Raw genomic sequence first — 144,179 nt, forward strand, 5'->3', positions numbered from 1 at the left:
ATAGAGCTATCCATGTTTTGGCTCCTTTCCAAAATACATCTAGTGCAAAGTTTATTGAACAAACGGATATCAGATTTATGTAAAAACACTGGGATATTTTGTAATAAGTATAATAATTTGGGGAATAGAATGGTCTTTATTAGCATGACCAATAGGGAAATAGGTAAATTGATCCAATAATCAAGTTCTTTTTACAGTCTTTAAAGAATTTAGGGAAATTTAACTTGTACCAGTACTGTGGGTTCTTACTCAATAATATGCCCAAGTAGTTAATCTAGGTAGTCTCTCTAAATGGGTGGTTAATATTACATTGTCCTTGTTTAAATAACCATAATAATTCAGATTTCGACAAGTTCATTTTATATCCTGAGATAGCCCCGAATAGTTGAATATCAACTAGCAATCTGGGGAGGTTGGTTTTTAGATTGTTTAAAAATAATATCAAGTCCTCTGTGTATAACTTCAATAAAAACCTCTGCCCTCCTATTTGAATTCCATTTAGATTTTGGTGAAGGAGAATAATGAGGGGTTCCAGGGAATTATTAAAAAGCAGTGGAGACAGTGGGCAGCCTTTTCTAGTGCCTCTTAGTAGACCGAGGTGCTCAGTGGTTGAGTTATTTATAATAATGGCAGATATTGGATTGCTATATATTAAACTGATAACATTCTTTAAATACCCTATATAACCAAATTGCTCTAAATTGAAAAAAGATGGTCCCAACTAATATGGTCAAAGGCTTTCTCCATGTCCACTTTCAATATGACTAAGTCAGATGTCCTTTTATTTTTAGAGTATTTAAATTTGTTCCAAAGAAAGTCTAACACTAACATCACCTTGCGCATATTTTTAACAGGGTTCCTGCCCGCCATAAAACCTGTTTGATTCTCGTGAATTATTTTACCTAGATGGGGTTTAAGTCTTTTAGCAATGATACATGTAAGGAGTTTATAATCAAAATTCAATAGTGAGATCGGTCTATAGGATGCAGGAGATTCAGGATCTTTATTTTTTTTATTTATATTTACATTGGTCAGAAATTGTCAGTTTCAATTAAAAATGTTATTTACCTTCGCTCACTGAAAGATGCGGTTCTAATCCAAGAGAAAGTCATCCTCTTTTTGCCCTTTTTAATGGTTATTAACCTCGTACTCACTTCTATGTGCAAATCCATTTCTTGATTAACTATACCAAGTTTTCCAAAGTAGGTTTCATTTGATGACATTGAAGAGTTATTCCTTTTCTTGTTTCCAATAAGTTCCCCATTTACTGCAATGCCTAAAAAGATACAGATAACAGTAAACAAATGCAGTTAAAACTATTATTAAGTAGTATATAAACACCAGTCTGCTAAACCATCTGAATGCAATTTGTATCTTGGCATGATGGGCATACTGAGCATTCTTGCTAAATTGCTATAGTATTGTTATTTGTTACAATATATACATTGATTGGTTGTAAATGCACTGTTTCCGGATTGGCGTGATCTTAAAACAAGATGAAGACTATGGGTTCTTTTACATGGACTTAAAAAAATCTTCTTATACTGGATTTTTAACAGTACTGAAACTATAAAGTGTGAACCTGCTAAATCACAACATTGTATCTGCAGAGAAGATAATTAAAAGAGATTGTGCCTTTGTAACCAGGTTTTATAAGGTATTCAGCTTTATACGCACTAAATCCAAAGACATTCATAACAGTGCATTTCATAGTGCACTTGCCTAAGTAATTGAACTCTTAAATCAGATTGCACCTTCGTGAACGAAAGTTCAATAATCAAGGAGCAAGCAATGAATTGTCATTAATGTGTTTGGACTGAGCATGCATGAAGACACATTCAGATGGTTTAGCAGTTGTGAGAATGAAATCAGTTTGCAATAGGCTCCTTTTTAACTCACTATTGCACAATCCTACTTTAAAGGCTGGTTATGAAGACACTTGTACCGTTAGAGTACAGTACGTTAGTGACATCAGAACACCAACAAAACTACATTTTTTTTTCCTGCAGATCCCCTTATTTGTATAGGATATCACATACTCTATACATATTTATATGTAAATTAATATATACATGTGTAAATGTGTGCCCTGGCCACTGCAGACAGCGTATACAATAGTGATGAATAGAGCTTTAATGAATCAAGACCATGTATGTTGATACAACTCTGCAATTTCTCCTGTAGCCATTTATTGCACAAGTACAATATAAAAGAATGATTCAAAATAGTCTTAGAATAATTGTAAAGATTTCCAAAAGGCAATTTCGGAGATTTATCAACACCTTAAAGTGTTGAATTTGAAAAGTCGAAACTGGTCTCAAAAAGGTGTAGAAAAGCCTCCTGAAATTGGATTGTAATTGCAGAGAACCTTTTGGCTCCATAGTAAAAATATGGCTTTTATCAAAGAGCTGAAAACACAGTCACAAGTATGGGAAACAGTAAAAAACATGATATTGCAAAACAAAAAGATGCTTTTTCAGCAAAAAAGGGTAGTAAAATGCCTCAACCAATGTCTCTCATAATTTACATAAAATCTTCTATTAAAACACACCCAATTTCTATAAAACAAAAGAACATATATTGTGTGTTGCTAAAACTCATGCTGTATTTGCTGACTTTTATAATATGTTATTGACAGACAGATTACGAGTTTTGCGTTATGAGTATATAATGCTGCTTTTTCCCTAACGCTGCTATTACGAGTCTTTAAAAAAGTCATTTATCAATGGGACTCCCATAGTGCCAATATTACAAGTTTTGCCTGGGAGGCCAAAATGTGAGCGGTACACTCTATAACCAAACAATCCGTACCGCCATCTAAAGCCAGTAGTTATGAGTTTTACGTTACAAAGCTGTAGCATAAAACTCATAACTAAAGTGTTAAAAAGTACGCTAACACCTATAAACTACCTATTAACCCCTGAACCGAGGGCCTCCCGCATCGCAAATAATAAAATAAAATTATTAACCCCTAATCTGCCACTCCGGACATCGCCGCAACTTAAAAAATGTATTAACCCCTATTCCGCCGCGGTTTAGGGGTTAAAATTATTAACCCCTAAACCGCCGCCCTCCAGCATCGCAAACACTATCTAAATATTATTAACCCCTAATCTGCCGTCCGCCCACTCCGCCACTATAATAAACCTATTAACCCCTAAACCTAACCCTAACGTAACCCTAACTCTAACACCCCCTAACTTAAATATCATTAAATTAAATCTAAATAAAACCTACTATTAATAACTAACTAATTCCTATTTAAAAATAAATACATACTTACCTGTAAAATACACCCTAAGCTAGCTACAATATAACTAATAGTTACATTGTATCTATCTTAGGTTTTATTTTTATTTCACAGCTAAATTTGTATTTATTTTAACTAGGTAGACTAGTTAGTAAATAGTTATTAACTATTTACTAGCTACCTAGTTAAAATAAATACAAAGTTACCTGTAAAATAAAACCTAACCTGAGTTACACTAACACCTAACATTAAAATAAAATTAAATAAATTAAATTAACAAAATACATTTATATAAATTACAAAAAAAAAAAAAACTAAATTACACAAAATAAAAAAATAAATTATCAAAAATAAAAACAAGGGGGGGGCGTGTCTGCCAAGCAACCAAGATGGCTGCTATCTATCTTTGGCTGAAGCATAGAGCAGATAAAACTACTGTGGAACTATCATAAGCCTAGTTTTTTATGCATCACATAAGAACTATGGGACGTCTAAAATGTGGTGAACAGCCTGGTAGCTTTTTTATGTGAAAATTTGGTCCGGCTGAGCTGAATGGCGAAGGTGGGCAACTAAGGCCTAATAACGGACTGCATCTTCATTTGGCCTTCCTCACCCCCTTGATGGACCAGGTTAATCACCCCAAGAAATTGATCTATTAAATCCATACAATGGCTCATCTACAAGCGGTCTTGTTGGAGAAACTGAAATTACTAATACGCACACATTTCTGTAAAATAGAGGAGAGCTTGTTGAAGGCAAGGACGGGGGCCGATTGTTTGGAAGTGCAGGGACACTTACCTCAATTTTCAGACCAAGATTTTGCTGTTACCATGTCAGCTCTTGCGCCCCTGGTGCAGTGGCCTGCAGTTCCGACATCTCCATCTCCGCTTATATTACACCCAGCTCCAAATGAAGTGGATGATTGTGCAATCTGGTCTCAGGACACAGGACTGGCGAAATCACAGCTAGACCCGATGACGTTCCCACACTTACCACGGGAGAGAGCTCTGAAAAAGCTGTTGTATAGCCATGAGATGAGCTCTGGAAACATATGGCACAGATCCAGTTTATGGTGGCTTGTTATGGGGAAACACATCTCGTTGCACGGACAAGTGTACCTGAGTCCTCACTGTAGCCCTCCTATTGTTGTGGACATGTCTCAAGACTTTCCCATTGCAACCGGCAGAAAATTGTCTCCCATCAGGCGGGGTATAGGCTAAGATTTAATGGATATCAACTAACGGACAGATCTCTTAGTGACAGGCTGCATGCTGTTTTGTTGTTCTAAGCACATAAAGTTTAGCATTACATTGTTCTATGTTAAGTGTTTAGCGGTTATCTTCCAGCCATTAGGCTTATATATCGTATGTCTGTCTCCTTCCTCTAAATGGTAGGAAACTACTCATGCACATGTACAGCGAAAACGTAATGTTTAGATGGCATTTGTAATATACTTAAAAAGGGACCTGTCATGTCTGTTAATGATGAGGCGACATATTGTATTGTTATTATGTGTCCCAAACAATCTACATACCAATTCTTGGTTTTCTATATTACTTATGTGCCTAGCATACTTTTGCATGTTTCACTATAGGACCTGTTGAATTGCTCTCAATTTATTTAGGTAAGCCCTAGTCTCCTCTTAACTATCGCAAATATGGGGCAGCACGGTTGATATAATTTAGGATATTACTAGAGCAATTTCTCTGCAGGAAGAGGTGGAGAATGTGTATTAATAATGGCATGACAGAAATCGGACTTATAACAGTGCTTGTCCACCTATGAGACCTGGCTAAATATGACAACTGTCCCCTGAAGGCTTTTCTCATATATATGCAGACGATCCACATTGTTAAGCTCCATTGACCTCAATTATTTGAGTCATTTGTATAAAAATGCACCACATTGCAGAATTTAGATTTAAATGTATATTTTCTGTTGGAAGATGTAATTGTCATTTTCTACCACCGGAGGGGAGTAGAGGTTTAATTATGCTCTATGCATGGCATAATTTTGTACACGTTTGGCTTGGCTTCCTGTATTGCTTGGGTCTGCTCCAAGATTCCTGGTTATACATCTATTTCGATGCCCTCTACAGACACATCTACTTCTTTATATGCAGCTCACAACTAGGTATTTATATATTTTTCCCCACTGCCTCCTACCGTCCAAAGTTAATGTTCTGAAGAGGGCTCTTGATGACTGTCACTGTTTATATTATACATCCTAATCTGAGTTTTGTGCTTTAAGTGTACTTATGGGTTTAATAGATGTGTGTTGGTAGGGCATATTGCTGTCTATTGTATTTATAGTTATATATTTTCTTTTCTGTAGACACAGCTCTCTGCTGCTTTTATAATGCAATTCTATACTTGACTATACTTACAAGCCAAATGTGAGTGCTTAAGTCTAAGATAATGCAGGGTGTGTTGATGTAATAGAGAGACTTTTTACTTTAGCTGAGCTATATGATATTATTTAGACATAGCTTACTAATGCTCCAATATTTCTTAGCTCTAGGACAAAGGCCACATTTGGAGTATACCCCCATACACTATTTATTTTTTCTGTACAGCTTAATATGTACTTTACTCCTGGGCAAACAGTAGTTAAGTAGTCCGTATCCCCCTCGACTCAGCTAATTATCTAACTATTAGTATGACAAAGGCATGCCATCTTTATGATTTATCCAAACAGAACCCTGTATTCATCCTTAATGCTAAGATGGTTCCCCCACTAATTTTCTACTCTCATGTCACTGTGCTCCAGATATACCAAATTAGCCTTTTGCTAAAATTATTGCCTCTTCTGGTAAGTGGCTTAAGAGTTCTCTCAAATATTTATATTTTTCCCCTAGTCCTTAATACGTCTCTCACACGCTATGAAGCAGTTTCTGCTATGTTTATTTTAATTTGTGAAATGTCAGTTGCATTATTTATGAGCCATTGTAAATGTCTATTAGTTATGGGATGTCAGCTATACTAATGCCGGTTTTTATCATATTTAAAGCAGCTCAGGTACTGGGCTAATAAGGTTCTACAGCAGTTTTACATATTTTTGTTAATTGCAATTTATCCTAAAGGTTGGCTCTACAGATTGGTCGCATATCTGTCTGGTTTGCTTGTGGTTGGGTGTAGGGCCCACACCCAACCAATAAGATTTTTGATTTCGTATACCGGTACATTTCTGCTTAAGCAGTATATTTTATTGTTTTTGAAACTGGTGCACCTTTACAACAGATCTAATCTGATTTGGACCCTACTTTTATTCCTTTAATCTACACTCTATGTTGTGTATTCTCTATTTGCTGTATAGTTACGCCCTTCAACTTTTATTGGCATCAGTGTATGCTGTCAGTTTAATGTAACATTAGTAGCAGTTGTTTAGTCGAGGGCTGTAATTTTTATTGAGAGTTTTTCGGATGGTTCACTCCACACTATATTTAGGTATGCTATAATGGGCTGAAGGATAAGCTCTTAAGATTACTAGTGAATTCAGGCACATTCTTAGTTTGGTAAACTACAAGACCAGTCTTCGCTCTCCCCCCTTCCTCTCCCTTTTCTCTCCCTTTCCTCTCCCTTTTCCCTCCCTTTCCACCTTTTCCCGATATGAGACTCTGACCCCCTCCTAATTCATTTGTTTTTATTATAATATTTTGGGTTCATATGGAATACATTGCCCCCCCCCCCTTACTAGAGCATATGATTTTCAATATAGATTGTACATTTGTTTACTATTACAATGTTTGATATAGTATAGATTGTACATTGTTATGCTTCCCTCCTAACTTACCATGCTTCCTTATTTTTGCATTCCATACTATGTGCTTTACAGAGCTCTATAAGGCTTTGTATTTAATTTTGGGAGCCCAACTAACCTCCCCCCCCCCACTCACCTACTCATTTATTCATCCACTCAACCACTCACTCGTTCATCCACCTATTCACCCATTTAATCATATATCTATGTATGCTGGGTCTCTTTACTGTCATTGTCTATATATCATATTTTAGCAACCGGGGACCCAGATAATCTCTTCCCCCGCCTACTCACTCCCTTGTTCATATTTTCATATACCCACTCATCAACCCATTCATTCATTTACTCGTTTCATTATCTTCATTTATATACTCACCCATTTCCTCACCTAACTAGGCTTTCCCTCACTCATCCATCCATTACCTTAACCATATACCCATATGCGTTGTGCTCCTTTAATGTTGTTGTATACATACTATATTTTAACAAATCGGAATACCATTTGCTTTTCCTTAGTCTACTCCTTCATTCATCCACGTATTCATATACCCATTCATTCCCTCATTCATACACTTACTCATCTATTTACTCAGTAACTAAACCACTTCTTTAGTTACACATTGAAGTTTTGATTCAATTTTCTATAGACTATTGTTCCCTAAATACTGTTATAGATCTCTGGTGAGTTGTATACCAGAGACTTCTAGCGTGGGTTATCCTCGAATATACCGCAAAATTAATTACAGTTCTTTAAAAATCTGTGACAACTTTGTATATGTACTAAAATGTTGGGCTTTCTCGTTTATCTTTCAAAGTTCACTATCTCTGTATATCTTGGTATACATGTTTATATTATGCTTATATGCTATTTACTTACTGAAGAAAAGATGTAAAGCAAGAAAAAAAAGAAAAAATTGAGGTCTACTTTGGACTTAGAACTCTGAATATGACATAATCTGGACTACTATTATCCTGGAAATGGAATATACTGTATGATTTGCTATATTTTAGTTCATTATGTGATGTTATACTTCTCATGTTTATATGTCATATCAATATAAACCTCAATAAAAATTATTTAAACAAAAAAAAAAAATGAATTACTCCTAATCTAATAGCCCTATCAAAATAAAAAAGCCCCCCCAACATAAAACAAACCCTAGTCTACACTAAACTGCCAATGGCCCTTAAAAGGGCCTTTTGCAGGGCATTGCCCCAAAGAAATCAGCTCTTTTACCTGTTAACAAAAATACAAACAACCCCCCAACTGTAAAACCCACCACCCACACAACCAAACCCCCCAAATAAAATCCTATCTAAATAAACCTAAGCTGAAAAGGGCATTTGGATGGGCATTTCCCTTAAAAGGGCATTTAGCTCTTTTAAATTGCCCAAAACCCTAATCTAAAAATAAAACCCACCCAATAAACCCTTAAAAAACCTAACACCAACCCCCGATGATCCACTTACAATTTTTGAAGACCAGACATCCATCCTCATCCAGGCGGCTTTTTTTTTACCAGCTGTATTTCAATACCTGTAAGGTGAAAATTGCTTTTGTTAAAAGGGACAGTATACTATCAAATTGATTTTCCCTTAATGTGTTTTTAATTACTTATTTTACCAGCTGCAGAGTATACAATGTATGAGATTTGCTTTTTTAAGGCTTATTTGTGTATATGAATTAGCTGGTTTTGTGTTTTGAGGTCACAACCTAATAAAATGTGTTGAGCTTGTATGTATAATCAGTTCTCATTACTTTATCACATTGTGTACATGTACCTGCTTCTTTATCTTATATCTGTCCATTAACCAATCACCAATACTTGGAGAGAACAATGGAAAACTAACATTTTTTAATTCCACAAGCTAAATAAAATATGTCAAATGCCAATATAAGGTAATGGAAATACAAGTGAACAATTAAATACACTCCAGCAGGTAAAGTAGATAATTGGGAACAAATTAAAGGGGAGACATTTTTTGAGTAAACTGTCCCTTTAAATACATTTGGAAATATTTACATTTTTAAGATTCTGATTATATAAATTCTAGGAAATGTTTATGTTTAAGGCTTTTTCATAATCTAGCACAGAAGCAAAAAAATTAAATACAACACATCATCATCAAACAAGCCGACAAGGGCGGCAATGTGGTGGTACTAAATAGGGAAGATTATATTAAAGAGGCACATCCCCAACTTAATGATACTGAGGTCTATCAAAGATTAAGTAAAAATCCTACTCTGGATTTTCAGAGACTTGTGTATGACCTTCTAGATAATGGATAAAGAGGCTGGGTATTTTGATGATGACACACTGGAATTCCTATATATTAGGGATACCATCATACCAATCTTCCATCATCCCCCGAAGGTCCACAAGTCTCTGGATCATATCAAAGGTAGATTGATTGTATCGGGCATAGGTTCCCTTTTAGAAAGGTTGTCAGCTTGGATAGACAGTATTCTTCAACCACTAGCTCAGTTAATACCCAGCTTTCTTAAAGATACAAAACATCTGTTAAACCTCTTGAATAAAGAAATCTGGTATCCAGACTGTAAATAGATTACTATTGATGTAGTAGGACTACATTCAGCCATTCCCCATGATTTGGGTTTACAGTCTGTGAGATTCTTTCTGGATAAATTCAGTAATTACTTGACAGGTTTCACAGATTATATTATCACTATCATTGCATTTTTACTTAATCACAACTATTTTCTTTTTGAAAATATTTTTTTTCTCCAGAAATGTGGAACAGTGATGGGGGCAAAGTTTGCCCCCTCGTACGCCAACCTCTACATGGGTTGGTGGGAGCTGTTCCATGTTTATGGACAACGGAATTCTTTTCAACATTATGTTAAATTTTATCATCAATACATTGACGATTTACTCTTTATTTGGACTGGCTCAGTTAAAGAGGCAGATGATTTTGTTGCATCACTCAACATAAATGATTGTGGTCTATAATTCACATATTTTTGTGATCAATTAAAAGTACAATATCTTGACTTGACACTAGAAGGTGATTCATGCAACAATAGTATCAATACTGAACTCTACTGTAAGCCTATCAAATCCAATACTCTCCTACATGCAAAGAGCCTGCACCCTAAGTGTACAGGTTTCAGCATGATAAAGGGAGAGTTAATTAGGTTAAAACAAAATTGCTCGGGTAATGACAAATTTTTGTCGAAAAAGGGTTCTGTTACAACAAATACAAATATTTCTGTGATTAAAAAAGCAAAGCTACAGGTACAAAGCTTTTGAAGGATAAGACCTCAATCCATATTGGCACTACTAAAGATGATAAAATCATATTTAATACAAAATTCAGCAGGCAATACGATGACATTGTCAAGATTGTCAAAAACTCTTCCTATTCTCATGGGTGATGAGATCCTCAACCCCATAGTGAAACGAGATTTTCGTTTTGTCTCTAGACAAAATCAAACATTAGGAAATCGCTTATCTCCTAGCATGGTCCTCAGTTTACACCCACAAAGCAGTTGGCTTACAGCTAAAGGTCATTTCAAATGTTGTAAACCTAACTGTAAAGCTTGCGGACATACTTTGATATCTAAGCATTTCCAATCTTGTTGCACACAGAGAATCTACAATATAGATCACTGTTCAAATTGCAGAACTAAATATGTGATCTATTTGGTTATGTGTCAGACTTGCAACCAACAGTATGTAGGAATGACGACCAGAGAGGTTAGAGTAAGGATTAGGGAACGCCTTAGTGATATATCTTCTATCACTCCATGTTCAGCCCTAGCAGAAGATTTCATAGTAAACAATGACTGTGATGTTCAAACCTTTAAATAGCTAGTAATAGACCATATTTGTCGACCTCCCAGGAAAAAGGAGGCATTCTGGATATTCACCCTGAGAACAAGGGTGCCCCTTGGTATCAATATTAATTCCAGCATTATCAATGTCTGGGGTTAAGGTCCATTTGATAGTTTTTTTCATTCAACTTTCATTTAGGAATTCAAGAATACACTTATGATTTATTTTATTCTGCTGAGTGTAATATGTTAGCAGAGTCAAACTATTCTAAGTAGCATCACAGTGATTTAATTATATACAGTACATATTCATATGTATATATGTATATACATATATATATATATATATATATATATATTTCTTTTTCTCTTTTCTATCTCATTGTATTTATTGAATTACTTATTTCCAAGGGTTATAGATCGTCACCATGGTCAACTCATTTTAGATCACAACATGTATTAATAGTCTCCATAATCTTTTACTGTTATATATGGGACCCATATGTTTGGTAACTACTTAAGGCGAGATTACCTTTTGAGTGTCGCATGCCCCTATGGGTTTAGTGGAAGTATTGGGAGGATAAATAAATTATTTTAAAATAGACAAAAAGGTGTGTTTCTTTTTTCTCTCTCCCATTAGGTCTTACTATTACTTCTCTATTTCCTATTGCGGGCATCTGACTTATCACAGGATTTATCCATAGTCATAGTATTCCCAACTATTTGAGATTTTGAGGCCTATTTATCAAAGGTCTTGCGGACCTGATCCGAGTCTGAAGACTCGCCAGAAACACGGGCCCACAAGCTCCATACGGAGCTTGATAAATGGGCCTCAGAGAATTTAAATGTATATACTTATGCATATTCATATGCATTTTTTATACTCATTGGTTTTCTCATTTCCCACTATGTTCTTAACAGCTTTAAAGATTATTACATAAGATTTTGTTTCTTATGATCATGCTTGTTTTCTATATATTGATATAACTCGCTTACATTGCATTTTATGTATACTTATTTTATACATGCTCTTGTTTTTGACTATGTATTTTTCCTTGCTTTCCTTGTTATCTATAAGCAGCATGTTATGAGTTAATGATCAGAAGGAGTTTGCTTATTACTCAATTAATTGATCATCCAATCAGCTATATCCTTAGGGTATATATATATGTTTAGTCAAGTTATGTCTATAGGTCACAGATGAAGGTGTGAGCTGAAATGCGTCTGCCATCCCAATATACATGTAGAAAGTTTTTACTTTGTTTTTACTTCCATGCTTTAATCAATAAATTTGTTTCCCTTGATTCTACCACTGACCCGATTCTCTCTATGTCTACCAAAAAAATTGAATAGCCAAAGGAAAATGGAAAATTATCAAAAAGTGATTATTAGATAGAGTAATGTATATAGTGTGTGTGTATGTATATATATATATTACTCCAGCAAACTTATCTGCCAGGGTGCTCTATAAATATTTATATAAAGCCAAATATAAGCACTCAATGGATTTCAGAAAACGTATAGTAAAATTATTTTAATCCAAATGTGACAGTCCAGTTAATGCTTATATTTGGATTTATATGAAGATTTATAGAGCACCCTGGCAGATGTGTTTTCTGAGTGAGAGTGTGTATGTATCTTCGAAGGAGTAATATATATTATTTTATATATTTGGATATATATACAGTATATATATATATATATATATATATATATATATATATATATATATATATATATACAAAACACAGGAATGGACCGCACTCACAGACTGGACTGGCGGTATACACATCCTAAGCCACAGCAAGCTCCACAGTCCTGAACACTAACAGACAGCTTTAGAGTTCCCAGCAACCCAGGCAGTTAACCCCAGAGTAGCCTGGGTAACAAGTCCGCAGGGAAGCATTACAAACATTATCAACAAACAGAAAACCTGGCACTCGCTGCAGATTCACAGTATGTTTAAAAGCATAACTGGGGAAGTCAGTAACATTTGACGCCAAAGGATAAAGCCTAGGACCACGGCAAGGTCTCCCCCTTCCTGGGACCCTAAACCAGCACCCACACAATGCCCACTTTCAAACAAACCAACTGCAAACCTCCAAGGGTGACACAGGTTTATGTAAATACAAAAAATACTGGACTTGGTACACATCCTAAGTCACAGCAAACTCCACAGCCCTGAACACTAAGAGACAGCTGCAAAGTTCCCAGCAACCCAGGTAGTTAGTCCCAGAGTAGCCTGGGTGATAGGTCTGCAGGGAAGCATTACAAACATTATTAACACAACACACAGAAAACCTGGAACTCTCCAGCAGATTCACAGTAATGTTTAAAAGCAAAGCTAGGGGAAGTCAGTTAAATTTTGGCAGTGTAAAGAGATAACACACCAGCGCCAAAGAATGGCTATAATAACCTAAGAAACACAGAGTCAATGTGTAGATGAATAAAGGTATAAATTTATTACTAAACTTTAAACATAACAGAACTGAATATTAAATAAAATAAAATAAAATAGTCTCAAATATTTTAAAAAACAATTATTAAATTTTTCTCACTGTTTGTGACGAATAAATGTAATGTATAGGTTGGCCAACCTGAAAAACAATAATATATATATTAGCTTGTGAGAGAGCTAAATCAACTATCTAAGCATCTAATTTAAAACATCTAGTTTAAAACAGATACAGCCCTAGATAGAGACATACAGCGCTAAATAGTAGCAGCCTATTTTATTTTATTTAATAATCAGTTCTGTTATGTTTAAAGTTTAGTAATAAATTTATACCTTTATTCATCTACACATTGACTCTGTGTTTCTTAGGGTATTATAGCCATTCTTTGGCGCTGGTGTGTTATCTCTTTGTACACTAAACTCTTTCTTTGGGACCTTTAGAGGAAGTCCTATCCTAACTCACTAGCCATACCATCTTTTTCCAGCGCAGTCTATCACCACCCTTTCTCTTAGTTACATTTTGGCACCAAAGGATCAAGCCCAGGACCATGACAAGGTCTCCCCCTTCCTGGGACCCTAAACCAGCACCCACACAATGCACACTTTCAAACAAACCAACTGGGAACCTCCCAGGGTGACACAGAAGGAGATTTTTTGCTATAGCCTTCAAAACACATCAGAATTTATCAGTAACGCCAGTATGCAGGACTTTTAATTGATAATGGATGTTTACTGCTTCAAGTGTCCTAATTGACATTTTTTTATGGAGTTTTGAAATTACCTCATATACTATTGAGGTCTTTGAATGTGAACATAATTTCTGTGGGAATTGGATGTGTGTAATAAATACTAATCAAACAGACAATATTCCACTATTCGTTCTTTTTTGCTCTTTTACATGTACTACGCATTAACGTCCTAAAACTCAAGCCTGCATATAACAAGCAACACAGAAGAAGGATCTTCCTGGGTGTCTGGGACAGATTCTCCTTACATTGCGCAGCAATTGCCTCATACTGATTGAGGTTCTGCAATGTAAAAAGAAACCTGAAAGGGACCAGGATTTTCTCTTGCTTCACTACTGCATATCAACTTTGGGATTTTTTACTTTTTAATTTAACTCATTCATTTCTATGAGACTTTTCCCTTGATGTATTATGTTTTTGTAATGTTACTTCTATATAAGTAGATTATTACATGCTTATAGAGGAATCTATTTTCATCAGGTGTCTGTAATATAGAGATTATTTTACACTGGCTCTTTATATTTTGGTCACAATATCTGAAGTCCTGAAGTTAGCATTCACTCACGCGTAAACAATTTACTTTCAACTTGTAATACATGTGCTAACCTGCAAATATTGAAAGTTTACTTCCGGTGGTATGTGCAAACAAGTGAAAATGCTAAATAGCTTGCCACTTGTAAGCTGGCCCATAGTGTGCATATATATATATATATATATATATATATATATATATATATATATATATATATATACGTTGATTGGAGTAGCCATGTTAGTCCAGAGATTTAGATATCAAAATAACAAGAGTATTGCATTGAGCAATGATACTTTTTTTATTGGACTAACTATACATTTATAAGTTGACAAGCTTTCGGAGTCTGAAGCAATACTGACCAATTCAATGGAATTTACAGATTGTATCTTAAAACACAGAATAGCTAAGAAGACAGTGCAGGGAGAGGAGGAGGTGTCGTAAAAATCATAAGGGGGGCTTAGGTAACAGGCAGACAGTGTCCAGTGTAGGAGAACAGACAGGGGAAATATATAGCTATACATAGAGCATATACTGACATAAATTTATATATCAACATTGAATCAATATCTATAAAGATGTGAAATTGTATATACAGAGGGAATACAAAAGTTAAAAAAGACAAAAGTGTGGACATAGGCTTGCCTGTGTACCTGTGTATAAAGAATGTGGAATATACAATGTAATTGACTAAATGAAAGTACATTACAAAAAAATTTGATAATGTGTTAAGAATCCAGAGTCCACATTTAGTCCAGAATTAAACAAGTTGAAGTGCATTATCATTTTCATTTCAAAGGTTTTTCTTTCCATGGTGTTTTTGAAGTTGCCTCTGAGAATTTTTATTTTGAGGTTTTGGATGGAGTGGTCAGGTTGGGTGAAATGGTGACCAACAGGGGTGCAGTATTTTGTTTCACAGTGGTTTTTGATTGAGTGTCTGTGTAAGTTCATCCGAAGGTGCAGTTTTTGGCTTGTTTCTCCAATATAGCATCTCATTTCACATGCAGTGCAATGTATCATGTATACCACATTTGCAGATATACATGAATATGCCCCTTTAATGTTTTAAGATTTATTATTGTGATTTGCTGTGCTGCTTTCACAAACGTGTTGACACAGTTTGCAGAGTGCTTTATAGCAGCACTTGGTTCCATTCTGAGTGTTCTTTTTCTCAAGGGGTAGCTTCCTATGTACCAGTTTCTGCTTTAGGTTAGGTGGTTGTCTGTATGCCAGGATTGGGGGTTTTGGAAAGATTTTTTTGAGTGTGGGATCCTCTAAGAGTAGTGGCTGTAAGTCTTTTATGATTTTTCGTATCCCTTCCACAGCAGGGTTGTATTTGACTACTAGTGGGATACGTGATATGTTTTTCTTCTCCCTGTTTTGTAGTAAGTGTTCACGTGGAGTATTGAGGGCAGAGTTAATTTTTTTATTTATAATCCTTGTTTTGTAACCTTTTTCTCTGAATGATTGGGACAGTGTGATGAGGTGTTTGTCACGGTCCTTGGTATCTGAGCAAATTCTGTGGTATCTTGTAGCCTGACTGTAGATTATGTATTTTTTAATGTGATTGGGGTGGGAGCTGGAGGTGTGGAGGTAGCTGCATCTATCTGTTGGTTTCCTGTATACAGATGAGTGCAGTTTTCCATTTGTGATGGATATTGTTGTATCCAGGAAGCTGACACAGTCTCTAGAAAAGTTCATTTTAAGCTTGATTGATGCATGAAATAGATTAAATGATTTATGAAAATGTTCAAGGTTTTTTTCTCCTTCTGTCCATATGATGAAAATATCATCGATGTAGCGAAAGTATTTGAAGGGTTTGTGAGGTGAGTGGCTAGGAATCTCTGCTCTAAGTCAGCCATGAAGAGGTTTGTGTACTGTGGTGCCATTTTGGTGCCCATGTCTGTTCCCATGGTTTGTAAATAGATGGAGTGGTTGAAGATGAAATAATTGTGAGTAAGGATAAATTCTGTATGTTTACTGACTGTAGAAGCACTATATGTCTGGTTAGGGCTGTTGGAGGAAAGAAAGTTTAAGCAGGCATAAATACCATCTTTATGTGGAATATTGCTGTACAGGGATTCCACATCCATTGTCACAAATATAGTATCCTCTGGCAATTCTGTTATCTGGCTGATTTTGTTAAGAAAATCAGTGGTGTCTTTTATAAAGCTAGTGGTGTTAATAACTAAGTGCTTAAGAATATTCTCCACTAGGCCCGATAGTTGCTCAGTCAGAGTGTCCATTCCTGTTATTATTGGTCTTCCTGGGTTCCCTGGTTTGTGGATTTTTGGGAGCATGTAGAATGTCCCTATGCTAGGGTTAGAGGGCACCAGTTTGTCCAGTTTATGTTGCGTGTGTTTAGGGAATGTTTTAATTAGTTTTCTAAGTTGCAAAGTGTATTCCTGGGTGGGGTCCTTTTCCAGTTTTTTGTAATAAGTTTGATCTGATAATTATCTATTTCCCTCTGTGATGTAGTCCTGTGTATTCATGATCACCACTGCTCCTCCCTTGTCCGCAGGCTTAATGGTAATATTTTCATTATTTCTTAAGTTTTTATAGCGTTTTTTTCTAAGTGTGAGAGGTTATACATTATTTTTTTCTGCTGTGTGTTGAGCAGAGATGATGTTCTCAACCGGAAGCTTTCAATATAGCTGTCCAATTTTGTGTTGCGTCCTGGTGCAGGTGTGAAGATTGTGTTCTTTTTCTTTTCATTGTAGTCCTCCGTAGTGCTGGTATTTTCTTTGTCATAGAAGAATTCTTTTAGCCGCTATCTCCTGAAGAATTCTTCTAAGTCTGAGCACAGTTGGATTTTGTCTAGATTTGTACTTGGACAGAATGATAATCCTTTACATAGTACTGATATCTCTGGCCCTGACAGGTGGTAGTTTGAAAGGTTCACAATCCCTGAGTTTTCTGTGTGGTTTTCTTGGTTGGTGACAGTTTGTGTTTTAAATGAGGTGCTGTTCTTGTCTGTGGACGTTTGGTCATTTGTGGTTGTAGTTGATCTGTCACCTGGAGCTCTGTTTTCTTGCATTTGGTGTTTTATTCTGTTTTGTGACAGGCACACAAGTTTCTTCTTTTTCTTCTTGATAAAATTTTGTTGTTGTGCTTTGTGGAAGTGTTGCATTTCTTTTTTAATTTCTTCAATGTACCCATTATTTTCTTGTAGTTTTTGTAGTAGGAGCTGCTTTTGGTCTTTTATTATTTGCTTTTTGATGTATAGTTGATGAATAAGGTTATTTCTCAGTTTCTTACTGGTACGTCTGCAAAGTTTTTCAGCATACTCACAGTTATGAGTGGTTGCAAGTGGATTCTTAATTTTCAGTCCATTTGGAATGAGATTCATTTTTTTGCAGGATGATAGGAAGTATATATCACTGTTGATCTGTGTTTCTTTTGTGATCAGTTTCATGATTTGCTTCTTATTATGGCTATATTCAGTATCTTCCATAGTCAGGTTGATTGGAGTAGCCATGTTAGTCCAGAGATTTAGATATCAAAATAACAAGAGTATTGCATTGAGCAATGATACTTTTTTTATTGGACTAACTATACATTTATATAAATGTATAGTTAGTCCAATAAAAAAAGTATCATTGCTCAATGCAATACTCTTGTTATTTTGATATCTAAATCTCTGGACTAACATGGCTACTCCAATCAACGTATATATATATATATATATATATATATATATATATATATATATATATATATATATATATATATATATATATACTGTATATCCCAGCAGGAACTAGAAAACTGACAAAAATGGCAACGTGTAATGGACTTTTATATGGTGAAGTAAACATGAGATGCACAATGGGACATGGTATCTGTACATCTGATTGGCTAAAATATTGAAATTTTGTTATCATGTCCGTTAGACCATACTGAGTCAAGTTATGTTTGTGTGATGAACTCTGATTGGCCGTTCCTTAATGTTTCATATCTTAGTAACTTCCATACACATACCTCCTGGGGGTACTGTTACTACATTTTTTCATGTAGACTTATTTGTAACTCATGGGACTGTTATGCGGATATGTGTGACGCAGATGTAATATACGTGATCCATTAAATATTAATATATTAAGTCGACATGTGTTTTTTTTTTTAAATATAATACAGTAACATTAGTAAATGTTTAACATATTTTAATGTTTAATATCAATCAAGTTCTTTAATACAAACATTCGGCTAGATTTAGAGTTTAGCGGCCAAAGGGGTGCGTTAGCTATGCGTGCTTTTTTTCTCCCGTACCTTTTAAATACCGCTGGTATTTAGAGTTCACAGAATGGCTGGGTTTTCAGTGCGTTAGGCTCCATAATTTAACGCCACTGCAACTCTAGATACCGGCAATGCTTACGGACGCGGCCAGCTTCAAAAACGTGCTGGTGCACGATATCCCCATAGAAAACAATGGGGCTGTTTGAGCTGAAAAAAAACCTAACACCTGCAAAAAAGCAGCGTTCAGCTCTTAACGCAGCCCCATTGTTTTCTATGGGGAAACACTTCCTACGTCTGCACCTAACACTCTAACATGTACCCCGAGTCTAAACACCCCTAACCTTACACTTATTAACCCCTAATATGCTGCCCCCGCTATCGCTGACACCTGCATATTATTTTTAACCCCTAATCTGCCGCTCCGTATACCGCCGCTACCTACATTATCCCTATGTACCCCTAATCTGCTGCCCCTAACACCGCCGACCCCTATATTATATTTATTAACCCGTAATCTGCCCCCCACAATGTCGCCGCCAGCTACCTACAATAATTAACCCCTAATCTGACGATCGGAGCTCACCGCTACTATAATAAATGTATTAACCCCTAAAGCTAAGTCTAACCCTAACACTAACACCCCCCTAAGTTAAATATAATTTTTATCTAACGAAATAAATTAACTCTTATTAAATAAATTATTCCTATTTAAATCTAAATACTTACCTGTAAAATAAACCCTAATATAGCTACAATATAAATTATAATTATATTGTAGCTATTTTAGGATTAATATTTATTTTACAGGCAACTTTGTAATTATTTTAACCAGGTAAAATAGCTATTAAATAGTTAATAACTATTTAATAGTTACCTAGTTAAAATAATTCCAAAATTACCTGTAAAATAAATCCTAACCTAAGTTACAATTAAACCTAACACTACACTATCAATAAATAAATTAAATAATCTACCTACAATTATCTACAATTAAACCTAACACTACACTATCAATAAATTAATTAAATACAATTCCTACAAATAAATACAATTAAATAAACTAACTAAAGTACAAAAAATAAAAAAGAACTAAGTTACAAAAAATAAAAAAATATTTACAAACATTAGAAAAAAATTACAATTTTAAACTAATTACACCTACTCTAAGCCCCCTAATAAAATAACAAAGACCCCCAAAATAAAAAAATGCCCTACCCTATTCTAAATTACAAAAGTTCAAAGCTCTTTTACCTTACCAGCCCTTAAAAGGACCTTTTGTGGGGCATTCCCCAAAGAATTCAGCTCTTTTGCCTGTAAAAAAATAAATAAAATACCCCCCCAACATTACAACCCACCACCCACATACCCCTAATCTAACCCAAACCCCCCTTAAATAAACCTAACACTAAGCCCCTGAAGATCTTCCTACCTTGTCTTCACCATGCCAGGTATCACCGATCGTTCCAGGCTCCGAAATCTTCATCCAAGCCCAAGCGGGGGCTAGACATCCATCATCCGGCGGCTGAAGAGGTCCAAAAGAGGCTCCAAAGTCTTCATCCTATCCGGGAAGAAGAGGCGATCCGGACCGGCAACCATCTTGATCCAAGCGGCATCTTCTATCTTCATCCGATGACGACCGGCTCCATCTTGAAGACCTCCACCGCGGACCCATCTTCTTCTTCCGACGACTTCCCGACGAATGACGGTTCCTTTAAGGGACGTCATCCAAGATGGCGTCCCTCGAATTCCGATTGGCTGATAGGATTCTATCAGCCAATCGGAATTAAGGTAGGAAAATTCTGATTGGCTGATGGAATCAGCCAATCAGAATCAAGTTCAATCCGATTGGCTGATTCAATCAGCCAATCAGATTGAGCTCGCATTCTGTTGGCTGTTCTGATCAGCCAATAGAATGCGAGCTCAATCTGATTGGCTGATCGGATCAGCCAATCGGATTGAACTTGATTCTGATTGGCTGATTCCATCAGCCAATCAGAATTTTCCTACCTTAATTCCGATTGGCTGATAGAATCTTATCAGCCAATCAGAATTCGAGGGACGCCATCTTGGATGACGTCCCTTAAAAGAACCGTCATTCATCGGGAAGTCGTCGGAAGAAGAAGATGGGTCCGCGGTGGAGGTCTTCAAGATGGAGCCGGTCGTCATCGGATGAAGATAGAAGATGCCGCTTGGATCAAGATGGTTGCCGGTCCGGATCGCCTCTTCTTCCCGGATAGGATGAAGACTTTGGAGCCTCTTCTGGACCTCTTCAGCCGCCGGATGATGGATGTCTAGCCCCCGCTTGGGCTTGGATGAAGATTTCGGAGCCTGGAACGATCGGTGATACCTGGCATGGTGAAGACAAGGTAGGAAGATCTTCAGGGGCTTAGTGTTAGGTTTATTTAAGGGGGTTTGGGTTAGATTAGGGGTATGTGGGTGGTGGGTTGTAATGTTGGGGGGGTATTGTATGTTTTTTTTTACAGGCAAAAGAGCTGAATTCTTTGGGTCATGCCCCACAAAGGGTCCTTTTAAGGGCTGGTAAGGTAAAAGAGCTTTGAACTTTTGTAATTTAGAATAGGGTAGGGCATTTTTTATTTTGGGGGGCTTTGTTATTTTATTAGGGGGCTTAGAGTAGGTGTAATTAGTTTAAAATTGTTGTAATTTTTTTCTAATGTTTGTAAATATTTTTTTATTTTTTGTAACTTAGTTCTTTTTTATTTTTTGTACTTTAGTTAGTTTATTAAATTGTATTTATTTGTAGGAATTGTATTTAATTTATTTATTGATAGTGTAGTGTTAGGTTTAATTGTAGATAATTGTAGGTAGTTTATTTAATTTATTTATTGATAGTGTAGTGTTAGGTTTAATTGTAACTTAGGTTAGGATTTATTTTACAGGTAATTTTGTAATTATTTTAACTAGGTAACTATTAAATAGTTCTTAACTATTTAATAGCTATTGTACCTGATTAAAATAATTACAAAGTTACCTGTAAAATAAATATTAATCCTAAAATAGCTACAATATAATTATAATTTATATTGTAGCTATATTAGGATTTATTTTACAGGTAAGTATTTAGATTTAAATAGGAATAAGTTATTTAATAAGAGTTAATTTATTTTGTTAGAATAAAATTATATTTAACTTAGGGGGTGTTAGGGTTAGGGTTAGAATTAGCTTTAGGGGTTAAAAAAATTATTAGAGTAGCGGTGAGCTCCGATCGGCAGATTAGGGGTTAATACTTGAAGTTAGGTGTCGGTGATGTTAGGGAGGGCAGATTAGGGGTTAATACTATTTATTATAGGGTTATTGAGGCGGGAGTGAGGCGGATTAGGGGTTAATAACTTTATTATAGTAGCGGTGCGGTCCGCTCGGCAGATTAAGGGTTAATAAGTGTAGGCAGGTGGAGGCGACGGTGAGGGGGGCAGATTAGGGGTTAATAAATATAATATAGGGGTCGGCGGTGTTAGGGGCAGCAGATTAGGGGTTCATAGGGATAACGTAGGTGGCAGCGGCGTGCGGTCGGCAGATTAGGGGTTAAAAAAATTTAATAGAGTGGCGGTGATGTGGGGAGACCTCGAATTAGGGGTACATAGGTAGTTTATGGGTGTTAGTGTACCTTAGAGCACAGTAGTTAAGAGCTTTATAAACCGGCATTAGCCCAGAAAGCTCTTAACTGCTGACTTTTTTCTGCGGCTGGAGTTTTGTTTTGATTTCTAACGCTCACTTCAGCCACGACTCTAAATACCGGCGTTAGAAAGATCCCATTGAAAAGATAGGATACGCAATTGACGTAAGGGGATCTGCGGTATGGAAAAGTTGCGGCTGAAAAGTGAGCGTTAGACCCTTTAATGACTGGCTCCGAATACCAGAGGGCGGTAAAAACCAGCGTTAGGAGCCTCTAACGCTGGTTTTGACGGCTACCGCCCAACTCTAAATCTAGGCCACTGTTTGTATTTATTGTTTATTAAAAAAGTTTTGTGACTTAATGTAAAGTATTGACATTGCTCTATTAAATGTATTTATAATGCACATTGATTGTGTGCTGTTGCGTGGCATATGAATCTAACTTTTAAAGATGCGAATCTCGTGTTGCAAGATACGTTTCCCACGCGATATTTCTGAAATGCGTAATTTCTGGTTATAATGGCCGGAACTTGGATAATCTGTTTATAAATGTTAAAATACACATTTGTTCATTATTAGTAAATAAACCTTGAGCTTGTATTTGTCTGAACTGCTCACATATGTTATTGTGCAATGTCATCTTTATTTTTAAAGGGACATTACACCCAAATATTTTCTTAAAATGATCCGGAGAGAGAATACATTTTTTTAATTTAAAATGTAACTATCAATTTAGATTATTCTTTAGATATCCTTAACAGAAGAAATTGAAATGCACATGGTTGAGCCAATCACACAAGGCATCTCTGTGCATCCACCAATCTTCAGCTACTGAGCATATCTAGATATGGTTGTAAAGGAACTATCAAAAGAATGAATTAAAATCGATGATAGAATTAAATTTTAATGTTTTAAATTATATTTTATTTATGAATCCAGAAAGAAACGCTTTTGAATTACCGTCCCTTTCATGAGCTAATATGCAATGTTGAACTTGATCTAAATACATCTGTCTAAACATTGTAAATATGCATTGTTGTCCACCCACAAATAAGTAGATATTTCCCATTAATGCTTTGCTGATCATAAACCTATGCACCTCCCTTTCTCAAACTTAGTACAACATGGAAATTATGCATATTTGTATTAGCTTCTGTATTGTTTGCCCCACTGTGAATGAAATATATTCAAATGGCTGTATTTACACAGCTTTACCTTAAAGGGACATTAAGCTGTATGTTCTTTACTGATTTAGATGGATAATACAATGTTAAAACAACGTCATATTTAGTTCGATTATCTCATTAGCTTTTTTCGGAAGATATACCTGCCTGAAAACCATATCTAGATAGGCTCTGTTGATGCTGATTGGTGGTTGCACATAGATGCCTTATGTCATTGTCTAACCCATGTACATTGCTATTTCTTTAACAAAGGATATCAAAAGACTTAATATATTTAGATAATAGAATTAAATTTAATTGTGGTTTTAAAAGATGATATGTATTTTCTCTGAATCACTAAATGATGTTTTTTTTTTAAATGTCCCTTTAAGGACAAAACCATTAGGAATATGTGGAGTTAACATTGTATAAATAAACTAAAGGGGAATGAAAATACCTATAGATATGTGATATCTATCCCACAGGTAAGGAGTATAATTGCTATAAATTATCTTGGGATATATCTATAGTTAACTGACCCTTCAAATGACTCAATATGAAAATTAATCAATAAGGCATACAATAACTAGCTTGGAATAAATGTGAAATTTACTTACTTTTTATTTACAGATAATTTCGAACATATTAAGTAAAAATAAATGTAATGCAGATAACCTATATTTAGTGTAATAATGTTTTTGAATACCTAAGTAAGATTACATAGATTAGAATGTAAATCTAACATTCAACTACACTGTCACTTTAATGTAAGTTAAACACTTTCCTTTCTTAAAAGTGAAATGAACAAAGTTATTCTGTATAATTTAGACTACATATCCTCGTCATAAACATTTTTTTTTAATTCTTTATTTATTTCGTGAAAAGGACATGTTACAAAAACCATCCCCAACACATGACGGAATTTAGTTTTTATACGGTTACAGATGTATAATAAAATATGGTTAAATGGCAAAGTGAATCAAAAAATAAAAATATATAACAAGAATATAAAACAAGAGACCTAATAAGAGAGCACACAATGGCCGTTAGGCAAAACTTCCTGCACATGTTCCCTCACCTTTTTCATACTTTACTCTTGGTCAGCCGACCAAGCTCTCTCCCCGGGGTGTCAGAATGTCCCGCCTATCACTATAGACTGTCTGCTTACTGAAAATCTAGATTCCACTCACCTCTAAGCTGAGCCTCTAGTATGTACTCTGAGTTGCGTATAGGGTATAGTATCCTTGCTTGCTGTGATTCTTCTAGGGTCTGAATATATACTTCCCACTTTTTCATAAAGCGGGCCGTGCGTTTAGAGATATCTCCTAGAGTGTCTACTTGTTCATATAATAGTTGTGTCCTGATTTCGTTTTTTAACTGCGACAGAGTTGGTGCCTCACTATCTATCCACTTTCTGAAGATAAGCTTCCTTGCTAGTAAAATGACATTATGGATGAATGTTGTGCTGTTCCTATCTAGACTTTGGCTGTCTAAAAGCGTAACCATTGGGGATGTGAATGTATCTATCGGAATGTTCAAGGTCTTCAGCCAGTGGTGCGTCATACCCCAGAATCTATTTAGTTTGGGAAAGGACCATAGCATATGTATTAACCCTGCTTGTGCCTGCATGCACCTGGGACAGTTCCCTGAGTGATTAGCCTCCCATTTCTTATAGAGTTGTGGAGTGATGTACGCTAATTCAAGCATTCTAGTGTGCGATTCCCTTAGATCCATTGATAATGTACCTTTCCTTACTTTTTGAATGCTCTCCTGAACCTGTTCCCTATTTATCAGCGTCCCTAGTATCTCAGACCATTTTGCGCTGATATGTGCAGTCGTGCTATTGTTGTCTGGTGTCTGTAGCATTTTGTAAAGCAGAAAGATAGATGTTACTCCCTTTGTGTGCAGATGGCATAATTGGGCTATCCTTTTGGTTACTTCAGAGGACTCCAATCTCTTGATCAGCTCAGAAACGTAATGCTTTGCCTGCAGATAGGTGAAGTGGTGTATTCAAGGGAGAGCATAAGCCTCCCGAAGATGGGCAAAGGTGCAAATCATTTTCCCATCTCTATCAAGTATTTTAGCTACTCTGTCCAGTCCTAGAGATTTCCACTCTTTGAATGTCTGCATGGTCATACCTGGCAAAAAATCAGGGTTGCCCTGCAGTGGAATGTACCTAATGAGTTCTTGCTGGCATTTCAGTCTTTTACCGATCCTTTCCCATGCCCTAAGGGGCTGCTGTAGGAGTGGATAATCAGTCAGTATTTTGTCTGTTTTATCAACGGTCAAATGGGGTAGTAAGGCTAGTGTCCAAGGTTGGACAACCTGCTGCTCTAATTCAGGTATTGCAAAGTGAGATTGCCCTGTTATCCAGTCGATTACATACTTCGCCTGCGCCGCCCAGCAATACAGTTCCACATTTGGGACTGCCAAACCTCCTGAACCCACTGTGCTCATCATTCTATTTGAGTGGATTCTGTGTTTTTTCCCTGCCCATGCAAAGGAAAGGAAAAGGGATCTCCAGAATTTCACATCAGCCTTATGTAGTAACATCGGCAACATCTGCATCGTGTATAAGAGTTTGGGGAATAGTACCATCTTTATAAAACCTATTCTACCAGAAATAGACAACGGTAACTTGGCCCAGTGGGCAACCAGTTCCGCTGCGCTGCGCTTGAGGGGCTTATAGTTTGCGTCATACCAATCCATTGGGTTCTTGGAGACTCGCACCCCCAAGTATTTGAAGCCAGTTTCTACTAGTTTGAAATCATAGGGAAAATCGTGGACAGCATTGGCATGAGAAAGCCACACCAACTCCATTTTATCTGTATTTATTCTGTATCCCGAGATTTGACCAAACTCCTCAATAATATTCAATAGGAGGGGATGTTAGCTCTGGGATTCTGCACATACAACACCATGTCGTCCGCAAAGAGGGACAGATGTAATGTGACCTCTCCAATCTTAAGACCTTCAGTATTACTTGCCAAGGGGTCCAGGGCTAGGTCAAAGAGAAGGGGTGACAACGGGCACCCCTGTCTTGTACCTCTGCTTAGGGGGAAAGGGTTTGGACGGAATATTGTTAACTAGGCTAGCTGCCTGGGGGTCAGAGTATAAGGTTTTTATTGCTCGAGCAAAGTTCCCAACCACCCCAAATCACTCCAAAGTGTAGAATAGGTGACTCCAAAGCACTTTATCGAAGGCTTTTTCCACATTCACAAGGAGGACACATGCCTCCCCTGGTTGCGGTACTTGTGTCTTTCCAGCCTTTTCCCAGTAGTGTGTCAACACAAATTGTAACGTGCGTACATTTACTACCGATGACCTGCCCTTTACAAACCCAGTTTGATTGGGGTGGACGAGTTCTGGTAGCACCCCTGCCAGTCTGTTGGCTAGGATCTTAGTGAGCAACTTATAGTCCGAGTTCATTAACGAGATCGGACGATATGACTCGGGAGCCAGGGGGTCCCTATCAGGCTTGTGTATGAGGGATATGTTCGCTTCTGTCAATCGTCGAGATACATCTACCCTCCCACTCATTATATCATTGTACAAAGATGATAGTGATTCTGCTATTTCCTGCTGGAGGATTTTGTAGAATTCCGCCGGAAGCCCATCCGGGCCCGAAACCTTCTCTAGTGGGAGCCCCCCAATAGCTGATGTTACTTCTCTGACCGAGATGTTAGCATTCAGCCCCCTCTGCTGTGTATCTGTCAAGGACGGCAGGGAAAGGGTACCCCAAAAACGGTCTCGGTTTTGCGGATCTACCTGTTGTGCAGCATATAGCTGTCAATAATACCCACTGAATACTCCTTGTATATTAGCTGTGTCTGTATGTATCACCCCTTCACTCTTGATAGCGGAGATCGTATTGTGTCCCCTTGTCAGTTTCGTTAATCTAGCCAGCATGCGCCCCGTCTTGTTGCCATGTCGGTAAAAGTTAGCGCGCATCTTTGTCAGTTCTCTAGCAGCACCCTGGGTGATGCAAGTATCTCTAAGCGTCTTGGCTTCTCTATACTTTATTTTGTTACTCTGTGTGGGGTTACGAAGATATCTATTCCTCGCATTTAGTAGCTGTAGAAGCAGCAAATTCTCCCTAGTTTGTTTTTGCTTTCTAAATTTGATGACATATGAAATTGTGACCCCTCTCAGGACCGCCTTGGCAGTCTCCCAAAATAAAAGTGGGTTTTTCCTATGCTCCTGATTTGTTGACGAGAAAGCCAACCACTCTCCTACCAGGGAATTTCTAAAATTATCATCATGTAAAAGGTACCTGGGAAACGACCAGCCAGTGCCCCTTTCTCTTGGGTGTCTCTCATTGAGTTTCAGTGTGCTTGGGGCATGGTCCGAGATTATCGGGCTATCTATTCCTACATTCCCAACCCCGGAGTTCAAGGACCCAGAGACCAGAAAGTAGTCTATGCGTGAGAACGTGTCTTTTGCAGGGGTGACACATGTGTAGTCTCTGGCCTCCGGGTTCCTATCCCTCCACATATCAGAGAGGAGGAGTGTGTTACAGAATTTACGGAGCAGTAATGTGTCTGTCTTTGAGTGCTGGACCCTGGCGGGGGTAAGAGGCATGCGATTCGGGTTGAGGTATCTATCTGCAGGTGTATGTGGTGCCAAATTATAGTCCCCCCCAAGATTATTGGAACATCTGCCATCTGCATAAGACGGGTTCCCAAACCATTCCAGAATTCTTTTTTTTGTGTATGGGGTCTGTATATGCCCCCAATCAGTAATGGTGATCATTTAGTAAGAGTTTGAGAAGAACATATCTCCCCTGGGCATCTATGACTTTCTGGGTGATTGTGTAGTTTATGTTCTTTTGGGAATAATATAGCAATTCCCCTTGCTCTGCTACTGTCATAGTTTGTGTACACAACTTCTCCCACCCACCCCTGTTTCAATTTTAAGTGTTCACTTGGCTTCAGATGAGTCTCCTCAAGGATTGCGATGTCCGCCTTTCTAGATTTTAAATATTTAAGTATGGCCTTCCTCTTAATGGGCGATGTGATCCCTCCCACATTCCATGACAATATATGTCCACTGAAGCAACTAGGTAACTATCTCCTAGGTGTTTATGAAGTTAGTACTTACGGTTCTGACACCCCAGGGACTCCTCACAGCTCGCTTGTGGAAGAGAATTTTTAGATGTGCTTGGTCGGTGGAAAAACTATAGTGCAGTAAAACAAAATCAGTACATTAGTATTGCGCAGAGATTAAACTTGTTCAAAGTGCTCTAAATAGACAATACAGTGCTAACAATGGAGTAATCTAATAGAAAAACAATCTATCTAACATTCAATGAGTCCCCCCCCCCCAAGTGCAAAGGATATAACTTGGTGCACCACAGGCATGTGGAGCACTTCTTTGAGCACTCTTGTCCTCAGTTGCAAAAGGTATTTCTCCAGTCTGTGGACTCAAGACACACAAAAAAAGGAAGAAAACAGGTAACATCTAAGGTAAAACAGTAAACTTATGCAATTATAATGGTGCAGTCTAATACACAGTCTGCTGGATAAGGAAGCTCAGCCAGTATGACTGAACTAATTGTAATATTTGAGGCTCCAACGGGAGCCAGCTGTCTCTCTTGTAGTGCGTTCTGGTAGGTGTAGACAGTTTCAAATGTGGTGGAAAATAGTAATCTTGTCTTATGTCCTTACGCCTCTGCTTCTTCAATGTGTTCAGCATCTCTCTGTTCCACTCTGGCAGGATTCCTGGATGTCATAAAGGCTTGTAGCTGTTCAGTAGTTTCAAAGAACCTTGGGCCTTGGGTAGTTTGTAGTTTGAGACGGGCAGGGTAAAGCCAGGTTACTGATTCCCCTTTCTCCAGTAGATCCCCTAGTCTTGGAACAAATAGATTTTAGAGCTCTCATACTTCAGGTCTGGCATTTGCCTGTATGCTTTGAGAATCAGGGTTTTATCTTTGAAGTTAAGATATTTTATCATTAGCTCCCGGGGCGACAATCTCTGTTCGTTGTTCTGTTTCATAGCTCCAACCCGATGCGCCCTTTCCACAATGCAAGGAATGCTATTATTGGTGATGCCAAGTGCCTTGCTGAGAATACCTTGAAGTCTGAAGACAGGGCATCTAGGCCTGTTTGTATCTGCTCGATCTTTGGCAAAAACAGCGCAGACAATTGAGAAACTATTGGGTGGATATCTTGTGACATCGGGTCTGGCATTATATTGTCAGTGTGTGATGGTGAATGTACCTCCACTTGGCTCTTCTGTCTCCTGTCCTGCTGCCGTTGTGGCCTGGACATCTTGCCAGTTTGTTTGCTATATGGGGTGTAATATCTTTGCATACAGGCACTAAGGTGGTGTACTGTTGCCCTCAATAATCCCAGCAGAAATTTCAATCTCTCCCACCAGTATGGGGCTTTAATATATATAGTTGAGGCAAGTTTTTTGGGGGGGTACCTGGGCAGGGGGGTCACAAGGGGGGGACCTCAGGTTTCTACTCCATCATGTCTAGAATGGTCTCAGTTCAGAAATTCAGCAAGACAATATATTCCTAGGTCAGTGTTAGCGGTGCACACAATGTCCTCTCACTTCTCTATTCTACTTTCAGTTTGAAATTCAGGTCTGAGTGTCTCTGGAATGTTGTACTCATGTATCTTCTGACTAAGAGACTTTACATGACCTCATTGGTAGCGTTTCTCTTCTTATCTACACTGTGCACCCTGCCCAATAATGCACTATTAGATCTCTGCAGCGTCTCTGCACTTGTAATTGTGCCTGTATGGGCCACCAAGCCAGTCTATAGTTATGCTCTCTAGATTGTTAGGCCCTCAAAAAAGTTCTGGCTCAAGGCTATAATCTTCCCTGTAGGGAGTGTGCACGGCCCCCCTGTACAGATCTGCGTGCTATCGTGCAAGTATCCCTTCTGGAGTGTGCTTTGTGGGCACTTTGTGAGTAGATTTTTGACTGCGCAGTTAGAGAAAAAAAAATGCGGCTGCGGTGCGCACCACTACTGACCTGAGTGCATTTAGGCCTCTGCTGCTATCTCACTTTGGTATGGGGGGGTAACAGCAGGCTATAGTCCACCTTTAGCAGCTCTGTATGGCGGTCCAAGCTGCTCTTAGCTCCGCTGATATGAGCTCCTTGGGACTCGGCTCTCAATCCTCCTTATTGTTGTGTCCTTAACGGCGGGGGAGCAGTTGTAATCGCTCCTTGTCAACCAGTGTCCGGACAGGCAAGGGTTTCCTCCTGTCAAGGAAAATGACTTTTTGGGCTAAATATTACCGCTTTTTAATTCGGTAATGCAGGTACTCGCACGGAGCTCCTCAAAGTGCGACTGTCTGTAGCGCCCACCCACCGGAAGTCACTCTCTCGTCATAAACATTTTATGATTTTAACATCTATGAATCACACAATAGAAGCATAGATAGATGTATTTAACTCCAAATTAAATTTTGTAAGATACTTGACTTTAACATTATCTGAATAACCTGTGTTGATAATTTACATTCAATACATTAACCAAAATTAGTATATTTGATATCAGGCATGTGCTTGTCAAATAGATGACTTGAACAGTTATGGGACTAATATTTGGTTTACATGTCAGAATATTAGATGGATATATTTCTTCTTATCTTACTGTGATAGAGATGTCTCAAAGAATATGTATTAAAAAAAAATAGAAAAATATATAGTATGAAAATAAATTAATTGACAAAAAAATAATAAAAATAATTCATCACAGATGAAAGTCTGAAAAAGAAAGACATTTTTAAAAAAAAAAACATTATTCATTTAGGTTATTTAATGAACACGTCTTAAAATATTCCTTAAATCTAATAATCATTAAATCATCTTGTGTCTATACTATAACATGCATTTTCTTGCCTTGATATTAAAAACAGGTTCATACTTGAAATCTATATCTATCCATAATTTGCAATTAATCCCATTATATTGTAGAATCAATATTAGAATTAAACATTTAGCATTTAGCATTTAAAATTAGACTAAATAATCATATCACATTTAATATTTTTTTTTATATTGGATTGTGTGAGGCACATAATTGAATGTAATATTCCATGTCCCTTCAAATAATATACCTCTATATCAACTATAAAATGTATCCCTTTGTCTGATTGGTCAGAATCTGAGTCCTCTCTAGCACAAAGTAGGGGTAATGTATCTAAAATAAACATATTCTAATATATGACATGTATCTATTTCTAATTCTTTTAACATTCTTCCTCCTGTGATTCTTAAATAGCATGCATTGTGCAAACTAACCTGGATGTATGGTCTTTGAAAGGCAATTATCTTCAAAATAACAGTTTATCTTCATTAGGTGTCTTAATCGTCATTTTCAAGATAGAGGATTGTGAAATACCATCTAACAAAATAAAATAAATCTAACACCTAGATTTAGAGTTTTGCGTTAGAAGAGGTGCGATAGCTACGCGTGTTTTTTTTCCCCCGCACCTTTTAAACAACGCTGGTATTTAGAGTTCTCTGAAGGGCTGCGTTAGGCTCCAAAAAGGGAGCGTAGAGCATAATTTACCGCCACTTCAACTCTAAATACCAGTGTTGCTTACGGACGCGGCCAGCTTAAAAAACGTGCTCGTGCACGATATCCTCATAGGAAACAATGGCGCAATTTGTGCTGAAAAAACCTAACACCTGCAAAAAAGCAGCGTTCAGCTCCTAACGCAGCCCCATTGTTTCCTATGGGGAAACACTTCCTAAGTCTGCACCTAACACTCTAATATGAACCCCGAGTCTAAACACCCCTAACCTTACACTTATTAACCCCTAATCTGCCGTCCCCGCTATCGCTGACCCCTGCATTTTATTATTAACCCCTAATCTGCTGACCGCACACCGCCGCAACCTACATTATCCCTATGTACCCCTAATCTGCTGCCCCTAACATCGCCGACCCCTATATTATATTTATTAACCCCTAATCTGCCCCCCCAAACGTCACCGCTACCTAACTACACTTATTAACCCCTAATCTGCCGACCGGACCTCGCCGCCACTATAATAAATGTATTAACCCCTAAACCGCCACACTCCTGCCTCAAAAACCCTATAATAAATAGTATTAACCCCTAATCTGCCCTCCCTAACATCGCCGACACCTAACTTCAAGTATTAACCCTTAATCTGCTGACCGGACCTCGCCGCTACTCTAATAAATGTATTAACCCCTAAAGCTAAGTCTAACCCTAACACTAACACCCCCCTAAGTTAAATATAATTTAAATCTAATGAAATAAAATAAATCTTATTAAATAAATTAATCCTATTTAAAGCTAAATACTTACCTGTAAAATAAACCCTAATATAGCTACAATATAACGAATAATTATATTGTAGCTATTTTAGGATTTATATTTATTTTACAGGCAACTTTGTATTTATTTTAACTAGGTAGAATAGTTATTAAATAGTTAATAACTATTTAATAGCTACCTAGTTAAAATAAGTACAAAATTACCTGTAAAATAAATCCTAACCTAAGTTACAATTAAACCTAACACTACACTAGCAATAAATTAATTAACTAAACTATCTACAATTACCTACAATTAAATCAACTAAACTAAATTACAAAAAAAAAACAATAAATTACAAAAAATAAAAAAGATTACAAGAATTTTAAACTAATTACACCTACTCTAAGCCCCCTAAAAAAATAACAAAGCCCCTCAAAATAAAAAAATGCCCTACCCTATTCTAAAATAAAAAAACAGCTTTTACCTTACCAGCCGTTAAAAGGGCCTTTTGCGGGGCATGCCCCAAAGAAAACAGCTCTTTTGCATTTAAAAAAAAACATACAATACCCCCCCAACATTACAACCCACCACCCACATACCCCTAATCTAACCCAAACACCCCTTAAAAAACCTAACAATAAGCCCCTGAAGATCTCCCTACCTTATCTTCACTACGCTGGGTATCACCGATCCGTCCAGAAGAGGGTCCGAAGTCTTCACCCTATCCGGCAAGAAGAGGTCCAGAAGAGGGTCCGAAGTCTTCATCCTATCCGGCAAGAGGAGGACATCCGGACCAGTAGACATGTTCATCCAGGCAGCGTCTTCTATCTTCATCCATCCGGCACGTAGCGGGACCATCTTGAAGCAGCCGACGCAGATCCATCCTCTTCTTCTAACGACTCCCAACGAATGAAGGTTCCTTTAAGTGATGTCATCAAAGATGGCGTCCCTCGAATTCCGATTGGCTGATAGGATTCTATCAGCGAATTGGAATTAAGGTAGGAAAAATCTGATTGGCTGATTGAATCAGCCAATCAGATTCAAGTTCAATCCGATTGGCTGATCCAATCGACCAATCAGATTGAGCTTGCATTCTATTGGCTGATCGGAACAGCTGTTTTCTTTGGGGCATGCCTCGCAAAAGGCCCTTTTAAGGGCTGGTAAGGTAAAAGAGCTGTTAACTTTTTATTTTAGAATAGGGTAGGGCATTTTTTTATTTTGGGGGCTTTGTTATTTTTTTAGGGGGCTTAGAGTAGGTGTAATTAGTTTAAAATTCTTGTAATCTTTTTTTATTTTTTGTAATTTAGTGTTTTTTTTGTAATTTAGTTGAGTTGAGTTGATTTAATTGTAGATAATTGTAGATAGTTTAGTTAATTAATTTATTGATAGTGTAGCGTTAGGTTTAATTGTAACTTAGGTTAGGATTTATTTTACAGGTAATTTTGTACTTATTTTAACTAGGTAGCTATTAAATAGTTATTAACTATTTAATAGCTATTGTACTGAGTTAAAATAAATACAAAGTTGCCTGTAAAATAAATATAAATCCTAAAATAGCTACAATATAATTATTCGTTATATTTTAGCTATATTAGGGTTTATTTTACAGGTAAGTATTTAGCTTTAAATAGGATTAATTTATTTAATAAGATTTATTTTATTTCGTTAGATTTAAATTATATTTAATTTAGGGGGGTGTTAGTGTTAGGGATAGACTTAGCTTTAGGGGTTAATACATTTATTAGAGTAGCGGTGAGGTCCGGTCAGCAGATTAGGGGTTAATACTTGAAATTAGGTGTCAACGATGTTAGGGAAGGCAGATTACTGGTTAATACTATTTATTATAGGGTTTTTGAGGCGGGAGTACGGCGGTTTAGGGGTTAATACATTTATTATATGGGCGGCGAGGTCCGGTCGGCAGATTAGGGGTTAATAAGTGTAGTTAGGTAGCGGCGACGTTTGGGGGGGGGCAGATTAGAGGTTAATAAATATAATATAGGTGTCGGCGATGTTAGGGGCAGCAGATTAGGGGTACATAGGGATAATGTAGTTTGCAACGGTGTGCGGTCAGCAGATTAGGGGTTAAAATGTTTTATTAGAGTGGCGGCAATGTGGGGGGACCTCGGTTTAGGGGTGCATAGGTAGTTTATGGGTGTTAGTGTACTTTAGAGCACAGTAGTTAAGAGCTTTATGAACCGGCGTTAGCCCATAAAGCTCTTAACTCCTGACTTTTTTCTGAGGCTGGGGTCTTGTCGTTAGAGTTCTAATGCTCACTTCAGCCAAGACTCTAAATACCAGCGTTAGAAAGATCCCATTGAAAAGATAGGGTACGCAATTGACGTAAGGGGATCTGCGGTATAGAAAAGTCGCGGCTGGAAAGTGAGCGTTAGACCCTTTCCTGACTGACTCTAAATACCAGCGGGCGGCAAAAACCAGCGTTAGGACCCCTTAATGCTGGGTTGGACGGCTAATGCAAACTCTAAATCTAGGCGTCTGTGTCTCCAATAGGATGCATCCACAGTCTTGGTCCATAAAATTGTTGCCACTTACCGTGTGAACATGTCTTTGTATAGTTTTCAAGGTCAGCACATTTGAAAGACAATGCCAGACATGATCACATTGGTATTCATCACTTTCGATCTGGAATTCTTCACTTTCAGTCTGTGATTCTTCACTTTCAGTCTTGAAATCTTCACTTTCAGTCTTGAAATCTTCACTTTCAGTCTTGAATTCTTCACTTTCAGCCTTCAGATGAAGTCATCTCTCTAATGGCAGAAAAAGTGTAACTCAAATAATTAATAGAAGTGTGTGACTTAGTTCTGCACACCCCCATTTCTGAGACTAATGATATTACTTGCTTACTAAGCGTGTGTAGCATCATGTGTTATGTTCTATCAATCAAGTGTGAAGATGAGTCATACATTGTGCAGACCTAACCTCTGATGTGTGACTTTTAATATGACTTTGAAGCATGTAGTCTTGGTAGAGGATCCCTTTCTGAGTATCCAAAAATCTAGTAATGTGTGAACTAAATACTACTTTTTAAAATGTATGCCATATGATGGATGATTGTGCAAAATGCACGCCATCCACAGTCTATACATTGTTAATACTTACCAGCTGATGTTGTCTTTAAAAACCAGGTGGCGAAGTCATTACAGGATCCAATGCCAGAAGTATCACCTATAATAATAATAATAATAATAATAATAATAATAATAATAATATTAATAATAATAATAATAATAATGATAATAATAATAATAATAATGAATTACTTTTTTTATGTTATGAACAATCCTAACATGTTTGCACAATTCTCTACTTCTCATATCCCTAAAATTACCACATATTTGCAATGCTCCTATATAACCGTCTGAAGTGGCAGTTGATGATGTTTGCTCTGACATTGAGCCCCTCGTCCCGGAATGGCCCCTCTGGAACAGGCTCATCCTCCTCATCTTGGAGGAGGCGTTGGGGCACCTGGACAGCATGCAGCATCCCAGCCCGCTGTGCAATGTTATGCAGGATGCTGCAGGCTATAACGATCTTCGCCACCTTACTAGGGCTGTATTGGTGGGCTCCTCCAGACCTGTCCAGGCATCTTAGTCTCATTTTGAGAAGCCCAAACATCCTCTCCACTAAAGCCCTAGTCTGCTTGTGCGCACGATTGTAGCGCTCCTGGGCCTCGTCCGTGGGGTTACGCAACGGCGTAATGAGCCAAGACCGGCTCATGTAACCCGAATCACCTATAAATAATGAACATAACAAAATGACAAATATTAAAAATATTGTTCAAATTATTATATTAAAATACAATTCATTTGTGTACGCGAAAATACCCTAAAATAAACTTTTTTTAAATCGCATTCTCTATCTGCCCATTTAAGCTAGGACATGCTACCTATGCATGACATTTGATAAAAGAGAACAAAATGGTTAAATTGCATCCTAGAGCTGCCCATTTAAGCTAAGACATGCTACATATCTGTTTGGAGCTAAAACTAGACATTTGCGGAAAGAGACAATTACATGGTTAAAGCGCATTCTATAAATGCCCATTTAAACTAAGACATGCTACCTATGCGTATTTCACATAAGGCAGACATTTGCTAAAAGAGAAAGAAATGGTTAAATTGCATCCTAGAGCTGCCCATTTAAGCTAAGACATGCAACATATCTGGAGCTAAAACTAGACATTTGCGGAAAGAGACAATGGGGGGTAGTTATCCAGCCGTCAACCTCAAATACGCTGGAATTCCGCAGCGTATTTGTGGCGAGGCTGATTCGCCTTAGTTATCAAAGGCTAGAGACCGGCAAAAGTAGAATTTTGTGACGTAAACTTCGATCCGCCGGACTCAGTCCGACACAGATCGATTCTTACGTCACTCCAGATGTTCCGCACACAAGTGCGGCACAATCTGACTACTTTTGCTAGTTATCAAAAAACTAGCAGGTACGCTCGGCACTTTTACAGCCCAGCGTACCTGGTTTTCAAACCGCCACCCTGGAGGCGGCGGATCCCATAGGAATCAATGGGAGTCTGACCATAGCGAAAGTACAAGTTCGCTGCTGACAGATATCCCATTGATTCCTATGGGAGCTGTCTACACCTAACACCCTAACATGTACCCCGAGTCTAAACACCCTTAATCTGTCCCCCTACACCGCCGCAACTAAATAAATGTATTACCCCCTAAACCGCCACTCCCGGAGCCCACCGCAAGCTACTCTATACATATTAACTCCTAAACCGCCGCTCCTGGAGCCTACCGCAAGCTACTCTATACATATTAACCCCTAAACCGCCGCTCCTGGAGCCCACCGCAAGCTACTCTATACATATTAACCTCTAAACTGCCGCTCCCTGACCCCGCCGCAACTATAATAAATGTATTAACCCCTAAACTGCCGCTCCCGGAGCCCACCGCCACCTACATTATACCTAGTAACCCCTATCCTGCCCCCCCTATACCGCCGCCCTCTATAATAAAGTTATTAACCCCTATCCTGCCGATCCCGCACCTCGCTGCAACTAAATAAATAGTTTAACCCCTAAACCTCCGCACCCGGACCCTGCCGCAACCTATATTAAATTTATTAACCCCTAATCTGCCCCCCCACACCGTCGCCACCTATAATACATTTATTAACCCCTATCCTGCCCCCCACTACACCGCCGCCACTGTAATAAATTTATTAACCCCTAAACCTAAGTCTAACACTAACCCTAACACCCCCCTAACCTAAATATTAATTAAATAAATCTAAATAATATTTCTATTATTAACTAAATTAATCCTATTTAAAACTAAATACTTACCTTTAAAATAAACCCTAATATAGCTACAATATAAATAATAATTACATTATAGCTATCTTAGGATTTATTTTTATTTTATAGGTAACTTTCAATTTATTTTAACTAGGTACAATAGCTATTAAATAGTTATTAACTATTTAATAGCTTACCTAGCTAAAATAAAGAGAAATTTACCTGTAAAATAAAAACTAACCTAAGTTACAATTACACCTAACACTACACTATACTTTAATAAATTATTCCTATTTAAAACTAAATACTTACCTGTAAAATAAACCCTAAGATAGCTACAATGTAATTAATAATTACATTGTAGGTATTTTAGGAATTATATTTATTTTACAGGTAACTTTGTATTTATTTTAGCTAGTTAGAATAGTTATTAAATAGTTATTAACTATTTAATAACTACCTAGCTAAAAGAAATACAAAATTACCTGTAAAATAAATCCTAACCTAAGTTACAATTAAACCTAACACTACACTATCATTACATTAATTAAATAAATTAACTACAAATAACTACAATTAAATACAATTACATAAACTAACTAAAGTACAAAAAATTAAAAAGCTAAGTTACAAAAAAATAAAAAAAATAAGTTACAAACATTTTAAAAATATTACAACAATTTTAAGCTACTTACACCTAATCTAAGCCCCCTAATAAAATAACAAACCCCCAAAATAAAAAAATGCCCTACCCTATTCTAAATTAAAAAAGTTCAAAGCTCTTTTACCTTACCAGCCCTTAAAAGGGCCTTTTTGTGGGGCATGCCCCAAAGAATTCAGCTCTTTTGCCTGTAAAAGAAAATACAACCCCCCCCAACATTAAAACCCACCACCCACATACCCCTAATCTAACCCAAACCCCCCTTAAAATAACCTAACACTAATCCCCTGAAGATCATCCTACCTTTAGTCGTCTTCACTTAGCCGAGCAGCGATGGAACCGAAAAGGAGATCCGGAGCGGCAGAAGTTATCCTCAAAGGGGCGCTGAAGAAATCTTCCATCCGATGAAGTGATCCTCCAGTCGGCGCTGAAGAAGTCTTCCATCCGGGCGATGTCATCTTCCAAGAGGCGCTGAAGAAGTCTTCTATCCGGGCGATGTCATCTTCCAAGCGGGGTCTTCAATCTTCAATCTTCATCCCGCTGACGCGGAACATCCTTCTTTACCGACGGACTACCGACGAATGAAGGCTCCTTTAAGGGACGTCATCCAAGATGGTGTCCCTTCAATTCCGATTGACTGATAGGATTCTATCAGCCAATCGGAATTAAGGTAGGAAAAATCTGATTGGCTGATTGAATCAGCCAATCAGATTAAAGTTCAATCCGATTGGCTGATCCAATCAGCCAATCAGATTGAGCTCGCATTCTATTGACTGATTAATTTAGTTCATAATAGAAATATTATTTAGATTTATTTAATTAATATTTAAGTTAGGGGGTGTTAGGGTTAGTGTTAGACTTAGGTTTAGGGGTTAATAAATTTATTACAGTGGCGGCGGTGTAGTGGGGGGCAGGATAGGGGTTAATAAATTTATTATAGGTGGCGACGGTGTAGGGGAGGCAGGATAGGGGTTAATAAATTTATTATAGGTGGCGACGGTGTAGTGGGGGGCAGGATAGAGGTTAATAAATGTATTATAGGTGGCGACGGTGTAGGGGGGGCAGGATAGGGGTTAATAAATGTATTATAGGTGGCGACGGTGTAGGGGGGGCAGGATAGGGGTTAATAAATGTATTATAGGTGGCGACGGTGTAGGGGGGGCAGGATAGGGGTTAATAAATTTAATATAGGTTGCGGCGGGGTCAGGGAGCGGCGGTTTAGGGGTTAAACTATTTATTTAGTTGCGGCAAGGTGCGGGATCAGCAGGATAGGGGTTAATAACTTTATTATAGAGGGCGACGGTATGGGGGGGCAGGATAGGGGTTACTAGGTATAATGTAGTTGGCAGCGGTGTCCCTGAGCGGCGGTTTAGGGGTTAATACATTTATTAGAGTTGCGCCTGGGTCTAGGAGCGGCAGTTTAGGGGTTACTAACTTTATTAAGTTGCGGGGGGCTCTGGGGCGCCGGTATAGGGGGTAGAACAGTGTAGTTTAGTGTGGGTGCTTAGTGACAGGCTAGCAATAAAGCTGTAAAAAAGCCGAAGAGCAGCGAGATCGGATGAGTGATAACTCTCACAGTCCGCTGCTCATCGCCCCGTACTTGGTGCGCAGCTTTTTGACAGCTTTTTTGATAACTTAGGCAAATTTTTGCAGGTCCGCGGCGGCGATGTGAGGCGAGCTTAGGCGGGCGTATTGGGTTGGCGAAGGCAGGAAAAGTAGATACGTTGATAACTACCCCCCAATGACATGGTTAAAGCGCATTCTATAAATGCCCATTTAAACTAAGACATGCTACCTATTCGTATTTCACATAAAACAGACATTTGCTAAAATAGAAAGAAATGGTTAAATTGCATCCTAGAACTACAAGAGATAGCCTTATGCATGTACCTAGTTAAAATAAATGCAAAGTTGCCTGTAAAATAAATCTAAATCCTAAAATAGCTACAATGTAACTATTAGTTATATTGTAGCTATATTAGGGTTTATTTTATAGGTATTTAATTTTAAATAGGAATAATTTATTTAATTATAGTAAATTTAGTTTGTTTTATTTAAATTATATGTAACTTAGGGGGGTGTTAGGGTTAGGGTTAGACTTAGTTTTAGGGGTTAATAACTTTATTATAGTAGCGGTGACATTGGGGGTGGGAGATTAGGGGTTAATAATTGTAGGTAGGTGTTGGCAATGTTAGGGAGGGCAGATTAGGGGTTAAAAAAATTAATTATAGTGTTTGCGAGGCGGGAGTGCAGCGGTTTAGGGGTTAATACATTTATTATAGTGGCGGCGATGTCCAGTCGGCAGATTAGGGGTTAATAAGTGTAGGTAGGTGGCGGCAACATTGGAGGGGGCAGATTAGGGGGTAATAAATATAATGTAGGTGTCGGCGATGTTAGGGGCAGCAGATTAGGGGTTCATAGGGATAATGTAGGTGGCGGCGCTGTCCGGTCGGCAGATTAGGGGTTAATAACATTATGCAGGTGTCAGCGATAGCGGGGGCGGAAGATAAGGGGTTAATAAGTGTAAGGTTAGGGGTGTTTAGACTCGGGGTTCATGTTAGGGTGTTAGGTGTAGACTTAGAAAGTGTTTCCCCATAGGAAACAATGGGGCTGCGTTAGGAGCTGAATGCTGCTTTTTTGCAGATGTTAGGTTTTTTTTCAGCCAGCTCAGCCCCATTGTTTCCTATGGGGATATCGTGCACAAGCTCGTTTTTCCAGCTTACCGCTACCGTAAGCAACACTGGTATTGAGGGTTGAAGTGGCGCTAAATTTGGCTCAACGCTCCCTTTTCTGAGCCTAACGCAGCCATTCAGACAACTCGTAATACCAGCATTGTCTTAAGGGTGTGCTGGAAAAAAAAGGCTCGTTAGCACCGCAGGTCTTTATCGTCAAAACTCTAAATCTAGGCGTTTGTGTTTACCACCTCAAATGGAAGTTCATTCCATGAATCCACCTCCCTTTCTGTAAAAAAATGCTTCCTTAAATTTCTCCTGAATCTGCTACCCTCTAACTTTAGATTGTGACCCCTTGTTTTGGCATTTATTTTTTTGTGAAAAATGCTTTCAGCTTCTATTTTATTAAGTCCCTTCATATATTTGAAGGTTTCTATAATGTCACCTCTTTCCCTTCTATCCTCTAAACTATACATATTTAGATCATAGAGTCTTTCTTTGTACGTTTTATATTTTAGACCATGTACCATTTTAGTAGCCCTCCTTTGGACAGCTTCTAGTTTATTTATATCTTTCTGAAGATATAGTCTCCAGAACTGTACACAGTATTCCAGATTTGGTCTAACTAATGATCTGTAAAGTGGCATAAGAACCTTGCTATTTCTGCTACTAAAACCTCTTCCAATGCAACCAAGCATTTGACTGGCCTTGCTGGCTGCACTGCGGCATTGTGTACCAAATTTTAAATCATCTGAAATAATAATTCCCAAATCCCTTTCTTCTTTAATTACAGTCAGTAATGTACCATTGAGACTATAATTGGCCTTTGGGTTTTTGGATCCTATATGCATAATTTTGCTCTTGGTAATATTAAATTTCAGATCCCATTTATTTGACCAGTCCTCTAGTTTATTAATATCACAGTTCATTTGATCAACTCCTCCTGGAACATCTACCCTGTTACAAATTTTTGTATCATCAGCAAACAAGCAAACCTTCCCCTTAAGCTCACTTCCAATATCACTTATGAACATATTAAACAAAACAGGCTCAAGAACTGACCCTTGGGGAACACCACTAGTAACTGATGCCTCTTTGAATGTACTCCATTAATTGAAACCCTCTGCAGTCTATCTTTAAGCCAGCATTCTACCCACTTAACAATCATAGCATTTAATCCAAGGCAATACATTTTGTGAATAAGTTTGTTGTGTGGGACGGTGTCAAATGCTTTGCTAAAGTCTAGATATGCAACATCTACGGCTCCTCCCTGGTCTATTATTTTAGTTACATGGTCAAAGAAATCAATTAGATTAGTCAGGCATGATCTTCCAGCAGTGAAGCCATGCTGTCCTTTGTCTTCTAAGTTGTTTCTCTGAATGAAAGATACAAGTCTTTCCTTTAAAAGAGTTTCCATTAATTTCCCTGCAATTGAGGTCAAACTGACTGGCCTATAGTTATCAGAATCTTCCCTACTACCCTTTTTATGAAGAGGGACTACATTGGCAATTTTCCAGTCTTTTGGAACAACTCCTGTTAGAAGTGACTGATTAAATAAATCAGCTAATGGAGTAGCTATTACGGATTGAAGTTCTCTTAGAACCCTTGGATGAATATTATCTAGACCCACAGACTTATTAACTTTTATTTTTGATAAAGCCCTTGAAACCTCTTCCTCTGTAAAAAGAAAAGTACTACTCACATTATTTACAGTAACATTCCTTAATAGCATCTCACTATCTTTACCATCTGTTGTAAAGACTGAACAAAAGTAATCATTTAAACAGTTTGCTATTTGTTTATCTTCTTCCACTACTCTATCGTCATTCTTGAGTCTAACTATCCCTCTGTTAGTTTTTCTCTTTTCACTGATATATCTAAAGAAGGTTTTGTCACCATTCTTTACGAGATTGTGCTGTTCTCTTCTGCATCAGCTTTAGCCTTTATGATTAACTGCTTTGACATCTTTTGATCTTTTGATGGGTTCTCCATTTTTCTTTATCCTCTTCTGAGCCAGTGAGTTTTTTATAGACTGTCTTTTTTGTCTTAACTGCATGTGCTATCTCTCTTGAAGACCATATTGGTTTTCTTTTTCTTTTACTTTTACAAACAAGCCTAATACAGTGTTTATTTGAATCTAGAATAGCATTTTTAAAATATTCCCACTGTTCTTGTACTCCTGTAATCTGTGCCATCCCTTTTAGGGATTCATATAGGTATCTGCTCATGTAAGAAAAATCAGTATATCTAAAGTCTAACGCCTAGATTTAGAGTTTGGCGTTAGCCGTCAAAACCAGCGTTAGAGGCCCCTAACGCTGGTTTTGGGCTACAGCTGGTATTTAGAGTCGTGTAGGTAAAGGTCTAACGCTCACTTTGCAGCCGCGAATTTTCCATACCGCAGATCCCCCTATGCCATTTGCGTATCCTATCTTTTCAATGGGATATTTCTAACGCCGGTATTTAGAGTCTTGGCTGAAGTGAGCTTTAGAAATCTAACGACAAAACTCCAGCCGCAGAGAAAAGCCAGGAGTTAAGAGCTTTCTGGGCTAATGCCGCTTCATAAAGCTCTTAACTACTGTGCTCTAAAGTACACTAACACCCATAAACTACCTATGTACCCCTAAACTGAGGTCCCCCCACATCGCCGCCACTCTATTATTTTTTTTTAACCCCTAATCTGCCGACCGCACACCGCCGCAACCTACGTTATCCCTATGTACCCCTAATCTGCTGCCCCTAACACCGCCGACCCCTACATAATATTTATTAACCCCTAATCTGCCGCCCCCAACGTCGCTGCTACCTTACCTACAATTATTAACCCCTAATCTGCCGACCGGAACTCACCGCTACTATAACAAAGTTATTAACCCCTAATCCGCCTCACTAACCCTATAATAAATAGTATTAACCCCTAATCTGCCCTCCCTAACATCACCGACACCTAACTTAAAATATTAACCCCTAATCTGCCGACCAGACCTCACCGCTACTATAATAAATTTATTTACCCCTAAAGCTAAGTCTAACCCTAACACTAACACCCCCCTAAGTTAAATATAATTTTTAGCTAACTAAATAAATTAACTCTTATTAAATAAATTAATCCTAATTAAAGCTAAATACTTACCTGTAAAATAAACCCTAATATAGCTACAATATAAATTATAATTATATTGTAGCTATTTTAGGATTTATATTTATTTTACAGGCAACTTTGTATTTATTTTAACCAGGTACAATAGCTATTAAATAGTTAATAACTATTTAATAGCTACCTAGTTAAAATAATTACAAAATTACCTGTAAAATAAATCCTAACCTAAGTTACAATTAAACCTAACACTACACTATCAATAAATTAATTAAATAAAATACCTACAATTATCTACAATTAAACCTAACACTACACTATCAATAAATAAATTAAATAAAATACCTACAAATAAATACAATTAAATAAACTAACTAAAGTACAAAAAATAAAAAAAGCTGTTACAAAAAATATTTTTTTTTTTACAAACATTAGAAAAATATTACAACAATTTTAAGCTAATTACACCTACTCTAAGCCCCCTAATAAAATAACAAAGCCCCCCAAAATAAAAAAATGCCCTACCCTATTCTAAAATTAAAATAGAAAAGCTCTTTTACCTTACCAGCCCTTAAAAGGGCCTTTTGCGGGGCATGCCCCAAAGAAAACAGCTCTTTTGCCTGTAAAAAATAACATACAATACCCCCACCCCCAACATTACAACCCACCACCCACATACCCTAATCTAACACAAACCCCCCTTAAATAAACCTAACACTAAGCCCCTGAAGATCATCCTACCTTATCTTCACCACACCGTGTATCACCGATCGGTCCAGGCTCCGACGGAATCAGCCAATCAGATTCAAGTTCAAACCGATTGGCTGATCCGATCAGCCAATCAGATTGAGCTTGCATTCTATTGGCTGAAGAAGACTTCAGCCGGATCATGGACCTCTTCAGCTCCCGCATGATAGAAGACTTCAGCCGGATCATGGACCTCTTCAGCTCCCGCTTGATAGAAGACTTCAGCCGGATCATGGACCTCTTCAGCTCCCGCTTGGATCAAGACTTCAGCCGGATCATGGACATCTTCAGCCCCCGCTTGTGCTTGGATGAAGACGTTGGAGCCTGGACCGATCGGTGATACCCGGTGTGCTGAAGATAAGGTAGGATGATCTTCAGGGGCTTAGTGTTAGGTTTATTTAAGGGGGGTTTGGGTTAGATTAGGGGTATGTGGGTGGTGGGTTGTAATGTTGGGGGGGTATTGTATGTTATTTTTTACAGGCAAAAGAACTGTTTTCTTTGGGGCATGCCCCGCAAAAGGCCCTTTTAAGGGCTGGTAAGGTAAAAGAGCATTTCTTTTTTAATTTTAGAATAGGGTAGGACATTTTTTTATTTTGGGGGCTTTGTTATTTTATTAGGGGGCTTAGAGTAGGTGTAATTAGCTTAAAATTGTTGTAATATTGTTTGTAAAAAAAAATTATTTTTTGTAACTTAGTTCTTTTTTATTTTTTGTATTTTAGTTAGTTTATTTAATTGTATTTATTTGTAGGTATTTTATTTAATTAATTTATTGATAGTGTAGTGTTAGGTTTAATTGTAACTTAGGTTAGGATTTATTTTACAGGTAATTTTGCAATTATTTTAACTAGGTAGCTATTAAATAGTTATTAACTATTTAATAGCTATTGTACCTGGTTAAAATAATTACAAAGTTGCCTGCAAAATAAATATTAGTCCTAAAATAGCTACAATATAATTATTATTTATATTGTAGCTATATTAGGGTTTATTTTACAGGTAAATATTTAGCTTTAAATAGGAATAATTTATTTAATAAGAGTTCATTTATTTTGTTAGATTTAAATTATATTTAACTTAGGGGGGTGTTAGGGTTAGGGTTAGACTTAGCTGTAGGGGTTAATAAATTTATTAGAGTAGCGGTGAGGTCCGGTCGGCAGATTAGAGGTTAATACTTGAAGTTAGGTGTCAGCGATGTTAGGGAGGGCAGATTAGGGGTTAATACTATTTATTATAGGGTTAGTGAGGCGGATTAGGGGTTAATACATTTATTATAGTAGCGGTGAGGTCCGGTCAGCAGATTAGGGGTTAATTATTGTAGGTAGCTGGCGGCAATGTTGTGGGGGGCAGATTAGGGGTTAATAAATATAATATAGGGGTCGGCAGTGTTAGGGGCAGCAGATTAGGGGTACATAGATATAATGTAGGTTGCGGCGGTGTACGGAGCGGCAGATTAGGGGTTAAAAAAATATGCAGGGGTCAGCGATAGCGGGGGCAGCAGATTAGGGGTTAATAAGTGTAAGGTTAGGGGTGTTTAGACTCGGGGTACATGTTAGGGTGTTAGATGCAGATTTAGGAAGTGTTTCCCCATAGGAAACAATGGGGCTGCGTTAGGAGCTGAACGCTGCTTTTTTGCAGGTGTTAGGTTTTTTTTCAGCTCAAACTGCCCCATTGTTTTCTATGGGGGAATCATGCAAGAGCACGTTTTTGAAGCTGGCCGCGTCCGTAAGCACCGCTGGTATTGAGAGTTGCAGTGGCGGTAAATTATGCTCTACGCTCCTTTTTTGGAGCCTAACGCAGCCCTTCTGTGAACTCTAAATACCAGTGGTATTTAAAAGGTGCAGGGGAAAAAAAGCCAGCGTTAGCTACGCGGGTCGTTACCGACAAAACTCTAAATCTAGCCGTAAGACTTTTGTTTTACTATGGTTGCTCAGTACCTTTGCCTGAATATTAAACCATACAGACTGATAATCACTAGTGCCTAAGTTCTCACCCACAGACACCTCAGATACTATATCACTGTTTGTAAGTACTAAATCTAATATAGTTCCTTTACGTGTTGGTTCTTTTACTAGTTGCTCAAGAGATTCCCCTTGTAAAGATTCCAGGATATATTTACTTCTAGTTGATTTGGCAACAGGTACTTCCCAGTCTACATCAGGCATATTAAATGAGGTTTAAGTGCATAGTAAAGGCTAATGAGCCTTTACTTGTCATAAACCTCGAAGTTGCTCATGTTATCCAAGGTGGGCCTCACCCTGTGAACAAGATGACCTCTAACCAGACGAGCCCTTTGTCTCTCTTGGAGACGCCGAGCACGCCTGATTCGGTTGAACACAACTCGTGCAACAGCACCAGCATCAACTAACTGCAGATCATACATATTTGCCACGCTAAGCAGCACAAAGCCAAACAGCAGAGCAAACAAACAAGGCCTAGCAAGGTATGCAAAAACACAAAAGCAATTTGATACAATGTCGATCACAAGGGACGCTTTGGCCATGTTGTTTGGGGGATTTATAGCGCACTATGTCCAATGGTAGCGTTTTGTAATGATTGCTGATTGTATACACTTGATTGTATGTGAGCGGTGCAAGTGCTTTCAAAGTGGGTGGATTTTCTAGTGTTTGATGAAATGTATTCCCCCCCAATGAATTGTAATATGAAAGTGTAAAATGTAACATATACAGTGCATCTTCGTAATGTTTGTTCATATGCGTAATAAATACTTATTAAACATGATGTTATAGTAAAAAGTACATGTCCACGCTAACATGAATGAAAGTGCATATTTGTGTATAATGTGCATAGATATGGCATAGAATCTGATCGATCAATGTTGCTGCAATATTGTTTCAAAACGATAAAGTAATGGCTGACATCTATAATATTGTATATATAAGTGATCTGCGAGATGTCAATATTTAACGCGTCCCATTGAAATCGCAATAATAATGAAGATCTTCCAAACTCTCGTTTACGTATATGTAGTATTGAGTGAGAAACTGCTGAAAGGGGCGGTACAGTCCCAATGCTGTAATCTGTATGGTTGAAGCTTAGAATGATGTCATCATATTAGCAACCTGCCTGTCTAGTTAGAAAATCTTCGTTCTGTTGTTGTATTTTTAAACATTCTTATTGTGTGCTGCTTTGTTGTTGTGTGATGCGTGTTATGTACATATATGTATGCATTATGATTCTCTCCCACATATGCTGATTTATATAAAGCAGTATAGCATTGTTGTTCCTTCCAAAAAAGTGACAGCTCTAACCTGTTCTAATGATATGTTCATATTGTACGTAATTCCTAATGGTATATTATGGGCGCCATGTACTAAGGCGTCAATTTTTTCGCACAGACTGTATCGAAATAACCCGCCGGCATTCGCACCATGCGGATGGCACTTCGTTACATGAATGTACTAAAAACCAAGCCGTAAAATTTCGCGTCTATTGTGTGTCGAAGACAATCGGATTATTGATAACTTTGAAGCTTCGTTCGGCGCGAAAGAGCAAAGTTAAGAAGCAGTCTGCGACCTGATTGGTTTAGTTCTTTACCCACGTGACGATCTAGGTGTCATAATCGCCAGACAAACGGCAACGTCTGGCTGCTGACATGTATAACTTTGGTTAGGTGCCTCGAAAAAGCAGACTGGCTGATGCCAATTATAACGCTAGACACAGCTTGGAATGAACCGGTGGCAAAAAAGTGTGAGGCTGCCAACAGTTTTAATAGTCCGGGTATGGCTTGTGAACGCGCTGTCATTGGTTCAAGGTATTCTGCTATTTCATTGTAAAGTTGCATAATAGCTTCTCTGTCCAAACGGAATCTCTGGATAATCTCTCGATCAGAAATGCTTTCCAAACCCATACGTGGAAGGAAAACTCTAGGGACTCTAATTCTTCTACCTCTCCTTCTTTGCAAGTTGTTAACCGGTGCCTGTATAGCCCTTCTTCCTCGTAATTGAATTAATCGGAAAAGAAACATGTGTAAAAGTGTCTCCATCTTCATTCACTGATCCAAAAACCAATAATGCTACAATAGTAGTCTAGTCCTTTCACTTAAGTACTTCTACCTGGCGTCAGGTTGATACCCCCTATAGTTTTCTATTGTATTCGCTACCTAAATGGTCGCAAAGCAAATCACGCGAAGTTACAGTGAAAGTTGGAGCGGGCGGATTAGTTGTAACATTCATAATTTCCGATTACAGCGAATTTTCGTGCGATCGAACATGTAGTAAGTGGAAAAAGGCTTCGGAACGATGAGTTGAGTAAAATTACGATCGCTGATGAAAATAGTGGTTTTTCGAGCAGATCGCAGATTGATACATACGAGAAGCAGATCGTGAGCGAATTTTGACGCGGAAATACAGACGGACGGTCACTTCGAAGCTTAGTACATGGCGCCCTATGAGTGAATTGTGATGTTAAAGGGACACTAAATCCATAATTGATCTTTGGTGATTCTGAGAGATAATTCAATGTTAACCAACCTTCCACAATGTAGTTGTATGATGTAAATGTATTCATTGTTTCTATGTGTATTTTTTCCACAATATCAATGCACATGTATGAGTGAATGGCAAAAGTCATGTATGTGCATCCATCAATGATCATGTGTTGAGCCTATGTAGATATGCTGTTCATCCAAGCATATGAGTTGAATAAATTAAATGATATAATAGAGGTAAATGAGACGTGTTTACAATTGGCTACTGTTTGTGAATACTGAAATGTATAAAATAATGTTCTGTTTAAATCTGATTTATTTTTTTAAACTGATTTCGTATTGTTGATGATCAAATTGATGTTGATTTCTATTTGAGGTAATGTAATGTCCTTTAAGAATGTGATGTTGTAGTGATGTTGACACAATTAAAAGACATAAGTCCATAGGGAACTAGTAATTTCTTGATCTATTTGTCATAGCGGTCTTAACACAAGAATGAATGAATTAGCGCCCCAATTGCAACGCTGGTATTACGAGTTTTAAAGTCTACACATTTTGCGTGTGTTAGGTAAATTTAGTGGTCGCGTGCATGAGCACATCTTCCCCATAGAAGTCAATGGAGGAGAAAAATTTGAAGAGAAATAAAATCCAACACTTGTGTTAAGCGTAAAGTGAGTGACATCATGTCCTTCTATGAAAAAATAGCTAAAATTTCCTAATAAAAATCTATTTTGTGTAGGTAATGTGCTGTATATTGTGTGTATGTATCCAATTGTGTATGTATGTGATAATATTTGTAGTTAGATGTAGCTATATGAGTGTCTGTCTATGTAAGTCAATGTAAAATGGTTTTGTGTGCCTTTTTTTCAAACACCCGAGATCTCGTAACTTTGATCCGTTCTATTTTGACATGAAAAAATTTAATATGAAAAAAAAAAATGTGGAGTGTTTGTATGAGTGTAAGTGTACTTTGTGTAATGTTTTTTAAGTGATTTATGGATGTTTTTGTTAGCGGTATATCATTAACTACTGGGTCTGGGTTTACGTTATGGATTTAAGCGTAGATGGTGATTTTTGTGGCGTTACGGAAACTCGTAATAGCAGCGGTAGGGAAAAAGCAGCGTTATGAGGCTTTTTCACTCATAATGAAAAACTCATAATCTAGCCATAAGTATGTTATGACAAATATATAATTTTAATGTTATTTTTCCTGTTTTTAGAAAATCCAAACTTCCTGATGAGGAGCAACCAAACATCAGCCCCGTCATCAGGAAAGGTAACAGAACATACAAGCTGTTTATTTGAGGGAAATGTAACTCATTTGTAAGGATGAAATATGAAAGGTTATAGGGGGAGACTGTATGGCAAAAGACTAGAGGTTAGCACAATAGGCTAATTACAGGGATGCAATATGCGGCACTAGGAGACTCAGAGGGTTTTTTCAGGACTATAAGAGTAATCTTAGAGTTGAATTGGGTATTATACAGTAAGCAGTTACAAATGGTAAAAATGAATGAAGCTGTAAGAGAAGTTGTATAGAATATAAGGAGGAATTAGAAGCTATATGGGACAATAGGAGGAGGTATAAACAAGAATATTCTAGTTCAATGACAGAGATAGAGTGAGAGCAATAGGAAGAGGTACAGACAGGAAATTCACTGAGCAATTCTAGAGTTATAGAGAAAATATATTTACATATAAAAGTTATTGTACAGGATCTAAGGGATCTATATTGTGTTGTCACAGTGATTAGATGCACTGGAAACTGTAAGAACATTTAAGTTAGTATGAAACAAGATTAATATAAAATGATAATGTTATATCAATATATTAAGAGACTGTATATGTATATAATGTGCATGGGGTATTATACAAGAATATGTCATTTAATTTTATTTTTATTTTGAAGCTTCTCTGAAAAAGGAGAAGAGGATAAAAAAGAAAACAAAGAAAGAAAAGAAGGAGAAAAAGGACAGAAAGAGGGAGAGGAAGAGGGGGGGAAAGGAGGCGGAACAGAAGGAGGAAGTTAAGGTGCAGGAAAAGAAGGATGAAAAATCAGGGGAAGGTGAGAAAAGACAACAGAAAACAAACATAATTTAAAGCAAAAATAAAAATAAAGCACCTGGGAAAAATCAGGAAATAAAAAGAATAGTAGGAAATAGAAAACTGCGTAAAGGGGCTAAAATAGATAAGGAAATTGGTAAGAAAAAACAGTAAGAGGGTGAAAGAAAGAGATAGGGTAGGTGAGAAGTTATACTGAAGGTTGCTTTGTGTAATGTAATATATAGGGAATATATTGGGCCTTTGGGCAAGTTATAAATATCTAAAAGCGTAAAAAAACTTTAGAAGTATCATTAAATAGGGTGAATTGTGAAAGTTTAAATTTTGACAAGTGTCCCTTTGATAAAAATCGATTATGTAGAACAAATTTTAGTTTAGAAAGAAATAATCATCACAATACTTAATGAATCACTCAGGATCCCCTCTATTAATTAATAGTAAATAAAAAGTCTCACTATACAGGGAGTGCAGAATTATTAGGCAAATGAGTATTTTGACCACATCATCCTCTTTATGCATGTTGTCTTACTCCAAGCTGTATAGGCTCGAAAGCCTACTACCAATTAAGCATATTAGGTGATGTGCAGCTCTGTAATGAGAAGGGGTGTGGTCTAATGACATCAACACCCTATATCAGGTGTGCATAATTATTAGGCAACTTCCTTTCCTTTGGCAAAATGGGTCAAAAGAAGGACTTGACAGGCTCAGAAAAGTAAAAAATAGTGAGATATCTTGCAGAGGGATGCAGCACTCTTAAAATTGCAAAGCTTCTGAAGCATGATCATCGAACAATCAAGCGTTTCATTCAAAATAGTCAACAGGGTCGCAAGAAGCGTGTGGAAAAACCAATGTGCAAAATAACTGCCCATGAACTGAGAAAAGTCAAGCGTGCAGCTGCCAAGATGCCACTTGCCACCAGTTTGGCCATATTTCAGAGCTGCAACATCACTGGAGTGCCCAAAAGCACAAGGTGTGCAATACTCAGAGACATGGCCAAGGTAAGAAAGGCTGAAAGACGACCACCACTGAACAAGACACACAAGCTGAAACATCAAGACTGGGCCAAGAAATATCTCAAGACTGATTTTTCTTAGGTTTTATGGACTGATGAAATGAGAGTGAGTCTTGATGGGCCAGATGGATGGGCCCGTGGCTGGATTGGTAAAGGGCAGAGAGCTCCAGTCCGACTCAGACGCCAGCAAGGTGGAGGTGGAGTACTGGTTTGGGCTGGTATCATCAAAGATGAGCTTGTGGGGCCTTTTCGGGTTGAGGATGGAGTCAAGCTCAACTCCCAGTCCTACTGCCAGTTTCTGGAAGACACCTTCTTCAAGCAGTGGTACAGGAAGAAGTCTGCATCCTTCAAGAAAAACATGATTTTCATGCAGGACAATGCTCCATCACACACGTCCAAGTACTCCACAGCGTGGCTGGCAAGAAAGGGTATAAATGAAGAAAATCTAATGACATGGCCTCCTTGTTCACCTGATCTGAACCCCATTGAGAACCTGTGGTCCATCATCAAATGTGAGATTTACAAGGAGGGAAAACAGTACACCTCTCTGAACAGTGTCTGGGAGGCTGTGGTTGCTGCTGCACGCAATGTTGATGGTGAACAGATCAAAACACTGACAGAATCCATGGATGGCAGGCTTTTGAGTGTCCTTGCAAAGAAAGGTGGCTATATTGGTCACTGATTTGTTTTTGTTTTGTTTTTGAATGTCAGAAATGTATATTTGTGAATGTTGAGATGTTATATTGGTTTCACTGGTAAAAATAAATAATTGAAATGGGTATATATTTGTTTTTTGTTAAGTTGCCTAATAATTATGCACAGTAATAGTCACCTGCACACACATATATCCCCCTAAAATAGCTATAACTAAAAACAAACTAAAAACTACTTCCAAAACTATTCAGCTTTGATATTAATGAGTTTTTTGGGTTCATTGAGAACATGGTTGTTGTTCAATAATAAAATTAATCCTCAAAAATACAACTTGCCTAATAATTCTGCACTCCCTGTACACACAATGGTGAATCAATTACATGACCCTAACCCTAGGTAGGAAATGTATTATTATTAGTGTTATGCTATATTATTTCAAAAGTAGGTAACACATTTTATATTTATATAGTAACAATCAGTTAAGCTTTCACATTGTGAATTGTACTGGTCTGGTAGAACTAACAGATATAAATGTTATATTGCTATCTGTATCACAGAATAAAATACAAGCCAGAATAAATATCCCATGAGGGGATAAAAGGGACATACAGCTATAAATTATCATAAATATAACATGAATGGCTGATATGATATTTAAAAAAGTATGGGGAAAAATATTAAATTGCTATTTATAGCCCTCCATAAGATACATAATGTTATGAGTAATTATTTTAATTATTTTTTTATTTCTGTTGTAAAATAGCTCAAACTGAAACCAGAGAGAAAGCAGTACAGACAGACGGCACTCAAAAAATAAAATGGAATCTTTTGGAGTTTTGGATAAATAAAGACCTAGAAGTACAGAGACGGCGAGAGGAAGAACTAATGGAGAAGGAGGAGTTCTTTAGCTGAAAGAACAACCAAAGCTAAATTGCTTCCAGCTCAATAAGCTGAGTTTACATCAGAGCCCCTCTCTCATACCTACCAGAGCTACGTGTACCAGCCAGAGCTCTGTCTCTTCTGCCAGTCCTGTGTGCCCATATGTACCGCCCCTGAGAGACCATCTTGTATTGTCATCCTTCTTATCTTTACCTCTTATTGCGAATTCCCCATGGTTACTAATTAATAAAATTAGACCAAGTAAATTTAACTTGTCAAATTAACTTTCTTTTTTAACTTTATTTTTTTTATTTTTTTTAATACTTAAAATGGTACATGGACGTACAACAAGAAATGTATAGATAATTTAATAGTGCACATAGGATAATTTCTCAGGCTCTCAAGCTTTGAGTTATAAGAATTCTATTTTGTATATTATAAGTTAATATAATTTAAACCAAAAACTATAATGAACAAATGTATCTAAATAAAAACGTCAAAAGTTAAACATATTAAACTGATCTAAGTCCTTATAAACTGTGAAGGTTTCACACACATTTAAATACAGAACGGGGGGAATTTCGTATGCATACAGCTTAAGAATAGTCTACTAGGTGCAACCGTAGGAAAAAATATGCAACAACAAAAAAAAAGACTCCTCTGTAGCTGAAGCAAACAAACCTCTCACAAAAGTATTAGCTTTTTGCCCACTTAGGAGTACTTTGCATTACTACAAACCAAGGTCAGCCAAATCTTAAAAGATGGCCTCTCTAAGGTCAGCAGAGATTAAAGTGACACTCAAGTCAAAATTAAACTTTATGATTCAGATACAGCATGCAATTTTAAACAACTTTCCAATTTACTTCCATTCACAAAATGTGTACAGTCTTTTTATATTTACACTTTTTGAATCACCAACTCCTACTGCGCTTAAGAGTAACCAGAGGATCACAGTCTTCCATTTACATATCTCCAGAAGACCTGGACAATTTCTGCAAACAGCTGAATATAACACCCCCCTCTCTTCCTAATATCCAAGACGGAGACATTGAGATCTCACCATCATCTACCTCAAAACCCCAAAGACAGGAATGGACAAGGTTGAATAGGAAGAGAAACAGAACACTACAGAGGGAGATGTCCCAATCATCTCCTTCATCAATTATTTGAGAGTCCCATAATCCTTTAGTAAAGATCAGTGTGTGCCTTCAACACCATTTTACCTGATATCAAGCTCTGTATTCAAAAATTTGTAATGGGGGATTCCTCGCTATCTCTGATGTATGATATCATGCTCTCTAAGCAGAGTCTGCTCTTTTTGGATAATATCTGTAAGTTTTGACTTTCGATAATTCCTTCTGTAGATCATGGAAGAATCAAACAGAGTTTTGATTCATTATGTAAGTGTAAAGTTCCTATGTCCTGGAAGGAATCGCATATGAAACTGATAAATAATTTCTATCTCTCACCCTTGAAATTATCAAGGTTTTATTTAACCTCGGCCAGTACATGTCCTCGTTGTTCATATGATAGGGCAGATATACTTCACATGTTCTGGACATGCCCTAAAGTTAGACAATTATGGTTAAAAATTATCTTCTGGTTTAATAAATCATACAAAACAACAATAGGGTTATCATCAGAGGATGTTATTTTCTTATCTCCTCCACAAAACTCCTTTAATAATAATTCTTTAAATAGTTTAAATACCATTATTCTTACAGTTAGATACTGTATACTGGAAAGCTAGGCGTATACCGGGGATTACTATGGTTTTTAAAACACTCCAAGATCAAATTGTCTTTGAATCATATCAGACAGTAACATAGACAGAAGCCTGGGATATGAAAATAGAGAATTGGTGGCTGTGTATATATTGCTGAGCTGAGAGGATTACACCGGAGCTCCCTATCACATACAGAAGCACCATTTTGGGGGAAGATTTGCTGCTGCCCGTCATGGAGACCCGTGTACTGTATGCAGACATCAGAGAGTTATTGGAGGCATATGGGGAGAAGATATGTGAGAGACTCGATGCTCTTACTGAGAAAATCCAAGCGGCACGAACACGCAGCAGTACCGCTGCTGATGAGCAGGAAGCAGCACCGGAGGTGCAGCGTGGCACAGCATTTATAGTTCCCCAGCGGTGCTCTCTGTTACAGATGTTGGTGAGTGCAGGCACCAAGGTGGGGCTCTGCTCGCCCTCTACCACCATAGGCGGCATGCTAACAAAGGGGGCAACACAGTGTGGCCGCTTGTGTGTGGGAGCGGGCACTGTGGAACTTTGCAGTGTTGGTACAGGCTTGCACACGCTTCTCTCTGAAATAGGCTCTGCTGACCTATTGCAGCAGCCCTGCTGGGGACACTTCCAGAGTGTGCGGATGCCCTGGACTTGGCATCATCATTCCCCCTGGGTTCCTCGGGCTGGCTGCCCTCATCTGAAGACCGATGGGTTTGCTTGCATGCAAACAGGATGAGCAGGACTTATATGCGGGAGCTATGACCATCGGAGCAGTGGTATTGATCTATGAGAGACTTATTGTTTTTTTTACCTGGAGGTTCGCTCTTTATTAGGTTTAACAATCTATTTATGAAGACACGTTGTCTGATCCTCACTAGAGGACTACCTCCTGCTCCTACATATCAGTCGCCATATTTGGCTGATGTTAGTATAGCTCATACGTCTGTACATTACCTAACCCTTCACTCCTGTCTGCTAACATATGTTTTTTTTTTTTACTATCTGTGGCAGTAATGTATAACCCATGTAACCTATAACATTCAAAACTAGGAGTAGTACAAGCTAGTACCACACTTTGTTAGGCTTTCTTTTGTATTAGAGAACATCACTGGAGACATTAAGATCAAAACCCCTCCATATTTGAGTTTATTCACTGTAAATAGTTTTCCTATAAACAATATAAGAAGCTTTATGAAGATCTATTTAATTATCTATGTTCAGAGCAGCGGTAGGGATCTAGAGGTCAGCATTTTTTACTCCATAATTGCATGCCAGTTGCTGGCTTGTGCTATAAGTCCTTTTTTTTCTTTGTATTTACTACTATCTAGATAAGCTAATCCTAGTTAAGGTCTGCTCTCTGATCTGATTATTACCTGCACTGTTGGCCTACTTCAGTAGCCTGACCTTGAGTGCAGGCCTAAAAGAGATATACGAAAACATTTCATGTTTAACCTACCTACTGTTAATAGTATTTATACAGCCTTTGACCTCCATGCCGCAAGATATTTTGAATGTCTACCAGGGGATAAACCTCATGCAACTCTTTCTATTATGCAAATTGTGGCAGAACTGTTCAAATACATGCAACTTATAGTATTTAAAATGTAGAGTATGTCATGATAGTAAACTACTCGGTTAGATACTTTTGTTAAAGTTTATAGCACAAATAAAATAAGATCACTCCTATTTAGGAAGAGAATGACATTACCAGCTTTGGTGCCGCCCACTCCCCCCCCCCCCCCTCTGCCCTGTCCGTAGAACCTTTGTCAAAGCTTTTACTTATAATAAGGTAAAAATGGCTCTCCGGATCCTAACAATGTCCTGTCTTCATGTAGTGATTTATTTATTTTTTATTTATTTTTTTGTTTTTTTTCTCTCTGTTTTTTATTATCTATATAAGTGTGCTTTCAGAGTGTTATGGTTATTACTACATTCTCTTTCAATGTTTATTTTAGCCTAAATAAATGTCTTCAATTGTGTGCTAGTTTTCAGATCCCCTAAGGGGATCTACGTAATAGCGAAGGCGCTGGAGAATTTAAATATTAAATATGAGGTATTGGTGAGGGGTAATGGACTGTCCGAGCGAAGTCTTTACTAAGTGTTATGTTGATGTTGATGACTGTAAAACGGTATTATTCCTTGTGAGATATTGCCCTTCACAGTGCATATGCTGTAACTGTTCTTCTTGCCTCAATAAAAATATATTAAAAAAAAAACAAAAAAAAAAAACACCATTTTACCTAGCATGGAGTAACCTAGAAAAGGGACATGTCTAGTGACTTTCACTCCTTAGCCTATCAAGTTAAAAAAAAACACTTGAATGGCACCCTTCCTTCTTCCACTGCTGCCTACGTAGATAAGAATAACTTTATCAACAACCCAGTATGCTAGATAGGCCGTAACTTGTATCAGGTAGATAACAAGTTCTGCGCTAAAGAGGGTATTTAACGAACGTAACAAAAGTTGCATTATTTCACCCTCCATAGTGCTGCCATTACCAGTTTTGAAAAAGCCAGCTTGTGCGTGCGATATGGTTGCATTGAGATCCATACCGCACAAAATACAAATAATAAATCTATTAACCCCTAATTTACTGCTCCCGATATTTCCCCGCACCCCATCATCGCCCATACTATAATAAAGATATTAACACCAATTCCGCCACTCCCCAACATCGCCGCCACTAAATAAAACTATTAACCCCTAAACCTCTGGCCTTCCACATCACTACCACTAAATAAACCTATTAACCCCTAAACCGCCAGCCCCCTACATAGCAACAACCTAAATTAAACTATTAACCCCTAAACCTAACCCTAACCGAAACCCTAAACCTAACACCCCCTAACTTTAACATAATTAAAATAGAGCTAAATTATAGTTACAATTATTAACTAAATAATACCTATTTAAAACTAAATACATACTTACCTGTAAAATAAAACCTAAGCTAGCTACAATATAACTAATATTTATATTGAAGCTATTTTAGGTTTTATTATTATTTCACAGGTAACTTTGTATTTATTTTAACTAGGTAGACTAGTTTGTAAATAGTTATTAACTATTTACTAACTACCTAGTTAAAATAAATACAAACTTACCTGTGAAATAAAACCTAAGCTGCCTTACACTATAACCTACAATTACAAAAAATAAAACACTAAAATTAGAAAAAATTAAAAAACCTACCATTACAAAAAATAACAAACAAAATTATCCAAAACAATAAAAATTATTCCTATTCTAATACCCTGTTTTAAAAAAAAAAAAACACCCCAAAAAACCCTAATCTATAATAAACTACCAAGGGCCCTTAAAGGGGCCTTTTGCAGGGCATTACCCTAAATAAATCAGCTCTTTTTCTACAAAAGAAAAACACCCCCTAACAGTATACAAACCCTCACCCCCCAAACCCACAAAATAAAATTAAAGTAAAACCTAATCTACCCATTGCCCTGAAAAGGGCATTTGTATGGGCATTGCCCTTAAAGGGGCATTCAGCTCTTTTAATAAATGCCCAAACCCTAATCTAAAATCCATAATAAAGATTTTTCCTATTCTAATACCCCGTTTAAAAAAAAAAAAATACCCCAAAATAAAAGAATCCTAATCTTAAATAAACTACCAATAGCCCTTAAAAGGGCCTTTTGTAGGGCATTGCCCTAAAGAAATCAGCTCTTTTTCTAAAAATAAAAACAAACACCCCGTAACATTACAAACCCCCACCCCCCCAATCCCACAAAATATAAAAATCTAACTTAAAAAAAACTAATCTACCTATTGCCCTGAAAAGGGCATTTGAATGGGCATTGCCATTAAAATGGCATTCAGCTCTTTTCCCTGCCCTTAAGAGGGCATTCAGCTCTTTTTTTTTTTTAAATTATTTTTATTGAAAAACAAGCAGATTGTACAAAATATTCAGTTAACAGTGTTTTCCATTATACATTCGGACCACTAGCAACCTGTCTCTTATACATTTGTATTTAGCAGTTACATAAAGTCCATGAGCTATCCGCTTTTATTTGGGTGCTCTGGCCCCTTCAGTATTGCAAACAGTAATAACTCAAACAGATAAATCGAGAGTTACGTATATGATTCTCATAACAGTTTAACATAATATTTTAAGACAGTACAATCCTCTCAGCCTTATATTTATCACTAGTTAGTAACTAGGTCTTATATCCCCCCCCCATTCTGTAAGTGCAGTGTCACATGCAGGGCAATTTCTAGGGGCAGACAGACCTGGCAGTGGCCCGGGGGGGCAATAGGGAGCAGTAGGAGCACTTTAAAAAAAAAAAGCGCGGAAGGAAGTTGTTTCCTTTTTCCGGCGCTTGTACATGAGTGTGTACACACTAGTCTGTCTCTGTTAGTGTGGGGGGCGTGGCATTGACCTTGCAGGCGGCTGCAGTGAGAGCGATCAAGGTGAGGTGATGCGACAACACCGAGCTTAGAGAGACTAGAAGAGACTGGTCCCACTCCAGAGTGTAGGACAGGAAATGAATAGCTGGTAAGTTCCCTCCCAGCCAGAGCCAGCCAGATCCAGCATTTTGCATAAGGCCTATTAGGCAGTCGCCTTAGGGGTGCTCCAAATTTAGAGCAGGCAGCTGAGCCAGGAGGTGTTGTAGCAGCATGTTGATCTATGGAAATAACACTCCCCCTCCCCATTGGCAGTCTTTTTTACCTGAGGTGTGAGAAGTGTTTACGTGGCAGGGGTAGGACTAGGGACACTAATGCACAGGGACATCCTTAAGTCACAAATTCAAAAGTTTTTTTCTTCAAAGAAACTGGCATTTAAAAAAAAATAAAAAAAATTATGCTTACCTGATAAATGTCTTTCTCTTGTGGTGTATCCAGTCCACGGGTTCATCCATTACTTGTGGGATATTCTCCTTCCCAACAAGAAGTTGCAAGAGGACACCCACAGCAGAGCTGTCTATATAGCTCCTCCCCTAACTGCCACTCCCAGTCATTCGACCGAAGACAAGCATGAAAAAAAGGAGAAACTATAGGGTGCAGTGGTGACTGTAGTTTAAAAATAAAAAACACCTGCCTTAAACTGACAGGGCGGGCCATGGACTGGATACACCACAAGAGAAAGAAATTTATCAGGTAAGCATAAATTTTGTTTTCTCTTGTAAGGTGTATCCAGTCAACGGGTTCATCCATTACTTGTAGGATACCAATACCAAAGCTTTAGGACACGGATGAAGGGAGGGACAAGGCAGGAACTTAAACGGAAGGCACCACTGCCTTTCTCCCAAAAATAGCCTCCGAGGAAGTATCAAACTTGTAGAATTTAGAAAAAGTATGAAGCGAAGACCAAGTCGCCGCCTTACAAATCTGTTCAACAGAGGCCTCATTTTTAAAAGCCCATGTGGAAGCTACCGCTCTAGTGGAATGAGCTGTAATTCTTTCAGGAGGCTGCTGGCCAGCAGTCTCATAAGCTAAATGGATTATGCTTCTCAGCCAAAAAGAAAGAGAAGATGCCGAAGCCTTTAGGCCTCTCCTCTGTCCAGAGTAGACAAAAAACAATGCAGATGTTTGACGAAAATCCTTAGTAGCTTGTAAATAAAACTTTAAAGCACGAACCATGTCAAGATTGTGTAATAGGACACAGTGACGGAACAACAATCTCCTGATTGATATTCTTATTAGATACCACCTTAGGAAGAAACCCAGGTTTGGTACGTAAAACTACCTTATCTGCATGGAAGATCAGATAAGGGGAATCACACTGTAAGGCAGATAACTCTGAAACTCCTCGAGCCGAAGAGATAGCTACCAAAAACAGAACATTCCAAGATAAAAGCTTGATATCTATGGAATGCAGAGGTTCAAACGGAACCCCTTGAAGAACTTTAAGAACTAAATTTAAACTCCATGGCGGAGCAACAGGTTTAAACACAGGCTTGATTCTAACTAAAGCCTGACAAAACGCCTGAACATCTGGAACATCTGCCAGACGCTTGTGCAGAAGTATAGACAGAGCAGAAATCTGTCCCTTTAAGGAACTAGCTAACAATCCCTTCTCCAATCCTTCTTGGAGAAAGGATAATATCCTAGGAATCCTGACTTTACTCCATTAGTAACCATTGGATTCACACCAATGAAGATATTTACACCATATCTTATGATAGATTTTCCTGGTGACAGGCTTTCGAGCCTGAATTAAGGCATCAATGACCGACTCGGAGAAAAAACGTTTTGATAAAATCAAGCGTTCAATCTCCAAGCAGTCAGTCGCATAGAAATTAGATTTGGATGTTTGAATGGACCTTGGAGTAGAAGGTCCTGCCTCAGCGGCAGAGTCCATGGTGGAAGGGATGACATGTCCACCAGATCTGCATACCAAGTCCTGCGTGGCCACGCAGGTGCTATCAAAATCACTGAAACTATCTCCTGCTTGATCTTGGCAATCAGACGAGGGAGGAGAGGAAATGGTGGGAACACATAAGCCAGGCTGAAGGACCAGGGCACTGCTAGAGCATCTATCAGTGCTGCCTGGGGATCCCTTGACCTGGACCCATAACAATGTAAGAATGCCTCTTAAGTTTGGCATTCTGACGAGACGCCATCAGATCCAGTTCTGGTTTGCCCCATAGTTGAATCAGCTGGACAAATACCTCCGGATGGAGCTCCCACTCCTCCGGATGAAAAGTCTGCTGACTTAGAAAATCCGCCTCCCAGTTCTCTACTCCTGGGATATGGATAGCTGAGAGATGGCAAGAGTGAATCTCTGCCCATAGAATTATCTTTGAAACCTCCAACATTGCCAGGGGGCTTCTTGTTCCCCCCTGATGGTTGATATAGGCTACAGTCGTGATATTGTCCGACTGAAATCTGATGAACCTGACCGCAGCTAGTTGAGGCCAAGCCTGAAGAGCATTGAATATCGCTCTCAGTTCCAGAATGTTTATCAGAAGGAGGGCTTCCTCCTGAGTCCACGAACCCTGAGCCTTCAGGGAGTTCCAGACTGCGCCCCAGCCCAAAAGGCTGGTATCTGTCGTCACTATAGTCCACTCTGGCTTGCAGAAAATCATTCCCCTGGACAGATGGACCCAAGATAACCACCAGAGAAGAGAATCCCTGGTTTCTTGATCCAGATTTAGCAGAGGGGACAAATCTGTGTAGTCCCCATTCCACTGATTGAGCATGCAAAGTTGCAGTGGTCTGAGATGTAGGAGGCAAACGGAACTATGTCCATTGCCGCTATAATTAGGCCGATTACTTCCATACACTGAGCCACTGACGTCCGAGAAGTGGAATGAACAGCACGGCAGGAAGTTAGAAGTTTTGATAACCTGACCTCTGTCAGAAAAAATTTAATTTCTACTGAATCTATCAGTGTTCCTAGGAAGGAAACTCTTGTGAGAGGGGAGAGAGAACTCTTTTCCTCGTTCACCTTCCACCCGTGAGACCTCAGAAAGGCCAGAACAATGTCCATATGGGACTTGGCGATTTGAAAAGTCGACGCCTGTATCAGAATGTCGTCTAGGTAAGGAGCCACCGCTATGCCCCGTGGCCTTATAACCGCCAGTAGGGACCCTAGAACCTTCGTAAAGATTCTTGATGCCGTGGCTAACCCGAAGGGAAGAGCCACCAACTGGTAATGCCTGTCTAAGAAGGTGAACCTGAGGAACTGATGATGATTTCTGTGAATCGGAATGTGGAGATAAGCATCCTTTAAGTCCACAGTAGTCATATATTGACCCTCCTGGATCATAGGGAGGATGGTTCGGATAGTCTCCATCAAGGATGGGACTCTGAGAAATTTGTTTAGGATCTTGAGATCCAAGATTGGTCTAAAAGTTCTCTCTTTTTTGGGAACTATAAACAGATTTGAATAGAAGCCCTGCCCCTATTCCTCCCTTGGAACTGGGTGTCAGGAATTAGGTTGTCTCTGAACTCTTAATTGGATCACCAATCAAATCCTGTCTACGCCTATTTAACACCTGAATACCTTACTAACCTTGCTTAGTATTTTGTACTCCTTGCCAGAGTAACACTGAGCCTATCCTTGTGACTACCAAGTTTCAGATTGTTCTACTTTCTCCCTTAACTGAACTTTCATTTGCAAGCTTGTTTATTTTCTTCACAGAAGAACTGCTGCATTACTACATTGGAGATTTTCCAACCGTTACTTTCAATACCATCCACAGTTTGGAATCTCTCACACCGGAGCTACTTATGAGCAATTGAAATCCTCTCAGAAGGGATCTAACCGTAACTGCAGCAAGTATGCCTCTAATCTCTTACCTGGTAAAACGCCAGGTCTCCGGTAATCTATCCTCTCTCTCTCTCGGCCGTAACCACTGATGTCACTCTGACAGCCTGCTGTTCCTCACGCTGCTCAGACAGGAAGTGTCTGGACTGAAGCCCGCTCCCAACCAAACACCGGAGATTCTCTGCCACAGAGCAACTTACTGTGAGTACCTAGAGGATTTACTGTGAAATATTCTGACTTCTGTACATACCATCAGTGTTTAATTACAAACTGAACTTTGAGCAATTGATCAGTTGAATCGCTACCTTATAACTGTGATTACTAAGGAATATACCGCTTGTGACTCTCTCTTATCCTGAATAACGTTGCTGTATGTATCTAAGGAGTAAACTTTTCCCTGCACAGTGTATATTCTTACATGGCATTTAGTCTCTTGTTCCTATATAAGGACCTATGAGATTTGAGTTTATTTCTATTATTCAGTATATCCTGATTCCTCATTTATATAATAACATACACTGTTCATAGCGGTTTCACTTTGAAGCTAGTGTTACTTTTAGTGAACAGTGTTACATTTTACACTCTTTCACTATTAGAGATTTCCATACAAGTTTGCCATATCCTGACATAATACTAAGCCATAAAAATAAATCAAAACAGTAGGTATGGATCCTGCTGAAGTTCCTCAGTTTGTTTTCAACCTAAATCAAAAGGTGGATAAAATGGGGCAGGCGATTCTTGACTTGCAACTAGAAACACAGGTTCTCAGGGAATTAATAAAAGATCTAAAAGAGCAACGCACCCCCACCATAGAACCACAAGTTAGTTTACCAGATTTCTTCTCAGGAGATAGGAGATCATACAGACAATTTAAAAATGCATGTCATCTCCTATTCAACTTGAAACCCCACACCTATCCTACAGATAGGGTCAGGGTACTTTCCACCATATCTTTCCTCAGGTCAGAACCCAGGGTTTGGGCTGACCACCTATGTGAAACAAACGATGCTTTAATTAATTCTTTTTCCGGATTCTTCTCAGCTATGGATGAATTGTACAGTGATTCTGATATTCAACTCACAGCTGAACAAAAGATGAGAAATCTTAGACAAGGGAAAAAATCTGTTTAGGATTACATTACAGAATTTAAATTATATGCCTCTGACTCAGCTTGGAGTCTGGTTTCACTCCGGAATCAGTTCAGACTTGGGTTATCCGACCAAGTCAAGGATGAACTTGCGAGAATAGAAATGCCAAGTACTCTGGATGCTTTAATGAAGCTATCCACACAAATAGATCGAAGACTTAGAGAACGCAAGATGGAACGGAGTCATGCTGACATTCCTTCTAAGCAGCCTTCATTTAATACCGACCACTCTAAAGTCATAACTTCAGATCAGACCACTCCTATGGAGATAGGAGTTATTAGAGGACCGCTTACTGCAGAGGAAAGACAGAGAAGACGCACGAATCAACTGTGCATGTATTGTGCGAATCCCAATCACATGGTCACAGACTGTCCTGTACTTCGCAAGACCAAAAAGAGTAAGTATCATTGTTAATACTGCAACAAAACTATCAAAACCCATTCCTTATTGCAATTTACCTATCTTATTACAGTGGGACCTTAGAAGACTGTCAATCAATGCCATCGTGGATTCCGGAGCTTTCGGAAATTTCATTGATAAAACTACTGTATTAAATAATAAAATACCGACTGTTGCAAAAAACCACCCTGTTTCCCTCAAAGTTATTGATGGTTCTACTTTAGTAAATGGTTCTATAACACATCAGACAGTTCCCATATTAGTTACTACACATGACGGACATTATGAATACATCACTTTTGATATCATACTGTCTCCCCATTTCCAAGTTGTTTTAGGTCTTTATTGGCTGCAATTACATAATCCCACCATAGATTGGACATCACTCACCATTTCCTTCCAATCATCATTCTGTAAAAATACCTGCTTCCCCCAACCTGTGGTTTTACACACCAGTACTGATCTACCTAGTATACCACATCCATATCTAGATTTCCAGGAAGTATTCAGTAAGGTGGAGGCCGATTCACTTCCACCTCATCGGGTATATGACTGCCCAATAGAACTGATTCCTGGTGCTACTTTACCAGTAGGACATCTCTACCCTCTCAGCCAACCTGAACTAGAACATTTAAAGGTGTATTTACAAGATAACCTCAAGAAAGGATTTATCCGACCATCCACGTCTCCCACAGCAGCGGGAATGTTTTTCGTGACTAACAAAGATTCTTCTCTCCGTCCCATCATTGACTACAGGGAGCTCAACAAACGTACTGTGAAAAATCGGTACCCACTCCCTTTAATTCCAGAAATGATAGAACGGCTAACAGATGCTACAATATTCACCAAGCTGGATTTGCGTGGGGCTTACAACCTAATTCGTATTAGGGAAGGCGACGAATGGCTCACTGCTTTTAGAACAAGATACGGGTTATTTTAATACCTAGTGATGCCATTCGGCCTTTGTAATGCCCCCGCAACCTTTCAGCACTTTATAAAAGATATATTTTGTGATCTCTTAGACGTTTGCCTAGTCATCTATTTGATTTATTCGCAGAACATCAAAGATCACATAAAACATGTCCGATGGGTCCTGGCTCGACTGAAGATTCATAAATTATATGCTAAACTTGAGAAATGCTCATTTCACCAATCTACCATCACTTTTTTAGGGTATACCATTTCTTCAGAAGGCATCCAGATGCAGTCTCAAAAGATGGAAGCAGTAAAGAACTGGCCACAACCCCAAGACCGAAAATCCTTACAGAGATTTCTAGGATTCGCTAATTATTATAGAAAGTTCATAAGGAATATCTCCAGAATAGTCAAACCACTAACTCAACTCACAGGTACAACACATCCATTTATTTGGGAAACTAAACATACAACAGTCTTCGAACTACTAAAGAGATTGTTCACCGAAGCTCCTGTCTTACATTTACCGAATCCAAATCTCCAGTATGTTCTCGAGGTGGACTCTTCGGATTACGCCATAGGGGCAGTACTTTCCCAACAAAAGGGGCCTCACGAACCTTTACATCCAATTTCATTCTTTTCAAAGTCTATGACTCCAGCTGAAAAGAACTACGCAATTGGAGACAAAGAATTATTAGCGATCCGAAAGTCATTGGAATTTTGGAGACATCTCCTTGAGGGTGCAAAGAAAACTTTTACAATTTACACTGACCACAAAAACCTGCAATATCTCCAAAACAACAAGACTCTTTCCTCCAGACAGGTTAGGTGGAGTCTCTATTTTTCACGATTTGATTTCCAGATACTCTACCGTCCTGCTTTTAAAAATGGGAAAGCTGATGCTCTCTCACGCCAGACTATTCCTTCATCACAGAATATCAATCCAACCACTATCATTCCTACTGAACGATTCATTGGTTTAACCTCTGATTTCCTGAAGGATATACAAAAGTTTTCCTACTTACCACTACCAGAAACTAAGGCAACCTTAATCAACCACAATGGTGTTTACTACTACGGAGACCGGATTTTCTTACCCGAACCTCTAAGACCTCAAATACTGAAAGAACAGCACGACTCGCCTCTGGCTGGTCATCCAGGAGAAAGACGTACACTTGAGTTATTGAGCAGATCCTATTGGTGGCCAGACATGAAAAAGACAATAGCAGATTACATTAAGACTTGTCTCACTTGTCAAACGTGTAAAACAGAGAAGAAGAGCCCATACGGACTACTCATGCCCTTACCTGTCTCAGATAGACCATGGAAACAAATTGGCATAGATTTTATTGTTGATTTACCACCTTCAAAGAATTTTACCACTATAATGGTAGTTGTTGATAGTTTTTCTAAAATGGCCCATTTTCTACCATTTCATAAACTCCCAACAGCACCTGAAACTGCCAGACTATTTATTGATCATATTGTCAAATTACATGGGGTTCCTAACATCATCATTTCCGATAGGGGTTCCCAATTCACTTCACGGTTCTGGCAAAGCCTCTGTAAATCCCTCAACATTAAACATCAGTTCACAACTTCTTTCCACCCTCAATATAACGGGCAAGTTGAGAGAATCAACCAATGGTTGGATGAATATCTTCGATGTTTTTGCGCCTATCAACAACATGACTGGATATCATTTATCTCTTCTGCTGAATTTGCATATAACAATCTAATGAACTCCTCAACAAAACTTACACCATTCTATGCTAATTATGGCTATCACCCCACCTTCACTTCACTGGCCCTTGGTGGATGAGTTCAATAATTCCTTGCAGGACAACTTTAATTTTATTAAAGAAAACATCATAAAGGCACAAAACTCACAGAAGCATCATTACGACTTAAGACACAGGGAACCACCTCAATACAAAACCGGAGACCAAGTATGGTTATCAACCAGAAATCTGAGGATACAAGTACCTAGTAGGAAGCTAACTCAAAAATGTTGTGGTCCTTTCACTATTGTGAAAGTAATCAATCCAAACGCAGTTACCTTGGACTTACCATCTTCCATGAAAATACATGCTACCTTCCACGTTTCTCTCTTTAAGCCATACGTTCCAACCAGAATAAAACCATCTCTCACACCTTCTACTTTTGAAATCCAGGATTCTGATGTCTATGAGGTTGATCAAATTCTGGATTCAAGATATTCCAGGGGGGTATTACAATACCTGGTGAGATGGAAAAACTTCTCTCAGGATGACGATACATGGGAGCCATCGAGTAACATCTATGCCCCCAGACTGGTGTCCAGGTTCCATCAAAAACATCCTGATTCTCCTCGGCCTCAAGCTGAGGATCAGCTTGCTTGACGGGGGGATCATGTCAGGAATTAGGTTGTCTCTGAACTCTTAATTGGATCACCAATCAAATCCTGTCTACGCCTATTTAACACTTGAATACCTTACTAACCTTGCTTAGTATTTTGTACTCCTTGCCAGAGTAACACTGAGCCTATCCCTGTGACTACCAAGTTTCAGATTGTTCTACTTTCTCCCTTAACTGAACTTTCATTTGCAAGCTTGTTTATTTTCTTCACAGAAGAACTGCTGCATTACTACATTGGAGATTTACCAACCGTTACTTTCAATACCAACCACAGTTTGGAATCTCTCACACCGGAGCTACTTATGAGCAATTGAAATCCTCTCAGAAGGGATCTAGCCAGAACTGCAGCAAGTGTGCCTCTAATCTCTTACCTGGTAAAACGCCAGGTCTCCGGTAATCTATCCTCTCTCTCTCTCGGCCATAACCGCTGACGTCACTCTGACAGCCTGCTGTTCCTCACGCTGCTCAGACAGGAAGTGTCTGGACTGAAGCCCGCTCCCAACCAAACACCGGAGATTCTCTGCCACAGAGCAACTTACTGTGAGTACCTAGAGGATTTACTGTGAAATATTCTGACTTCTGTACATACCATCAGTGTTTAATTACAAACTGAACTTTGAGCAATTGATCAGTTGAATCGCTACTTTATAACTGTGATTACTAAGGAATATACCGCTTGTGACTCTCTCTTATCCTGAATAACGTTGCTGTATGTATCTAAGGAGTAAACTTTTCCCTGCACAGTGTATATTCTTATATGGAATTTAGTCTCTTGTTCCTATATAAGGACCTATGAAATTTGAGTTTATTTCTATTATTCAGTATATCCTGATTCCTCATTTATATAATAACATACACTGTTCATAGCGGTTTCACTTTGAAGCTAGTGTTACTTTTATTGAACAGTGTTACATTTTACACTCTTTCACTATTAGAGATTTCCATACAAGTTTGCCATATCCTGACACTGGGTGGATCACTCCCATAACGAGTAGGTCTTGAACACAACGTAAGAATGCCTCTCTGTTTATCTGGTTTACAGATAATTGTGAGAGATGAAATCTCCCCTTTGGAGATGAAGCTTTGAAGTCCAGAAGATATCCCTGGGAAACAATCTCTAATGCCCAGGGATCCTGGACGTCTCTTGCCCAAGCCTGGGCAAAGAGAGAAAGTCTGCCAGCTACTAGATCCGGTCCCGGATCGGGGGCTACTCCTTCATGCTGTCTTAGAGGCGGCAGCAGGTTTTTTGGCCTGCTTCCCCTTGTTCCAAGCCTGGTTCGGTCTCCAGACTGGTTTGGACTTGGCGAAATTTCCTTCTTGTTTTGCATTAGAGGAAGCTGATGCTGCGCCACTTTTGAAGTTTCAAAATGAACGAAAATTATTCTGTTTGGTCCTTAATTTATTGGACCTATCCTGAGGAAGGGCGTGACCTTTTCCTCCAGTAATATCAGAAATGATCTCCTTCAGGCCCAGCCCAAAAAGGGTCTGTCCTTTGAAGGGGATGTTAAGAAGCATAGACTTTGAAGTAACGTTTGCTGACCAGGACTTAAGCCATAGCGTCCTGAGCGCCAGAATGGCAAAACCTGAATTCTTTGCCGTTAGTTTGGTTAGATGAAAAACGGCGTCAGAAATAAAGGAATTAGCTAACTTGAGAGCTTTAATCCTGTCTAAAATATCATCTAACGGGGTCTCCACCTGTAGAGCCTCCTCAAGAGACTCGAACCAAAAAGCCGCTGCAGCAGTAACTGGGGCAATGCATGCAAGAGGCTGGAGAATAAAACCTTGATGGATAAAAATTTTCTTAAGGAGACCCTCCAATTCTATCCCATTCCTTAGTAATAATTTCCGAAAACCTCATAGGGACTAGAAAGACATCAGTGTAAACAGGCACTGCAAAGTATTTGTCCATTTTACACAAATTCTCTGGAACTACAATGGGGTCACAGTCATCCAGAGTCGCTAAAACCTCCCTGATGCAATAAGCGGAGGTGTTCAAGATTAAAAAATTTAAAGGCTGTCATTTCAGAATCGGACTGAAGTAACGTCTTCCCTAAATCTGAAATCTCACCCTCAGATAGCAACTCCCTTGCCACGGCTTCGGAGCATTGTGAGGGTATATCGGACATAGCTACTAAAGCGTCAGAAAGCTCTGTATTTGTTCTAGCCCCAGAGCTGTCTTGCTTTCCCTATAACCCTGGCAGTTTGGACAATACCTCTGTGAGGGTATTAGTCATAACTGCCGCCATGTCTTGTAAGGTAAATGCATTGGACGCGCTAGATGTACTTGGCATCACTTGAGCGGGAGTTATAGGTTCTGACACGTGGGGAGAGCTAGATGGCATAACCTCCCTTTTGTCAGTCTGAGAAACCTCTGGTGATAAATCTTTAAATGCCATAATATGGTCTTTATAATTTATAGAAATTTCAGTACATTTGGTACACATTCTAAGAGGGGGTTCCACAATGGCTTCTAAACATATTGAACAAGGAGTTTCCTCTATGCCAGACATGTTTAACAGACTAGTAATGAGACCAGCAAGCTTGGAAAACACTTTAATAAATGTGAAACAGCAATTAAACAAAAATGGTACTGTGCCTTTAAGAGAAAAAAAACTATCACATAAACTGCAAAACAGTGTTAAAAAGTAGTAAACTCAAAAAGACCGGGGGCGGAGCCTGGCCACGCAGGGACATGGCTGTTTAGTTCTTGGCTCCTAGGCCCTGCGCCTGATGCAAATTTAATATCTTGGGAAGCACTAACTTAAATTAAATCTAAAACAGGGGTCATACTGCTTGAACATGCCCTGCAAAGATTGGACCTGACAACCGGACCCTCTGAGGCTCACACAGAGCAAAAGATGACCAAGGCCTAAAACGGCACCGCAACGGCTCACAGCGCACTGATCGGAGCTACAGAGAATACCTGCCGCAACTTGCAGGGGCCTCTTCTGATCACTCTGAGATCGGGGCACTTGTAGGACTAGCTAGAGGACCTGCATTGTGAACCGGACACGACCCGCTCTCCTTCACATACTGGACCCGACTGAGCTATACAACACCCGCCCGGCATTGGGCCCCTGTGAGCAGGCTGCTGCATCAGCAAACCCCAAGAGCAGAGGTAAGCCCACACTGTGGTAGTAGGGCTGTAAAGAAAACAGACGCTACTTTGGGGGATCTAGTAACGGACAGCTCTAGATAAATAAAAATATACAGGGACAGGAGCCACGCGGGAGAGCCGGCCGCAATGCTACAGTACAGGATACCTAAATGACGGAGAGTGCCCCAGACTGTACGTTTAATAAATCTTTACCCACAATATTTCAGCATCGCAAGAGGGGACAGATACCAAGCTGTGAAGACAGCAACTTGTTATAGAGAGGCAGGGCAGTAAACGACCACACTACCATATCTTAAACTGTGCAACTGCAAGAGAAGGGGGGCAGTTCTGCACAGATTTTGTGCAGAGGGCTTTGAGGGGACGTTTATTGCATAAAGAAATAGAAAGCCCCCGGCCAGTGTACATTACAAACAGTACTCAAAATCTTAACCCAACAGCTCACTTTACAGGAAGGGGTGTTATTTACTCCCTTTCCCCTCTTAAAGGCACAGCACTTACCTTCAGAAGACTTGGGTCACACAGGCCCGCCCTACTAATCTTGGGCACTTTTGTATCTACCTGCTACATTTGTCACTACAGGTTAAAAACTGTAGTAAATAGTTCTGTATCCTTTTTGCAACCACTTACAGCAAGGTATAACTCTCTATCACTTGCCCTGACTTACTGGAGTACTACCCCTGCAGATTTAACTTTAATCATAATACATATATCTCAGAAAGGATTTGACACATACTCTTATAGCTTATAATGTCTCACAGAAAAAACACCAAAGGGGAAAAAGGACTTAAAAGTACTAATCTCACTATCTCAAAATGGCCACCTCTAGCCATGACGCAGCAGGAGTTGAAAACCCAATCACTGTCCCTCCCTTGGCGGCCGCTGCCGATGTAGCATCAGACACAAGACTACAGGAATCACCATCTGGAGAGGATCTTAGCGTGCATTCTACCAAAGCTGATATTAACATGGTATTATCCGAAATGAGATCTCTATTCGGTGATTTAAAGAAAGACTTCCACCAAATTAGCCAACAGGTGCATGCCCTGGAAGGAAAGCAAGAAAATATGCAGGCACAGTTGACATCCAACACCCAAAGAGCTCTTGAACAAGAAGGGGACATTCAATTCCTGCTGTCTAGGGTTGAAGACCTGGACAACAGAGGGAGACGCAATAATCTCAGGATTAGAGGAGTCCCAGAATCTGTTAACAACTTGGCAATAGAAGGCTACTTGCAGGATCTGTTTCGCATTATAAAAGGTGCTCCAGGTTCCCCGGATATTCAAATAGAAAGAGCTCATCGTGCTCTTAGACCAAGACCATCTCCCAAAGCTCCCCATGGGACATAATTGTAAAATTTTTGAGTTACAGGGACAAAGATGTCATATCCCAAAAAGCACGTTCCATCAAAGATCTCACCAACGCCGGCATCCCCATCCAAATATTCTCTGACTTAAGTCAGATAACTTTACAGAAGAGGAGAGAATTAAAGTTTGTGACCAGTGCTCTCCAACTACATAGAATCCAATATAAGTGGGGCTTCCCAGTCTGCCTTATTGCTACTCGAAATGGGAAACAGGCTATCTATAGAACTCAGGCAGACCTACAAGATTTCTGCAACATCCTAGATATCAACATTCCCTCCCCTAAAGAGGAACCAACTGGCCGGAGGGACCAGAAAAATTAGTCTCTCCCTTCCTTCTTTATCACATGCAGGGCCCATCAGGACCCTATGCTGGACACTCTGTGCTGACCTTGCCTTTTGCTCAGTATTTAGACGTTTGATGGACTTGGGCGCATGGAAGCTCCACATCATTAACATGGACCCCTGATGTTGATCACAGTGACAGGTAACGGGAGAGGCAAGGTGCACACCTTCATCAAAAAGAATACTTTGATCTATTTGCCACTAACTGCCTTATTTGTTCTGCTTGTCATGTTCTAATTGTTATGTTCACTTTGTTCCTTTACTCTAGGTTTGAACCGCATTTTAAATGAAACTATATCCTCTTTTTCTTATCTTATGTGCCTTATTGCCCAGCAGCATAGCAACACGCGCCTTATGGCCTTGTCAGCTCTGACGCATATACCTATACAATAATGGTGCGTTGAGCTCCAAGCGAGTAATTACAGACAGGTGCACAGGGAAATCCTGGCAGCTGTGACGACTGTGGTTCCGTAACTTAGGAGCCACTAGCCACAAGCATATACTCAGATAACACAGCCATTCATTAGCCAATAATTATTCATGGTGCTTCATAACTTTGATATGGCCTTTGGGAAGTATTTACAGGTAACATGTTATGTATAAAACCATTATTTTTGTATGATTTTGCACCCCAAAGCAGACCATCACAGATTGCTACTGATTAGAGATTGGATTGCGAGCCTGATAGCTATGACGCATATACCTATACGATAATGGTGCGTTGTTTTATAGGCTGACAAATATGGGCGGGCATAAATGTGACCCATGGAAATGTTAATGCTGCTACTTGTATTGAGGTGGTCCAACCTACCACCCAATTTTGCTAAAACGGCACACTGTTTTATTAATTAATAATTATTCAATATGTTAAATGTGTTACATTCCCAATGTTGTATGCATACTGTTATATGTTTTAGACTCGAGGTATGATACTAATGATACCGTTTTTTCTTCTCACTGTGTACCTGTATGTATCATGACACAACTAATTATGTATAATGGTTTTGTTGGTGTTGACACAAATACCTATACAAGAAGTGTTGTGTTACTCTACCAGTTGCCTGTTGGAAGCAGTTGTGAGAGGGAACCTTTGTAGCTGTGGTGCTTACACCTATACCATTATGGTGCATCTGACTACAAACCTCTCTCTACTTAAGACGTCAAATTTGACACACCTTTTCAAGTGTTGCTTCTCAAAGGGTTACCTGCTATGTATTGTATGACATACTTTCACTATGTTTCTTATTTCCCTTTGACACCCCTGGTTTATCCCAAAGTCCCCCTATGAGTGGGTATATGATGCCCCATCTTTCCAACCTATATCTAACTCTCTTCTCTTTTTCTTTAAAAGAGAGGAGAAAGAAAACTCTGCATCAGGCGCAGGGATACAGATCCCTTATTTTCTTATATTCTTTTCCTCCTGCTTATTTCCACTCTGATCTTCGGCCGGCCACTCTTGGTAAAAGGCTGTCCGCTTTCCTTTTTTTTTTTTTTTTTCTCTGGACAAATTTTCTACAACCTAATCTCCTACCCACTTCATCCCCTCTCTACCCCTCTTTCTCCCTTTACCCCCTAATCCTTTTCTGTTCTATAACTCTTCACTACCTCTTTCTGTCCTTCACCTCAACTTAATCCCTCTTCCTCCATCCCTCCCCCCCCTCCCCTTTTTTTTTTTTCTCTTCCCCCCTTCCTTAATCATGCCTTTAAAAGGCCCTAGCACATTGACTTTCATGACACTAAATGCTAAAGGATTAAACATCCCAGAAAAAAGATCACATTTAATCCGAGATGGCAACCGTGCCCACTGCAACATTATATTTTTGCAGGAAACCCACTTCTGTAGAGGTAAAGAGCCAAAATGGTTCAACCCCAAATTTCCAACCTCCTTCTTCGCCTCTGGGCCTTCAAAGAAAAATGGGGTGGGCATTCTGATAAAACATACCTCCCCGTTCTCTCTCATTCATATAGAAAAGGACCCTGAAGGCCGCTACCTAATTGTAACAGGCACACTTTTTAATAGAGTGGTCACACTAGTTAACGCCTACTTCCCTAATCAACACCAGAACAAATTCATGACCTCCCTCACTAATAGGATCCTTGAACTCTGTAAAGGAGCTCTGATACTGAGAGGAGACTTTAATGTTCTGCTTAACCCAGTACTAGACACATCCAAAACGACAACCTCAGTTACTAAAAAAACTCTCCGACAGTGTAATGCCAGACTTGAGGAGTTGGCAGTTCATGACACCTGGCGTTTCCTTTACCCCACTAGGCGAGATTACACCTTCTACTCCCACCCACACGAAGTATATTCCAGAATTGACTACTTTTTTACGGACCAGCTGACTTTAGCAGGAGTCATAGACACTCAGATACTTCCCATGACCTGGTCAGACCACGCCCCAGTCATCTGCAAAATAAATTGGCCTTCGATGCCAGACAGACCGTTTGTTTGGAGATTCAATGACTTCTTTATGAACAACCAACTCATTAAAACCCAAATTGAGACTAAATTGTTGGAATACTTCCATAATAACGAAACCGGGGAATTACCAGACCACGTTGTCTGGGAGGCGCACAAATGTGTGCTCAGGGGGGAGCTAATTCAACAGAAAGCTTACCATTCTAAACAGACTAGACTTAGGTATTCAGCACTCCTTAAACAAATTGGGGAGTAAGAGACCAGACACAAATCGACTCCCTCAGATCCCCTAATTACACAAGAACTAACACAGGCTAGAAAAGACATACAGGATATACATACTAGAGAACACCAAATTCTTGCATTAAAATTACAACAGAGGTACTATGAGTTTGGGGATAAACCCGGAAAACTCCTAGCTAGAGCCTTAAAGAGGAAACAAGCCAAATCTCACGTACATTCCATACGAAACCAATAGAACCAACTTTGCTCAGACAGCCCGTCTATAGCTGAGGTACTTAGGTCATACTACCAGAACTTATACAACTTGCAAAAAGACGAAACTCCCTCACAAAACAGCGATGGGGTGCCCTTAAGGCCCCCCATCAATTCTTACCTTGATTCATTGTCTCTCCCAGCTCTATCCGCAGAGGAGAGAGATAGCTTAGATACTGCCATATCGGTAGAGGAAGTGACCAAGACTATAGAAAGCTTACCAGTAGGAAAATGCCGAGGCCCTGACGTGTTCAGTGTAAAATACTATAAAACCTTTAAAGAAGTGCTATCCCCTCGCCTAGCTTCCTTGTTCAATAATATAGGGACCACACAGGATTTCCCGCCATCAATGCTTCTTGCGCATGTTACCACCATCCCGAAGCCGGGAAAGCCAACAGATCGGCCCGAAAATTTCAGGCCAATTTCTCTCCTTAACGTGGATCTGAAGATATTTGCAAAAGTTCTCTCGTCAAGACTGAATAAATTGCTACCACAGTTAATATCTCCGGACCAAGTGGGTTTTGTCCCTGGCAGAGAGGCCAGGGACAATACATTAAAGGCTACCCTGTTGGTGAATTACGCGCAACTTAATAATATCCCATCGGTTCTCGTTTCAACAGATGCTGAAAAGGCTTTTGACAGGGTCAGCTGGGATTTCCTTAGAGCTGTACTGTCAAAAAATGAACTTTGGCCAAACCTTCGTACACAAAATCTTTTCTTTATACTCTGCACCAACTGCTCAGGTAAAAATCAATAATATCTTATCCGAACCATTTAGAATTTCGAACGGGACATGTCAGGGCTGTCCCTTGTCCCCCCTATTATTCGCCCTATCAATAGAAGTATTGGCGCAAAAAATCAGTGACAACCAGAAAATATCTGGGATTAAAATAGGAGATCATGAACACAAGGTCTCGCTATATGCGGACGATATCCTCCTTTCGGTTGCTAACCCCTTAACCTCCATCCCAGAGATCCTTCAAGCATTTGATGAATACGGTAGGGTATCTAACTTTCACCTAAACCATACTAAATCGGAAATCCTAAATATTAATCTGCCCCAGACGGAATTGTGCCGATTGTCGGACATCTGTAACTTAAGGATCAAATAAAAAACACTCAAATATTTAGGGATCAATTTAACCCCCAGGGTAGAGAGCCTATTTGAGGCTAATTACGTTCAATTATCCAAGGCGATAATAGGAGACTTATCATCTTGGAAAAACAAGAAAATCTCATGGCTGGGCAGGATTGGGGTGGTAAAAATGAATATCCTCCCCAGGATTTTATACTTTCTTCAAACCCTTCCGATCCCATTTCCTGGCCAATACCTACTAAAATTGCAGGGTCAGCTAGAAGACTATATCTGGGGGGCACCAGACCTAGGATATCCAAAAACACTTTATACCTACCTAAGGAAAAGGGGGGTTTGGGCATCCCAAACCTTTTAATATACAAAAAGGCGATTAATCTCCAACATCAGGTGGAATGGTGTGCCAATTCCAAAGATAAGATGTGGGTCCAATTAGGACGACACATTCTGGGAGCTCAAAACGCGGGCTCGTTGGGCTGGATCTCCAGTAAAAACAGACCCACAGCGGCCACGCAATATCCTTTTATGAGGGAGTTCTTCGCGATATGGGATAAATCCCTAGTGGAATTCCCAAATATCTCTTCTAACCCCTCGCCTCTCACCCCCTTTATACAAAACACAGACATCCCATTTTCTAATATCCCACAAGCGGCTCTAAATAAAACACAATTAGACCAGACAATGTTTCACAGGCTAATTTCAAATAAAAAACTCAAAGATCTGGGGGTTCTGTTGGAGTCGGGCTTGGACATACCATGGTTCTTCCATAGACAGCTTCAACACTATCTGCTTACATACAAAAGAGCTGACAGGGTGTCAAGACAGCTGACTCTGCTGGAGTCATTGTGCTTATTAACACACACTCCTAAACACTTTATATCAATTATGTACAGGCTATTGATATCTCATAAGGATTCTCACATACCTACTTTTGTTAGACAGTGGAACAGCGACTTGGACTGTGCCCTTACAGACACTGATTGGCAAAAAATATTCCACAATCACACCAAGGCCTCAGTCTCGGCTAGAACTTTAGAATCCAACTACAAATTCATGTCCCGCTGGTATCTCACGCCAGTCAGGATCAAAAAAATATATAAGAAATCGGATGGTAGATGTTGGAGGGGCTGCGGGGAGGCTGGTTCTATTCTTCATATCTGGTGGTCATGTGGATTGTTAGCTACGTTCTGGTCTGCAGTGTTGGACATAATGGACTCTAAACTAAATATTACATTACACAGAGATCCTAGCCTCCTACTGTTCCATAGACTACCCAAACTTACAGAGAAACCTAAAAAACACTTATTATATATCATGTTAAATAGCGCGAAAGCTCTCATCCCTAAAAATTGGAAATCAACTAGTATCCCTCAGACTGCCGACTGGGAGGCTCAAGTGGATAAACATTTGTCATTAGAAAGATTTAGATACCTGAGGGAGGACAGGGTTGAAGTTCATGAATATATGAAAGAACTTTGGAGACCATCAACTAGATAAATTCTTGACTTTTCAATCACTCCCGCACTAATATATAGTTTAGTGTACTATTCCCTACTATACCCTCCCCCCTCCCCCTTTTTTTTTTTTTCCTCTCACCTCCCCCCTCCCTTGTCCCATGATGAAACCCCCTTCCCTCTTTCATATTCTTCTCTCCACCTTTTCTTGATCCCTTTTTCTTTTCATATCTTCTTATCAGGACGAGCATCGTAGCTCCTGATGCACGTCATACTCTAATTTGATAATGATGTTTGTCGTTTTCACTTAATTTAATCTTCTCATGACCATATATCTGTGTTACGTTGAGTGTCTTACTTAACAGATCCCTATAATACTTGTAATTTTCATAATGTGATACTGAATACTGTGACACGCTGTCAACCTCATTTGTGAATTGTACTTTGTTAACTTTCAATAAAGCTTTTTAAAAAAAAAAGTAGTAAACTCTTCGAAATGTTTACAGTGTGTATAAGGGACAAAAGCAGCATTGCACCCACTTGCAAATGGATGATTAACCCTTTAGGCCCCAAACCGGATTTGAAAAACGTTAAAAAAACGTTAATAAACAGTTAAACACCTTGCCACAGCTCTGCTGTGGCTCCTATCTGCCCTCAAATACGATTTATGGAAGAAATAAGCCCTCTATAGTGGTCCTCAGATGCTAGAGGACCCCTTTAGGGAAGCTGGATGTCTCAGTCTGAATAAGAACTAGAGCGCAAAAATAGGCCCCTCCCACCATGCACTCGATGTCAGAGGGCCTTAAGAAAATACTCCTAGGAGTATCTGACTAGCCATGTGGAAACTAGGCCCCAAAAAAACGATTTATCGCCGTCAGAGAAAAAAAAGTTCTTTCTATATAACATGTAAACGTTTTGTCACTAAGAAATATTAGTATTAACATGAATATTACCCTTTTTTGTAAGCATGATCCCAGTCGTTGTTAAATCACTGCATCAGGCTTACCTCAATTATACAAGGCTCTGTCAGCATTTTCTAGATCTTATCATCTCTCTAGAAATAAATATACTGAACATACCTCAAGGCAGGTAATCTGCAAACCGTTCCCCCAACTGAAGTCTTTCCCATACTCTTCAGTTATGTATGAGAACAGCAATGGACCTTAGTTACAAACCGCTAAGATCATCAACCTCCAGGCAGATTCTTCTTCTAATTTCTGCCTGCGAGTAAAACAGTACGACGCCGGTACCGTTTAAAAATAACAAACTCTTGATTGAAGGTAAAAACTACACTAAGTCACCACATATCTCTTGATACTTCCTATCTTGTCGAGAGTTGCAAGAGAATGACTGGGAGTGGCAGTTAGGGGAGGAGCTATATAGACAGCTCTGCTGTGGGTGTCCTCTTGCAACTTCCTGTTGGGAAGGAGAATATCCCACAAGTAATGGATGAACCCGTGGACTGGATACACCTTACAAGAGAAATATAGCATAGTGAGTGGATTCCACCCGGTCCGACCGCTGCACCACATGTCTCCTGACTCCTGCACACTATTCCACCTCCTGAGGTGGAGTAGTGTGCGGGAAACAGGACCGCAGTGGAGCCGTGGTAGGACTGGGTGGAAACCACTGAAGACATGAATCCCTGCAGGAGATCCAGGTATAATTGGAGTCTTGGGATCATATGGATCGATGTAGATTTGAAGTGACCATATCCTACACAAACATTTCTTTTGCTTGTTCAATCTTTTAACTGTTCTTGCCCCCACCACCGAGGGGGGCTATTAATTTAAATAAATTCCTGTATAAATTTAGAGAAATTAATAACCCCCCTCGGCATGGGCCACCTCAGTCTCTGCTGCCTATCCTGCTTTACCCTGCACAGAGTGATGCAGGTCTCTGACAATGGAAAGGAATGCTAATGTCAGGGCTTCATTATGCTGCACACCAGAACCCCTAAAATTTTTTATGGCATTGTCCCAAGGAAGATGAGACGTGACCGGTTATCTGCTGCACTGCTGCTGTGTATCTTCCTCTAGGGTTAATGCATTATCGGTCTTCTGGGGACCTTCTCATGTTCTTATGTTGGGAAATGGGGAATCAAAGCAATGCATAGTTTCAGTTAAAAGTGAAATGTTAAAACAACATAGAAATTTTGAAATTGAACTTTATCAACTCACAGAATTTAATATTATAATCTACTGTTTATAATCTACTGAGAGTGGGAAGTGACGTCACCGGATGGGGCGGGGTTTAGGTCCGTTATTGTCTATGTCGCAGTTACTGAGTGAGATGTATTGTACCAGGTGTATACCTCCAAGCTCTGCAATAAAATAGTGTTGTACCTCCTATGCTGTGTCCTGCATCTCATTACACGTACCTTTTCGCCGTGATCTAAATTTTAATTTTTATTGGTTTCCAATATATGGAAATCACTTCGCCGCAATGCGCATGTGCAAGCTCTATCGACATCATTGAAGATGTCACTCGCTGGATGTCTTTGCTGAGTGTAGGAGACCCGCTCGATCGATTACAGGTCTGCACTGACAAGGTAAGTTGTGTCCGGTCAAAGAATCTCCCTAGTATTAACGAGCAATTTTAATTGTATGGCAATAAGATATTCTTAAGTTATTATTGACATAACTTATAAATTATATTCAAATAAATAATATGCTATCATGTTGGCTCTCTCATGTTTTATTTATTAACAGTAAATAGTTGTTTCAAAATCAACTTAGTATTTTAATTTTTTTATTATTCATCTTCAACGTGTTATTTAGCATTAGGTAATATAATATATTTGAAAAAAGATTCTAATTTTATACATAAACATACATTTAATAAATTATTATGAAACAAGGTAATCTAATAAACAATTAGCCAGCACTACTCAGGGGATGAACCAAAAATGGGCCCTTACCAAAGCTTATAGTACTGCTTTTCTAATAAAGGTGTCATAAGCTGGAATGTAAGCTTAGGGAAAGGTTTAGCACCTGAGTAGAGCCTGCAGATTGATGGATACATTTAGCAAACAATTACCTGGCACTAATATTGTTCAGAACTAAAAATTGGCATTTTCCTAAGCGTTACATTCCTGTAAAACAAAAATAAATAATGTAAGCTTAGGTAAAGGCCATTTTTGGTTCAGCACCTGAGTAAGGCCCACAAATTAATAGATTCATTCAGCAAACAATTACCTGGCGCTAACCCTGTTCAGAACTAAAAATGGGTATTTTCCTAAGCTTACATTTCTGTAAAAAAAAAAAAAAAAAAAAAGGATTGTATGTTGGGATAGGGTTCATGCCCTGTATATATCCACACAGAAATTAGTGGCCCAGAGGATTTTAACCCTTTTAAAATACCAATTACTTATTCAAAACATAATCAAAAATTGTGCCATGTTTGCCATCTGTTTATTGCAATATAAGTATAAGATGATTTTCTTTTATAAAATGTAAGTTTGTTTAGGTTCAGCTGACTGAATAAGAAGACAACTTCAACCTTGTACATTTTGCAGCTTTCTTATACTTAGTGTGCACTCACAGTGGTTATCTAATAAATGACAATTAGCACAAACCACTGTGAGTGAACATTAACCTTTTAATGCTGTTATGCTGTTCTATTCCGTCATAATTACACTGGGCTTTAAAGCCGTTATGACGGAATAGAATGTCATAGCTAACGGCTGTCCTGAAGCCTTCTGTTCTGTGATTTGATCGCGGTCTGGAGGGCGTTCCTAGGGTTGTAGGGACGCCCCCCCATATGCGATCCAATAATTGAAAACTCACGATTTCTCGTGGTTTCAATTTGTCTACATCGGAACAGTTGTTCTGATGTAGGCACTTTAGTTAGGGTTGCCACCCGCCCCGGTTTCACAGGGACAGTCCGGGTCTGAGGCTCTTTGTCCCGTGTCCCGGAACTAGCCTCAAATGCCCCGGGCTAAGCGCTCCCCTGGCGCAGCAAGCAGCAGTGAGCACAGACTTTTCAAAATTTAAGCTGCCCAGAGGAGCGCTTAGCCCAGGGTTACAAAAAAAACGGTAGGTGGAGCCGTGGTGGAGTCTGCAGGAGAGACAGAGGGAGGGGGGAAGAGGGTTGAGGAGGGGAGTCAACTTGTCACATCCTGCGACAGAGAGAGGCAGGATATTGAGCGCACCCGCCCGTCACACCACCAGTTTCTCTAGTCCGGCAGCAGACTGTGCAGATCTCCATGTCTCCTTTCGGTGAGGCTGGCTGGCCGCAGGAGGCAGGAAGGAATAGGATGGGCTGAAGAAAATGCACCTGCATAAGGTGAAGTGCAAAACCAGAATCTGCTATGTAAAATTAGTAAATGTGAATTTCAAGGACACAATTTAAATGTATAATGTAGTTTTATAAAAGAAGTGGAAATATATATTATATATATATATATATATATATATATATATATATATATATATATATATATATATATATATATATATATATATATTATATATATATATATATATATATATATTTTATATATCTATATATATATATATATATATATATATATATAATATAGTATATATATATATATATATATATATATATATATATATTATATATATATATATATATATATATATATATATATATATATATATATACTATATATATATACATTTGGGAGTGGGTCATGGCTATAAAGGGTGAGTAATGTATTCTGTCTGTAAGAAGTTGTCTGAAGACGGGGGTAACCCCGAAACGTCACATTAAACTTGTTTGTTTGCACAAAGACCTGGTGAGTGCTTTCTACTTCTGGATGAATATGCTATACCTTTAAAAGCACCCTGGGCAAACTGGATTTTTACAAAGGGTGTTACTGTGAGTGCTTATACCTCTCTGGATACATATATATATATATATATATATATATATATATATATATATATATATATATATATATTGATTTCATAATGAATTGGAGGCCGCGAGAAGCCAGGCCCCATGCCATGCCCTGAGACACACCCTCTCCATGCCCACTTCAAAAATGTCCAGGAATTTTCTGGGCAAAAGGTGGCAACCCTAACTTTAGCCCTGTCACGAAAGGGTTAAGAACAAGAAAGCTGAAAAATGTTTAGTATTTAGAATTATTGTGTGTCTATTGATTGTTACATTAAAGTTCATTTAAAAAAAAAAAAAAAGCAAACATTTGGGTGGCGGTCACATGTTTTCTGTCTAGAGTGGCTCTCCAGTCTGCAGCCTTTGCATCATGTAGTGTTACTTATAAATAAAGCATGTAAAAAAAAAACTAAAAAAAAAAAAATCTTTTAGACTTTTATTCTGATTGGTTGTTTATGCCACATGATCTTAAACCCTTAAAATGTTTCATTTTAGTTTTACTGACCTCCTGTACACAGACTGGAAACTACTGGCAGACTAAAATTGCACCATAATTCATGAGAATTTTGTGGGTTTTTTAGCAGGTGAGGTTTCTATTACTTTGCCAACAATGTGGCTTATGATGTAAAATGTGTGATTTGTATAATGTATTTAGCAGTTAAATTTACCTTCAGATTTGTGTGTATGAGGCAAGTGTTTAATTCTTGTCTGTATATAATGTTTTATATTTTGTGTGCTTATGTGACCTAGTAAACTGTTTAGCTGTATTAAAATGCAGAAACAAATACATGCATTATCTTTCCTTTGCATCATGCAGTGTGTTATAAAAAAAGCATTTTAAAGAAAAAAGGGGGAAAAAAACTTTATTTTGATTGGTTGCTGTATACCACATGATCCTAAACCCTTGCTTTGAAGGTTTAATTTGAATTTTACTGACTACCACAGGCTGGAAACTACTGGAAGACTAGAATTGTACCAAAATTCATCAGAATTTTGTGTTTTTTTTAGCAGGTGAGATTGGTATTACTTTGCAAACAATGTGCCTTATGATGTCAAATGTGTGATTTGAATGATGTATTCAGTAGTTAAATTTACCTGCAGATTTGTGTGTGTATGATCCAAGTGTTTAATTCTTGACTGCATATTATGTTTTATATTTTGTGTGCTTATGAGACCTAGTAAACCGTTTAGTTGCATTAAAATGCCGAAAAATATAAATGCATTATCTTTCCTTTGCATCATGCAGTGTTATAAATATAAATAAAGCATTTTGAAAGAAAAAAGGGGAATCAAAACCCTTTATTTTGATTGGTTGCTGTATACCCACATGGTCATAAACCATTAGAAGGTTTAATTTGAGTTGTACTGCATTTTTCTACATCATGTAGTGTTACATATAAATAAAGCATGTTGAAAAGAAAAAAAAAAATAAAGAAAAAAAATAAACTTTATTCTAACTGTATGCCACATGATCATAAACCAAAGGAAGGTTTCATATGACTTATAATGACTTCCTGTACACAGGCTAGAAGCTACTGGAAGACTATAATTGCATCAAAATTCATGAGAATTGTGGCCCATTACTTTGCCAAATGTGTTTGTATGTGCTGATTGGTGGCTGCATATATATATACAGATTGCCATTGGCTCACCCATGTGTTCAGTTAAAAACCAGTTGTGCATTGTTGCCTTTCAACAAATGATCCTAAGGGAATGAAGCAAATTTGATAATTGAAGTAAATTGCAAAAGTTGTTTAAAATTGTATGTTCTACCTTAATCATGAAAGAAAAAACTTCATGTCTCATTAACTTTTAAAATAGATTTCTTGAAGTTTATAAACTTTTAGGTGTGTAGTACTGATTGATATATAACTGAGATTATAAATAAAAGAAAGTACTCTTGATTTCAGTGGGTAAAGTTCCTAAGTAAATGAGATACAGGTCTAAAGTTAAAACAACTGCTTTGTGTAAGAATCAGTCTGTAAATGTCTCTAGAGTTTCCAATATAAACAAAGTTTAAAAAAAATTGGTATATTACACATTTGCACAAGGAACATTTTTTTTAATATCAAACCATGTATTAAAAAAAACTTTATACCATATTCTTTAAATTCATCAAGTGGACTTCCTATTTTTTTAGCATGTTTTTTTTATATAGTGAAAATGCTTCTATTTAAAATTTGAAATGCATTTATGCACATTTCTGTTTTTTCCTTTCTATTAAGTATGTTGAGATTGGTTGTGTTTTTGTTTGTGTTTTACATAAATAACACAGGCTAAAGAGTGGTTTCTTACTTTATTATAATAATTCCCTTTCTATGCTGTTGCCATATCTATGTTACTGTTCTTATTGGAATCTAGTAGGTAGATGTACTAAGTCTCTGTTTTGTCTCTTCTAGCTGGCTTGTTGGAATACCTGCCCTGCTCAAAAATGGCTCCAGTGGTTATAAACAGGTGGTGGCATGGCAGAATGGTTTTGTGGAAACTGCAAGCATATGACAGCTTAATTTTCTTCCACAAGGTTGTGAGGCCAGTTTGCAGGTAAGTATAGGTTATTAATATGTAGGTGTTACATGGTCACTGGCAGATGTTATAGTGAGCTCTCTGCACATGGTGGCAGCGGTAGTTTGCGGACATTTGGAGCAGTCCGCACCTGCTCCTGGTGTCCGTGACTACAGCTGTAAAGCTATGGTAGGGTGTAAAACTGTTTCTGAAGCCTCTGGACATGTGACTAGTCTAAAATAATTAATTACTGCCTCTAGCATGGCATTTCCCCCTATTTTCAATAGCTGCTTAACAGCGTAATTTACTTATATTTCCTGTTAGACCCAACATGGTCACTGGCAGATGTTACCGTGAGCAGTTTGTCATGGTGGCAGCTGTTTTTGTGGACGCTTGGAGCAGTGTGCGCCTGCTCCTGGTGCCCTTGACTACAGCTGTAAATCTATGGTGGATTGTAAATGGTCTCGGATGCCTTTGAACATGTAAATAATCTAAAATAAGTCATTCCTGCCTCTAGCATGGCATTTTCCCCTATTTTTAATCGCTGCTTAGCAGCATAATATATTTATATTTCCAGTTAGACCCAACATGGTCACTGGCAGATGTTACCGTGAGCTCTCTGTCATGGTGGCAGCTGTTTTTGTGGACGCTTGGAGCAGTGCACGCCTGCTCCTGGTGCCCGTGGCTACAGCTGTAAATCTATGGAGGATTGTAAATTGTCTCGGATGCCTTTGAACATGTAAATAGTCTAAAATAAGTAATTCCTGCCTCTAGCATGGCATTTTCCCCTATTTTTAATTGCTGCTTAACAGCATAATTTACTTATATTTCCTGTTAGACCCAACATGGTCACTGGCAGATGTTACCGTAAGCTCTCTGTCATGGTGGCAGCTGTAGTTTGCGGACATTTGGAGTAGTCCGCACCTGCTCCTGGTGTCCGTGACCACAGCTGTAAAGCTATGGTGGGGTGTAAGCTGTTTCTGAAGCCTCTGGACATGTGACTAGTCTAAAATAATTAATTACTGCCTCTAGCATGGCATTTCCCCCTATTTTCAATAGCTGCTTAGCAGCATAATTTATTTATATTTCCTGTTAAACCCAACATGGTCACTGGCAGATGTTACCGTGAGCTCTCTGTCATGGTGGCAGCTGTTTTTGTGGACGCTTGGAGCAGTGCGCACCTGCTCCTGGTGCCCGTGACTACAGCTGTAAATCTATGGTGGATTGTAAATTGTCTTGTATGCCTTTGAACATGTAAATAGTCTAAAATAAGTCATCCCTGCCTCTAGCATGGCATTTTCCTCTATTTTTAATTGCTGCTTAACAGCATAATTTACTTATATTTCTTGTTAGACCCAACATGGTCACTGGCAGATGTTACCGTGAGCTCTCTGTCATGGTGGCAGCTGTAGTTTGCGGACATTTGGAGCAGTGCGCACCTGCTCCTGGTGTCCGTGACTACAGCTGTAAATCTATGGTGGGGTGTAAACTGTTTCTGAAGCCTCTGGACATGTGACTAGTCTAAAATAATTAATTATTGCCTCTAGCATGGCCTTTTCCCCTATTTTTAATTGCTGCTTAACAGCGTAATTTACTTATTTCCTGTTAGACCCAACATGGTCACTGGCAGATGTTACCGTGAGCACTCCATCATAGTGGCAGCTGTTTTTGTGGACGCTTGGAGCAGTGCGCGCCTGCTCCTGGTGCCCGTGGCTACAGCTGTAAATCTATGGTGGATTGTAAATTGTCTCGGATGCCTTTGAACATGTAAATAGTCTAAAATAAACCATTCCTGCCTCTAGCATGGCCTTTTCCCCTATTTTTAATTGCTGCTTAACAGCATAATTTACTTATATTTCCTGTTAGACCCAACATGGTCACTGGCAGATGTTACCGTGAGCTCGCTGTCATGGTGGCAGCTGTTTTTGTGGACGCTTGGAGCAGTGCACGCCTGCTCCTGGTGCCCGTGGCTACAGCTGTAAATCTATGGAGGATTGTAAATTGTCTCGGATGCCTTTGAACATGTAAATAGTCTAAAATAAGTAATTCCTGCCTCTAGCATGGCATTTTCCTCTATTTTTAATTGCTGCTTAACAGCGTAATTTACTTATTTCCTGTTAGACCCAACATGGTCACTGGCAGATGTTACCGTGAGCACTCCATCATAGTGGCAGCTGTTTTTGTGGACGCTTGGAGCAGTGCGCGCCTGCTCCTGGTGCCCGTGGCTACAGCTGTAAATCTATGGTGGATTGTAAATTATCTCGGATGCCTTTGAACATGTAAATAGTCTAAAATAAACCATTCCTGCCTCTAGCATGGCCTTTTCCCCTATTTTTAATTGCTGCTTAACAGCATAATTTACTTATATTTCTTGTTAGACCCAACATGGTCACTGGCAGATGTTACCGTGAGCTCTCTGTCATGGTGGCAGCTGTAGTTTGCGGACATTTGGAGTAGTCCGCACCTGCTCCTGGTGTCCGTGACCACAGCTGTAAAGCTATGGTGGGGTGTAAGCTGTTTCTGAAGCCTCTGGACATGTGACTAGTCTAAAATAATTAATTACTGCCTCTAGCATGGCATTTCCCCCTATTTTCAATAGCTGCTTAGCAGCATAATTTATTTATATTTCCTGTTAAACCCAACATGGTCACTGGCAGATGTTACCGTGAGCTCTCTGTCTTGGAGGCAGCTGTTTTTGTGGACGCTTGGAGCAGTGCGCACCTGGTGCCCGTGACTACAGCTGTAAATCTATGGTGGATTGTAAATTGTCTTGTATGCCTTTGAACATGTAAATAGTCTAAAATAAGTCATTCCTGCCTCTAGCATGGCATTTTCCTCCTATTTTTAATTGCTGCTTAACAGCATAATTTACTTATATTTCTTGTTAGATCCAACATGGTCACTGGCAGATGTTACCGTGAGCTCTCTGTCATGGTGGCAGCTGTAGTTTGCGGACATTTGGAGCAGTGCGCACCTGCTCCTGGTGTCCGTGACTACAGCTGTAAATCTATGGTGGGGTGTAAACTGTTTCTGAAGCCTCTGGACATGTGACTAGTCTAAAATAATTAATTATTGCCTCTAGCATGGCCTTTTCCCCTATTTTTAATTGCTGCTTAACAGCGTAATTTACTTATATTTCCTGTTAGACCCAACATGGTCACTGGCAGATGTTACCGTGAGCTCGCTGTCATGGTGGCAGCTGTTTTTGTGGACGCTAGGAGCAGTGCGCGCCTGCTCCTGGAGCCTGTGACTACAGCTGTAAAGCTATGGTGGATTGTAAATTGTCTCGGATGCCTTTGAACATGTAAATAGTCTAAAATAAGTCATTACTGCCTCTAGCGTGGCATTTTCCCCTATTTTTAATGGCTGCTTAGCAGCATAATTTACTTTTTTTATCTCATGTTAGTCCAATTAGTCCCAACATGGTTACTGGCATAAACCTATTGTCAAGTCAAATTTATCACAATATTCTTTTTCTTACATTAAAGGGACAGTCAACACCAGAATTTTTGTTTTAAAACACTGTTATAATAATACACTTTTTTCCTCTGTGATTAAATTGTATCTAAGCCTCTGCAGACTGCCCCCTTATTTCACTTCTTTTGACAGACTTGCATTTTATCAGTGCTCACTCCTTCTATTGGTGAAAAACTGTCAAATGCAGAGGCGGCCTTCAAGGTCTAAGAAATTACCATATGAACCTCCTAGGTTTAGATTTCAACTAAGAATACCAAGAGAACAAAGCAAAATTGATGATAAAAGTAAATTGGAAAGTTGTTTAAAATTACATTCCCTATTTAAATCATGAACTTTTTTTTTTTTTTTGGTTTTGACTGTCCCTTTTAATTAGTACTTTTTTTTTTTTTTTTTTTTTTTTTTTTTTTTTTCCTGATCTGCAGGTGATGCTAAAGGTAACAGATTTACAGCACCAGCTGACCTACAGGCTAGACATACAGTGCCTTGTTAATTGTCAAAAGAAATGTGCTGTAATGTTAAACAGGTAAGAGTTAAATTGTTGTAAAGAGACACTAATTTCATAGTATATGAGCTGTGGTTTCCTGTAAAACAGTAGATGCCTTTTTTGTTGCAGACATATTATCATAGTATAATTAAATGGCCATAATAGTCAATTGCATGCTATAATTTGTTAGAGCATGACATTAAAGGGACAGTAAACCTTAAAAATAATGTTATATAATTCTGCACATAGTGCAGAATTATATAACATTATATTAGCCAAACATTATAAAACATAATTTCCCCTATTAATTTTTTTTTTTTAAAAAAACGCTGTTTTACAGACCCGCTCTCTGTGTCACAGGAGCGAGCTGCACTTAGTCTTATGGCGCGGTCAGGCCGGGCTGTGACTATACAGCTGGCCCGATGCGCTGAGTAAATATAACTGACCCGCTCAGCAGAGTACAGAGAGCTGGTCTGTAAAACAGCGTTTTTTTAAAAAAATGAATAGGGGAAATTATGTTTTATAATGTTTGGCTATTATAATGTTATATAATTCTGCACTATGTGCAGAATTATATAGCATTATTTTTAAAGTTTACTGACACTTTAAGACTAGCGACCCTGCATTACTGTGTGTTTAAACCGCTAAGGGGTTAACAGAGTAGAAGTACTTCTCGGTACCCGCAAAGCAGTACTGGTCCCAATTGTCAGCGCTAGTAATACGTGAGTTGTGCTAATGATTGCATCTGCTTGGGACTTAAGTGTGTGTTTAACCCTTTGCGGGGGCTAAACTCATAGCTTTTTTTAACACTAGCAATGCTGTTCCGCTCAAAACCCACAGAGCACTGCTAGTCCCAAACATAAAACGCTGCTTAATTGGGACCAGCACTTCTACTCTTTGTTTAACCCACACAGTAGTGCAGGGTCACTAATCTTAAAATTACATATTCTAACAAATTAGAGCATGTCACTTTAACTCTATAATGACCCTCTGATGTTGTCCACTTGTGCTTGCAGTGTATATTTGTGGTATGACTGTACTTTTAATAGACTTTTTTTTTTTATCCTTAAAGGAATAGGGAAAGCAGTTATTGTTAGTCATAGGGTGTATCTTGTCTCTTCAAATGGACATAAAATAGTATGTTCTGGGGCAATATAGCTACCATTTTTATTTTTTAACCAAGATACAACAAAAACTGCTTTAGCTTCTTATGCAAGATTGACATTGACCTGATCTCAGAGCCTAGGCAGCTTTTTATTAATGTATATGTTCAATGTACTTGCTTGCACATAGGATCCTAACAGCCAGTGGCTTAAAGGGACAGTAAAGTAAAACCGTAAACTTAAATGGATTGGATAGAGCATTATATATATATATATATATTCATTCTTTCTTTTTTTATTGTTTCAGCATGATAAAGTTTACAGTTTACACCATACAAGGCCAGTAATTAATATGATCATAAAAAAGCATAACATAATGTAGCATTGACAACATTTAAATTGCAACTTGACTAGTTTAATATAGTTAACAAAAACAACCTTGAATTTCTCTTTTAAACTGCTGAGTCATTTTATATCTCACAGTACCCTCTACCCTTAAACAATCAAACACAAACAGGGGGGGAGGGGAACTCAGTCAGGAGACCTGAGGTAAAAAGCAAAAAAATAAAAGGGAGTGAATCGGCTCCTTCCGGTTTGTCCTGCTATATTACCAAATATTCAGTAAAACTAAATCGGAGTTCCTGAATGGGAAAATCCTATAATCTATTTCCGTAGCCGGAAATGTTTTGATAAATACACACCATTTGTTAAAAAAATTGTCTATTTCATTGTGTATATTAGTATTTTTTTGTTCCAGTATACACTGCTTCTTTAATGAGTTCCTGACCTCCGGAATACTTGGGATAGTTCTCATTTTCCACTTTTTAAAGATTGAGTACCTGGCTGCTAGTATAGATAAAGTTATTATTTTTTCATTATGCTGATTGTCAGAATAATTCTTCAGGCAAAATATAATTTGCATTGGTTTTAGAACCATAGGGGAGATCTTTAGTGAATTATTCAACCAATATTCTAATTTACACCAGAAATGTCTAATTTTTGGGCACTTCCATAACATATGCAGAAGGTCTGCCGCAGGAAAGGAACATTTAGGGCATTTATTAAAACTTAAATTGTGGAGTTTGAAACCTTTTTCAGGGGTAAAATATGTTCTATGTAAAAGTTTTACCATGATATTCTCTCCAGGTAGCAGACAAGGTGGTCTGTTCTATTTTTTCAATTGATACTTGGAGAGATTTTGAGTCAATTTTATTCTGTGGTAACCGATTCCAATCTGAGGCAATCTTATCTAAAATTGGAGCTCCTTTACTAGCGCAGAGGAGGTGATAACACAGAGTAATTGACATATATCCATTCTTGACTAACGTGAGCCAGCTATCTAGCTTGCCCAGAGCCTAAGTCCAGTCTGCATCTTTAGTTAATTCTAGAATATAATGTCTTATTTGCAAGTATGCAAATAAATCTTTATTAGTGATCCTGAATTCGCTCTTCAGTTCTTCAAAGGTTTTTACACATTTCTTTTCTCTATCGGTAAGGTAAGATACCCTATTTAATCCTAAGGTGTGCCATTTTTTTAAAAACTGCTGAATTTAGGCCTGCTTGAAATTTTGGATTCCCTGTTAAAGGTAAGAATTGGGAGGCCTTGTAAGTAATTGATAAGAGACTACATAATTTCCAACAAGCCTTTAGTGGGTTTAAAATAGTTTTAAGTCTCTTGATTTCCGTTGGCAGCTCTTTTATATTGCAATGAGTTAGTGCTATTGGAAGAAATGGGTTACAAATATTTTCTTCCAGCGTGTTATTAAGAACATAGTTGCTGAAAAAAATCCAGTCTGCCCCTATGCGTGCTATTAAAGCCAAATTATACTGCCTAACATCCGGCAGGGCAAGGCCCCCATATTCTTTTGAAAGAGAAAGTTTAGATAGGGATATCCTGCCATATGAACCGTCTTATCGCAGTGTTATGTAATCGAATATCTTTTTCAAAGAGAAGTATCGGAATGTTCTGTAAAACATAGAGCAATTCCGTAAGAAGAATCATCTTGAATAATGCTACCTGCCCAGAGAGAGATAATGGCAGATTTTGCCATTTTTAATTTCTCCCTAATGCTTGCAATAATTGGATGGATGTTAAGATTATATAAGTCGCCAGGAGTGCTCGGGATCCAAATCCCTAAATATTTTAAAGCATCACTTTCTGTTTTAAAGGGAATGTTTCGGATAGAATCATGGTTTTTCCTAAGCCACAGTAATTCAGATTTTGCAGCGTTCACCTTGTATCCTGAAAAGGATCCAAATTGTTTAACTATCCGGAGAAGTTCAGGTATACTAGTTTTAGTATTTGCTAGATAAAGAAGAATATCATCCGTGTATAACGCGATTTTCAGCTTATATTTGCCTATTTTATTGCCCGCCAAACAATCAGCTAGATTATGAGTTTTGCGTTAGACGCTATGCGGTGCTAACGAGCAGTTTTCTCTCACTGCTCACTTCTCTGCATCGCTGGTATTACGGGTTTTTACAAACCCGGCGTTAAAAGACAAAAAGTGAGCTAGAGCACTTCAATATCAGCGCTGCTTAAGTCAGTGGTGAGCTGGTGTAACATGCTCGTGCACGATTTCCTCATAGGAATCAACGGGGAGAGCTGGCTGAAAAAATGTCTAACACCTGCAAAAAAGCAGCGTATAACTCAGTAACGCAGCCCCATTGATTCCTATAGGGAAATAAAATTTATGTTTACACCTAACACCCCCTTACATGAACCCGAGTCTAAACACCCCTAATCTTACGCTTATTAACCCCTAATCTGCCGCTCCGGACACTGCCACCACAAACATTATAGTTATGAACCCCTAATCTGCTGCCCCCAACATCGCCGCCACTATAATAAACATATTAACCCCTAAACCGCTGCACTACTGCATCGCAAACATTAGTTAAATATTATTAACCCCTAATCTGCCATCCCTAACATCGCCGCCACCTACCTACATTTATTAACCCCTTATCTGCCGTGCCCAACGTTGCTGCCACTATATTAAAGTTATTAACCCCTAAATCTAAGCCTAACCCTAACACCCCCTAACTTAAATATAATTAAAATAAATCTAACTAAAAATTCCTATCATTACCTAAATAATTCCTATTTAAAACTAAATACTTACCTGTAAAATAAACCCTAAGCTAGCTAAAATATAACTAATAGTTACATTGTAGCTATCTTAGGGTTTATTTATATTTTACATGCAACTTTGTATTTATTTTAACTAGGTAGAATAGTTATTAACTATTTAATAACTACCTAGCTAAAATAAATACAAAAGTACCTGTAAAATAAAACCTAACCTAAGTTACACTAACACCTAACACTACACTATAATTAAATAAATTAACTAAATTAACAAGTAAATCAATTAAATTAGCTAAAGTACAAAAAAACCCACTAAATTACAGAAAATAATAAACAAATTACAAGATATTTAAACTAATTACACCTAATCAATCAGCCAGTAGGATTGAGCTTGCATTCTATTGGCTGTTCCAATCAGCCAATAGAATGGGAGCTCAATCCTATTGGCTGATTGAATCAGCCAATAGGATTGAATTTCAATCCTATTGGCTGATTGGATTAGCCAATAAGATTTTTTTCTACCTTAATTCCGATTGGCTGATAGAATTTGATAAGCCAATCAGAATCTAAGGGACGCCATCTTGGATGACGTTACTTAAAGGTACCTTTATTCGTCTTTAGTAGTTGGATGAAGAGGATGCTCCGCATCGGATGTCTTGAAGATGACCTGCGCCAGATGGATGAAGATAGAAGATGCCGTCTGGATGAAGACTTTTGCCCGTCTGGAGGACCACTTCGCCCAGCTTGGATGAAGACTTCTCCCGGTAAGTCGATCTTCAGGGAGTTAGTGTTAGGGTTTCTTTTTTTTTTTTTTTAAGGGTGTATTGGGTGGGTTTTATTTTTAGGTTAGGGTTTGGGCCTGCAAAAGAGCTAACTGCCCTTTTAAGGGCAATGCCCATCCAAATGCCATTTTCAGGGCAATGAGGAGCTTAGGCTTTTTTAGATAGTATTTTATTTGGGGGTGTTAGTTGTGTGGGTGGTGGGTTTTACTGTTGGGGGGGTTGGTTGTATTTGTGTTTTTTTTACAGGTAAAAGAGCTGATTACTTTGCGGCAATGCCCCGCAAAAGGCCCTTTTAAGGGCTATTTGTAGTTTAGTTTAGGCTAGGGATTTTTTTTATTTTGGGAAGGCTTTTTTATTTTGATAGGGCTATAAGATAAGGTGTAATTAGTTTAAATTTTTTGTAATTTGTTTATTATTTTCTGTAATTTAGTGGGGGGGTTTTTTTTGTACTTTAACTAAATTAACAACAATTAAATTAGCTAATTTATTTAATTATAGTGTAGTGTTAAGTGTTAGTGTAACTTAGGTCAGGTTTTATTTTACAGGTACTTTTGTATTTATTTTAGCTAGGTTATTAAATAGTTAATAACTATTCTGCCTAGGTAAAATAAATATAAACTTGCCTGTAAAATAAAAATAAACCCAAAGCTAAATACAATGTAACTATTCGTTATATTGCAGCTAGTTTAGGGTTTGTTTTATAAGTAAGTATTTAATTTTAAATAGGAATAATTTAGTTAATGATAGGAATTTTTATTTAGATTTAATTAAATTATATTTGTTAGGGGGTGTTAGGGTTAGACTTAGATTTAGAGGTTAATAACTTTAATATAGTGGTGGTGACGTTGGGGGCGGCAGATTAGGGGTTAATAAATGTTGGTAACGGCGATGTTAGGGACGGCAGATTAGGGGTTAATATTTAACTAGTGTGTGCGATGCGGGAGTGCAGCGGTTTAGGGATTAATATGTTTATTATAGTGGTGGCGACGTTGGGGTGGCAGATTAGGGGTTAATAAGTGTAGGTAGGTGGCGGCGACATTGGGGACGGCAGATTAGGGGTTAATAAGTGTAAGTAGGTGGCGGCGACATTGAGGACGGCAGATTAGGGGTTAATAAAAATAATGTAGGTGTCGGCGATGTTGGGGGCAGCAGATTAGGGGTTCATAAGTATAATGTAGGTGGCGGCGCTGTCCGGAGCGGCAGATTAGGGGTTAATAATTTTATTATAGTGCTTGCGGTGTGGGAGGGCCTCGGTTAAGGGGTTTATAGGTAGTTTATGGGTGTTAGTGTACTTTTTAGCACTTTAGTTATGAGTTTTATGTTACGGCGTCCCATAGTAGAAAGACTTTACAAAGTTTACGTAAGTCGTTTTGCGGTAAGGCCAGAAAAGTCTTCGGTGCCCCTAAACCTGCAAGACTCGTAATACCAGCGGTAGTGAAAAAGCAGCATTAGGACCTGTTAACGCTGCTTTTTCAGCCTAACGCAAAACTCGTAATCTAGCCATAAGTCTGACCATGATGGCTAATGGTTCAATAGCGATATCAAAAAGAAGGGGGGAAAGAGGACATCCCTGACGCGTTCCTCTACCGGGTGTAATTTCCGAAGAGAGGAATTTAAATTTTAAGGAATTTCCCTCTAATCCCGAACTTATTTAGGGAGGTGGTTATGTGATCAAAATACAGAGTCGAAGGCTTTTTCAGCACCAACTGAGACAATAGCAATATCAGGGAGATCCTCCGCCCCCATCTCCTCTGATTCCCTCATATTCGCAAAGTATTCCGTTATAACCAATACCTCTCTTATTTTCACTGAGGAATTTTGTTTGTACAGAAACCCCGCTTGATCTGAGTGAATAATATTTGAGAGGATTGTCGGAAGCCTATCTGCTAAAATAGAGGTTAATATCTTGTAGTCTGAGTTTAAGAGGGCTATAGGTCTATAAGACTCCTTTTGGGTAGGATCCTTCCCTCCTTTAGGAATCAGCGTTGTGTAAGAAGCGGAAAAAGAAAATGGTATTAATTTACCATTGACATATATGTAATTGTAAAATTTACATAGATATGGAGCAGTCTCTGAAGAGAGAATCTTGAAAAACTCATTGGGTATCCCATCTGGGCCTGCTGCTTTATTTAAAGACAGAGCAGTAATAGTGTTTTTTTATTTCCGTCTCAGTAATCGAAGTGTTAAGAATTCCGTCCGCTTCCGCTGTAATTATGGGGCAAATAATTCTGCTCCAGAAGTCAGCCAAGTTGGCCTTGTCAGCCCTTCTGAAAGAGTAAAGATCTTGGTAATACTCTATGAATGCATCCGAAATTTCTTCAGGTTTCGAAAGGGTCTTCCCTTTGTACAGAAGGTTCTCAATTAGAGGTGATTTCTTATCGTTCTTAACCAGGTTCGCTAAAAGTTTCCCAGATTTGTTTCCGAATTTGTACATTTTAGCTTGAAATCTGAGCTCTTTTTGTGTTTCTTGAAATACAAAAGTGTCTCTTTCCTTCTTTGCTCTGATGTATTTTACCCAATTTTTTTTTTTTTTCAAGTAAATATCGATTATATGAGTTGGTAACAGATTTAAGTACTTCTTTCTGCCTTATCTTCAGCTTTTTAGTTATCATCGAACTATAAGCTATTATTTCCCCCCTAAGCACTGCCTTTGCAGCTTCCCAGAATAATGCAGGTTGATCTATGTAAGAATAGTTAAAATGGACGTATTCTTCGAAATTATCCTTAAGCCATCTTTTTCATTTTTTAGTCAGTTACTAAAAAGCGAGAGAAGATGAAGCGTGAAGATTTAAATTTTAAGGAGTGGAATCTCTAAAAAAAAAAATAGGCCTGTGATCTGATATAAAAACAGGCATTATTCCTGCCTTTACCTGCATTGTACATAACCGCTCATCAAGAAATAGGTAAATTCTTGATAATGTTTTATGAGCCTTAGATAAAGAAGTAAAGTCTTGTACATCAGGGTTCTGAATTCTCCATAAGTCCTTTAAATACAAAATTTTGCTTATTTTTTTTTTTTAACATTTTAGATTCTAAATTATCTCTTATTTTTTTGCTGTTTGAAACTCTGCCTCAATCTATCTAAAGGGCACTGTGGGGCCATATTGAAGTCACCCCCTAAGAACTAGGTATCCTTCAGCAAAAAGTACCACTTTTGTCTGAAGGAGATCCCAAAATTCTGGATCAAAGACATTGGGCGCATAAAGGTTACAAAGCGTGTAAATTACTTTGGCAATTTTAACTTTCAACATAACAGATCTCCCCTCTCTGTCTACCTTAGAGTGCAAAATTTCTAAGTTAATCCTTTTCCTTATCAGTATGGCCACCCCTCTTTTCCTTTTGGAGCTAGGTGCAGCAAAAACTTCTTTAACCCATGCCATCTTCAATTTCTTTGCTTCATCTAAGTTTACTATATCTGCATGAATCTTTTTCATATGTGAAATGATTGGTTTCCTTTTAATGGGAGTTGAGATAGCTCCCACGTTCCAGGAGACTAATTTGAATTTATCCAATTTGCTTGTCATTTATTTGGAAAGAGATAAAGACACGAGGCCAGAGAGGAAAAAAAAAATTTTAAAAAAGGAGGGGGGAGACAAAATATCCCTATTCGGGACCTGTATTATATTGGTACATAACATAGCATTTAGCTAGCTCAGTCAGCCATGAAGATAGAGTATCTAACTCACTTAGAAATGTTTCAGCTTCATGGGCTTTATCAAAAAAATTAGTTCCTTCTTTAACGAAAATTTTCAACTTTGAGGGATAAATTATAGTGGCACGAAAGCCCTGTTGTATGAATTTGGTGCAGACTGGGGCTAATTCCCTTCTCTTTGCAGCTGTTTCAGCTGAGAAGTCCTGAAATAGGAGTATTTTAGCGCCTCTAACATTGATGGGTTGATGTTTATGAAAGTGTTGAAGTAAAGTCACCTTGTCTTGGTAGTTTAACAGTTTTGCTATCACAGGTCTGGGTCTGCTATTTCCCTTATCTGTCCGGGATTCCCCTATTCTGTGCACTCTTTCAACTATTATTTGTTGATATGTAGGGGGAATTTTAAGAGCCTGAACAAGCGTCTGAGATAAAGGTGCTTAAATGTTCATATTGTTTTTCCTCTGGGACTCCAATAATATTATTTCTTCTGGAGCGGTTTTCTATGTCCTCTATTCTAGCCTGCATTTTGCGAATACTTGTGTTTGTGATTTGTTTATTTGAGCTGTGTAATGTGGTTTGATCTTCCAGGTCTGATACCCTCTGCTCCACTTCTTGCATTCTGTTTGTAAAGTGTCTGATTTCCTGAGATAAAGCCAGAATATCTTGTTTAATTTCTGACTTCAGGTTATCAAATTTGGAGACAAAGCATCGGAAATATTAGTGACCAGATTTTGGATATTAACTGTTTCACTCACAGATACTAAATTTAAAGGGGCCAGATGTATATCTGCAGATATATCAAGAGTACCTTTGATTTTCCTCTCCATATGCTTGGCTGCTATGGCTGGAGAAGGAGTCCTAGTGGGGGGTGAAGAAATTTGTGCATATACTGTGCACTTACTTGTGAGGGGTGGGGGGAAAGAGAAGTAAATTTGATTTATTCAGGGGAAAGCCCTATCTAGTGAGGTTAAAAAAGAGTGAAGATTAAAGAAAGTGATAAAAATCCCCCCAAAGGGGGGAGACAAAGGACAGTGAGGGTGGATGTGGGAGTGATAGGTGAAGGAATGTGAGGGGGTGCCCAGGGAATGCAAGTGGGGAAAAAAAAGTGTTTAATTAGGACTGCTTGACTAGCCAACGGCAGTAACAGTGGCCAGGGAAGGTTGCTCTAAGATCGTGACACAATCTCTTTTTCCCTCCCTACCTTAGAAGGTGAGAACCTTGATAAAAAACTTCAGCCTTCTTTAAAGGGACATTAAACACATTGAGATAGTAATATAAAATGATAAATTGTATATATAAAACAGCTCTGCAATATACTTTCATTATTTATTTTGTCCTCTTTGCCTGTAATTCCATTCTGAAATTGTGAGCTTTTCAGTTCCTGTTAGAAATGGAAGTGCAGAACACTGTTAAATCCAGCACAACCATTGGTTGCACACTCTAGTGACCTATTTATAACTGACCCTAATTGGCCACAGAAGAGAAGGTAACACAAGTTACAACATGGCAGCTCCCAGTGTTTTATAGACACTAAAACTTTACACTTATTTTGTCACTTTTTAAACAACTAATGAAACTTTAAAAAAATACATCCATGTTACTCATGGACTAATCTTTTCTTTGAATGTATCATTCTATCTAGCGTGTATTTAGTGTTTAATGTCCCTTTAATGTTTATAGTTCAGAGATCTCAATAATATGATAGTTTTTAAAGAGAGCTTTTGCTATGTAAGTTTTAAGTATTTCTTATACCTTTTTATAGTACCTTTACCCACCAATTTATTTTTAATGGGGAAAGAAACCTCCAAGTAACCTCTTCTAAAGATAGGGGTTAATCAAGTTAGAGTGTCTGATTTCAGAAAAAAAGCATTTAAAGTAGAGCCTACAAGATACTAATTAAGTGAGTCAAAATCCTGATGATAGTTTCATGCCCTTATCTAGACGAAAATGCAATCAAACCATTTTAACCATGTATAGCACAGTCTTTTGAGTGTGTTCATTCCCTAGGTTCTTGTATCAAAATAAGATAGACTCTCTGTTACTACTTAGATGTTTGACCTGTGGGCTAATTCAACCTGTGCTTATATCTACGAGATAATCAGTTTAAAGAAATAGAATGTGCTACTGCAGCTTGTATCTCTGGGATAATTCTGAGAAATCTAGTCCTAAGTATGCAGGTCTCAGTGTGACACAGTATATATGTTTCTGATCTAAAGAACAGACAACACTTAAAGGGACACTAAACCCAAAAAAATTATTTTATGATTCAAGTAGAGAATACAATTTTAAAAAACATTTCTAATTTACTTCTATTATCTAATATACTCGATCGGATTGATTTCGGGTGATTCCTGTCCGCCTCATCAGAGTAGGCGGACAGGGTTATGGAGCAGCGGTCTTTAGACCTCTGCTTTATAACTGGTGTTTCTGGCGAGTCTGAAGACTCGCCAGAAACACGGGCCCACAAGCTCCTTTCGGAGCTTGATAAATGGGCCCCATTGTGAGACAGATATTGAAAAAAGTATTGCTCTTATAATCTGTTCATGGATGATCATAGTATTTTGATTATGCAGTGCATGAAGCACCCCCCCCCCCCTTCTTGGAATTTGCCTTTTAGTAATTACTAAAGAACTGAAACTTTGTTTTCTCTCAACAGATATAGCAATGTGAAGAAAAAAGTCATAAGGTACAAAGAGCGCTCTTCACCTATACTGTGTCTATGTAAGAAATGCTTTTATGCAATCACTAGACTACTGGCCAATAAGATGATGTGTAGACTGTTTGCAAAAACCTCACATCCAGGCTGCAAGTTTGTGAGGACAAGTCACAGGTAAGGACAAACTGGGGCTACTGTTGCCTTTCCCATATATAAGATTAAATTGTGTAACAAACTGCTTTATAACTTTATAAAGCAGAAACCTAATGCTGCTGTTTTGGTGAGGTTTTATGATTTAATGTTTATTCATGTACTGATCCAATTGTTATTTCTTGTGAAATTGCTGCAGGAAGTACACATTGTATTCTGTGGATGACAACTGTGTTCACAGGCAGTGGGGACAGGGCGGCCGACTGCTCTCACCACCTGTAATCATGGAAAGCTAAACAGATTCCAATCTGTACCTCGAATGCCTTTTTGGCATATATTTTTTTTTCTTTGTCTGTTGTGAATGTGTATATTTGTCTCCTGTACATCTCTCCTAAACGTTTGCTCAGGGTTATCCTGTCAAGCTACTCTTTGCTGCATGAAAAGGACTACTAAAAATGTAAGTTGAACATCTGCTGCTCAACATCGATTATGTCATTCTGCTCCACAAAATGAGACTTTGTTGGGACCATTACGTAAAGTCATCCTGGTGCGTCTACACCATTCAAGGATTAAACCAGATTCTTTAATCCTCAGGCATGACCAGAATGCCACGTTGGTAAGTTTCAGTATACATTGAATTCTGTACATGCTGAAGTGTTCACAGACCACAGGAGCAGAGTGCGGACTGTTCCCGCTTCCTGTGATCATGGATAGCTAGGCAGATTCCGATCTGTACCCTTTGGGACACTTGTCCTCGAATTATGTTTACTGCATGGAAAGGATTGCTACAAATTTACTTTGAACATCTGCTGCACAACATTGTTTACGTCATTCTGCTCCACAAAATGAGACTTCGTTGGGAACGTTATGTAAAGTCATCATGTTGGTAACTTGTTTTGTTTTTTTTATTTTATTTTAAATTTGTTTGTGTCTACAACATTCAAGGATACCAAGGATTCAACCAGTTTGTTTTTTTCGAACTCCCAAACAATACAAAAATAAATAAATCACTAAAACTTGTAAGTTTCAACTTGTTTGCATAAGCAAACCCCGTTACCAAAAGTAATATTTGGAAACATTAAATGTATCAACTTTTTAAACTGTGATCTATTATTATTATTATTATTATTATTCCTTATATGTTTATGTATAGTATATGGTAACCATGAACACATTGATTCTGTGTCTGCTGAAGTGTTCACGGACAGTGGGAGTAGGGTGCGGACTGCACTCACTGTCTGTGTTCATGGGAAGCTAATCAGATTGCAAATCTGTTTGGTTATCTGTCTGCATTTCAATTGGCTTTTGGCAGACTTGTTTTATATCTATGTCCTTTCTGTATTGCCAACTCCTATTTTACTATTATACACAATATCTGGCTTAAATATGGGAAAGGCAACTTTAACTCCGTACTTTGTACACTTGGCGCATTTAAAACATTATGTTGTCTAGATTTTTACTCTCTCTATTTTTGTTTTATATACAGAATTTCAAGCCCTTGACAAAATGCCTACATGTAACTTTTCTCCGTTACAGAAACCCAGGTACGAATGAATGGTTGTGAAGATGTAGCATTTGCAACTTGCAATGCTTACATTGTTGTTTCCCTGCTTCTTATTGTTCTGCTTACTTGGTTTAGGAAAATGGTTACCAGACTGAACACAAAATGCACAACATTGTCCTAGCATTCACAAACAGCAATTCAAACAGCTCTCTAACCCTCCCCCTCTAGTTTCCGCCATCTCTAGTTTTATTTATTTTTAAAAAAATGTAGCGGGCCCCCTAAACCTACCCATAAGGGCTAATCGGGCAGCATTGTACAGGGTACCAAGTTAAAAGGAAAAATTGCATATTGCTTAAGGAGTTGATACCAGCCCTAGGTGTTCCCTGAATACAATCTATTTAAATGGATCCTGTTGAGAGGAGAAACGTTTACACCATTTCTACTACGTGTTATACTCTAGGGTATGTAGGAGGAACTTGAAATTTTGTTCTGTATTCTCACAATATTTATTTTATTTTGCAGATCTTGTAACTGCTGGAGTACGTGTGTGTTTGTGTAACTCGTCTTCTCTGTGTGAACTAGAAACCAGGATGTCATTTGGCTATGACAACAAAGCTTGTATGACCACTGGTTATTTAAATAAAATGTTAATAAAGTGTTTCTGATGATATTTGTTCTTTTAATAAAGCTGTGACTGATTTTACATGTTGTTTTAGTTGTTTTTCTTTTATTTATATCGGTTTGAATTAAAGTGATGGTAAACTTCAGCGTTTCATAAATTGCAGCATTTACCATCACTACAAATAAAGGTGACAATCGTTCATTAGTTTAAAAAAAAAAAAAAAAAAGTCAACGCTAACTTAGACATGAAACTCACATTTTTTTATTTCATGATTCAGAAACAAAATACAAATTTAAACAACTTTCTAATTTGCTTCTATTTAATTTGCTTCATTCTCTTGTTATCCTTTGCTGAAAGGTATATCTAGGTAAGCCTAGGTTCTAGCTGCTGATTGGTCGCTATATATACCAATTGTCATTGGCTCACCTATGTGTTCCTTCAACAAATGATGCCAAGAGAATGAAACAAATTAGATAATAGAAGTAAATGAAAAAGTTGTTTAAAATTCTATTCTCTATCTGAATCATGAAAGAGAAATTTTTTGGGTTTCATGTTCTTTAAAGTGCCTCTGACTGCCTACAGTTCAGTTTTTCAATGAAGGTGACATTTTCTTCCACTTAGCCAATAGCCATGCTAGTCTACTGCATAATGCCAACGGGCAAGCACGGCTATTGAATAAGGTGGAAAAGTCACCTCAATGAAAAAATGGGTACAAAACCATTTATCCAAACTGCTTTGGACCAGAAAATGTTTGGACTTTTTGTTTTTGTTAAAAATAAGGGGAGCTGCTTGAATGCTGCTAATTTTGAAGGGGGGTTTTAGTTAGAGCAATAAAAATTTTTGCTTGTTAAGTATCTAATGTCTTGTAAATTCATGTGATTTTTCCTATGTAACAAGTCATGCAAATAAATGGTTAAAACAGACATTTTCGGGGTCAAACATTCAGACAACTTATAGATCCTCAGTAAAAGTAAAAACTTTATACTCTAAAGTAAAAATAAGGGGTTATCTTAAACTCAGGCCTTTCTATAGTTATGTAACTTTCATCTCTACATAGGGGCATTTATAGAAATAATAAAAAAATATATATTTATTTACAGGTAACACACAGTTCCCCATAGACCGCAATATAAAGGCACTTTTCATTGCAATTTTCTTTTCTAACTCCCCACACCTGTTGACTTTAACCCTTTGTGCAGTTTAAAAAAAAAAAAAAAAGGAAAATCACTTGTTTTGGGGGATATTTAAAAAATTAACTAGAGGTCTGACCTCTGGTTAATTTTTGGAACACCGATATTACTACTGCAAGCTTGCAGTAGCAATAACCAGCCACTTGTAATGGCTGGTTATTTATTGAGTGTCCGTAAATGGGCGAATTTGCCTGTTTACAAGCGCACGATAAATTAGCACTCCACTTGTAATCTAGCCCTAAGTGTATTAAAACTAGTGTTTTGTTTTATTATTTTTTTTAAAGTGCTTAAACGTTAACCCTAAGTCGCACACCATTTGAAAGAGCAGGTGATTAGCTTTCAAATAGTCAGTCCTGTGGGTTTCAGAGAACGGAGATCCCCCCCCATCCCAGCCCTTAAGTCCTGTTGTCCTCCACTACCAGGGATGTATGGTAAGTGAATGGGGGCTGTAATAAGTGTCGACATCCGCAATAAATATATTGTGCTGAAAATGACCATGTGTTGCCATTCTCACTTAAGGGGTTAAACCAAGACAATGATGCTACTAAAAACCCCGCTCTGCTGGTGGGCAAGCATTCTACTTTTAAAGATCTGATGATCAATATATTTTCATGCTGAAACTCACATTTTCTTTAGTTCAGGTTAATTACTCTACAAGGATGAACTATTGAAAATGAATTATAACTGGTGGGCTTCCTTTTACATGACTGTAATCTATGTATTCCCTATATAAGTGAGTGTAAGAATGCCTTACCCCAGAAATGCTGTAAATATTTCTTCCTGATCATTAGGAGTACTGATCAAAAAACAAAATCTCTTCAAAGAACCTTGTGTGACCCTTAACTATAAGTGATTGGGTAAAACTTCCACAATATTTGAACCTACCCTTATTAACATATAACAACCATGCTATCTTATCCATTTTGCCAACTTTCCTAAACATCTATTAAAAGCTCCTTGAATGTCACTGGCCCATCACATGAATATGGAGAGGATGGTAACTTTTAAAGGGATATTGAACTCAAATGTTTTGACATCCATACGAAGAGGCGCAATAATGTTTAAGAAATCTATATATTAGCATCATAATGTTTAAATGAATTATATATCCCTGTTTTACAGACGAGACATTATTTGAAAAACGTATTTATGGTCTTTCCTGGGGCAAATCTGAGTTTTATGATTATGTTAGACATATTACTTTAGCACACTGGTTTTCAAACCTCTCCTCCGGCCTCCATAACAGGCCAGATTTTGAGGATATCTGAAATGGAGCACAGTTGAAATAATCAGATGATTAGTAAACATGCAGCTAGATTACGTGTTTTGAGCGACATAGAGAAATTAACGAATGCCACAAAAGTTACATTATTTAATTTCCTATAGCGCTGCTATTACAATTTCTCAAACATACGCCTTTTGCGAGCGATATAGTTGCCTTGAGCTCCATACCGCACACAATCAGAGCGCTGCTGAGATGTGCTTGTGCAGGATTTTCCCATAGACATCAATGGGGAGAGCTGGCAAAAAAAAAATAACACCTGCGATCGCGGAAACAAAAGTTCTGTATCGCAGCCTCATTGATGTCTATGGGGAAATTTAAAATACCTTTTAAACCTAACACCCTAACATAAGCCCTACGTCTAAACACCCCTAATCTGCTGCCCCTGACATCACTGACACCTACCTACAGTTATTAACCCCTAATCTGCCGCTCCCGATATTGCTGCCACATAAATAAAATTAACCCCTAATCTGCTGCTCCCAAAATCTCCCCCACTATACTACATTTATTAACTCCTAAACCGCCAGCCCCCCACATCGCAACAAGCTAAATTAAACTATATTAACCCCTAAACCTAACCCTAATCCTTTAACATAATTAAATTAGATCTAAATTAAATTTACAATCATTAATTAAATAATTCCTATTTAAAACTAAATACATACTTACCTGTGAAATAAAACCTAAGCTAGCTACAATATAACTAATAGTTACATTGTAGCTAGCTTAGGTTTTATTTTTACTTCACAGATAAGTTTGTATTTATTTTAACTAGGTAGACTAGTTAGTAAATAGTTATTAACTATTTACTAACTACCTAGTTAAAATAAATACAACTTACCTGTGAAATAAAACCTAACCTGCCTTACACTAAAACCTAACATTACCAAAAATAAAAAAACCTACCATTACAAAAAAATAAAAAAACGGAAAAAAACCCACCCCAAAATAGAAAACCCTACTCTAGAATAAACTACCAAGGGCCCTTAAAAGGGCCTTTTGTAGGGCATTGCCCTGAGATAACCAGCTCTTTTACTTTAAAAAGAATACAAACACCCCTAACACTATTCAAACCCCCACCCCCCAAACTATTAAGGGCCCTTAAAAGTGCCTTTTTGGGTTGTCCTTAAAAGGGCCTTTTTTTAGGGCATTGCCCCGAGATAACCAGCTCTTTTACTTTAAAACAAAAAAAACCTCCAAAAATATACATTACACAAAATAACAAAAAAATTATCAAAAAAAAAAAAAGAATTACACCTAATCTAATAGCCCTATCAAAATAAAAAAAATCTAGCCTACAATAAACTACCAATGGCCCTTTAAAGGACCTTTTGTGGGGCCTTGCCCCAAAGATATCGGCTCTTTTACCTGTAAAAAAAAATACAAACACCCCCCAACAGTAAAACCCGCCACCCCCACAACCAACCAACCCCAAATAAAAACCCTAACTCTAAAATAACCTAAGCTAACCATTGCTATGAAAAGGACATTTGTTTGGGCATTGCCCTTAAAAAGGGCATTTAGCTCTTTTACTGCCCAGACCCTAAACTAAAAATAAATCCCACCCAAAAAACCCTTAAAAAAACCTAACACTAACCCCAAGATGATCCACTTACAGTTGTTTAAGTCCCGCTTGAAGGATCCATCCAGCCGGCGAAGTCCTCATCCATGCGGAAAGAAGTCTTCATCCAGTCATAGTACTTTCCTTTAGAAAGTACTATTAACTATACTTCCACATACATTCATACTAATCTCAAACAGAAATCTGATTTCAACCCCACACAAGAAAAAGGTAGTGCAATAGAAATATTCGTAAAAAAGGTAAAAGAAGATATTGAAAAAATAGACGATAAAAAAGACTTAAAATGGAATCTAACCAAAAAAGAAAATTTAGTTTTAAAAGATCTAAAAGAGTACAAAGACATAACGATTAAACAAGCTGATAAAGGTGGGGGAGTGGTTATAATGGACACTGTACACTACCTTAATGAAGCATATAGATTATTGGGAGATGAGGCACCATATAAAAAATTGACTGGGAACCCCTTAGAATCCATGAAGAAAAACTTGGACAAAATGATACTTACAGCAAAAAACAAAGGTATTCTTAATAACCAAGAAAGTAGATTTCTAGAAATTGATCACCCAAGGACACCAGTCTTTTATTTCCTGCCCAAAATCCATAAAAGCATCACCAACCCCCCAGGCAGACTAATCATCTCAGGAATTGATTCCCTAACATCTAACCTATCGCAATACACCGATTATTACCTACAGAAATATGTGAAATCTATACCATCACATCTCAAAGACACCAAACATTTTTTAAATCTAATAGAAAATTTAAAATGGGAAGATAACTACATCTTAGTCACGTGTGACGTGAGTTCTTTATACACTTGCATAGAACATCAGAAAGGTCTAGAGGCTACTCATTCCTATCTACTAAGAGATACAGAAATGTCAAAAGTACAGCAAGAATTCATATTAGACTGTATGGAGTTTATTCTTAAGAATAACTATTTTTCATTTAATGGGCATTGCTATTTGCAAAAAAAGGACACAGCCATGGGCACGAGATTCGCACCCAGTTACGCCAATTTGTTCGTAGGGCATTTTGAAGAACTTTTTTTGTCCGGAACTCCGTGGGGTACGAATCTCGTGCTCTACAAAAGGTTTATTGATGATATATTCATTATCTGGAAAGGTGATGAGGAACTACTAGAACAATTCATTTCAGATTTTAACACCAATGATTTCGGATTAATATTCACATATGAATATAACAAAGTAAAAATTAATTTTCTGGATATAGAAATATCTATAATAAATAATGAAATAACCACAACCACCTTTTTTAAAAAAAGTCGATGCCAACAGCTATATTGATTTTAAAAGCTGCCATCATAATAAATGGAAAAGAAACATACCAAAAGGGCAATTCTCAAGAATCAGAAGAAACTGCACACACATCGCAGATTATGACTCACAAGCAGAGATCTTACACAACAGATTTTTAGAGAAAGGATACCACCCCAAACAACTACTAGAAACCAACAAACTGGTTAGACAAATAGACAGGAGGTCACTACTAGAAGACAGCAATATGACTAACAAGGCAGGAAAAGATCCATATGACATTCCATTTATTACATCATTTTCTAGTCAACATAAACTAATTGAGAACATTGTAAAGAAACACTGGCACATAGCCAGAAGTGACCCCATAATAGGGAAAAGACTAAAATATCGCCCTGATGTTATATTCAGAAAGGCCACTAATTTAAAGAATATCTTAGCGCCAAGCAAATTTAAATCAAAAACAGGTCCCCAGCAATACAACTTAAACAATGAAAAACTATTAGGATTTTTTCCATGTCATGTATGCAAATCATGCAAATTTAGCACCAAAACCAAAAAGGTAAAATCTAATGTAACCCAGAAAGAGCTGAAGATTAATGACACCATAAGATGCACTGACACCAACATAATCTATTTAATTCAGTGCTCATGTAAACTACAGTACCTAGGTCAAACGGGAAGGAAACTGAAAGAAAGAATAAGAGAACACATCAGATGCATAGAAAAAGAAAAAGATAATACCAGACTTTATGCCCACTTTAAAGAATTCCACAAAGGTAACCCAAATGACATGAAATTTTGGGGCATTAAGAAAATAAAGACAGATGGTAGAGGCGGAAATATGGAAAAAAAGCTACTATACCATGAAGCAGAATTGATTTTCAAAATGAAAACTCTACACCCAAAAGGCCTCAATAGCGAACTAGACCTCAATGCAATTCTATAAGATAAATGTCACTAAAACACGCAAACACACCATTAAAACATATTTACTAAACATAATAAAACTACTCAAGAAAATATAGAATATTTAAACTAACACATAGGCCATTTTTATAAAGATTAAGATCATAAAAACCAAGCGATCACATTAACATACCAAGTTGATTAAATACAATAGAATTCTAAAATAAAAAAAAAAAAAAAAAATATATATATATATATATATATATATATATATATATATATATATATATATATATATATATTTGACAAAATCACCACAGTCTAAGGACAAACAACTTGAAATTTTAAAATTCCTACAATAATTATAAAAATTCATACAAGAAGGCTAATCTCTCATCCGATAATACTAATATCCACAAAAACTAGAAAAGTATTGGTACAACACACTCATTGGATCATACAGCTCTTTATTATATTTTTACAATACCCACTATCTGGTTATTGTAGCCCACAGATAACAAATAGAAACATTCAAACTAGAGTCAAAAGATTCACTTAAATTTATATTCTCTTTTGGCCCATCTAACTTTTATTTCACTAATTTTTATTTCACTAATTTTTATTTCACAATTGGCCCCATTTTATGGTTAAAATATCCATACAACGATACGTATAGACACGAAAACACGCAAACACACCATTAAAACATATTTACTAAACATAATAAAACTACTCAAGAAAATATATAAATATATAGTTTTACAGTCTAAGGACACACCACTTGGAATTTAAACTAACACATAGGCCATTTTTTAAGATCATAAAAACCAAGCCATCACACTAACAAACCAAGTTGATTAAATACAATAGAATTCTAAAATAAAATATATATATATTTGACAAAATTACAACTTAGTTTTACAGTCTAAGGACAAACAACTTGAAATGTTAAAATTCCTACAATAATTATAAAAATTCATACAAGAAGGCTAATCTCTCATCCGATAATACTAATATCCACAAAAACTAGAAAAGTATTGGTACAACACACTCATTGGCTCATACAGCTATTTACTATATTTTTACAATACCCACTATCTGGTTATTGTAGCCCACAGATAACAAATAGAAACATTCAAACTAGAGTCAAAAGATTCACTTAAATTTATATTCTCTTTTGGCCCATCTAACTTTTATTTCACTAAATTCTAATTTCACCATTGGCCCCGTTTTAACTATATTTTATGGTTAAAATATCCATACAACAATAAGTATAGACAAATTATTTCACTCTAATATTACGCTCTAATTACAGAAACCTTTTAAAAATATCCATGGTTTCATAAAGTGACTAAAATATACACTCTAAAAGTAATTGACATTAAGATATATAATATCTTTCTCTATTTTAAAAGTAATCATATAAAATGTTTATCGCTACATAAAAACACCCAACTATATTATAATTAAGACCCAAGGATACCTATGTTATATAATAAAACAGCATTTTATAATTGTTCCTGATTTTTTTGATTTTATGTATATCATCAATTAGTGATTTATTGCTAAATTAGAGAGGCTTTAAATAGCCTTTGAATCCCCACATCTGGTATCTTGAAAAAGGCTGTCCAGCCGAAACATGTTGTTACCAGAGCACACCTGCACAGGATTTGAGAAGACAAAGTGAATACCAGCTATACCCAGTTGAAATATTCAAGTTCCCACTGAGCGGCATATATTTAACCGCAAAGATCACATTGATAACTAGAAATCCTTTTTCTACTTATCCTACAAACTTTCTACTTATCCCAACAACCACATTTCAGCACCCAGATCGGTCACTGACCGACATCTAAGAAACCTGGGAACAACAGACCGGAAAGGCATGCAAAAATTCCACATCAGGAGGTTATCCAACAACCATACCATCGTGATCGGTCACTGACCGACAGACAAGCCACAGAATAGAAAAACCGGAGATACTTAAAAAACATCAGCAAACGGTTAGCACTTAACCGCAACGAAGATCCCACCAAGAAACCCTTAAGAGCGCGATCGGTCACTGACCGACAAAGGATAAGGTAACTGAGCGGCCACGACAACTACCCAAACACTTATATAAAAGTGAATTTTCTCGCAGCAAACAGATAAGCCCACCTAATAAGAGGAAACCAAAGCGGGATTTATTTAACCGCCAGCAGCTCATATAGAACTGCCACCAGCTTGATCTTGAAACTTAAATCAAAACACTGGCATAGCGGCGTTTATTTAACCGCAATTATCTCACAAAAGTGATATCAAACAGATACACTTCAAGGTACTAATTTGTATACTTATATTATAGTGTGATAAAAATCGCACCAACATACCTCTACATTTGATATATAGTTGTCTAAGATAAGATCTCAATTGCATAGCTGAACTTGAAATCCTCCTATCCTATATGAACTATACAGCAACTATTGTTTTATCCACTATAAAATTGTATCTACAAACATTCTGTTAGAAATTACAACTTGTGATAAACCCAAAACTGTATAAATTATAAGATTTCAACGTTATTATTTTAATTTAATTTATTTTTTATATATTATGTACATTTTTATACATAGAGGCACCGGTGTCATTTTTTAAACTTTGAAGGAATTGTAATAATTTTTGTTTAACTGTACTTTTAGCATCACTACTATTGGGTAAATTTACCATAATCAAATAAAGGATCATATTTATTTCTTAAATAGTTTCAACATCCATTTTTTCCAAAAGAGAATATAAAATTAGGACTCATCAAAACATTAACATATATTGAGCCCACATATTATCACACATATTTACAGTAAGACACATTGGGAATAGCAACTTGTTTTGCGCCACCTACTACAACTAACTATAACTCTTCATCCAGTCAACCCTTTCTATCTTCATCCAGCTAGCGTGGAGTGTGTCCATCTTGAAGACATTTGAAGCGGAGCTCCTTTTCTTAAGGTCACCACCGTAAACTTAAAGTCAACGCATTAGATTTGCATAATCAACAAATGCAAGATAACAAGACAATGCAATAGCACTTAGTCTGAACTTCAAATGAGTAGTAGATTTTTTATAACACAGTTCAAAGTTATGTATATTTCCACTCCCCTTGTACCATGTGATAGCAATCAGCCAACCACAAATGAATATACGTATAGTCTGTGAATTCTTGCACATGCTCAGTAGGATCTGGTGACTCAAAAATTGTAAATATAAACGACTGCACATTTTTTTAATGGAAGTAAATTGGAAAGTTGTTTAAAATTACATGCTGTATATGAATCATGAAAATTTAATTTAACCTGAGTGTCCCTTTAATCTTCAATGCAAGTGATGTCATCCAAGATGGCGTCCCTTGCATTCCTATTGGCTGAAATATTTGAATCAGCCAATAGGATTTAAGCAGCTTTCATTCTATTGGCTAATTCGAATTAATCAAATCTTTCAGTCAATGGGAATGCAAGGAATGCCATCTTGGATGACGTCACTTGCATTGAAGATTCAGTTTACAGCGGCGACCGTAAGAAGAGGAGCTTCACGTCGGATGTCTTCAGGATGGACCCGCTCCACGCCAGCTGGATGAAGATAGAAGAGGCCGTCTGGATGAAGACTTCTTGCCAGATTGATGAGGACTTCGCCGGATGGATGGATCCTTCAAGCGGGACTTCAACAACTATAAGTGAATCGTCTTGGGGTTAGTGTTAGGTTTTTTTTTAAGGTTTTTTTTGGGTGGGATTTTTTTTAGTTTAGGGTCTGGGCAGTAAAAGAGCTAAATGTCCTTTTTAAGGGCAATGCGTATACAAATGCTCTTTTCAGGGCAATGGTTAGCTTAGGTTATTTTAGAGTTAGGATTTTTATTTGGGGGGTAGGTTGTGGGGGTGGTGGGTTTTACTGTTGAGGGGTGTTTGTATTTTTTTTACAGGTAAAAGAGCTGATATCTTTGGGGCAATGCCCCACAAAAGGCCCTTTTAAGGGACATTGGTAGTTTATTGTAGGCTGTTTTGTTATTTTGGGTGGGCTTTTTTATTTTGATAGGGCTATTAGATTAGGTGTAATTCTTTTTTATTTTTGATAATTTGTTATTTTTCGTAATTTAGTTAGTTTTTATTTTTTGTAGGTAGATACTTTTTGTAATTTTTAAAGTAGTGTTAGGATTTTTTATTGGTAGTTTAGTTTTATTTTAGCGGTAGTTAGTTTAATTTTAGTTTAATAATTATAATAGTTTAATTGTTAGTTTAAAATAAAAATTGTTAACTTGACAGGTAAGTTTTTTAAGCTAGGGAAATTGTAATTTTAATATAAAGTTAGGGGATCATTAGGTGTAGGGGTTACTAGTTTAATATAGTTTATTTTGTTGTGGGAGCTTTCGGTTTAGGGGTTAATAGTTTATTTTAGTATATTGTGGGGGGTTTGCAGTTTAGGGATTTATTATAGCGGCGGTTTGGGCGGACAGCAGATTAGGGGTTAATATTTAAATAGTGTTTTTAATGCGGGAGGGCTGCGGTTTAGGGGTTAATAACTTTAGTATAGTGGTGTGGAATAGGGGTTTCCGCTGAAAAAATTAAATGCTCATCCAAAAAAATATTTTTTTTCTCATAATTGAAAAGAAAAAACTTAAAACATAAGCAGAAGAATCAAACTGAAACAGCTGCCTGAAGAACCTTTCTACCAAAAACTGCTTCCGAAGAGGCAAATACATAAAAACGGTAGAATTTAGTAAATGTATGCAAAGAAGACCAAGTTGCTGCTTTGCAAATCTGATAAACTGCTTCATTCTTAAAAGCCCACGAAGTGGAAACTGATCTAGTAGAATGAACTGTGATTCTCTAAGGCGGGGCCTGACCCGACTCCAAATAAGCCTGATGAATCAAAAGCTTTAACCAGGATGCCAATGAAATGGCAGAAGCTTTCTGACCTTTCCTAGCACCAGAAAAGACAACAAATAGACTAGAAGTCTTTCTGAAATCTTTAGTAGCTTCAACATAATATTTCAATGCTCTTACAACATCCAGAGAATGTAAGAATCTCTCCAAAGAATTCTTAGGATTAGGACACAAAGAGGGTACAACAATTTTCCTATTTATGTTGTTAGAATTCACAACTTTAGGTAAAAATTTAAATAAAGTCCGCAAAACTGCCTTATCCTGATGGAAAATCGGAAAAGGAGACTAACAAGAAATAGCAGATAATTTGGAAACTCTTCTAGCAGAAGAGATAGCCAAAAAACACCATTTTCCAAGAAAGTAGTTTCATATCCAAAGAATGCATAGGCTAAAAAGGAGGAGCCTGTAAAGCCTTCAAAACCAAATTAAGACTCCAAGGAGTCTTCCAGTGAATATCAGGAAGCTTAGCAATCTTTCTGTGAAATAAAACATAAAGAGCAGAGATTTGTCCCTTCATGGAACTTGCAGATAAACCTTTATCCAAACCATCCTGAAGAAACTGTAAAATTCTAGGAATTCATAAAGAGAATTTATGAGAAGAACACCATGAAATATAAGTCTTCCAAACTCTATAATAAATCTTCCTAGAAACATATTAACAAGTCTGTAACATAGTATTAATCACCGAGTCAGAGAAACCTCTATGACTAAGCACTAAGCGTTCAATTTCCATACCTTCAAATTTAAAGATTTGAGATCCTGATGGAAAAATGGTCCTTGAGACAGAAGGTCTGGTCTTAAAGGAAGTGGCCAAGGTTGGCAACTGGACATCCGGACAAGATCCGCATGCCAGAACCTGTGAGGCCATGCTGGTGCTACCAGAAACACAAATGATTGTTCCATAATGATCTTGGAGATCTCTCTTGGAAGAAGAACTAGAGGCAGGAAGATATAAGCAGGTTGGTAAAACCAAGGAACTGCTAACGCATCCACCGACTCCGCCTGAGGATCCCTGGACCTGGACAAGTACCTGGGAAGTTTCTTGTTTAGATGGTAAGCCATCAGATCTATTTCTGGAAGACCCCACATCTGAAAAATCTGAAAAAAAAATCTGGATGGAGAGACCACTCCCCCGGATGTAAAGTCTGATGGCTAAGATAATCCGCTTCCCAATTGTCTACACCTGGGATATTTACTGCAGAAATTAGACAAGAGCTGGATTCCGCCCAAGAAAGTATTCAAGATACTTCTTTCACAGCTAGGGGACTGTGAGTCCCACCCTGATGATTGACATATGCCACAGTTGTGATATTGTCGGTCTGAAAACAAATGAATGGTTCTCTCATCAACAGAGGCCAAACCTGAAGAGCCCTCAAAATAGCACAGAGTTCTAAAATATTGATTGGTAACCTCGCCTCTTGAGGTTTCCAAACCCCTTGTGCCGTCAGAGATCCCCAGACAGCTCCCCAACCTGAAAGACTTGCATTTGATGTGATTACAGTCCAGGTTGGACGAACAAAAGAGGCACCTTAAACTATACAATGGTGGTCTAATCACCAAATCGGAGCGAGTCGAACATTGGGATTTATTAACTGTGATATCTTTATATAATCCCTGCACCATTGTTTCATCATCCAAAGCTGGAGAGGTCTCATATAAATACGAGCAAAGGGGATTGCATCCGATGCTGCAGTCATAAGACCTAAAACTTCCATGCACATAGCCACTGAAGGGAATGATTGAGATTGAAGGTTCCAACAAGATGAAACCAATTTTATTTGTCTCTTGTCTGTTAGAGACAGAGTCATGGACACTGAATCTATCTGGAAAACTAAAAAGGTGACCCTTGTCTGAGGAATCAAAGAACTTTTTGTTAAATTGATCCTCCAACCATGTCTTTGAAGTAACAACACTATTTGATTCATGTGAGATTCAGCAGAATGTAAAGACTGAGCTAGTACCAAGATATTGTCCAAATAATGGAAACACTGCAATACTCTGTTCTCTGAGTATGGCACTGAGAACCTTTGAAAAACTTCTTGGAACTGTCGCTAGGCAAAATGGAAGAGCGACAAATTGGTAATGCTTGTCTAGAAAAGAGAATCTCAGAAACCGATAGTGATCTGGATGAATGTAATATGAAGATATGCATCCTGTAAGTCTATTGTGGATATATAATGACCTTGCTGAACAAAAGGCAGAATAGTCCTTATAATCACCATTTTGAAAGTTGGCACTCTTACAAAACGATTCAAAATTTTAAGATACAGAACTGGCCTGAATGAATTTTCTTTCTTTGGGACAATGTATAGATTTGAATAAAACCCCAGACCCTGTTCCTGAAACGGAACTGGTATGATTGCCCCTGAAAGCTCTAGATCTGAAACACACTTCAGAAAAACCTGAGCCTTCACTGGAATTGCTGGAACGCATGAGAGAAAAAATCTTCTCACAGGAGGACTTACTCTGGATCCTATTCTATACCCTTGAGAGACAATACTCTGAATCCAATGATTTTGGACAGAATCTGCCCATTTTTTTTTGAAAAATTTTAATCTGCCCCCCCACCAGCTCCGCTGGAATGAGGGCCGCACCTTCATGCAGACTTGGGGGCTGGCTTTGGTTTCTTAAATGGCTTGGATTTATTCCAACTTGAAGAAGGTTTCCAATTGGAACCAGAATATTTGGGGGAAGGATTTGGTTTCTGTTCCTTATTCTGTCAAAAAGAACGAAAACAAATAGAAGCTTTTGATTTACCTTTAGATCTTTTATCCTGAGGTAAAAAAAACTCCCTCCCAGTGACAGTTGAAATAATTGAATCCAACTGAGAGCCAAATAAATTGTTGCCTTGGAAAGAATGAATTAGTAATCTAGACTTGATACCATGTCAGCATTCCAATACTTGAGCCACAAAGCTCTTCTAGCTAAAATAGCTAAAGACATAGATTTAACATCAATTTTGATTATATCAAAAATAACATCACAGATAAAATGATTAGCATGTTGAGTCAAGCGAACAATGCTAGATAAATCAGGATCTGTTTCCTGTTGCGCTAAGCTTTCCAACCAGAAAGTTGATGCAGCTGCAACATCAGCCATAGAAATGGCAGGCCTGAGAAGATAGCCAGAATATAAATAAGGTTTCCTTAGATAAGATTCAAGTTTCCTATCTAAAGGATCCTTAAAGGAAGTACTATCTTCTATAGGTATAGAAGTACGTTTGGCAAGAGTAGAAATAGCCCCATCAACATTGGGGATTTTTCCCCAAAACTCCAATCTGACTGCTGGCAAAGGATACAACTTTTTAAACCTAGAAGAAGGAATAAAAGAAGTACCAGGCCTATTCCATTCCTTTGAAATCATATCAGAAATAGAATCAGGAACTGGAAAAACCTCTGGAGTAACCATAGGAGGTTTATAAACAGAATTTAAACATTTACTAGTTTTAGTATCAAGAGGACTAGTTTCCTCAATATCCAAAGTAATTAACAACTCTTTTAACAAGGAACAAATATACTCCATCTTAAAAGATAAGTAGATTTGTCAGTGTCAATATCTGAGGTAGGATCTTCTGAACCAGATAGATCCTCATCAGAGGAGAATAATTCAGTATATTGTCAGTCATTTGAAATTTCATCAACTTTATGAGAAGTTTTAAAAGACCTTTTACGTTTATTAGAAGGCAGAATAGCAGCGAAAGCCTTCTGAATCACATCAGCAATAAAATCTTTTATATTCACAGGGATATCATGTACATTTGATGTTGAAGGAACAACAGGCATTGTACTAGTACTGATGGATACATTCTCTGCATGTAAAAGCTTATCATGACAACTGTTACATACTACAGCTGGAGATATAATCTCCGCTAACTTACAACAGATACACTTATCTTTGGTAGAACTGTTATCATTCAGCAGGGATCCAACAGTGGTTTCTGAGACGGGATCAGATTGAGACGTCTTGCAAATGTAAGAGAAAAAAACAACATATAAAACAAAATTATCAATTTCCTTATATGGTAGTTTCAGGAATGGGAAAAAAATGCAAACAGCATAGCCCCTTGAGCATAAAAAAAGACAAGAGGCATATCAGAAGTGGGGTTTAAATAATTAAATTAAATTAAAGTTTGACGCGCAATGGAAAATGAAATTTTTTTGGGCTAACAACATCCAGAAATGACGCAACTCGCGTCATGCCAGATGCAACGTTGTGCAAGGAGACCTGGCGTCAACTAAGACGCCGGAAATTACAAATTTGCATCACCGAACGTACCTTTGCGCCATAAAATTCTCGCGCCAAGAATGACAAGCAAGCCTAATTTTGCCCACGAAAATTAATGAAAAACAGTCAATTTTGAAGAAAAGACTATACCCCAGATAAGGAAAAATAACTTCCTAAATATGTTTTATCAATTTTGAAACTGAAAGTCTACAAAAGGAAATATACATAAACCTGACTCATGGCAAATATAAGTACAAATACATATATTTATAACTTTACATTAATACATAAAGTGCCAAACCATAGCTGAGAGTGCCTTAAAGGGACACTGAACCCAAATTTTTTCTTTTGTGATTCAGATAGAGCATGACATTTTAAGCAACTTTCTAATTTACTCCTATGATTAAATTTTCTTTATTCTCTTGGTATCTTTATTTGAAATGCAAGAATTTAAGTTTAGATGCCGGCCCATTTTTGGTTAACAACCTGGGTTGTCCTTGCTGATTGGTGGATAAATTCATTAACCAATAAAAAAAATGCTGTCCAGAGCACTGAACCAAACAAAAAGCTTAGATGCCTTCTTTTTCAAATAAAGATAGCAAGAGAATGAAGAAAAATTAATTGGAAGGGAGAGGAGTGGCAGGAAGAGGACTATTGGAGAGGACAGGAGGAGCAGTGGGGTCCCTGTCAGGGAGTGGGGTGGGGAGAGGGAGAGCCAGAAGGGATGATGGGGGGGATGCCAGAGAGCCCCATAGAGCAAGCACATCCAGGAGATGGACAGAGGATGCATATGGGGACAAAAGGGGGGAGGAGGGGGAGGAACCCACACTGCCAGGGACATAACAAGGAGGAAGCCAAGTGGCTATGGACGATGAGAGGCTGAGATGTACCAACTTCTCATTTGATGAAAATGTTTCCCTAGTCCAGGCCATCATGGACAATTACACTGCCCTCTTCTAACAGGAGAAGGGCAAAGGCAGTGCCAAAAGACGAAAGACTGCATGGTTGGCAGTAGAGGATGCCATCAACAGTGTGGCCCTGCAGAGGAGGACTGTAGAGGGCCTGAAGAAAAGGTGGAATGACTGCAAGAGGCGGGTCAAAGAAAAGATGGGGCAGGAAGCTATCCACCATAAGGGAACAGGCAGTGGGCCAGCCCTGGATATAGAGTACAACACCTGGCAGGAGATGATACACAGGCCCCTGAGTATCACAGCAGTCTGTGCACTTCAAGGGGCTCATGACCACAGCACATCATGCTGGTGAGTAACATCCCACACACCTGTAATATATGTTGTTGCAATATAAATTTGTTTAATATCACATATTCATGTACACGATGAGGAGCATGGTATTTGGAGTACTAACAAAAACATCAACAATTATACTTGACATTACTGCTACATAACACAATGCAATTCATGATGTGAGGTGGAATAGTGCAATACTAATATGTCTCGGAATAACACAGGCCACAAGCCACACATAGAGTTTTCATTAAATGGAGACTATAGCCATCCCAATACATTTAGCTCAATAAAGCAAGTTCTCTGCCTAGATCAGGCTATAGTAAATTGTGTGACCATAGTGTCACTTAAAGAACACATTATTTCATCATTGACATGTACACATAACTATTGTATGAAACACATCCCTGTATACTGCTCATATTCAAATCCCTCATAGAACATATCACAATGTGCACATGCATGTTATAGAGTTTGACATGAGAATCAGTATAGGCCATAGCATGTATCAATGTACATTGTATGCCCACATGGACATATATCTGACTGCACACACATTCACAGTTCCAGTGAAGGCAGTAAGGAAAGAGAGAGATGCAGGTAAATTAAAACATCATTTTATTCGAAATTCGTAAAACAACCTGGCACAGCACACAGAGAGACTCCACTGCTGACGCGTTTCCTGCCTTACTGGCAGTTCATCAGAGTCTCTCTGTGTGCTGTGCCAGGTCTGTTTTACGAATTTCGAATAAACTGATGTTCTAATTTACCTGCATCTCTCTCTCTCCTTACTGCCTTCACTGGAACTGTGAATTTGTGTGCTATTGGAATTTTGCTGTTAAGGGTAGAGGAGAGCCCTAATGGTTCCGGTAACAGGACAGCCTACAACAGAGGTACATACCTGTTGTGTGAATCCGAGGTTTGGATGCCGCAATTGATCCAGAGGGTGAGTGAAACAATACTTACCCTGTCATATGCTACTACTTGCATTGAAGACGGAATAAAGTGTACTTTGCAACTGTTATTCATATCAGTCGCCGGAGAAACAGCCATGCCACCACCACAACAACAACCACCACCTCCACCACCAGTCTTCAGGCAACTACACAAATAGTATTCTCCCAGGCATGAGCATAGTTAGATGGCTTGAGTTGAGGACCTGGGAGTGATGCCACCACCATTGCCATATGACCCTTGGGAAGATTCCTGGCCAGAGGAATATCCTTCCTATGGATTTGAGGGGGAGCCAAGACAGCCATTAAGGGTCCATGTATTTACACCCCCCACAACACAATCTCAAGTCAGTCATGGATATTACCAACAGACTAAGAAGTGCTGATTGTAGAGGCTGAGTGGTCACATACTGGTCATAAGTGGGACTACCAATCAACCATGAGAGCTCCACCATCCTCATCCATTGGACGACCTCCACCATCCTCATCCATTAGACGAGCTCCACCATCTGCAGATGGCAATACAGTAGAAAATACAGCTGCCCCTCAGGCAGCAAAATATACAGCTCGACCTGCCCCTCAAGCAGCAGAAGATGCAGGTGAACCTGACCCTCACGCAGCAGAAGATGCAGGTTAACCTGACCCTCAGACAGCAGAAGATACAGGTGAACCTGACCCTCAAGCAGCAGGAGATGCAGCTGAACATGTCCCTCAAGCAGCATAAGCTACAGTTGAACCTACCTCTCTGTTGCTCAAGAGCCTGTGGATGCATTGTATTCTTCCCTGGGTGAGGAATACATTGCACTCCAGAGGAGGCTCGTGAAAAGCACTGAGCGCATACAAAGAGGCCAAGAGAGGTTCTTCAGGAACCAAGAAAGGTTCATCAGGAGCCAAGAGAGGTTCTTCAGTGACTAAGAGAGGTTACAAAAATGCAGCATAGAGCTGCAGAGGGACATGGCAGCATTGTTAAGTGCAAGTGTTCAAAACCAGTCACAGATGATGCAAATTCTGTCTGATATGCAGAAGCAGATGGACAATAGATGGAGAGAACAAAATCAACTTTTGGGTGTGTTGGTTGAGCACTTTACACACCAGCAGGACACTGCCTCCAGCCTATCATCTGTGGTCAGCACACCAGCAGAAACACCAGAATCTGCTAAAACCAGGAGAACAAGGCAATCCACTACAGGCACCTCAGCCCCCTCATCCAAAAAGCCAAAAAATAAATAAATATTATTATTTTTCACCATAAACCTTGTCCTCTCTTATTTACCATGTAATTGTCATACACATCCATGTGAGGTGTTTTATTACACTAATATTGTTAAAACATATAATATGATCTGTGTGGAAATGGCACTAAAAACAGGTAATATTATCATGTTTATGACATTCTTGTACTATAACTCACATCCACATAGTTGTGTATAAAGGGTACATCAAATAATATTCACTTATAAGTTGTAAATCAATGTATCTCACATCCAATATAAATTTAAACATGGGATTATATAATACTTATGTTACTGATAGGGTGTGCATTTTCAGGTGTTTTAAGGCTGCAGATGAGAGGTTGTGTTGTTTTAACAGATAGATAATATCTTTATTACCCATTCCCCAGTTTTGCATAACCAATACTATTATTTTAATATACTTTTTAGCTCTATCATTAACTTGTATTTAAGCTTCTGACAGCCCCCTGATCACATGACATTTGAATAAATTATTGTAATAGTCTGTATTTGTAGCAATTTGAACAAGCATTTAATTTTGTTTTATAAATAAGAACCAACAATTTCCTCAAAAGTAGGTTTGTAACATAAAAGAAGCTTGATGAATTCGTTTTCAGTGCTTCATATAATGTATTACTATTTGCCCAATAAGTGACAGTTTATTAACTTCATAAACTGTATTACTTTCAGGGCATTTGATAATGCAAACAGTTCAAATTAAGCAGTAATGTAAAATATAGTATTCCTTAATTAGGCAGGTAAAGTTCATCAAAATAAGTAAGGATAACGATTAATAATAAAATAATTAGGTCTGACCTGAGAACACAGGAATTGTTACTTGTCCGTTTGTTATGAACAGCAGCGTGGTACTCAGAGGGAGAGCGGTTGCGGCTGCAGCTGATGACGTCACCGCTACTTGCTGTGCTGTGTATGAAGCTGCTTGAATCCTGTTACCTTGTAAATGCTTCAGGGTTTGATGTCGGTTTAGTTTGATTTCCTTTTAGAATGAAATATCTTCCAGTGTTGAATTGAGTAGAAGAGCTGCTAGATGTAGGAATGAAAAATAGGAGAAGTTATCAGTAACTCTTCAAATAAGAATTATGAGGCTGTTGGAGAGTGAGGAAAAACTCTCAGTGTAACGCTTGTGCTGTGAATCCTTTCTCAATTAACCAGCAATGAATGCTGGGTGAAAGTGCTTGATATAGGAGGCTCTTAAAGGGACAGATCATTAGCAAGCAGTAACCCTGACAGAGCCCCCCACAAAAAGAACCACAGCGAGGTTCAAGGCCTAGGACGATCAGGGTTACGTCTATGGAAGAGGGAAATCAGACGTGGAGCAGATATGTTCGAGGCAGGCTCCCAGGAATCATCCTCATGGCCAAAACCTTTCCAATGAACCAAATAGAAAAGATTCCCACGACGTAGTCTAGAATCCAGAATGCTATGAACCTCATACTGGCAATCAAGATTAGCAGAAGGTATTGGGTCTTCTGATGTAATATTTGTTATGGGTAGGTTGCAAGGTTTGATAAGAGACACATGGAAAGTTGGATGTATCTTAAAAGTTGGTGGTAGTTGGAGTGTAACTGTTGTTGGACCATTTACCCTGACGATAGGGTAAGGACCCAAAAAGAGTTTACCTAGTTTCCTACAAGGATAAGGTATCTTGAGGTTCTTAGTGGAGAGCCATACTTGTTGTCCTACGGAATATTGAGGACTAGGTCTGTGGCGAAGATCGTAGTACCTGCGTTGTGATGCCTGTGCCTGAAGAATATGTTCACGAATTGAAGAAAAGTTAGCAGAAATGTCATTAACCAGATCATTCACCTGAGGACATGGGGTATCAATCTTCGGAAGTAGTGTGAAATTTGGATGTAAACCATAATTTATAAAAAATGGTGATGTGCCAGTTGTAGAACTCTTATTATTATTATAGGCAAATTCTGCTAGGGGCAAATAGGTGGCCCAAGAATCTTGTTGGTGAGAGCAGAAACAACGTAGGTATTGCTCTAGCCACTGGTTCACCCTCTCCGTCTGCCCATTCGTCTGAGGATGGTAAGCAGTGGTGAGTTTTTGTTCTATATGCAGAGCAGCACACAAATTTCTCCAGAACTTAGATGTGAATTGGGTTCCACGGTCACTAAGGATGGTTTTAGGTATTCCATGCAGTCTTACAATATTTTGAATGAACAATTCACTGGTGAACTTGGAAGTGGGTAGGGAGGTAACCGGTATGAAATGTGCCATCTTTGAGAATAGATCAGTGACAACCATTATAGTGGTATATTTGTTGGAGAGAGGTAAATCCACGATAAAGTCTAAGGATACCGCCTCCCAGGGTACTTGAGGTACAGGTAAAGGCTGTAAAAGACCCACAGGGAGTTGTTTAGAAGGTTTGGAGGTTGCGCATATAACACATTTAGAAATATATTCTTTGAGATCGAGGTTAAGAGTAGGCCACCAAAAAGATCTCTTAAGTAAATCCAAAGTTTTATCCCTTCCCATGTGTCCAGCAAGGGGAGACTCATGAACTGTTTTCAAGATTGAAGATCTAAGATTTGGAGGTATGTATAGCTTCCCGTCCTTATAGAGTAAGCCATCAGAATTGTAAGTAAGATCTGTATGAGGTACTGATGGATCAATAGCAGTAGCATCTTTTATCACTGTAGTTAAACTTGTTATAACTCCAATGATAGAGTCCTTAGGAACAATAGTAGTAGGAATGCATGGTATTATAGGTTTAGGACCTTGTCTAGAGAGGGCGTCAGCCTTGCCATTTTTTGTACCAGGCCTGTAGGTAATGATGTAATGGAAACGAGAGAAGTAAAGACTCCAGCGTAATTGTCTGGAGGATAGAGTTCGATTAGACTGAAGATATTGCAGATTTTTGTGGTCAGTATATATGACAGTTGGTTGTGTTGCACCCTCAAGCAAATGCCTCCAGTGATCGAAGGAACACTTTATTGCAAGTAATTCTTTCTCGCCAACTGGATAATTTAACTCTGCTGGTTGCATCAATCTAGAGAAGAATGCGACTGGATGTAAGGGTTCTTTGAATGATTTCCTTTGAGAGAGGATTGCCCCTATTGCGAACTCAGAAGCGTCAACTTCCAGGATAAATTGCTTTTCTAAATCCGGGTATTGGAGAATGGGTGCTGTAGTGAATTTATTTTTTAAAAGGTCAAATACCTGTTGAGTATGGCTAGTCCACCTGAAAGGATGATTCAATTTGGTGAGTTCAGTAAGAGGTTTGGTAATAGCAGCAAATCCAGGAATGAATTTCCTATAATAATTTGAGAAGCCAAGGAAACGTTGAACATCTTTCTTACATTGAGGAGTCGGCCAATTATGAATGGCCTGAACCTTGTCATCTTGCATCTTGATTCCTTCAGGAGAGATGTTATACCCCAGAAAAGAGATATTATTTGATTCAAATATACATTTTTCTAGTTTAGCGTATAGGTTATTTTTTCGTAACCTAGTGAGAACTTCTCTAACATGCATTCTATGTTGATCTAAATTTTGTGAGTAAACTAGAATATCGTCCAAATAGACAACAACATATACATCCAAAATATCTCTGAAAAGATCATTGATTAAGCATTGGAATGTTGCTGGGGCATTGAACAGACCGAATGGCATCACTGTATATTCGAATAGCCCATATCTAGTCCGAAAAGCAGTGAGCCATTCGTCGCCAGCTCTCATTCGTATAAGATTATAGGCACCTCGAAGATCCAATTTAGTGAAAATTGAGGCCCCCCTTAATCTTTCAATTAATTCAGGGATTAAAGGTAGGGGGTACCTGTTTTTTCTGGTACGCCTGTTCAATTCCCTGTAATCAATGATTGGTCTTAACGTGCCATCTTTATTGGTAACAAAAAATATGCCTGCACCTGCAGGAGAGGTACTAGGTCTTATAAAACCTTTTCGGAGGTTCTCATCGATATAATTTTTAAGGTGTTCTAGTTCTGGTTTAGAAAGGGGGTAGATATGTCCATAGGGAATTGAAACTCCTGGGAGTAAATCAATAGGACAATCGTAATCCCTATGAGGGGGCAAACATTCAGCTTCTTTTTTATTAAAAACATCTGAGAAGTCTGCATATTGTTTGGGTAAAATATTATCCTCAACCTGTAGCATAATTAAATCTGATGATGTCTCACCATTTTGAGTGAGATGAGGAAAAGATAAACTGAGGTCATTCCAGTTTATAGTTGGTTTGTGTTTACAAAACCAATTATACCAAGGATTACATTAAACATTGGTGAAGATATGACATCAAAAGTGAGTGTTTCTGTGATGTGTGTGCAAGATATTACCTGTAATGGTGTAGTTTGGTGTGTGACAGGACCTGATTTTAAAAAAGAGCCATCAATGACCTTCACAGAGACTGGAGTTTTCTTAGAGACTAGAGGTATTTTATTCTGTTTCACAAAAGAAAAATCAACAAAATTTCTACATGAGCCGGTGTCCAGGATAGCTTCAGTTGTTATCCTGATTTGATCCCACTGTAAAATAATAGGGATAGTTAAATATGATGGTTTAATGGTTTTCATTAACAGGGATTCAGAGATGTTAGGCAACCTACCCTTCTTATTCCTAGCCAGAACTGGGCAGTCCTTTACTTCATGTGTAGGGCAGGCACAATACATGCACAAACTATGCAACTTCCTCCTAGTCTTTTCCTGAGAGGAGAGGGGACCCTTTATGAAGCCTATGTCCATAGGTTGTGGTGAATCCTTAGTTTGATAAACAGGTGTGGAGAGAAAGCTTTTTGTACCGCTAGCCTTTTCAGAGCGGCGTTCCCTAAGCCGTCTATCTATGTTAATAGTGAGAGAAAAGAAATCTTCCAATGAATCTGGAATACCTGTGCGTGAAAGCTCATCCTTTATATCCTCAGATAATCCTAAACGATATTGAGTTTTAAGGGAGACCTCATTCCATCCCGAATCACGGGCAGAAATTTTAAATTGTGTGATGTAAGACTCCACTGGGTTCTTTCTTTGTTTTAAAGATCTAAGTAAGTTTTCAGCTGTGACCTGTTTGAAAGGGTCATCATATAATGCTGACATTTGATCAAAGAATTCATCTAGAGATCCCAGTATTGCATCATCATTTTCAAAAAAAGAGTCAGCCCAAGCCCTAGGTTCCCCCCTCAAATATGATATCACAGTGAGCACTCTTGATCTTTCTGTGGGATAAGTACGTGGCTTTAATTGAAAAAGCAACAAACAGGAGTTTTTAAACTCTCTGAATCTTGAACGGTCACCAGAGAATTTTTCTGGGGGGGAGACCAAAGGTTCAGGGATAGAATCTGCACTTGCAGGTTTAGGTGCCAGAGTCTCTCTTAAGCAGGCCTTCAAAGCCTGATTTTCCACTTGTAATTCATGGAAAGAACCTGATAAAGCTTCTAATCTGTCTGACAAGACTTGAACTTTATCACTTAAAAGATCTTGTTCCATAATTGCTGTTGAAAGTATATGTTTAGTATAGGATAATTCTGTGTACACAAACACTAAATCCTTTCTTCCTTATGGCTGGTTAATTCTGTAATAGTCTGTATTTGTAGCAATTTGAACAAGCATTTAATTTTGTTTTATAAATAAGAACCAACAATTTCCTCAAAAGTAGGTTTGTAACATAAAAGAAGCTTGATGAATTCGTTTTCAGTGCTTCATATAATGTATTACTATTTGCCCAATAAGTGACAGTTTATTAACTTCATAAACTGTATTACTTTCAGGGCATTTGATAATGCAAACAGTTCAAATTAAGCAGTAATGTAAAATATAGTATTCCTTAATTAGGCAGGTAAAGTTCATCAAAATAAGTAAGGATAACGATTAATAATAAAATAATTAGGTCTGACCTGAGAACACAGGAATTGTTACTTGTCCGTTTGTTATGAACAGCAGCGTGGTACTCAGAGGGAGAGCGGTTGCGGCTGCAGCTGATGACGTCACCGCTACTTGCTGTGCTGTGTATGAAGCTGCTTGAATCCTGTTACCTTGTAAATGCTTCAGGGTTTGATGTCGGTTTAGTTTGATTTCCTTTTAGAATGAAATATCTTCCAGTGTTGAATTGAGTAGAAGAGCTGCTAGATGTAGGAATGAAAAATAGGAGAAGTTATCAGTAACTCTTCAAATAAGAATTATGAGGCTGTTGGAGAGTGAGGAAAAACTCTCAGTGTAACGCTTGTGCTGTGAATCCTTTCTCAATTAACCAGCAATGAATGCTGGGTGAAAGTGCTTGATATAGGAGGCTCTTAAAGGGACAGATCATTAGCAAGCAGTAACCCTGACAATTATCAATTGACTTTCATTTTATCCAATTAGTGCAGTGTCTGCCACAATCCACGTGCGTGATCACAATGTTATCTATATGGTTTACATGAAATAACTCTCCCCTGTTGTAAAAAGCAAATGAAAAAGCATGTGATAATAGGCAGCCTTCAAGGTCTTAGAAATTATCATATGAGCCTTCCTATGTTTATCTTTCAACTAAGAATACCAAAAGAACAAAACAAAATCGGTGTTAAAATTAAATTGGAAAGTTGTTTGAAATTGTATGCCCTATTTGAAACATGAAGGTTTTGTTTGGACTTGACTGTCCCTTTATATATTTTGGTCTCAAGGCCAAGCTGTGTTAATGTGACATTCAAATTCAAAATAGTATTTCTAGGGGTCGATCCGATAAAAATCGTCGCCCGCAAAAGCCGGCGACGCCAATAATTGCGCGGATTTGGTATCCTATATACGGCGTAAGCTAGAAGTTACGCGCGTAGATTTCTGGCGTCGCCCGTAGTTTTTTGGCCCATAGACTGACATACAAAACACGCGCAATTTGCTATCCAATATACGGCGTAAGGACTTACGCGCGCAGATTTTACAAAATCTACGCCATTCTCAGCTCGCCTCAAATTGAAGGCGCAGGTACCCTTGCACTGACTTAGAAACCAACGTAACTCTCAGAAGGCCTAACAAATGCATGCCTAACAATATACATAGCAGCAGCTTGTTCACAAATAGTTAACCTCTTAAAAGCATTTATTATTCCTGCCCCTGCAAGTGTGTCAAACCAATCACAAACAGCACAACCTCTCACCTGCAGACTTAAAACACCTGCAAATGCACACCCTCATTAGCCACCATGTTTCCCTTGCAGTATATTGCATTTAGAGTCAGACAGCGTTGTGGGGCACAAGGTGTGCTTGAACCCCTACAAGCCCCTGTTTTGGATGGTATCCCTGCTGCTGAGGTCCCTGGTCATGGTGCTGTAGCTGTCCCTGCTCCAGCTGCTGCTGCTGCCCTCCCTGCTCCTCCTGCTGTTGTCCCTGTTCCTGGTGCTCCCCATGCTGCTGTTGCTGCAGCTGCCCATAGGCCAGCAGGGCCTATAAGACGAAGGCATCAGCAGAGGGGAAGAGCACCAAGGGTACACAGGGTTAGGGTCACCCTGTTTGGGATGACAGAAGTGGAGGTCAGGGAAAAATATCGCTTGACATCTGCAAGCCTCATTAACCTATATGAGGTGTTGAAGGATGAAATTGACCCTCAAGCGTATAGGAACCGAGCTCTGACTGGTATGCAGAAGCTGTTGTGTGTTGTACACTTCCTGGCAACTGGCTCATACCAGTCAACAGAGGGGCTTGTGTCTGGCCTAGCGCAGTCTACCTTCTCCAGGATTCTAGGGGAGGTTCTGACTGCTCTAGATAACCAGACACAACGATACATTCATTTCCCCCATACCCCCCAGGAATGGAACCGTCTTAAACAAGGCTTCTATCGACTGGGGGGTATTCCTAATGTCATGGGGGCAATTGATTGCACACATGTGCGTATTGTGGCCCCACATGAGGAGACAATCCTCTATATTAACAGGAAAGGGTTTCACTCATTGAATTGCCAGATGGTCTGCGATACCAATCTGAAATTCTTACATGTGTATGCAGGCTTCCCAGGGAGTGCACATGATTCCTACATCCTGCGCCAGACCTCCTTATTCAATATGTTTGAAAATGGAACACTTTCGGGAGGATGGCTGCTTGGTGAGTACCTTCATTCTGTCTGTATATTTCTAATAAAGGGACACTAAACACATATTGTCATCTCATGTGTCAGATAGAGAATACAATGTTAAACAGCATTACAATTCACTTCTCTTATATCATTTTATTCATTCTTTAAATATATTGATTTTAAAAATTATAATTCACATATATGAGCCAATCATATGAGGCTTCTATGTGCAGCCACCAATCAGCAGCTATTGAGCATATCTAATATGCTTGTCATCAAGAGTTATCTATAGAATGGAGAAAATGATCTAATCGAAGTTAATTATCAAGCTGCTAACAATTGCAGGTTCTTATTAAATGGACAGTCTAGTATAAATTGCACTTCCATTATTCACATAGGCCTTTTAATTTTAATTAACTATCCTGATTACTTCCATTAATGTTTTGATTAAATCTATCTTTTATATGTGATTCATGTTGTGTCCCTTTAAAGCACATGATGTACCTGTAGTAATCCAAACACATATGTTACATGACAGGTGACGCAGGGTACGGCTGCAGACCATGGCTATTAACCCCCTTGGTGCACCCCATTACGGAGCCACAACTCAGGTACCAGGAGGCACACATAAGAACAAGGAATGTCATTGAAAGGAGCTTTGGCCTATTAAAAACCAGGTTCAGGTGTCTGGATGTTACAGGCGGAGCACTACAGTATAACCCCAACAAAGTGTGTTCCATTGTCAATGCTTGCTGTATTCTACACAACATTGCTGTGGACACACGTTTGTTGGGGGACATTGACCCAGAGCAGCAGCAGCAGCTGGTTCCTGTACTTGAGGATGTGGACAGGGGGACACTGAGGGGGAATGAAGTGAGGGATTATGTCATCCGGGAATACTTTACCTGTAAGTTACTTATTCATAAGTACAGTAAACCGTAACATTCACATGTATTATGATGTTTGACAGTACCTCACCAACCATTGCATGTGTATATATCATGTCTTGCAGAATGTAAAAGTTTGGATTTCCACTGCATGTAAGTGAAACTACTACATCCCAACCCCCTTCCCTTAAAGGGACACTATACCCAAACATATTGTTTCATGATTAAGGATAGAGAAGATAATTTTTAAAAACCTTATAATTTAAATCAATTACCTATTTTCATTATTTATTTAGATATACTTTAATGAAGACATAGAAATGCACACAGTGAAGAAATCGCAGGAGGCATCTATATACAGCTACTAATCATCAGCTACCAAGCATATCTCGATATGGTTTTCAGCAAAGAATATCAATAGAATGAAGCAACAGAAATAATAGAATGAAATTATAGTTTCTTTTTGAAATTATCTTCTCCTTCAAAATCATGAAGTAAAAATATTTGCTTTCATGTCCCTTTAACAACCCTAATTACTGTATATTTATAATTTGTTTCATTCATGTTTAGTTCACTATCATTAAGAATGAGGATAATGGATATTTATACCTTATGTTCACACCTTCTTTAAATATATTATTAGTTATATATACCAACGTGTCAATTTATATTGGATGTGAGAAACCTTGATGTACATCTTAGAAGTTAATATTACTATATGTACCGTTGAGACACAACCATGTGATGTTGTTTATTGAGCATGAATATGTCATAAACATTATAATAATACCTTTTTGGTCCATTTCAACACAGGTATTATTATATGTTTTACCAATATTACTGTACTAAAACACAACTCACATGGATGTGGATGACAATTAGATAGTAAATAACAGAGGACAAGATTTTCAATGAAATTGAATAATATTTATTTTTTTTAGGCCTCTTAGATGAGGGGCCTGGTGTGGGTCTTCTGCCTCTCCTGGGTTGTGTGGATCCAGTAGGAGTGCTGGTCACAGAGGAGATACTTGATGCCATGTCCTGCTGTTGGGTGAAATGCTCCACCAAAGCCCCCAACAGTTGATTCTGTTCCCTCCATCTTTGGTCACTTTGGATTTGCATGTCCGATATTACACGCAGCATTTGGTTTTGATTTTGGACCATAGCTGATACCGATGCTGCCATGTCCCTTTGCAGCTCATTCGACCTCTGTTGCAAACGGTGTTGGCTTCTATGGAACCTGTGTTGTTCCCTCTGCATTTTTGACACGTTTCCGTTAGAGTCTCACAGGTCAAAGTTTGCCTCCTCTGTAGTGAGATATATTCATCACCCATGGCAGAACTCAATTGATCCATGGGCTCTTCAGCAGCAGGGACAATAGGCACTCTTTCAATTACGTGTTCCTCAGCTGGAGGTGCCGGAACAACAACCTCAGTTGGAGGTGCCGGAACAATAACTTCAGTTGGAGGTGCCAGAACAACAACCTCAGTTGGAGGTGCCGGAACAATAACCTCAGTTGGAGGTGCCAGAACAACAACCTCAGTTGGAGGTGCCGGAACAATAACCTCAGTTGGAGGTGCCAGAACAACAACCTCAGTTGGAGGTGCCGGAACAATAACCTCAGTTGGAGGTGCCGGAACAATAACCTCAGTTGGAGGTGCCGGAACAATAACCTCAGTTGGAGGTGCCGGAACAAAAACAGCAGCTGGACGTGCAGGAACAGATATCTCAGCTGGAGGTGCAGCCACAGGAATATGAGCTGGAGGTGCAGGGCGATGGATTACAGTTGGTGGAGCCCTTCCAACTGAAGATGATGGTCCAGATGTCGGGATGGACCGATAGTCCCAATGGCCGCTGGTGTGCATCCACTCAGCCTGCTGGTATACTCCTGTAGTGCCCTGATATTCTTGGGGGGGGTAAATACATCTACCCTTTGGGGCTGGCGGGGCTCCCCCTCCAAGCCAAAGGAATATTCCTCGTGCCAGGGCTCCTGCCAGGTATCCTCCTCTAATGCAGGTGGCATGATATGTGGATTTTCGATTGACGCAGTCCAAGCCATGTCATGCCTGGCATACTCCTGCTGTCTTATCTGTACCGGTGGTTGTGGTGGACATATATTTTGAACCGGTGTTGGGGGATTCATGGGCGTAGGCACCCTGGTGACTGGAGGTTCTGTGGAGGAGTCAAATGATGAGAGGGATTAGTACAGTCACATATCTATCCATGTGGGCATACAATTTACATGCTAGGGCCTATCCACATTCTCATGTCAAACTCTATAACATGCATGTGCACATTGAGATTTGTGATATGAGGGTTTGTAATATGCTAATTATACATGTATGTGTTTCATACAATAGTTCTGTGTACATGTCAGTGATGGAGAAAATGTGTTCTTTAAGTGACACTATGGTTGTGATGACTATGGTGTCCATTTACTGAAAGGTCTACATGTGGCTTGTGGCCTGTGTTACTCTGAGACATGTTAGTATTTCACTATTCTACCTCATATCATGATTTTCAATGTGTTAAGTAGCATTAAATGGACATTTAAACCATATTTATTATTTCATGATTCAGCTAGCCAAGCATGGAATTTAAAAAAAATAGTAATTTACTTCCAGTAGCTAATATGCTTCATTATCTTGATATTCTTAGCTGATATGCATTTCTAGATAGGCTCAGAAGCTGCTGATTGGTGGCTGTACATCAATGCCTCGTGTGATTGCCTCACCCATGTGCATTGATATTTAATAAACTAAGATTTTCAAAATAATAATTAAAAATAGATAATGGAAGTAAATTTTGATGTTGTTTAAAACTGTATTCTCTATCTGAATAATGAAATAAATTCTTTGTGTTTCATGTCCCTTTAATGTTAAATCTCATTGTATATTTAGTTGTTAGTAATCAAAATACCATGATCCTCATTGTGTACATGAATGTGTGACAATATAGGATGTTATAACTCAAATACATATTATACTAGTGTGTGGGATGTTACTCACCAGCATGCTGTGCTGATGTTGCAGTCCCTGAGTCACGAGCCCCTGGAAGTCCACGGACTGCTGTGAGGCTCAGGGACCTACGAATGAGCTCCTGCCACTCATTGTATTCGGCCTCATAGTGAGGCCCACCTCCTGTTGCCCTCTGGGAGATTGCTTCCTGGCCCATCCTCTCCTTGACTCTCCTCTTGCAATCATTCCATCTCTTCTTAAGGCCGTCCACATTCCTCCTCTGTTGGGACACACCATTGACGGCCTCCACCACCTTCTGCCAAGCATCTTTACGCCTCCGGGCAACTCCTTTGCCCTTCTCTTGTCCAAAGAGGGCATTATGGTTCTCCAGGACAGCCTGGACGAGAGCGAGGTTTTCGGCAAAACTGAAATTGGGACACCTCATACGCTCCTCGTCCTGGGCTGCCTGGCTCCCTCCCTGGGATGTCCCTGGTGTGGGTTCCTCCCTATCCTCTCCCTCATCCCCCCTTCTATCCCCATGTGCACCCTCTATCCCTCTTCTCAGTGTGCCTGGCCTTTGGGCAACCCCACTCCCATCCTCCCTTCTGGCTCTCCCTCTCCCCACTCCGCTCACTCCCTGACGGGGACCCTGCTGCTCCTCCTGTACATAATCCTCTCCCTGCGACTCCCCTTCCCTCCTCCCCCCAGCCCTATCTCTCCCTGACATCCTCACACTACACACACTCACACACTCACACTCACTCCCACTTCAATCACACACAATCACAACCAGACACTCAGCCTTTCAAACTGTAAAAGATAAATAAAAAGTGTTGGGTGTTATAAAAAAAAAGTGTTGTGTATTTTGTATATGTGTGTATGCAAAATGTGTGCAATATGAAAAAAAGTGTAAGTAAATGTACTGCCTTAACAATCCAACCAACAATCCGACCTAACTAACTTGATGAAATGCTCCTTTCTCACTACTCTTACCACTAATCTCTATACTCGCTGTAGTGTGCTGTAGCTCCAAGAACCAACCAAACACACTAAAGAAATGGCGGCTGCGCAGGTGTTTAAGTATGATTTTTGAATCTCGTCATTACGTGGCGCATCTCTTAGAACTGGCGTTATTTTTTACGAGTCGTAGGCTAATTTGCATAAAACTACACTTTATTGAGACTTTACGTGAACAAAAAACAGGCGCAAGTACTTGCGACGACTAAAAGGTGTATTTGCGCACATTTTGCCTGCTCGTCGGTTTTTCTCACTTACGCCAGTTTAGCATCTGACGGCGGTGAATATTGGATAGCTCGAGTTGCAAGCTGAAACTGCGGGCGACGCGGGTTACCTCGCTTGCGCCGAAAACTACGACCTATATCGGATCGCGCCCCTAGTCTACAACTGTGTTTAATAAATGTAATATTCGAATTTGAATGCTACATTCAAATGTCACATTCGAATTTGAAATAATATTTCTAGTCGAATACTGTGCTTTAAATGTAATATTCGAATTTGAATGTGACATTCAAATTCGAAATAGTATTTCTAGTCTAATACTGTGTTTTTTAAATGTAATATTCATATTCGAATGTGACATTCAAATTCAAAATAGTATTTCTAGTCTAATACTGTGTATTATAAATGTAATATTCAAATTCGAATGTGATATTTGATTTGAATGTGATATTCGATTTGAATGTCAAATTCGAAATAGTGTTTCTAGTCTACAATTGTGTTTTATAAATGTAATATTCGAATTCGAAAGTGACATTCAAATTCGAATGTGACATTCAAAAACTGTAAATAACATTTGAAAATCGAATTTTTAAGAATATTCGTTCTTATCAACATTCTATTATGTAAATCGAATTTCTACAATAACATTTGTTCTAACATTCAAATTCGAATATAAACTCATTCGCCCATCCCTACTATGTACACAATGTGATAAAGTAATGAGATCTGATTACACCCACAAACTCAATCCATTTGATTAGGTTGTGGCTTCAAAACACTAACGCCTATATTTAGAGTTCTGTGTTAGCCGTCAAAACCAGCGTTAGGGGGTCCTAACGCTGGTTTTGGCCGCCCGCTGGTATTTAGAGTCAGTCAGGAAAAGGTCTAACGCTCACTTTCCAGCCGCGACTTTTCCATACCGCTGATCCCCTTACGTCAATTGGGTATCCTATCTTTTCAATGTGATCTTTCTAACGCCGGTATTTAGAGTCTTGGCTGAAGTGAGCGTTAGAACTCTAACAACAAGACTCCAGCCGCAGAGAAAAGCCAGGAGTTAAGAGCTTTCTGGGCTAACGCCGGTTCATAAAGCTCTTAACTACTGTGCTCTAAAGTACACTAACACCCATAAACTACCTATGTACCCCTAAACCGAGGTCCCCCCACATCGCCGCCACTCTATTAAATTTTTTTAACCCCTAATTTGCCGACCGCACACCGCCGCCACCTACATTATCCCTATTTACCCCTAAGCTGCTGCCCCTAATACCGCTGACACCTATATAATATTTACTAACCCCTAATCTGCCCCCCCCCAACGTCGCCGCTACCTACCTACAATTATTAACCCTTAATCTGCCGACCGGACCTCACCGCTACTCTAATAAATGTATTAACCCCTAAAGCTAAGTCTAACCCTAACACCCCCCTAAGTTAAATATAATTTTTATCTAACGAAATAAAATAAATCTTATTAAATAAATTAATCCTATTTAAAGCTAAATACTTACCTGTAAAATAAACCCTAATATAGCTACAATATAAATAATAATTATATTGCAGCTATTTTAGGATTAATATTTATTTTACAGGCAACTTTGTATTTATTTTAACCAGGTACAATAGCTATTAAATAGTTAATAACTATTTAATAGCTACCTAGTTAAAATAATTACCAAATGACCAGTAAAATAAATCCTAACCTAAGTTACAATTAAACCTAACACTACTCTATCATTAAATAAATTTAATACTAATACCTACAAATAAATACAAATAAATACACTAACTAAAGTACAAAAAAATAAAAAAAGAACTAAGTTACAAAAAATAAAAAAATAATTTACAAACATTATAAGAATATTGCAACAATTTTAAGCTAATTACATGCACTCTAAGCCCCCTAATAAAATAACAAAGCCCCCCAAAATAAAAAAATGCCCTACCCTATTCTACAATAAAAATTGTAAAGCTATTTTACCTTACCAGCCCTTAAAATGGCCTTTTGCGAGGCATGCCCCAAAGAATTCTGCTCTTTTGCCTGTAAAAAAAAAACATACAATGCCCCCCACCAACATTACAACCAACCACCCACATACCCCTACTCTAACTCAAACCCCCCTTAAATAAACCTAACACTACCCCCTGAAGATGTTCCTACCTTGAGTCGTCTTCACTCAGCCGAGCCGAATTCTTCATCCAATCCGGGCGATGTCTTCATCCAAGCGGGGGCTGAAGAGGCCCATCATCCGGCTGAAGTCTTCATCCAAGCGGGGGCTGAAGAGGTCCATCATCCGGCTGAAGTCTTCTATCAAGTGGCATCTTTAATCTTCTTTCTTCCGGCTCCATCTTCATACCGCCGATGCGGAACATCCTTCCTCCACGACGAACTCCCGATGAATGAAGGTTCCTTTAAGGGACGTCATCCAAGATGGCGTCCCTCAAATTCCAATTGGCTGATATGATTCTATCAGCCAATCGGAATTAGGGTAGGAATAATCTGATTGGCTAATGGAATCAGCCAATCAAATTCAAGTTCAATTCGATTGGCTGATCCAATCAGCCAATCAGATTGAGCTCGCATTCTATTGGGTGTTCCGATCAGCCAATAGAATGTGAGGTCTTCCATCCGATTGAAGTCTTCATCCAGGCGGCATCTTCTATCGACATCCATCTGGAACGGAGCGGCAGCATCCTGAAGACCTCCGACGCGGAACATCCATCCTGGCCGACGACTGAACGACGAATGACGGTTCCTTTAAATGACGTCACAAGATGGCGTCCCTCGAATTCCGATTGGCTGATAGGATTCTATCAGCCAATCGGAATTAAGGTAGGAATATTCTGATTGGCTGATGGAATCAGCCAATCAGAATCAAGTTCAATCCGATTGGCTGATCCAATCAGCCAATCAGATTGAGCTCGCATTCTATTGGCTGTTCCGATCAGCCAATAGAATGCGAGCTAAATCTGGCTGATTCCATCAGCCAATCAGAATATTCCTACCTTAATTCCGATTGGCTGATAGAATCCTATCAGCCAATCGGAATTTGAGGGACGCCATCTTGGATGACGTCATTTAAAGGAACCGTCATTCGTCGTTCAGTCGTCGGCCAGGATGGATGTTCTGCGTCGGAGGTCTTCAGGATGCTGCCACTCCGTTCCAGATGGATGTCGATAGAAGATGCCGCCTGGATGAAGACTTCAATCGGATGGAAGACCTCTTCTGCCCCGCTTGGATGAAGACTTCAATCGGATGGAAGACCTCTTCTGCCCCGCTTGGATGAAGACTTCTACCGGATCATGGACATCTTTAGCCCCCCGCTTGGGCTTGGATCAGGACATCGGAGGAGCTCTTCAGGACCGATCGGTGAACCTGGTATGGTAAAGACAAGGTAGGAAGATCTTCAGGGGCTTAGTGTTAGGTTTATTTAAGGGGGTTTGCACAATTATCCTATAAGATAGGGGGCTCCCTAGAGTATAAAAGTGTATCTATATAGTGATATATTTATACAAAATGAAAAATACAAACTATCAAATCAGTAAAATGGATAATATAAATTAAAACATTTAAAGCGACAAAATTGGGATTAAAAAATGATTCAAAAATGCAAAAATTCAAAAAAAGTTATAAGACCAATTCAAAGAGAGTCTCTGGGGAGTAGATAGAGGTGTCAAGGCAGCAATCTGTAGAGAATCCGGCCAGGATCCTAAGAGGATGATCTATAAAACATAAGAGAGACAGATGCGCCACATGGCCCAACATTGTTTGTTCAGCAGAGTGGATGTAATTTAATGATGCAAATGCAAACTCACAATTTTAGAAGCACTCCAGTTAGTGCAACAGAAGCAGTCTGGGATCAATCACAGTCACCCAGCAGACCGACCTCTTGGATAGAGTGGTATATTTATTTAGAAAAGCATCTCCATTGATGCTAATCAGGCAGGAAGGGATCAATACAGTCACCCAACAGACTATGGCCAGGTTATCACAGGAGGCAATCGGCAAAAATCCAGGGAACCAGAATAGGTCCAAATAACACACCAAAAGCAAGTGTTTGTAATAAATAGTAATACTTTACTTTATAAAAACAATAAAAACATGTGACGCGTTTCTCAGTCACAGACTGTTTCCTCAGGCATAATGAAATAGTTGACAAACACTTGCTTTATATACCTAACCAAACTAATTGCCACAAATTGACACCACTTGTTGTAGGTGTGGTCTATGACATCATTAGTATCCTAACTGCAGATATGTTTTAACAACAATAATGTTTACATATACCCAGTTTGTATGTTTACATTTGCACAATATAAATGTACACTGTAACATATAATGTATAAATTCATCACAGGTAATTCATACAATATAAATACATATAGAAACAATTTGCATATTTTTTCGTTATGAGACAGACCAAAAACAGATAACAATTGTAACTTGTGATGAAAGAATTAGTTATAAATAATCACTCTTTATATCCAATGTATAGGCTAAACATATACAAATTAAACACCTTAGTTGTTTCCTTATTTTGCGATTTCTAGCAGATCGTTCCTAAACGGCATTGCCCCATTGAGATCTCTAATAGAGAAATGATATACTTTGTGTTTATAGTACTCAGACATTTTTCAGGCATTAATGTTAGGGCCATCAGTTGTCTAACATCTAAATTCCAGATGCAATGACTTACCATTTTAAAAAGAAGACTTGTAAGTTGGTTCAAAAGCTAGATCGCTTGCTTTATTCAGAACGCCATTTGGCCTTCTAAATGGCGTGCATATGAAGTTTGTGCGCATGTCCGTAGCGTTACCATAGGTACCAAGAGACCTATTCGGCTCCACGCTAAGCGCAAGTGATTGTTGTTGCGTGATAGGCTAATGTCATCCTATGAGTGAGAGTAGCTATTGGCTGTATTCCGTCTAGGGGCGTTAGTTATCCCAGTCATTCTGAACATTGTCAGCACTAGCCTATCGTCTTGTTATAGAACAAAGGTGTGTCAGAAAGATAACATAAACTAAAATTAGTTTTTAAAGTATTTCATATATATCGATATTAATAATGATATACACAATTTGAACAGTCCCAGATTGCATGACTCAAGATAGTGTATGGATATACGATATTTATTAGTAACCATCAAACCCACAATAACAGTGGTTGTGATTAAAGATTCTCAGCGTCAGAATACACTATCTACTCCAGTATGTTAAGTAGATGTAATTTAGCTGTCAAATGAACATTAATGGTAAATGTAAAAATCGTGTGATGTAAACAGAGGAAATGATTAAGGATATCTAGTGTTATATGATGAATGGTGGTGAAATGTATGAATGATGATAATATTCTAAGTGCCATGACTGTGTGAGTGCACATTATATGAAGGCTAACTAAACAATAAAAAATTAAATTTAGTAGGCGATCTCCTTATGAATATGATAATACAAGGATATTATATAACTCACATGTATAATCAGAATTATTCATAAAAAAGGGGGGACATATATATATAGATATAAGTATTAGCGTGTATAAACAATAATAATATTCTAAGTGCCATATCAATGTGAGAAAGTTGTGTAAGTATTAAACTAATGTGTATTGGATACTATCCTTAATTGACAACATCCTTATAGATAATACAAGGGTATTACTTGCATAACATGTATAAATCTAAATTATTCATAATAAAGTGTGAGAACATATCTGATTTAAGATGATAGATTATTCATAATAAAGTGTGAGAACATATCTGATTAAAGATGATAGAGGCGTATATAAACTATAATAGTGTTCAAAGTGTCATAACCGTGTGTCAGACAACCCTGACCTAGTGTATATAATTACATATATGTGAGTGTTTGTATATAAAGAAAATGTAACAAAAAAAAAAAAATTATATATAGAATATATATTATGTGATATAAACTCTATTTACTATGAGCCAATGAATATAAAAATAATAATAATAATATATAGATATAAAAATAAAAAATGGATAACTGACAGCTAATTATTGGGACAATATTGAAGGGGAGGAAATCGATCTTTTTCCAATATTAAAGGGGAGGAAATAGGTCATTTTCCACAATATATTGGCTCTTGGAAAACTTATTAAAGAGTTGTCATGAGTCTGATTAGACTATTAGATTCATAATCAGATATCAAAAGCAGCCAAATCCACACATTCATTAAGACCATCTGGTACTAACGTGTGTAATTTGTGTATCCAGTAGGTCTCTCTGCGACACAAACTAAGAAGAGGATTGTGGCTATTTCGAGAAATTTGCTCAATAGGTGTTATTGATAGTGTTTTTGCACTTCCTTTATGTGCAAAAGCACAGTGTCTCGAGAGGCTGTGTTTCAGGTATTTTCTCTTAATGTTGTAAGTGTGTTCACTCCAATGTTTCTTAATGGCGCGGCTCGTGCGCCCTACATATTGAGCCCCACATAGGCAGCTCACCAGATAAATTACATAAGTCGATTCACACGATAACCTCTTACTAATTTTGAATTGTTCTCCTGTTTGATGAGAGGAGAATGTATTGGTACCACTTTTGACAACTCTACACATATTGCATTTACGCTTCATACATTTATATATTCCATTTTGAGGAATAAAATTACCCAAAAAGGTCTTTTTTTGGCCCAACTGATGGTTAGAGCACATAGCCTTATCCCTTACAATCTTGCTAGGGGCTAGTTTGTTTTTAAGGGTAGGTGCCCTTCTATAGACTATCCTAGGTTTAGAGGGAATGAGTTTTTTAAGATGTGGATTGTCACAGATAATGGGCCAATGTCTCATTATGATTTGTTGAATCTCGCGATAATTGCTATTGAAACCGGTGATGAATAACGGTGTCTTATTATACTTCTCTATTGTTCTTTCTTTCACTATCCTTGTTTGATTCTTGTCTGATGTTAAATACTTATTTCTATCGTCTTGTAATGCTCTAAGGTAGAGTGATTATTTATAACTAATTCTTTCATCACAAGTTACAATTGTTATCTGTTTTTGGTCTGTCTCATAACGAAAAAATATGCAAATTGTTTCTATATGTATTTATATTGTATGAATTACCTGTGATGAATTTATACATTATATGTTACAGTGTACATTTATATTGTGCAAATGTAAACATACAAACTGGGTATATGTAAACATTATTGTTGTTAAAACATATCTGCAGTTAGGATACTAATGATATCATAGACCACACCTACAACAAGTGGTGTCAATTTGTGGCAATTAGTTTGGTTAGGTATATAAAGCAAGTGTTTGTCAACTATTTCATTATGCCTGAGGAAACAGTCTGTGACTGAGAAACGCGTCGCATGTTTTTATTGTTTTTATAAAGTAAAGTATTACTATTTATTACAAACACTTGCTTTTGGTGTGTTATTTGGACCTATTATGGTTCCCTGGATTTTTGCCGATTGCCTCCTGTGATAACCTGGCCATAGTCTGTTGGGTGACTGTATTGATCCCTTCCTGCCTGATTAGCATCAATGGAGATGCTTTTCTAAATAAATATACCACTCTATCCAAGAGGTCGGTCTGCTGGGTGACTGTGATTGATCCCAGACTGCTTCTGTTGCACTAACTGGAGTGCTTCTAAAATTGTGAGTTTGCATTTGCATCATTAAATTACATCCACTCTGCTGAACAAACAATATTGGGCCATGTGGCGCATCTGTCTCTCTTATGTTTTATTTAAGGGGGGTTTGGGTTAGATTAGGGGTATGTAGGTGGTGGGTTGTAATGTTGGGGGGGGTATTGTATGCTTTTTTTACAGGCAAAAGAGCTGAACTTCTTGGGGCATGCCCCGCAAAGGGCCCTGTTCAGGGCTGGTAAGGTAAAAGAGCTTTTAACTGTAGTCATTTAGAATAGGGTAGGGCATTTTTTATTTTGGGGGGCTTTGTTGTTTTATTAGGGGGCTTAGAGTAGGTGTAA

At 38.3% G+C, this 144,179-nt stretch overlaps 2 long non-coding RNA genes across 2 annotated transcripts; both read left to right on the forward strand.

Annotated features, from left to right (window-relative positions):
• The first annotated feature begins 5,325 nt into the window (after positions 1-5,325).
• On the forward strand, positions 5,326-51,769 carry LOC128660588 (uncharacterized). The gene is made up of 3 exons (XR_008402555.1): positions 5,326-5,383; positions 50,935-50,990; positions 51,624-51,769. It is a non-coding gene; the product is annotated as an uncharacterized LOC128660588 (long non-coding RNA).
• A 50,343-nt stretch (positions 51,770-102,112) lies between these two features.
• Positions 102,113-104,398, forward strand: LOC128660589 (uncharacterized). Its single transcript, XR_008402556.1, has 3 exons — positions 102,113-102,215; positions 103,678-103,735; positions 104,218-104,398. It is a non-coding gene; the product is annotated as an uncharacterized LOC128660589 (long non-coding RNA).
• Positions 104,399-144,179: the final 39,781 nt, after the last annotated feature.

Source organism: Bombina bombina, chromosome 5, assembly GCF_027579735.1.
Source record: "Bombina bombina isolate aBomBom1 chromosome 5, aBomBom1.pri, whole genome shotgun sequence".
Lineage (NCBI taxonomy): Eukaryota > Metazoa > Chordata > Amphibia > Anura > Bombinatoridae > Bombina > Bombina bombina.